This window comes from Zalophus californianus, chromosome 17 (genome assembly GCF_009762305.2).
Source record: "Zalophus californianus isolate mZalCal1 chromosome 17, mZalCal1.pri.v2, whole genome shotgun sequence".
Classification (NCBI taxonomy): Eukaryota; Metazoa; Chordata; class Mammalia; order Carnivora; family Otariidae; genus Zalophus; species Zalophus californianus.
In genome coordinates, this window is record NC_045611.1 from 43,297,510 (window position 1) to 43,435,955 (window position 138,446).

At 51.0% G+C, this 138,446-nt stretch overlaps 9 protein-coding genes across 29 annotated transcripts; 7 read left to right on the forward strand and 2 right to left on the reverse strand.

Moving 5' to 3' along the window:
• Positions 1-10,027: 10,027 nt before the first annotated feature.
• On the reverse strand, positions 10,028-13,129 carry LOC113935614 (protein FAM187B-like). The gene is made up of 2 exons (XM_027617886.2): positions 12,365-13,129; positions 10,028-10,431 (listed from the first exon to the last, which is right to left on the reverse strand). The coding sequence occupies exons 1-2, from the start codon at positions 13,075-13,077 to the stop codon at positions 10,044-10,046; spliced, it is 1,101 nt and encodes a 366-aa protein (XP_027473687.1). The 5' UTR covers positions 13,078-13,129; the 3' UTR covers positions 10,028-10,043.
• A 132-nt stretch (positions 13,130-13,261) lies between these two features.
• Positions 13,262-51,108, forward strand: LSR (lipolysis stimulated lipoprotein receptor). 6 transcript variants are annotated; one of them, XM_035725013.1, is made up of 12 exons: positions 13,262-13,335; positions 18,315-18,467; positions 26,663-26,803; positions 38,449-38,793; positions 44,091-44,210; positions 46,099-46,155; positions 46,702-46,848; positions 49,424-49,585; positions 49,738-49,797; positions 49,897-50,028; positions 50,246-50,874; positions 50,968-51,108. In XM_035725013.1, exons 3-12 carry the CDS (start codon positions 26,668-26,670, stop codon positions 51,001-51,003), a joined length of 1,824 nt encoding a protein of 607 aa, XP_035580906.1. In that variant the 5' UTR covers positions 13,262-13,335; positions 18,315-18,467; positions 26,663-26,667; the 3' UTR covers positions 51,004-51,108. The 6 variants fall into 6 exon arrangements, with proteins under 6 accessions (XP_035580906.1, XP_035580907.1, XP_027473574.2 ...); XM_035725014.1 differs by lacking the exon at positions 46,099-46,155 and having other exon boundaries at positions 13,263-13,335; XM_027617774.2 differs by lacking the exons at positions 13,262-13,335; positions 18,315-18,467; positions 26,663-26,803 and adding an exon at positions 36,760-37,242.
• LOC113935636 (protein FAM187B-like) lies at positions 27,269-27,990 on the reverse strand. The gene has a single exon (XM_027617941.1). It carries the CDS (start codon positions 27,983-27,985, stop codon positions 27,269-27,271), a length of 717 nt encoding a protein of 238 aa, XP_027473742.1. The 5' UTR covers positions 27,986-27,990.
• Positions 51,109-52,292: 1,184 nt separating the features above from the next.
• On the forward strand, positions 52,293-61,767 carry USF2 (upstream transcription factor 2, c-fos interacting). Its single transcript, XM_027617896.1, has 10 exons — positions 52,293-52,354; positions 52,631-52,677; positions 52,792-52,910; positions 53,046-53,246; positions 53,657-53,807; positions 53,944-54,031; positions 54,331-54,389; positions 60,654-60,748; positions 60,879-61,007; positions 61,121-61,767. The coding sequence occupies exons 1-10, from the start codon at positions 52,293-52,295 to the stop codon at positions 61,208-61,210; spliced, it is 1,041 nt and encodes a 346-aa protein (XP_027473697.1). The 3' UTR covers positions 61,211-61,767.
• Positions 61,768-63,719: 1,952 nt separating this feature from the next.
• Positions 63,720-65,391, forward strand: LOC113935660 (hepcidin antimicrobial peptide). Its single transcript, XM_027617984.2, has 3 exons — positions 63,720-64,036; positions 65,023-65,082; positions 65,156-65,391. The coding sequence occupies exons 1-3, from the start codon at positions 63,950-63,952 to the stop codon at positions 65,258-65,260; spliced, it is 252 nt and encodes an 83-aa protein (XP_027473785.1). The 5' UTR covers positions 63,720-63,949; the 3' UTR covers positions 65,261-65,391.
• A 3,709-nt stretch (positions 65,392-69,100) lies between these two features.
• Positions 69,101-82,220, forward strand: MAG (myelin associated glycoprotein). Of its 6 annotated transcripts, XM_027617756.2 has the most exons (13): positions 69,101-69,202; positions 71,053-71,112; positions 71,589-71,657; positions 71,839-72,207; positions 73,414-73,710; positions 73,811-74,068; positions 75,224-75,484; positions 77,568-77,690; positions 79,083-79,370; positions 79,730-79,826; positions 80,637-80,736; positions 80,986-81,024; positions 81,702-81,838. In XM_027617756.2, exons 3-12 carry the CDS (start codon positions 71,612-71,614, stop codon positions 81,010-81,012), a joined length of 1,866 nt encoding a protein of 621 aa, XP_027473557.1. In that variant the 5' UTR covers positions 69,101-69,202; positions 71,053-71,112; positions 71,589-71,611; the 3' UTR covers positions 81,013-81,024; positions 81,702-81,838. The 6 variants fall into 6 exon arrangements, with proteins under 6 accessions (XP_027473557.1, XP_027473553.1, XP_027473558.1 ...); XM_027617752.2 differs by lacking the exon at positions 80,986-81,024 and having other exon boundaries at positions 81,702-82,220; XM_027617757.2 differs by lacking the exon at positions 77,568-77,690.
• A 14,072-nt stretch (positions 82,221-96,292) lies between these two features.
• CD22 (CD22 molecule) lies at positions 96,293-109,009 on the forward strand. 11 transcript variants are annotated; one of them, XM_027617678.2, is made up of 14 exons: positions 96,293-96,480; positions 99,187-99,247; positions 99,490-99,882; positions 100,992-101,285; positions 102,408-102,674; positions 102,802-103,065; positions 104,101-104,358; positions 104,537-104,800; positions 104,882-105,145; positions 106,582-106,678; positions 106,831-106,906; positions 107,065-107,189; positions 107,400-107,484; positions 107,782-109,009. In XM_027617678.2, the coding sequence occupies exons 1-14, from the start codon at positions 96,439-96,441 to the stop codon at positions 107,911-107,913; spliced, it is 2,622 nt and encodes an 873-aa protein (XP_027473479.1). In that variant the 5' UTR covers positions 96,293-96,438; the 3' UTR covers positions 107,914-109,009. The 11 variants fall into 11 exon arrangements, with proteins under 11 accessions (XP_027473479.1, XP_027473480.1, XP_027473487.1 ...); XM_027617679.2 differs by having other exon boundaries at positions 96,430-96,480; positions 99,192-99,247; XM_027617686.2 differs by lacking the exon at positions 99,187-99,247 and having other exon boundaries at positions 96,450-96,480; positions 99,566-99,882.
• Positions 109,010-112,293: 3,284 nt separating this feature from the next.
• FFAR1 (free fatty acid receptor 1) lies at positions 112,294-113,516 on the forward strand. Its single transcript, XM_027617912.1, has one exon. The coding sequence runs from the start codon at positions 112,603-112,605 to the stop codon at positions 113,500-113,502; it is 900 nt and encodes a 299-aa protein (XP_027473713.1). The 5' UTR covers positions 112,294-112,602; the 3' UTR covers positions 113,503-113,516.
• Positions 113,492-118,747, forward strand: FFAR3 (free fatty acid receptor 3). The gene is given in 3 exon segments (XM_027617893.1): positions 113,492-113,705; positions 117,185-118,140; positions 118,143-118,747. Coding segments are annotated over 3 exon segments (1,077 nt in total). The 5' UTR covers positions 113,492-113,623; the 3' UTR covers positions 118,182-118,747.
• The last annotated feature ends 19,699 nt before the right edge of the window (positions 118,748-138,446 follow it).

A 138,446-nucleotide genomic window follows, 5' to 3' on the forward strand; every position in this document is an offset into this window, starting at 1 on the left:
GTGATCTGCAAATCTCAAGGCAAGTTGGTTCTGCACAGAGCAAGGGCCTTAGGCCCGCAAGCAAGCAGCACGTAAACGTGAAGCAACAAGTTCTCCTTTAAGACCTGTCGGAGTGCCGTGGCCTAAGCACCACACGGCCTCAGCTTACTCGATCCTCCCAACAACAAGGATGAGCAGGGGACACGGAAGCATGGTGCGGAGATCCCAGGAAAAGCCATTGCACTGGGGACTCCCACGCGATGCTGTGGCACCAAAGGACCCTTGCAGACTAATGCCAAATCAAACAGCAGACTGCCCCAATGGTGGACAGTTATTTGACTCATTTCCGGTGCCCTCGCTTCAATCTCGTTGGCAGAAGCCACAATGTCCATGTAGAAGTGCTGAGAGTGTCAGTGGCGGGGGGTGGGGTGGGGGTGGGACACAGCGTGGAGGAGCCAACAGGCGCTCGTCTCAATCGGCAAAATGGCGATAATTAGGGCATTTATTGGAGAATCCACTGAGGCCGCGGAGCTTCCATGTGGGGAGAACTCAGGGTACAGTGGACCCTCTCTAATGCCAGCTATTGTGAGCACTGTGGTTACTGCCTTGATAGAAGGAGAGGATGGAAGGAAGGAAGGAAGGAGGAAGGACGAAGGGGGCAAGAACGCAGGAAAGAGGAACAAGAAAGAAGAAAACATTTTCACATTCAAGAGGAAGGAAGGGAATGAGGAGGGAAGGGGGGATGCAGAAGAAACATGAAGCAGGTGGAATGTTCCCAAAGATTCCCACAAACAACTGGAAAAAGAGCTTTGTCCTTCATGGGGTAGATTGCAAGGTCCCGACCACACAGCCGAGGAGGTTTGCTGAGCGGGTTAAGAGTCCTCCTGGATCCATTTCCTGCTGCATCCCAGCTGCTGCAATGAGCACCTGACCTTTCCCCTCTGAGCCTCAGTTTCCCCATATGCGCAGGTTGCCATGAGAAGCTGATGAGCCCATGTAGCAAAGCAAGCTCGCTGTCTTTGTTAAGGGGTGGGCAGCCACGCCTGGATTCTGCTCTCAGGATGTCATTACATTTATCCAGTTCTCAGTTGGCTGACAAATCAAAAGGATATAAATAGCCATGTTTGGTTTCTCATAAATGCATTAAAAATGACTTGGCATCTTGCCCAGGCTCCCTGTCAGGGCGGTGGGCAAGGATTGTTTTGCAGAGATCTAACGGGTGTCAAGGTCATGGGCTCAGAAGGAACTCCAGCTGACCAGTGGTACCAGGTGTCGTCTCGACCAGCCCACGCCCTCCTTGGCACAGGCTCACACTGCCACTCTGGGCCCTGGCAAGCCCTGCCGGGTGACTCAGGCCCGGCCACTGCCTGTTTGCCCGGACTCAGCCCTCCGGCCCAGCCTGCATTAGGTCAGTCTGTTCACAAGTGGGTTCTGGGAAGGCTGTGCCAGGCGGCGGGTGGAGGGGCGAGCAGGGAGAGGCAGATACGGCGAAGGGAAAGACTGGGCTGTCCTGGGGCCTCCCTCCATCTTTTTTCATAAGCTTCTAGGAGGCTGACCTCACCCCTGGCTCAGGAGGGGGGCCCTGGGGGCAGAAGTTACAAAATTCTGGACTCCACTGTCTGGGTTCAGTTCCTGGTTGACCCACATGTGACCTTAGGCTTTTTTACCCTATCAGTGCCTCAGTCTCCCCATCTGCAAAATGGATAGAATAGCAATGCCTACCCCATAGGGTTGCTGGAAGGTTTAAATGATCAGATGGATATTATTATTACTGTTACTATTATCATTATCTCCTGAAACAGTGTCAGGCACAGAGTATCTGCTCTGACTAGGGATTGTTATTATTACTACTTTTCTGAGCAGCCTGGTTGGGTTCAACTCCCAGCCTCACCACTCACGAGCGCCTGGATCCAACTGTGCCTGAAACAGAACCTACTCTTGGACTTCTCCATTCCCAGAGGCAATACACTCCTTGTTAGTGTAAGCCCCTTTGCCTGGATTTCTGTTACTTGCAGCCACATGTGTTCTGACTAATACAGAAGGCTACTGGGGGCTCAAATAACAGATAGGGAAGACATCTGAGGAGATGGAGAAGCTAAGGAAAGGAACAGAAGTGATACAGCTTGAGAAGAGTTAGCATCCTCCTCTTGGGTTAGAATCCCAGCTGCGTTCCTTACTGCCGCCTCTGATAAAGCGATTATAGAGGGGAGACTGTCCTTCACTCCTCCCTAGGTACATCCTTACAATGTGACTTTGCCACTCTTCCCATGAAGAGATAAGTCGATTTCCCCACCCTTTGAATCAGGGCTGACCTTGTAACTTCCTTTGGCCACAGAGAAAGAGATACTGTGTTAGTTCCAAGCTTAGGCTTCAAAAAGCCTATGCAGCTTCTGCTGGCTCTCTTGGACCCTTGCTAGGACCTCGCAAACACGTCCAGGATAGCCTGATGGAGGGTAGGAGACTGAAGGCTCCCCAGCCAACTGCCACCCAGCTCCCTGAAGCAGAGCCATCTAGCTGCTCAGAACTGACCACAGATGCATGACTGAGCCCAGCCAAGACCTGACGAACGACCCAGCTGAGCCCAGCCTATGGCACCAACCTACAGAATGGAGAGATAAATAAATGATTGTTGTATCAAACTACTCCACTTTGGGTGGTTTCTTATGGAGCAGGAGATAACAGATACATCTTGTCTAACCCAGCCTTGCCCAGGGGACCTCCCAAAACCTAAACCTTTACGGTACATGGCCAGCCAAAGCTGCTATGCCCCAGTCCCTGGTCAAGTGCTGCCTCTGAGCCTGGGCCTCAAGAGGCCTTGCAGCTTCTGTTCATTTTCTTGGACCCCTGCCACCACCCTGTGGACAAGCCTGGCTCGGCCTGTTGGAGGATGAGAGACCATGCGGAGAGCCCAGCCGACTAGCCAGCTGACTCCTGCACATGGAAGACACCTCGGCCAAAATTGGAGAGCCGACCCAGCCCACTGTTGATCAGAGAAGCATGAACCCTCTCTAGACTTGTGAGCAATCATAAATCTTTACTATTCTAAATCCCTGATTTGGGAGGATGTTTTATTTCGCCATAATTGATAGACTAAGCTTGTATCAACAGGCGAGTAGATTTACCATTCTAGCCCTCAGTGTCCTCCTGTGAAAAATAAAAATCACTTGGGATGGGTCATGAGGATGCCGTGAGCTCACGATCCTAAAGCTTTTGGCATGGGGCCTGGCAGAGAGTGAGCACTCAATTAATGGAAGTTGTTTTAAAAAGAGGGAAAGTGAAGGACAAAGAGATAGCTGACCACACCCCCTCCCACCTCACTTTGAATATCCCTGCATTGTCTGGCCAGCTGCGGATTATTCCAGAGATGACCAATGGCCCATAGATCCCCAAGCCTTTTATCCTTTAGTGTCACCAACACAGAGACATTCCTCGGAGGTAGGGCTGAAACCCTTGAGTAGAGGTGCACTTGACCCTTGAGGCCACCCTGTCCAGGAGAAGTAGCTACACAACAGTTACAAGTTCTAGACTCAGACCTAGGTTCTGGGACCAAGCTCTGTCATTTACCTTCCATGTGACACTGAGCAACCAATGCAGCCCTTCTGAACTTCCACTTCATCCCTGTAAAATAGGGATAACTGTACCTACCTCCTAGGATGACTGTTCATTCATTTCTTCCTTCAATCAGCGGACATACATTTGTTGAGCTCTTAACAATGGTCCGGCTGTTTCGAGAGTGGGAGGTACAGTGGGGAAACAACACCAAAAATATCCCTGACCTCATGGAGCTCTCAGTTCAGTGGGAAAAGAAAAATATTAACCCACCAGTGACAAAAGCAAGTGAAAAATCGCAAAAGTGACAAGGGTTTTGGAAGGAGAGTGTATCAGTCAGGACAGGCTGGGTTATGCTATGCGAACAAACATCCCCCAAGTCTTATGGCTTAGGATAACCAATGTTTATCTTACTTATGAGCCATGTCTGTTGTGGGTCAGCTGGAACTCTGCTCACACCACGACCCAGGGCTGGCAGAACACCCTCCCTCTCAAGTACTGTGGGTTCTGCTCAAAGGAAAGAGGACTTGAGAGTGTCTTGCTCTGGAATTAAGTGCTCTAACTTGGAAGTGACTTGGATTACTTCTGCCTGCATCTCATTGGCCAGAGCTAGTTGCATTGGCCTCACCCCTCCATAAGGAGGCCAAGCAGCACCTTCCCACCCTGTTGGAAGATGGACAGCCGGGGAGATTTGGTGAACAGCACTAAGGACCATTGTGAACATGTACATATGGTGGGGAGGCTTCCATGAGGGCAATAATGCTTGAGCTGAGGCCTGAGCAATACGAGGAGTTAACTAAGAGGAGGGGGAAAGGAAAGGCTTTCTAGAAGGAGGGCACAGCACGGGGAGGAGAGTAAAAAGTAGAAGTGGCTTAAAGGCAGCCAGTTTGGCTGGAGCCAGAGATGGATCGACATATAGTGTAAGGAAAGATGAGAAGTGTGTAGCAGCCCATTTGTGCAGGCATGGTAGGCCATGAAGGTGGTTGGTCTGATTCTAGGAGCAAGGAATGGCCATTGCTGGGGCTTTAGGCAGATGTGGGGTCTCCTGGATTTGCTTGAGCATTCAGGGAGAACATGGCCAGGGACTCTCATGAAGGCCAATGAGGGGTGCCCTGAGCTGTTGCGGAAGGATGTGGGCCCTCTGAAACTCTGTGTCTCATAAGACTATGGCAGATTCAAAGCTTTATTTTTACCTAAAGATGAGAAGAGATGATCTTTTTATGTCTGAACAAAAAAAAAAAAAAATGAGTATATACAAGTTTTAGGAATTCAGAAAAGTCAATTTAAATATTCCCCTCAGGTCAGTTAGTATAAGGAATTAAGGAATCAGAATTACAGAATTTTTAGGGGTTAAAATTGCTTCAGAGGACATGGTCACAATCTCTGAAGCCTGGATTGTGGCAATAATTGGCCAGATGCTCACCAATTGACCTCCTCTTCCTGGGTCCACAGAAGGCCACATTTCCAAGCTTCCTTTGCAGTTAAGTAGGGGATGTGTGACTAGGTTCTGGCCAATGAAATGTGGACAAAATGAGTGACATTTGTAAGCCTGGCCCTAACACCCATACCTGATTCCATGTTCTTTCTGTCTCTTCTGTGGTAACCTTGGAAACCACACTTCAGAGGGCAGCCTGTACCCTCTGAGTCACTGCTTGGAAGAAAGCCCTGAGGTGCATCTGATCATGATGTGAGCAAGAAATAACACTTTGTGCTTATTCTGTGGTTTATTTGTTACTGTAGCAAAGCCTATCTCATCCCGACTTATAGAATGACTTATAGGACTCCTCTAATAGAAGTAATATTTGCAAAGGCAATTTCATGATGCAGAAGGTGTCTATATTCAAGGTTATTGCGTTGAGTTGTGTAGGTCAGCATTAGGCAAAGTGACCAGCCAAGGGGCAAATAGGGACCCACTCTACACCTGACTCACCAAGCCAGTACCCTGATATAAGGCTGTGTCCATGAGAAAGAAGCCCGTTTTAAATTGTGTGGTAAGGTGACATGTAGGCTAATGACAGGTTTGTCTGCATTTCTGCAGTGTCAAGAAAAAAAAAAGGAATATTTTCTCCATTCTCCTTTCTTTCTCCTTCCTATAGCAAGGCCAAGCACTGGAATTGTATTTATTAATAATTATATTTTTTAAAGTAAGCCTAAGAATTTAAAAAAATTACAATGTAGAACACCTCACTGAAGACGATATACAGATGGAGAATAAGCAGATGAAAAGATGCACCACATCAGACATCATCAGGGAAATGCAAATTCAAACAATGAGATACCATGTCACACCTATCAGAATGGCCAAAATCTGGGACACAGACACCACCAAATGCTGACGAGGATGTGGAGCAACATGAACTCCTGTTTATTGCTGGCAGGAATGGAAAACGGTACAGTCGTTCTGAAAGACAGTGTGTCAATTTCTTCCAAAACTAAACATAACTCTTCCCATACAACCCAGGAATTTCACACCTTGGTATTTACCCAAAGGAGTTGAAAATTCTTAGGTCCATACAAAAACCTGCACACAGATGTTCATAGCAGCTTTCTTCGTAAGTGCCAACATGTGGAAGCAACCAAGATGTCCTTCAGTAGGTGAATGGATAAACAGTGGAAGAACCAGACAATGGAAGATGATTCAGCGCTAAAAAGAAACGAGGGAGCAAAAGCCATCAAAAGACATGGAGGAGCCTTACATGCATATGGTGACATGAGAGAAGCCAGCCTGAAAATGTGATATACCATACAATTCCAACTATATGACATTCTGGAAAAGGTAAAGTCTGGAGACGGTATAAAAATGAGTGGTTGCCAAGAGTTAGCCGGGAGACAGGGCTGAATGGCAGAGCACTTTAGGTCTTTAGGGCAGCGAAATGACTCTGTTTGATACTACAGTGATGCATATGTGAATCCAAATCCATAGAATGTACACCATCAAGAGTGAACACTAGTGTGAACTGTGGACTTCGGGTGATAATGATGTGCCAATGCAGGCTTATCACTTGTAAGGGACGTACCCTTCGGGTGGCATGTGTGGATGATGGCAGAGGCTGGGCATTCACCAGATGTTGATAATGAGGGGTGAGGGGCAATCTCTGTCCCAACCTCTCGATTTTTCTGTGAACTGCAAATTGCTCGGAAAAAAAAAAGCAATGTCTTAAAATTGCCATATGACAAGGAGGGACGCCTGGGGGGCTCAGTCAGTTAAGCATCTGCTTTCGGTTCAGGTCATGACCCAAATCAGACCCATTCTGGACTTCTGACCTCCAGAACTGTAAAACCGTAAATTTGGGTTGTTTTAAGCTTTTCCGTTTGCAGTCATTTGTTATAGCAGCCGTAGGACCCCAATACCCACCGCCTCGAGACCCTTACTTATCTGGCTCTTTCTTGTTGTTCAAGGCTCATCCACAAAGGTGTGGATGCCAAGAGGTGAGAATCGCTTGGGATCACCTGAGGGTCTGCCTGTCGCAGTGGGACACCGACCGCCTGGGTTGTGGGCTGTGATCTTTAGGGCTGTGCAGACAGGCCTGGGCTCAGCTCTTGAGAGAAGCTGTCCCTGAATGAATAATCGAAAACAGAAATGTCGATTTGACCCCAATAAAGGTTGAATCAAGAGCCCATAGACAAACACCTGTGGGCTGATGTGTTTTATTTGCCTGGGGCTATGTTTGAAAACTTTTTCGAGCCAATATTTATGGGTTAAAACAGTTTCGCTCAGACATCTCAATTTCCAGAAGCACGTGAAGCTTTCGGAGGAATGAGAGGCCTGCATTCGTGCCTGGCGGAAATCAGCTAGAATTTTCTGACATGGCCCCAGAGTTCCCCCCCGCCCCAGTATAAAAACTCCTACACCTGCCACAGCCCCCACCATGCTTGCCCCTCGTGTATGGTCTCTGCTTGGCTCAGGCAGGCCACGGAGTTAGCAACCCTGGCATCTCAGCTAGGGTTCCCCTAAATGTAAATATGAAAATAGAAAATAGAAAGTGTCAACCAGGAGGCAGGAGTTAGGTATGAACCATCAGATAGAAATTCGAGAACCACAAAATACATTAACCCAAGTAAAAGGCTCACTGGACAGACTGAAGAGCAGAAGGGAGATGACACAGGAAGGTGTCAGCAAACTCGAGAGATCAATAGACATTCTCCGACCCGCACAGCAGAGAAGATGGGAGGAAAATCACCAGTCTTGGGGACCCGGGGGACAACAACAGCTCTGACATCCATGTCTTTGGCGTCCTGGGAGAGGAGAGGGAAGGTGGGGCAGAGAAAATATTTGAAGAATCTAATCTCGGGGAGCAGAAGTGAGGGAGAGCGAGGCCGGGAAGGAGCTAACCTGATCCACGGTGCCCTAATGAGCCACTCACTGCTGTACCCTCCGGAAGCTCAGTGCCACTGAGGACCCTTGGAGGGAATGTGTCGAATGTAGCCCAGACTTGTAGCTCCCCACTCCCATCCTTTCTGGGTTAGGGTTGCTCCCAGGGGCTCCAAGCGCCCAGCGGCCAGCCTGGCCCACACCTGGTGCAAGGGGCCATCCACGTAACTGCCAAAGCTATAGGGGACCTCAAGGAGGGCTGGGGGCAATGGGTGGGGGGAATGTATTTGTTGCCTACCACTGCATAACAAATTACCAGACATTAAGTGGCTTAAAACAACCCACATGCATGATACCCCGGTGTCTGTGGGTCAGGAGTCCCGTGGTGGCTTGATGGAGTCCTCTGCTCAGGGCCTCCCCAGGCTGCAATCAAAGTGTTGGTCAGGCTGTGTTCTCATCTGGATGCTTGACTGAAGAATCTGCTTCCGACCTTCTCCAAATTGTTGGCAGAGTTCCCTGCCTTGTCGTTGTGTGACCGGAGGCCTGGCGGTGGCCTCAGGTCCGAAAGACCACTTACAGCTCCCAGTCCCCGCCAAGCGGACTTCCTCAACACGGCGGCAGACCTCATCAGGCCAGCAGGCCTCTCTCACTCCAGTAGGCTAAGACAGAGTCTTGTGTGACGTACTCTAATCCAGGGCTGACATTCTGACACCTTCACAGTCGGAAGAGGGATATGGTTGGTAACAAGTCACAGGGGCCATCCACGCTGAAAGGGAAGGGGATTCACACAAAGGTGTGGATGCCAAGAGGCGAGAATCGCTTGGGATCACCTGCCTGTCGCAGTGGGACACCGACCGCCTGGGTTGTGGGCTGTGATCTTTAGGGCTGTGCAGACAGGCCTGGGCTCAGCTCTGGTTCCTCCACCCCGAGCTACCACACAGTGTGCCCCTGTGGGTGCAGGACACTGGGGGTTCCTGGGGAGCTGGTCGGGAGGGGCCCAGAGGCCTCCTTCCAAGCTCACTGTGTGACCTCAGGCAGGGTGCTTGAAGCCCCTGGGCCTTGATGTTCTCAACTACAAAACGAGGTTCGTAGGAACCCCTGCCTCATGGGTGGCCGTGAGGACATAATGTTCATGAAGGGTGTGAGTTCTGATCCTGCCAGGAAGTTCACAGGTATTTGCCATTCCTGTCATCGTGATTCTCTGCCTCTGCTTCCCGATGGACCCCATTTAGTTCTCCACGAATGTCCCCCCATTCTGTAGGAATCTTTGCGTTTTGGGCACCGTGTGAAGCCTTAAGGGTTTTGGCAACAGGGTCTGGTAAGTGAGGAGTGAGCTCTGCCCCCTCCTCAGGGGCAGAAGTTCTGTTCTGGAAGTTTCAGATCTGTCCTATCGTGGCTTCACAATGGAATATCAGGGCAATGCATTTTCCAAGGCATTAATATTTTATTTATCACTCTTGCACTCTGCGGAACAGTGTATATAATTTCTGGGAACAGCCAGGCTTGGTGATTCCCGGGGGCCAGCAGGGCCAGGCCTGGCACCTTGTCCTGGTAGAGGGGGTCTGTCTCTCCTTCCCGGGGCCCGAGGGGGCTCTCTGCACTGCAGGAGCCAGGAAGGGTGACAAGTGTCCAGCAGTCCCGGGCCACCCCCCCGGCAGCACCGTCTGCCTTGGAGAGATGGCTAAGCCCGAAGGCCCTAGGCACCTTGGGCCAGGGTGTGGCAGGTGACAAGCACGGAAAGGCAGCACCCCAGAGCAGATCCGCAGCGTCTGGGGGCTCCCCACCCTCATCCCGCCTCAGCCCTTGTCCTTGGGGGAGTCCGGTCAGGAAGGGGGCGACAGTTTACCAAGTCCCAGGGCCTCACCCTGAAAATGGCCTCATTCCATCCCTCCCTCCTGGTGAGGAACACAAGACTTGAGCCAGGCAACCTGAGTTTGCACAGGAGGACACCCCCCCCGCCCCCGCCCCCCCCACCCCCCGCCAGTCTCTAGACAGTAGTCTTGCCTCAGCTTCCCCATCTCTGGGATGAGGATTGCTAACGAGTTAACAGAAAAGGACCTGGAACAGGGAAGACTCAGCCTCAGCTGTAGCCGTGGGTCCGTCTTGTGCCCCTGCCCGCACCCCACCCCCAAGTGCCGTGGGAAGGACGGCTCAGGGGATGAAGACAAGGGACACCAGGTGTCCTGGGCACCGAGGGCTCGCTTTATTTCACCAGCAGGACCTGGTCGCTTCTTTTGTCCTGGGAAGGATGGAAGAGCTTGAGCAGCTGTGTGAGCAAGCCCAGGACGATGCCCACCAGCAGCATCAGCTTGAGTCCCTTGAGGACGGACCTGGCCCTCCCCTTCCAGGCCTCCCCTGACTCCTGTTGTGGTCCAGCTTCCCTTTGCCTGAGGGTCTCTGGCACATCCGGAAAGGGCTTGGGGTTGAAGCAAGCCACGAGCTCCTGCTTCACGAAGCACTTGTAAATGGCTGGCTCAAAGACCCGAAGCTGCCTGCCACCGTTGGTGGGTTCCAGAATGGTGCTTAAGTCCTGGTTGGAGAGCTGGCCCTGCCAGGTCAGGGGGTTGTCGTTGACTTCCCAGAGGATGGGCCTGCAAAGGAGGACAAGGTGAGCTGCAGCAGCCTGGGGATGCATGGGAGGCGGAGGTCTGGAAGGAGGTGGAGACGGCGGCACCCGCCACCCTGGGGAGCAGCCAACAGGGCACCCCCTCCAAGAGTGCGTGGGGAAGGCAGGGCCAGGCTGGCGGGGAGCTCGGAACCCCACCCCGCCCTAAATGGGCAAGGGGCATAGGCTTCTAGCTTTTTGAGCCTCCGCTCTGTCGCCTGAAAACTGGGGGTGTGAAGATTGTACCTGCCTCACAGGGCTATTTGAAGGAATGAGCGAGAGACACTGCCTACGTGATTGCCCCCCACCCCCCACCCCTGCTCTCCCTGCCTGGCCTCATTCTCTCCACTCTCCCTCACTCTCTCTCTGCCCCAGCCACAGTGCCTCTGAGGTGGTCCTCCAACAAGGCTGGGCCCCATCCTGCCTCAGGGCCTTTGCCCCTCCCTCCGCTGGGAGTGCTTTCCCTCAGCACACAGGGCGCCCTCACCTTTCAGTCTTGGCAACTTCTCAGATGGCTTCCCTGCCCTCTGTATTTAAACCGATCCTCTCCTCCACTCCCATCCCCCGTCCCGGCTCCTATCACCATCTAGAATACCGTATGTTTTATTCATAGGCATTTGCCCCCTCAGACATCACACTGACCCCATGAGGCCGGGGCCAGCAAGCCCGCCGTACTGAGTTGGATAGTGTCCTCGCCAAACGCATGTTCTAAACCTCGGAAGGTGACCTTTGGAAATGGGGTTGTTGGCGATGTAATTCGTTAAGTTGAGGTCTGACTGAAGTGTCCCCGGGCTCTAAATCCAATATGACCCGTGTCCTTTTAAGAAAAGGAGAGACACACACACAAACACACAGGAAAAAGACCAAGTGATGACGGGCAGATCGGGGGGACGCAGCTACAAGCCAAGGAAGGCCAAGGATTGCCCGCCACTCCCAGAAGGGAGGCGGAAGCAAGGACGGCTTCCACCCACCATCTCAGAAGGCACAGGGCCCTGGGGAAGCTTTGACTTTGGACTTCTGGCCTCCAAAACTATAAGAGACTGCATTTCAGTTGTTTGAAGCCACCCAGTGCATGGTATTTGGTGATGACAGCCCAAGGAAACTCACACAACCCCCATTCAACAGATGGGGAGACTGAGGCCCAGAGAGAAGCCACAGGCCCAAAGTTACACAGCTGGGAAGTGTGGAAACCAGGCCTGGCTGAATCCAGAGTCCAAGACATAAACCTCACATGGAATGCCACTCTACTCAGCTCCCTAGAGACGTGGCAACTCTTGAAGCCTCAGGGACCTCTCTTCTTCTTTTTTTTAAAGTAGGCTCTACACCCAGCATGGAGCCCAATGCAGGGCTTGAACTCACGGCCCTGAGATCAAGACCTGAGCTGAGATCAAGAGTTGGATGCTTAACCGACTGAGCCGTCCAGGCGCCCCACCTCTCTTGATTCTTCTCTGGGGTTCCTGATGACTGGCACTCGGCAACTGCTTGTCTGGCAAATGACATGGAGCAGGTGTCCCAGGCTCGCTAGCAGGGGCTCATGTACTTTCCTGAACTGTGGGGGCTTTGTAGAGACTACGTGCTACTTTTATACTTAAAGGAGGAGGAAAAAAGGAGGAAGGGAGACAAAAGAGATTGTGGGAAAGAGAAGAAGAGAAGTCACAGCGGGAATAAGGAAAAGACCACCAGACGGAGGTGGTGGGACCAGAATTGACAGAGGAGGTGGCTGCAGAGGCCCCAAGAGGTTGCTTGGGCTCCCCCTTTGCAAGGGAGGGGCTTACACAGGCCCATGGGGGAAGGAGGGCGAGGGGGACCCCACAGCCAAGTGGGTAGGATGTAGGGTCACCACGGCTCCCCCTGGACAAGGACTGTGCCCCTCCGAACTGTCGTTTCCCCATCTCTTAAATGGACGCCCGCAGAGTCACCTGTAGATAGATCCCATGGGGCAGGTGAGCCACACAGATCCTGAATCCTCATTGATCTCAAAGTTGTCAAAGGCGACGAAATCCAACGTGGATATTTTACATGGGACCTGGCAGGCCTCCACCTGCATCTCGGGCTGCAAGCGGCTAGACCACAGCTTCAGATGTCCCAGGTAGAGCCAGCAGGGCATGGGCTCCTGCAGGGGCTCCTCAATGTAGCAGTAGCCCAGGCGCTTCCGCTCCCCCGGCTCCCCACAGCGGTTACAGTCCTGCCAGGGATCCCACTGGGTGAAGATGAGCTCCTTACCACCCAGACTCAGGGTCTCGTTCGGCAGGGGCTTTTGGCCCAGGCCTTTGTGCGTAATATGCAGGGTGCTGACATCCTGGAAATCAATCTCATACTGCACCACTTGGACGCCATTCTTGTCCCGGCAATGGTAGAAGCCCGTCTGGGAGGGCAATGGGTTTCGGATGAGAATGCCGATTTCGGGTATTATTTCGATGTTGGAAACACTGGAGACTTTGTTGGACCAGCTGGTCTCGTCTTGCAGGAAGAAGAAGTACCACTGTGCCCCAGAAGAGTTGCAGGGCAAAAAGATGTCATTGTCTGAGAGGAGGGCTTTTTGGCACTGCTTCTTGTTGGGACAGCTGAAGGAAGCATGGGACCCCAGCAAAGGGACGGCGAGGCTGAGCAACAACCACGGGGCGGTGAGCATGATGGACTGGACTGTGGCAGTGGGCAGGGCACTACCCTGGCCATTGTGAAGTCACCCCTGAAACCCAGGCCCCAGTGAGGGTGAGGTGTCCTATGGGCCACCGCAGGGGTGTGTGAGGTCACAATCCCCATTTGACAATTTAACAACTCTATTTCATTTCTATTCCAAGTCCTCCACTCTGCTGGGATAGGAAGAAACTTAATTTGTCTCTTCAGGGTTTTCTCTACCATCCCCGGCTTTGGCATTCAAGCGTCACATGTGAGCATTTGATACATTTTTCTCTGAACACTGACTATGTTCTAGGCACGATTCTTAGTGGTGGGCGTGGAGAGGTGAATAAATCCTCTCTGGTTACCATTCTGACTTCCTACCCCAGCCACACTGGCCTCCCTGCCATCTCCTGAAAACATCAGGCAAGCAAAAGGCTCCTCCTGCCTCAGGACCTTTGCACACACTGGCCCCAGACTCTTTCCACAGATAGCTGCATGATTTAATTCATTTTAAACAAATAAATATTTTTCTCAGGTGTCTCCTTCCTAAACCCTTTCCTAAACTTCTTCTCCGTCCTGAAATTAAAAATAATTATTGTGCAGGCTTGATCTGCCATCATTCACTCATTTCACAAATGTTTACTGAAGGCCTACCATGTGCTTGCTGGCCCTTCTTCTAATCAGAGCCCTGAGCAGATTAGATAAAGCCTCTTCCCCACTGGGATTTACCTTCTGGTGGAAGAGAGAGACAATAAGCAAATATATAATACATAATATCAGATACAGTAGATTCTCCTTATTCATAGCAGTTATAAAGGTTCTATAAAGTTGCTGAATTAGCAAATACTGAAACATTGTTCCTAGGAGAAATGCATGCTTAAGGTCCTACAAGTCTTTGGTCATAACATTTTTGTCAACTGCTCAACACATAACCTTGCTTTATGTGTATTTTTCTTTAAAGACCTCTTATTTAATATATATTGTTCATTCATTAACATTGCCTGAACAAAGCTTATCTAATACACGCGTTTTCTTCGTAAGACACATCGCAGCCTTCTTGTGCTTAGGGACACTGGCCAGGGCTTCAGCTCTGCTTGGGAGCCATTTTAAATAGCAGAATCAACAAAAAGTACAAAAATGCAACAACAACAAAAATGGCCCTAAACAGACCATGAAAAGGATACTTGTTAATAGTAGGAGAGCTGAAACCAGAAGGCAGTGTCACGGTGTTGGACCTTAGCTGGGAATGTGCATTGTTAGGTGGCTCAATTTTTTCCACCACCCTGTCCATGTCTGCAGATGACTATGAAACCACTGTGGGTATTGACCTGGGGGCTACAAATAAATTTTAGCGAGTAGGTGAATTCACAAGTACGGAATCCTCAAATAATGAGGATTACCCAATAATTGCTAAAGATAAGAGCAGGGAAATGGGGATAGAAAGTGAAGGGTTGGTATGTGGGTGTGAGCTATTTGAGGGAGGATGATCAGGCCTGTCTGAGCACTCGCTGAGGAGGGGAAGTTTCACAAACACTTGAATAAAGTGAGATAAAGAGCCACGTGGATATTTGAAGGAAGAATATTCCCAAGAGATGGCTAGACCCTGATATGGCTGCCATATTTAAAGGGCATAGAGGCCAGAGTGACTAAGGAGTAGTGGACAAGGGGGAGAGTGGTGAGTGGGTGAGGTTAGAGGTTCACTTGGGTCTTTGCTAAGACATCCTGCCTTCCTCTCTCCCAGGCTCCTTATGGCTGGGGGCTCTGTTAGTCGTGTCCCTGTCCCACGTGGGGACCTCTACAGGCTGTGTTTGGCATAAGCTGTACGCTTAGACTCTGGAACTGCTGCTTCGATGGCATTTTGCTGCCACCTTCATCCCAGGAGTGGGCCACACATCCCCTCTGTTCTCACATCTATTAAAACCATCTAGAGTTTTTGTCTCTTCTCAGAACCTTATAAAGTCCCTCTACCTGAGACACATTAACATCTACACTTCTGTTGCCTCCCCTCCATCTCCCTGCCTCTCTCTCCTCTGCCCGCCCAGGAATCTTTTCTAAAAAGTAAGCAGGGCTATGCGGAAACTGTGCAATACCCCACTTCTGATTTTCACATTGTCTAGGTGAGAAGTAACAAACTGGCTGGATCCAGCCTGAATAAATGTTTTCATTGGTCTCCCTAGGACGTTTTTAGAATATTTAAATCAGTGACCAACATGTAAAATCCAAGAGATTTCATATGAGAATCCAGATTCCCTGCTATTCTTTAAATAGTGTGGGTGAGGTTTCCGCTTACTGCTACAATTGAGAAGCTTATATCAGACTAACACTCTTCCTAATAACAACTGTAGACTTTAAGATAACTGTGATTAATATGTCCAGGAGATGACAAGATGAGGATTTTGAACCTATATAGAAGAATCAAATGGAAATACTAGAACTAAAAAATAAAATGTCTGACATTGAGAATTCACTAGAAAGGGTAGCAAACTATTAAACACAACAGAAAAGAGGATTAAGGAAATAAAAGATGGGCCCACAGAAAAATATCTGTACTGATACATGCAAAAAAAAAAAGATAAGAAAATACAGAAAAGAGTGTAAGAGACATATAAGACATGGTGGAAAGTTTTAACATTCATGTAAATGTAGACCCAGAAGCAAAGGAGAGACAGGAACATAAGTAATATTTTAAGACACTGAATGAAAACTTTCCAAAACTGATGAAAGACATCAAGCAACAAATTCAAGATGGCCTTCAAACCCCATGCAGGTTAAATATAAATGAAGCCACACCTAGGCCCGTTATAGGAAAATGCTGCTGAAAACCAAAGAGGAAATAATAAAAATGACCAGAGAGAAAAAGATACCTGCTTTCAAAGTAACAATCATAAGACCCTACACTGACTTTTTAAAATTATTATTAATATTATTAGGTAGGCTCTACACCCAGCATGGAGCCCAGTGCAGGGCTTGACAAAAAACAGGAAGAAGGCCTAAATAATGAATACTAGTAATGAAAAAAGAGACATTACTACAGATCTTACAGGCATAAAAAGATAATCAGATAATATTAAAAACAACTTTTGGCCAAAACTTATACAAATTTAGATAAAAAGGATAAATTCATTGAAAAACTTAACAGCACTGGCACAAGAAAAAATCTGAAGTATTCTATATTTACAATGAAAGAAACTGAATCTGTAATTAAAAACCTATGCACAAAAAACCATCTAATGCCAGAAAGCTTTACCACTGAATTCTTCCAAATATTTCTTAACAATTAAGAAACAGCATCAATCTTTCAAAATCTTTCCAGAAATATAAAAAGATGAAACACTTCCAAACTTCTATGAGGCCTGCATCACCTTAATACCAAAACCATATAAGGTTATTACAACTAAGGAAAATATCAGGCCAATCTCTTTCATGAACAAGGACACAATATCCTAAACAAAATATTAGCAAATTTCCTCCAATGATAAACAAAAAGAATTAATATCATGACCACATTGGGTTTATCCCAGGAAGGCAAGGTTGGGTTTACATATGAACACAATAAATGTAATTCACCATATTATCATAATAAAGGAGAAAAACCATATTATCATCTCAGTAGATGTGGAAAATGCATTTGATACAATTCAACACCGGGCGCCTGGGTGGCTCAGTTGGTTAAGCGACTGCCTTCAGCTCAGGTCATGATCCTGGAGTCCCTGGATCGAGTCCCTCATTGGGCTCCCTGCTCAGCAGGGAGTCTGCTTCTCCCTCTGACCCTCCCCCCTCTCATGTGCTCTCTCTGTCAAATAAATAAATAAAATCCTTAAAAAACAAGCAAACAAACAACAAAAATTCAACACTCATTCATGGATCAAAACTTTCGGAAAACTAGGAATAAAAGGGAATTTTATTAATCTAATAGTTTTTCTATTAAAAACCTAGAGCTGTATTATATTTACTAGTGAAATATTAAGAACAACATAAGCATGTCCGCCATCAGTTTCTCCACTCAGCATTTTACTGGAGGTAAGTGAATTTCGCAAAATAATTTGATACAAAGTCATATACAAATACCAAATACAGGGATGCCTGGGTGGCTCAGTTGGTTAAGCATCTGTCTTTGGCTTAGGTCATGATCCCAGGGTCCTGCGATCGAGTCCTGCATTGGGCTCCTTGCTCAGCGGGGAGCCTGCTTCTCCCTCTGCCTGCCGCTCCCCCTGCTTGTGTGCTCTCTCACTCTGACAAATAAGTAAATAAAATCTTTTATTTTATTTTTTTTTAAAGATTTTATTTATTTATTAGAGAGAGAGAATGAGAGATAGCACGAGAGGGAAGAGGGTCAGAGGGAGAAGCAGACTCCCTGCTGAGCAGGGAGCCCGATGTGGGACTCGATCCCGGGACTCCAGGATCATGACCTGAGCCGAAGGCAGTCGCCTAACCAACTGAGCCACCCAGGTGCCCGTAAATAAAATCTTTAAAAAAAAAAACCCCAAATACCAAATATATTTTTATAGACCAACAACAAACAATTAGAAGATAAAATATAAAAGATACAATTTGTCTCTCTAGTTGCCCCTCCAATGCTAACAGGCATGTGTCCCAGCCCCGCCCTCACCTGCAACCCTGCCAAATCTAATGGGTGCACCCAGTCCTGTGCTCTTCCCCTGCCCCATGAAAGTTAGCAGGTACACAGAGTTGACACAGGGGATTCCCCTTGATTGCCTGGTACGGGTGGCTGGTTGGGGTGTGTGTGTGTGAGAGAGAGTTTGTGTTTCTGGGTCCCATGGGACTGAAACAATTGGAGAGACAGTTCTTGGCAGGCTACTATCCCCAGGGCACTCCCCAGACAGCAAACACATCGCAGTCTTCCTGTGAAAAAGACCTATTTACTCATCCTAGAGTTTTAGCCTGAGGGCCAGGCTTCTAGCTGGCCACACACCTAGAGGTTGTGAAGGAGTGCTCAGGGCATGTAGGCCAAGGGACACCAACTATGTGCTCTCCCTTGGTCTCACTACAGTTCACGGTTACCTCCAAGAAAGGAGCTTATATACTCACCAGGAGCCCCGATTTTCACTACTCTCACCCAAGGGACACCGGTAGATCACTTAGTCCAGAGGTCAGCAGGGTTTACAACTGCGGTACCATAGGACTATATAAATTTGCATAAATTGAGAGCTGCTTCCAGAGGGTCTCGTTTCCAATCAGCCAGAACCTAGGTGCTGATGGAGATTCTTCCCTTTGAAACTCTGACAGGTCTTGGCACACCCTCAACGACGGGGACCTATCGAGGATAAGTCAGGCTGCCTGGACAACCACGAAGGTCTGAGAGAAAACCAAGAACTAAGACACGGTTGAATGATAAAGGTTCATGTCCTACACAAGGTCATTCCTTCAGGACTGGGACAGGTAACTGTTTCACCGAATACATAGGAACAAACACAAATAGTTGAGCAAGATGAGGAAACAGAAGAGTTTGTTCCAAATGAAGGAACAAGATACAACTTCAGGGAAAAAAAAAATAGAGATAATTAATTTACCTGAGAGAGTTAAGAGTTCAAAGTAATGGTCATAAAGATACTCAGGAGAAGAATGGATGACCACAGTGAGAACTTCAACCCCCACCCCCCAAAATTAATTAATAAAATCTAAGAAAGTACCAAATAGAAGCCACAGAAGTGTAAACAATAACTGAGCTGGAAATACACTACAGGGCCAGAAAGGTTCAACAGCAGACTCGATGAAACAGAAGAAAAGATCAGTGATCTGGAAGACAGGGCAGTGGAACTCACACACAGAGCAGGAAAAAGGGAAAACAAAAGAATTTCCAAAAGTATAAATAGCTTAAGGGACCTATAGGACAATATAAAACAGAATAACATTCACATTATAGGAGTCTCAGAAGGAGAAGAGAGAGAGAGAAGGGAGAACACTTATTTGAAGAAATAATGGCTGAAAACTTCCTTAAACATCCAGATCCAGGAATCCCAGAGAGTTCCAAAAAAAAAAAAAAGATGAACCCAAAGAGATCCACACCAAGACACATTTATAACTACAATGTCAAAAGTTAAGAATAAAGAGAGAATCTTAAAAGCAGTGAGAGAAAAACAACTTGTTTCATACAAGGGGACCCCCCCAATAAGATTATCAGCAGATTTTTCAGCAGAAATGTTGCAGGACAGAAGGGAGTGGAAAAATATATTCAAAATGCTGAAATGAAAAGACTTCCAACCAAGAATACTCTACCTAGAAAGGTTATCATTTAGAACTGAAGAAAGAAAAAAGTTTTCCAGACAAGCAGAAGTTAAAGAAGTTCATTGCCACTGAACCAGCCTTATGAGAAATGTTAAAAGAACTTCCTTATGCTGAAAAGAAAGGGCACTAATTAGTGACAAGAAGCGAATGAAAGTAAAAATCTCACTGGTAAAGATAAATATACAGTAAAGGTAGTGGATTAATCACAAAGCTAGTGTGAAGGTTAAAAGGCAAAATTAGTAAAAATAACTATACTCATAATAATTAGTTAAGGGATACACAAAAATAAAAAGATGTAGAATGTGATGTCAGAAACATAAAATGGAAGTAAAAATGCAGGTTTTAGAATGTGTTCAACTGGGGCCCCTGGGTGGCTCAGTTGGTTGAGCATCTGCCTTTGGCTCAGGTCATGATCCCAGGGTCCTGGGATCGAATCCTGCATTGGGCTCTCTGCTCAGCGGGGAGTCTGCTTCTCCTCTCTCTCCATGTTCTCTCTCTCTCTCTCTCTCTCAAATAAATAAATCAATCGGAAAAATTTAAAAAAAAAGAATGTGTTCAACTTATCTTGCTATCACCTTAAAACAGACTATTATATATATAAGCCATTATATGTGAAGTTCATGGTAACCACAAAACAAAAACCATATACTAGATACACAAAAGATGAGAAAGGAATCTAATCATAACACTAAAGAAAGTCATCAAACCACAAGGGAAGAGAGCAAGAGAAGAATAAAGAAACAGAGAGGAACTACAAAACAGCCAGGAAACAAAGAACAAAATGGGAATAAGTATATACCTATCAATAATTACTTTAAATCATTAAATGGACTAAATTCTCCAGTCACAAGACATAGGGGTGCCTGAGTGGCTCAGTCAGTTAAGCATCCGACTCTTGATTTCAGCTCAGGTCATGATCTCAGGGTTGTGAGATCAAACCCTGTGTTGGGCTCTGCACTGGGCGTGGAGCCTGCTTAAGATTCTCTCTCCTTCACCTTCTGCCCCGCCCCTGCTCTCTCTCTCTCTCTGTCTCTAAAAAAGAAAAAAAGACGTAGAGTGGCTGCATGGAGTTAAAAAAAAAAAAAAACCCAGACCCATTTATATGCTGCCTATAAGAGACTCACTTCAGGTGTAAAGTTACATACAAACTGAAAGTGAGGGAATAAAAAAAGATGTTTCATGCAAATGAAAATAAACAAACAAAGGGCTGGTAGCTATACTTATATTTATTTATTTGACACAGAGAGAGACAGCAAGAGAGGGAACACAAGCAGGGGGAGTGGGGGAGGGAGAAGCAGACTCCCCGTGGAGCAGGGAGCCCGATGTGGGGCTTGATCCCAGGATGCTGGGATCATGACCTGAGCCGAAGGCAGACACTTAATGACTGAGCCACCCAGGCGCCCGACAAAATAGATTTTAAAATAAAGACTGGGACACCTGGGTGGCTCATGATCCCAAGGTCCTAGGATAGAGCACTGTGCTGGGCTCCCTGCTCAGTGGGAAGTCTGCTTCTCCCTTTCCCTCTCCCCACCCCCATGTTTGTGCTTTCTCTCTCTCAAATAAATAAAATATTTTTTTAAAAAGACTGCAATAAAAGAGAAAGATGGGCATTACATAATGATAAAGAGTTCAATACAACAAGATATAACATCTGTAAATATTAATGCCCTCAATATAGGAGCACCTAAATATGTAAAGCAAATATTAACAGGGAGAAACTGACAGTAAAACAATAGTAGGGGACTTTAATATGCTACTTACATCAATGGATTGATCATCCGGACAGAAAATAAATAAGGAAACATCAGCATTAAGTGACACATTAGACAAGATGGACTTAATAGATATATAACAGAACATTCCATCCAAAGCAGTAGAATACACATTCTTCTTAAGTGCACATGGAACATTCTCTAGGATAGATTAAACGTTAGGTCACAAAACAAGTCTCAATAAATTAAAGAGGATTGAAATCATATCAGGCATCTTTTCCAACTACAATAGTATGAAACTAGAAATCGATTACAAGAAGAAAACTGGAAACAAAAATCACAAATATGTAGAGATTAAACAACATGTTCCTGAACAATCAATGTGTCAATGAAGAAATGAAAGGAGAAATCAAAAACACCTTGAGACAAATGAAAATGGAAACACAACATACCAAAATCTATGGGATATAGAAAGAGCAGTTCTAAGAGGGAAGTTCATAGTGATACAAGTCTACCTCAAGAAAAATCTCAAATAAGCAATCTAACTTTACACCTAAAGAAACTGAAAAAGAAGAACAAATGAAACCCAAAGTTAGTAGAAGGAAGGAACTAATAAAGTTCAGGGCAGAAAGAAATGAAACGGAAACTAAAAAGACAGTGGAAAAGATCAACATAATTAAGAGCTGGTTCTTTGAAAAGATAAACAAAACTGACAAACCTTTAGCTAGACTCACTAAAAAAAAGTGAAAGGGCTCAAATAAATAAAATCAGAAATGTAAGAGGAGAAGTTACAACTGATACCACAAAAATATAGAGGATCACAGGGCGCCTGGGTGGTATAGTCAGTTAAGCGTCTCACTCTTGGTTTTGGCTCAGGTAATGACCTCAGGGTTGTGAGATTGAGCCCCACACGGTGCTCCACATCCAGCATGAAGTCTGCTGGAGATTCTCTGCCCCTCTCCCTCTGCCCCTCCCCGCTGTGCACACTCTAGCTCTCTAAAATAAATGAATAAATCTTTAAAATTTGTATATAAAGGATCATAAGAGACTATTGTGAACAATTATATGCCAACATATTGGACAACCAAGAAAAAACAGATAAACTTCTAGAAATATAAAATCTTCCAAGACTGGATCATAAAGAAACAGAAAATCCAAAAAGACTGATTACTAGTATGGAGATTGAATCAGGAATCTAAAACCTCCAAAAAAACAAAAGTCCAGGACCAGACAGTTTCGCTGGTGAATTCCACCAAACATTCAAAGAAGATTTAATACTTATCTTTCTCAAACTCTTGAAAATTCAAGAGTAAGAGATGCTTTCAAACTTATTTTTAGGAGAAGAAGAAGGAGGGGAGGGAGAAGGAGAGGGAGGAGGAAGTGGGTGGAGGAGAAGGAGAAGAGAAGGGAAGAGAAGAAGGAAGGAAGGAAGGGGAGAAAGAGAAAGAGGAAGAGGAAGAGGAAGAGGAAGAGGAAGAAAGAAAGAAAGAAAGAAGAAAGAAAGAAAGAAAGAAAGAAAGAAAGAAAGAAAGAAAGAAGGAAGGAAGGAAGGAAGGAAGGAAAGAAAGAAAAGAAAGAAAAAGAGAAAGAAAGAAGGAAGGAAGAAAGGAAGAAAAGAAAAGAAAGAAAGAAGAAAGGAAGAAAAGAAAAGAAAGAAGAAAGAGAAAGAAAGAAGAATGGAAGAAAAGAAAAGAAAGAAGAAAGAGAAAGAAAGAAGAAAGGAAGAAAAGAAAAGAAAGAAGAAAGAAAGAAAGAGAGAAAGAAGAGAGAGAAAGAAAGAAAGAGAGAAAGAAAGAAAGAGAGAGAGAGAAAGAAAGAGAAAGAAAGAAAGAAAGAAAGAAAAAGAAAGAAAGAAAGAGAAAATAAATTACAGGCTAATCTGATGGACACAGGTGCAAAAATCCTCGACAAATTCAACAATACATTAAGAGGATCATAAACCATGATTGACTGAGATCTATTCCAGGGATGCAAAGATGATTCAACATCCACAAATCAACCAATGCAATATACCACATTAACAAAATGAAGGATAAAAGTCATATGATTATCTCAGTAGATACAGAAAAAGCATTTGACAAAATTCAACATCCATTTATAACAAAAATTCTCAGAGTGTGTATAGAGGGAATGTACCTCAACATAACAAAGACCAGGGCTGCCTGGGTGGCTCAGTCGTTGAACGTCTGCCTTCGGCTCAGGTCATGATCCCAGGGTCCTGGGATTGAGTCCCACATCGGGCTCCTTGCTCAGCAGGGAGCATGCTTCTCCCTCTGCCACTCCCTGCCACTCTGCCTGCTTGTCATTCCTCTCTCTCTCTCTCTCTCTCTGTGTGTCAAATAAATAAAATCTTTAAAAAAAAAAACATAACAAAGACCATATATGACAAACCCACAGTTAACATCATACTCAATGGTGAAAAGTTGAAAGCTTTTCCTCTAAGATCAGGAACAAGACAAAGATGCCCACTCTCACCACTTTTATTCAACATAGTATTGGAAATCCTAGACAGAGCAATTAGACAAGAAAAAAGAAATAAGACATCCGATTTGGAAAGGAAGAAGTAAAACTATCACTACTTGTGGATAATATGGTTTTACATATAGAAAACCCTAAGTACTCCACCAAAAAACTGCTAAAATAAACAAATCCAGTAAAGTTGTAGGATACAAAATCAATGTACAAAAATCAGTTGCCTTTCTATAGATTAACTATTATTAGAGAAATTAAGACGATGACCGTATTTACATTTGCATCAAAAAGAATAAAATATCTAGGAATAAATTTAACCCAGGAGGTGAAAAACTTGTACACTGAAAACTGTAAGTCACTGAAGGAGACACCAATAAATAGATATTCTGCGCTCATGGATTGGAAGAATTAATATCCTTAAAATGTCCATATTACCCAAAGCAATCTATAGATTCAAGGCAATCCCTATTAAAATTCCAATGGCATTTTTTACAGAAATAGAACAAATAATTCTAAAATTTGTGTGGAACCCCAAAGACCCCAAACAACCAAAGCAATCTTGAGAAAGAACAAAGCTGGCATCACACTCCCTGATTTCAAACTATATTACACAGCTATAGTAATCAAAACAGTGTGGTATTGGCATAAAAATAGACACATAGATCAATAGAACAGAACAGAGAGCCCAGAAATAAACTCACATGTATATGATTAATTAATTTATGATAAAGGATCAAGAATATGCAATAAGGAGGGGCGCCTGGATGGCTCAGTCAGTTAGACATTTGCCTTTGGCTTGGGTCATGGTCCCAGGGTCCTGGGATCGAGCCCCTCTTTGGGCTCCTTGCTCAGTGGGGAGCCTGCTTCTCCCTCTCCCACTGCCTGCAGCTCCCTCTGCTTGTGCTCTCTCTCTCTGTCAAATAAATAAATAAAATCTTTAAAAAAAGGGGGGGAGCTGATAAACTGGACTTCATCAAAATAAAAAAAAACTTAAAAAAAGAATATACAATGAGGAAAGGACAATCTCTTTAATAAATGGTGTTGGAAAAAACTGGACAGCTACACACAAAAGAATGAAGCTAGACCCCTATGTTACACCATACACAAAAATTAACTCAAATGGATTAAAGACTTAAATATAAGACCTGAAACCATAAAACTCCTAAAAGAAAACATAGGCAGTTAGCTCTTTGACATTGGTCTTGGCAACAAATCTTTGGATTTGACTCCAAAAGCAAAGGCAACAAAAGTAAAAATAAACAAGTGGGACTACATTAAGCTAAAATGCTCTGCCCAGCAAAGAAAACCGTCAATGAGATGAAAAGGCAACCTAACGAATAGGAGCAAATATTTGAAAAATATTTTTTGGATAAGGGGTTAATATCCAAAATATATAAAGAACTTATACAACTCAATACCAAAAACAAAAACAAAAAATGCCAAATAATCCAATTTAAAAATGGACAGAGCATCTGAACAGACATTTTTCCAAAGAAGACATACATATGGCTAACAGGCACGTGAACATGCACAGGCTCGACATCACTATCACCAGGGAAATTCAAATCAAACCCACAATGAGATATCACATTACATCTGTTAGAATGGTTATTATTTAAAAGATAAGAAGTAAGTGTTGACAAGAATGTGGAGATAAAGCAACCCTCGTGGCACTGTTGGTGGGAGTGTAAATTGGTGCAGCCACAATGTAAAACAGTATGAAGGTTCATCAAAAAATTAAAAATAGAACTACCATATGATCCAGCATTTCCACCACTGGGAACTTATCTGAAGAAAATGAAAACACTAATTTGAAAAGATGTATGTATCCTTATGGTCACTGCAGCATTATTTACAATGGCCAAGATACAGAAACACCCTAAATGCCCATCAGTGGATGAATGGATAAAGAAGACATAGTATATATGCACAGCACACTACTATCAGCCATTAAAAAAGAATGAAATCTTACCGTTTGCGACACTATGGGTGGACCTTGACGGCATTATGCTAAGTGAAATAAATCAGAAAGACAAATACCATATGATTCCACCTACACATGGGATCTAAAAAACTAAACAAATGAACAAACAAAATAGATATGAAGAACAGACTGTTGGTTGCCAGAGGGGAGGAAGGTTGAGGGGTGGGTGGAATGGGTGAAGGGAGGCAAGAGGTACAAACTTATAAGTTTGTTATAAAATAAATAAACGGAGATGTAATGCACATGGAGATGTAATGGACAACATGGTGACAAAGGTCAATAATATTTTATTACGTATTTGAAAGTTTTTAAGAGAGTAAATCCTAAAAGTTCTTACGACAAGAAAAAAATTTTTGTGATTTTGTATGGAGATGGATGGTAATTAGACTTGTTGTGGTGATTATTTCAGTGTATAGAAACCTTGAATCATTACGCTGTACACCTGAAACTAATATAATGTCATATTTCAATTATGACATTCTCTCTGTATATGGTGGGGATGTATAATTGAAATATAAGATTATATTAGTTTCAGGTGTACAACATAATATATTTAATAATGTATAATAATATATTATAATAGTATATATAATATATATTGTGTGTCATATTTATAATATATATCTGTGACTTGAATCAGATTTTAATATCAGGTATATTAAAATTTTGTCAATAGTCAAAACACTCTACAACCTTGGATTATTTTATTTCATGTACCAACTTATTAAACCATGCATTATAAATCCGTAAAAGAAGAGGCGCCTGGGTGGCTCAGTCATTAAGCGTCTGCCTTTGGCTCAGGTCATGATCCCAGGGTCCTGGGATCGAGCCCTGCATCGGGCTCCCTGCTCAGCGGGAAGCCTACTTTTCCCTCTCCCTCTCCCTCTGCTTGTGTTCCTGCTCTTGCTAGCTCTCTCTCTGTCAAATAAATAAATAAATAAATAAATAAATAAATAACATCTTTTTTAAAAAATCCATAAAAGAAGACACAATGTGTAATGGCATGAAAAATCAAGTACTTAGGAATAAATATAATAAAATATATGTAAGATCTCTATATTAATAACTGTACATTCCTGGGAGAAATTAAACAAAGCCTAAATAATGGGAATATTTATGATGTTCATGGATTGGAAGTCTGAATATTGTAATATATTGATTCTACCCAAATTTATCTTTAGGTTCAATGAAGTCCCAGTTTATTAAAAAAATAGGATTTGCGGGGGACAGAAACTACAAGCTGACTCCAAAATATATATACAAACAGCCAAGAACAATCAAGACAATCTTGAAGAACAAAGCTGGAAAATCTATACTACCAGGTATCATGACTTATTATGAAGGTAGAGTAATAAAGAAACTATGGCATTGGTGCAAGGGTGGATAGACAAATTGTATTCGTCAGAGTCCGATGAGGATACAGAAACCACACTAGTGATGATGTTGGCATGAATAAAGACCAAAGTGTCTTCCTGGTCTCTAGGTTTTACATTTGGCCATTCCTGAATATCAGGAGCCTAGGAGGGCAGGGGTTAAGCCTTTTTGGTCACCACTGTGTCCCCAGCATCACCTGCCCAGGGTCTGGCTTGGGAAGGAGCAGAAGAAGTTCCTACCGAATAAACATCTAAACAAGCCAGTGAAGAGACCCCTTCCTAGACTGACCATGAAGGCTTACGGGCTGGGAGACAGAGCCTGCATTCCCACTGGAAGGCAAACCCCAGCCCCCCGTGGGCATAGGAAACAAAGCCTAGGCAAGGATCAAAGGCAGGGCTGATGCCCTGGTCCAGTCACCTGTAGATGGAGGCCAAGGGGCAGGTAAGCCACATGGTGTTGGTCATTTTGCCCAACTGATAAATGTCAAAGATGAAGTATGGCTGGTTGGTTTCCTTGACATGCTCGCAGGGTACAAGGCAGGCTTCCACCTGCAGTTCAGGCCGCAGACGGCTGGAGCGTGCCTTCTCTGCTCTCAGATAGAGCCAACAGGGCATGGCTTTTTCCAGGGGCTCTTCAACGTAGCAGTAGCCCAGGCGCTTCCGCTCCCCCGGCTCCCCACAGCGGTTACAGTCCTGCCAGGGCTCCCACTGGGTGAAGATGAGTACATGGCCACCCAGACTCAGGGTCTCATTCGGCAGGGGTTTTTGGCCCAGGCCTTTGTGTGTAATATGCAGGGTGCTGACATCTTGGAAATCAATCTCATACTCTACCACAAGGGCATTGTCACTGTCCTGGCAGTGATAGAGGCCTGTCTGGGACGGCTGAGGGTTGGTCAGTTGAAGGCTGCCCCCAGGCAGTTTCTTTATGTTAGGCATTGAGGAGAGCAGGAAGGGATCTTCCCCCAGAATGGAAGAGAAGTACCAGAGTGACTTGGGATAGTCACACTGCAGGACAACATCGTTGCCCGAGACTAGGGCCTGCTGGCAGAGACTCTTATAGGCACACCTGATTAATATCTGGGCCCACAGAGTGGGGAGAGAAAGGCTAAGCAGCCAAAGGGGGGCCAACATGGTAGTCCGAGACTAAACAAGGATGCTGGGAACCGTCCTGGGCATTATGAAGTCACCCACAGAACTCAGGCATCAGCCCCAAGTGGAATGAAACCTGGGCCTGCTGTACGTTCTGGAGTACACAGAAATCACTGGCCTGTGCCATTTCTACAATCCCTGAGGAAGTACTGCAAGGTCCTCCTGTCTCGTAACTGGGGAGGACTGCTTAATTAGATAGCACCAGAGCAGATGATTGAGGTGGGCTGGGGGTGTTTTCTAAATCTTTGTTCCCTGTGGCTCATGTCTCCACTCTCCAGAGAGATGTCTCTTTTTCCATTATTAACCTTGGCTGCATCTGAGGTGGCATTGAAAGATGTGCCCTCCTTCCCGCACGAGCAGTGTTCTCAGCGTTTTCCCTGTCTTCCAAAGTTTGGGACCTGAGGATTCTTATAAGCCTCCAGCCAACTCCACGTGCAAAAAACCCACATCCACAGTTCTGTTCAAGGTGTTCCCCATCTCTCTGCCTCCCTGTCTCTCTCTCTCTCTCTCTCTGTCATGACAGAGGCACCGTATCAGGAGATATGGAGAGCCATATTCTTCATCTCTCTTTCACTGAGCCCTTTTGCCTACCTGGGAGTATCTTAAGGATTTTCTGGGAGTATTTTAATTAATTCAGAGATTTTAACAATGGTTAATAATGATTTAATTAGGGCTGCACCCTTGATTTTATCCTTGGCAGAATCTGAGTGCTAATTGGATTTTGTCTCTCAAAGGCCTTCCCAATTTTTGGCCAACTTTAGTAAATTTTCACTCCTACTCTTCTGTATTTCAACTGCTTCCCCTAAAGCTGCAAGTTCATGAAGTATATTATCTGCCTTTAAAAGTATCTCAGGCAACAGTCTCCATCCTGCTGCTTTCAAATAAATTTTCTTGTTCCCTTTGCCCCGTGTCAAAGCCAATGCCATACATTTTTATTTTTAGTTACAGCAGCACCTCACTCCTGATACTGATTTCTGTATCACTCAAGATAGGCTATTTGCTTCTATAGTAAACTTACTCCGAATCTCAATGACTTACAAAAACAAAGGTTTACTTCTCACTCAAGCTCCATGTCCCTTGTGGGTTGGCATTATAATCACTCAGGGACCCAAGATAATGGAAAGCCATCTCACACATTTCTAGTTTCATGCCAGAGGAGGAAGAAAGAGAGCTCTGTAGGATTTCGTGTCTACAATTAAATGCTCTGGCCTTAAATGACACCTGTCACTTGCTCACAAACCACTAGCCACAAACAGTTACATGGCACCACCAATCCAACAACCCAACAAAAGAAATGGAATTCTACTATGCCCAGGAAACACTTGGCAAAAGGAAATCAGTAATGATTACTGCAGTTGATGTTTACTACAAGGAGTGTTCTTTTATATCATAAAGTTGAAATCATTTCCAAAATCATCCCTATCATTCCAGATCTCCTAAGGTTTCATTGGCCAGGATTAGGTCCCGTATGCAGACCCAAACCAATCCCTGAGAGACAAGAGAATTTCCAGGATTGGCTTAACAATCAGAATGTGTTCTCTAGGACTGGGGAAGTATAACCTTCTCTGACTACAGGAGTCATCTAGGACAAACAAAATCAGGGCTTTGTATATAGGAGAGATGTGGAAGAGAATGCTTATTTGGTGAGAGTAATTCCATATTATCTAGAAGCTGAGAAGAACGCAGCGAAACTAGAGTAGTAGTCACTCATATGACCTGAGAGAGGATGTTTGGTATTTTGTGGCTTGGACAATGTTCTGTCTTGTCTTTTCAGACATGATTATAAATTGATCTCATTTTTGTCTTGGTTCACCATAGTCACAGAGAGGCTTTGTGTGATGTTGGTGTTCTGTGGAATTGTTTATGCTCAACAGCATACCATGATCTAGCTGTGAGTTCTAGGCCAGCTTCTAGTAACACCAACACTGTTATTAGTGTCAGGTCAGCTCCCAGCTATCAGAGGCTGATTTTTCTCTTTCTCACACATTTAAAGAGCTGCAATGAATCTCTTTCTGCAATGGAAGCGTGATCAAATGGCTTTCTCTTTGGGAACCTGTTTCCTCATTTTCAAAATAGGGATTTTAATGGTTCTGGCTACAAAGGGCACTTATGAAGATTTGATGAGATTTTGTAAATAAAGTGCTCAGCCAGTGTTGTTATTGGAGAATGCACAATAAGGACCTTGTTCTCTAAATATCAGGGTTTTATATTCTGGTTGCAGATTACTACTTCTGATCTTAAAAGTGCAGACCACCATTGTTTCGACCCTCACTGGCTGAAGCAGCTTCCAGGAGATTTAAAGGGACAGCCTCTGGGTTTTCTCCCTTTTGGAAGCCAGACATTTAGGGATTAGGACATTTGTAAGCAACAATACATACATAAGGTAGGGGAACTTAGAAAGTCATTGCAGAAGCCCAGGGAAAAATGCAAACTCAGAAAAGATCTGAGATGACCCTAAGCTTTCCCCTCAGGCTGATCCCCAGCATAGAGACACCCTACAACAACAACAATTGCTAGCAAGCCCTGGGGGGTGGGGGTATATGATTTCCAGAGTTACCACATTATAAGATTCAAATGTCTGTTTTCAACAAAAAAAATCATAAGGTATAAAGAAACAGAAAAGCATGGCCCATTCAAAGGAAAAAATATCCCCAAGGAAGCCCAGGTGGTAGACATACTAGACAAAGATTTAAACAACGGTCTTAAAATGTTCAAGGAGCTTGAGAAGACATGGTGAAAGACAGGAAAATGATGTATAAACAGAATGAAAATGTCACTAGAGACATAGAAAATATAAAAAAGAACCAAAAAGAAATCCCGGAGCCGAAAAATACAATTACTGAGATGAAAAATTCATTCAAGGAGTTCAGAACAGACGTGAGGAGGCAGAAGACACCATCAGTGAACTTGAAGATAGGATAACTGAAAGTACTGAGTTTAAGGATCAGAAGGAAAAAAGATTGAAGAAGAGTGAACAGAACCTAAGGGACCTATGGAGCACGATCGTGCAGACCAACATACATATTGTTAGAGTCCTAGAAGAAGAGAGAAAAGAAAGCTGCTACAAAATTACATTTGAAGAAATAACGGCCAGAGACCGCTCAAATTTCATGAAAGACATGAATCTACAAATCATAGAAGCTCACTGAACTTCAAGAGAATTAACCCCAAAAGATCCATACCAACACATACTGTAATCAGACTGGTTAAAGCCACAAAGAAGGAGACAAACTTGAAAGCAGGGAGAGAAGAAACTTGTCACATAAAGGGATCCCCAGTAAGGGTTTCAGCTGATTCCTCATCAGAAACCCTGGAGGCCTGAAGGCAACTGGTTGAAATTTTCAAAGTGCTGAAAGAAAAAAAAAAATTCAACCAGGAATTCTATAACTAGCAAAAGCATCCTTCAACAATAAGGGGAAAATTAAACATGCCCAGATAAGCAAAAGCTGAGTTTGTTGCCACTAGACCAATCCTGAAAGAAATAATGAAGGGAGCCCTCCCGATAGCAAGGAAAGGATGTTTGACAGTAACCAGAAGCCATAGGAAGAATTAAAGATCTCCAGCAGAGGTAAATACATGGACGATTATAACAGCTAGTATTATTGTATTAAGTTCCACTTTTAATTGTCTATGTGACTTATAAGAAAATCCATAAAAATAATTACTAATCTTTGCTATTGGGAAAATAGTGTATAAAGATGTAATCTGAGACACCAATAACAGAAAGGAGGTGATAGAGATGAACAGGAGCAGTTTTTATATGATACTGACATTAAGCTGGTATAAATTCAAATTGAAATGTGATAACTTCAGGGGGTTTTACGTGTAATGTAATTCCCAGGGTTACCACAAAGAAAATTGCCATAGACTACATACAATAGGAAATGAGAAGGGAATAAAAACATTTTATTATAGAAACATTAACTAAGGAGGCCTAGGTGGCTCAGTCGGTTAAGTGTCTGCCTTCCGCTCAGGTCAAAATCCCAGGGTCCTGGGATCGAGCCCCACATGGGGCTCCCTGCTCAGCGGGGAGCCTGCTTCTCCCTCTGCCTGCTGCTCCCCCTGCTTGTGCTCACTTTCTCTGTCAGATAAATAAATAAAATTTTAAAAAGAATAAAATAAAAACATTAACTAAACACAAAAGAAGGCAGTAATGGAGTAAATGAGGGGCCAAAAAAAGCTATAAGGCATACAGAAAAGAAATAGCAAAGTGGCAAAAATAAGTCCCTCCTTATCAGTAATTTCTTTAAATCAAAAGACAAGAGATTGGTAGAATAGATAAAGAAAAGTTGATCCAACTATAGGCTGTGTACAAGAGACTCACTTTAGACTCAAAGACACAAATAAGTTGAAAGTGAAAGGACAGAAACACAGTAACCAAAGAGATTTGGAACAGCTATGCTAATATCAGACAAAACAGACTTTAAATTGAAATAGGTTTCAAGAGACAAAGAAGGACAGTATTTATTAATAAAATCTTCAACACAGGAAGAAGCTATACCCAAGACATTTATACACCTAATAACAGACCCTCAAAATATGAAGCAAATGTGGATAGAATTGCACAGAGAAATATAGTTCTACAATCACAGTTGGAGACTTCAATACTCCACTTTCAATAATGGATAGAACAAACAGGTAATAAGTAAGGAAATGAAAGACTTGAACAACACAATAAATCAACTAGCCCTGACAGACATATTCAGAACACGCTACCCAACAACAAAATTTAAGTGCACATGAGACATTTTCCAGGATATACCATGTGTTAGGCCACCAACTAAATCTCAGTAGATTTAAAAAATAGATATCATACAAACTATCTTCTCTGATCACAATGGGATTAAGTAAGAAATCAATAATAATAGAAGGAAAAATAGAAAATTTACAACTGTGGAAATTAAACACTCTTAAACAATAAGTCAAAAAAATCACAAGGAAAATTAGAAAATACTTAGAGATAAATGAAAATGCAATATACCAAACTTGTAGAATGCAGCAAAAGCATTGCTCAGAGAGAAATTTATAGCTTTTAATGCCTGTATTTAAAAAAAATCTTAAATTAGTAACCTGACTTTATACCTTAAGGAACTAGAAAAAGAAGAGCAAACTAAACTCACAACTAGCAGAAGGAAGGAAATAATGAAGAGTAGACCAGAGACAAATAAAATAGAGAATAGGGAAAAAGAGAATAGCAATGAAATCATATGTTGTTGGGTTTTTTTAAATATCAACAAAACTGACAAATCTTTGGCTACACTGACAAAGAACAAAAGATAGAAGACACAAATAATGAAAATCAGAAATGAAAGTGGGGACATTTCTACTGATCCTACAGAAATAAAAAGGATTACAAGAGAAAACTAGGAGCAACTGGATGCCAAGAAATTAGGCAACCTAGGAGAAATGGACATATTCCTTGAAACATGTATTTACCTAAGCTAACTCAAAAAGAAATAGAAAATCTCACCAGACCTGTAACAAGAGATTGAAGCAGTAATTAAAAACCTCCCAGTGAAGAACAGCCAGGAACAGATGACTTCACAGATTAACCAAATATTTAAAGAAGAATTAACATCAATCCTTCTCAAATTCTTCCAAAAAACTGAAGAGGGGGGAAACCCTAACTGATTCTACGTAGCCCGCACTACCCTGATACCAAAGCCACATAAAAACATCACAAGAAAAGAAAATTACAGACCAATGTCCCTTATGAATATAGATGCAAAAATCACAACAAAATATTAGCAATGCAAATCCAACAGCATATTAAAAGACTACTCAGCATGACCAAGTGGGATTTATCCAAGAATGTAAGGGTGGTTCAACATAAGAAAACTAATCAACCTAATACATCACATTAATTGAAAGGAAAAGAGGGCGCTTGGGTGGCTCAGTCGGTTAAGCATTTGCCTTCCGCTTAGGTCATGATCTCAGGGCTTGGGATCCAGCCCCACATCGGGCTCCCTGCTTGGAGGGGAGTCTGCTTCTCCGTCTCCCTCTGCCCCTCCCGCTCCCCCCACTCGTGCTCTCTTTCTCAAATAAACAAAATCTTTTTTAAAATTTTAAAAAGAATGAAAAGAAACACAACTATCTCAGTTGATGGAGAAAAGGCATTTGACAACATCCAATATCCTTTACCCCGACAAAAACTCTCTGAAAACCAAGAATAGAGGGAAAATTCTCAACCTGATAAAGGGTATTATGGAAAATCCACAGCTAATATTACACTCAATGGTGAAAGATTGAATACTTTCCCTCTAAAGTCAGGAACAAGACAAGGGTGCCTACTTTCACTGCGGCTACTCAACAGTGTACTAGAAATCCTAGGACAGCAATCAGACAAGAAAAAGAAGTAAAAAGCATCCAAATTGGAGAGAGGTAAAGTTAATAAACTTGAGTCCCATGTAGGGCTCCTTGTGCAGCGGGAGCCTGCTTCTTCCCTCTCCCTCTGCCCCTCTCTCTGGCTTGTGCTCTCTTTCTCGGGCATGTGAACTCTCACACTCCCTCTCAAATAAAATCCTTAAAACGACAATAACCACAACCAAAAGATGGAAACAACACAAGTGTCTAACAACAGATAAATGAATATACAAAATGTGGCCTATACATACAATGAAATAATATTCAGCCATAAAACGGGAGGAAATTTTCATTGTGATATATCCTACAACGTGCATGAACCTCGAAAACATTACGCTTAGTGAATAAGCCAGTGTCCTGAGCACACTAAGAAGGTGCACACACGAGTTGTGTCCTTCCACAACGTCAGCTCTATTCGATCATAAAGCAAAGTTAAATCACAATTATAAAACAGGTGCAGGATTCCAAACTCAGTGACAATTCACCATGCAATTAAACTTGGCTTCTGACGCAGCACACAAAGCAGGACAGAAAACAAGCCTGCACAACGAACAAGGTACCAGAGGGGTGCAGGAAGTGAACAAACCAAATGCTAAGTCAGTGCGTGGGCGCGCAGCTGAGATAAGGCCTCGGTCTGGCCCAGGTCGGCTCTTGGCACTTATTGCTTCTGATGTTCAAGCCGTGAAGGGTCTCGGTTCTGTCTGGAGATCAATCCGGCAGAGCCTTCAGGGGCATTTGCCTTTTTTAAGTGGTCAGACATAGAGGGGTCAGATCTGAAGAGTCTGAGAGTTTACTGGCCAAAAAATCCTTCCCTTTTTAAAGGGATTTAATCAGTTTTGGGTCTCTGCAGACCTTCTCTGGTTCTGCTCATTATTTCTTCTGGGGTGTCAGCTGAGGTTGGTCCCGGGGCTGTCTCCCAGCTGCGGTACCTTACCTGCTCGCGTCATGGCTTGATACAGGCTCCTGCTTGACATGAGAGACTCCATTTTGCTCCCTACAGCCAGACATAACAAATGTTAGATGTTTCCATTAATATGAGGTACTCAGAAGAGGCAATTTGATAAAGTAGAAGAGAGGTCAGCAAGGGCTGTGGGGCAGGTAGGAATGGGGCGTTATTGTTGAATTGATACAGAGCTTACATTGGGGACAGGTAGGCAGCACTGTGAATGTAATTAATGCCACTGAATTGTACACTTACAAATGGCTAAAATGGTAAGTACTATGGTATATTTTACCACACATACACAAAAAATAAAGAGGTGAGGGAGGGACGTGAAAGGGTTGAAATTTTATAAGAAATGACCTTTACGTAAAGCCCTAAAGGAGATGGAAGGCCGCGTGGCCATCTGCAGGAAGGGTGTGCGAGCAGAGCGAGCAGTAGTAAGGGCAGTAGACCCGAGGTGGGAGCCTGAGAGACACATTCCAGAACGGGGCGGAGGGGCCGCCAGTGTGGCTGAAGTTGAATGAGCCAGGGGGAGAGGGGAAGGAGGGGAGGTCAGAGAGGGCTCGGGCCACTACAGTTTGGTTTCTTCTGGGAAGGGGAGCCACAGGAAGGTTTTGAGCAGATAGATGCACGTGATCCAACCTGAATTTTAACAGGATGCAGTCAAACAAAACACCCCTGGGCACTGCACCGGCCAGCCAGTGGCCAGTTCGCGACCTCTGGGGAGTCTCTCCGAGAAAGCGCCAATGCTTCCCAGGAGGCGCTTCCCCTAGCCGCCTTCGGGGGGCAGAAGAGCCGCGCTGAACGCCCCGCGTTCCGGAGCCTCGACACGCCTCGCACTAGGGCGCAGGTGGCTCAGGCCCTGGCGATCCTTAAGCGGAAACCTATCCCTACTTCCGCGCCTCCACTCGGCCCCTTTAAGAGCCAGAGTGTCCAGAGCGAGGGATGCCCGGGGGCTGAACCGCGACTGGGTCGGGGGGGGGGGGAGCGGGGGGAGGCGGGGAAGACTTCCGAAAGAGAATTCCAACTTTTCCTGGACCTGATTCCCCTCGGGCGTCCCTAAGAGGGCAGACCTTCCTTTCCAGAAACTTCAGTCGGTTCTTTAAGTCATCTAAGTGGAAGACACAAGAGGCTCGTAGTGCCCCGTGCCCCCTGGACCGGAGCCTCTCCCTGCCCAAAGCTCCTCGCTTAGACTCGTCCCTCCCCGCAGGGTGTACCTAGGCGGGTCCATCGCCAGCCGGGGAGAGGGGTGTGGGCAGAGCGGGGACAGGTGCAGGGAGGGACCCGCCCCCCTCAACAGGTGAATCACTCCAGCTGGGCCTCGGTTCCCGTGAGTTACACTCTGCTCGGCTCCGCCCGGGGAAGGAGAGGGCGGGACAGGATTCCCAGTCTGCAGGCGCCCTCCCGGCGGACTGGACACTTGGTTCCGACCCTCGGGGCCGGAGCGCACCTGGGTCAGCCCACTTCCGGGGAGGGAGGTGGAGGAGCCCCTCCCCGCCACCCACCCCCTGGCCCAGCCCTCTGTTCTCACCCAGTGTACCTGGGCCGATCCATTCCCCAGAGTGAGCAGGGGGTGGAATGGCTCGGAGAGCCAGAGTGGGTCAGGCAAGTTTCTCCCCGAAAGCTGGAAGCGTGCTCCTCATCCACGTTATTTCCGCTCATTAAAGTCCTGGAACAGGGCAGGGTGGGCTTGGAATAGGGACAAGGAACGGAAGCGGGAAGGGGAGGAGCACGCACCCCTCCCCGCCTTGGTGCGCGCCGCGCCCCCTACCCTCTCGGTACCAAGTAGGGGACGCGCGGGCCGGACGCGCCCAGACGGCCGCGATGGCGCCAATGGCCCGCGGGCTCCCCTGGGGCATGGGCCCCTACCCGGCCTTTCGAGGCTGGGGCGCGGCCGTCTTCGTGTGGCTCTTTCTCAGAACCTTGTGCACAGGTACGGAGAGCGGGGCCTCTGGTGCGGCGGAACCGCGGGAGGGCACTATAGAAGGGGCATGGATGGAGTTCTACACCGCCGAACAGGCTGGAGAGCTGGGGGAGGGGAAGAGCCGAGACTAGGATCTCCTGATCCCCAGGGTCTCGGGAAATCCCTTGGGTGCCAGAGTGAGAGGAAGTCCCCATTGGAGTCAGGGAGCGCTCCCCCGCCCATGTTCAGAGATAGCAGGAAGTGAAACTCCCCGAACCGCGAGCCCTGGAGCGGCAAGGAGAATGAGACCCTTTGTGGTGTCGGGGTGAAGGACCACCCGATCACTGGGAAAGGCCGGGATGGGGACTTGGGCGCACCCCAAGATTTCTAAGTTTTGGGGTAACGGGGAGCGGGCACTCGAGGGACAGGATCAGACGCTTCCTGGAGAAAGAATTCAAGAAACCGTGCCCAGGCCTCGGGTGGGTGTCGGACTGGGGACTCCCCAGCCCCCAGTCCCACCCATGTCCCGAAGTATCTGCTTAAGAGTCTGGTGGGATGGACGTATGGACTTGGTATGAAATCATCTTCTGCTGGCAAGCTTTCACCTGGATCAGGTGTTTTTTGGGTGGAGGTGTGGAGAGGACTTTCTCTCTCTCCAAGCACTTTTGGTGTATTCCTTTGAGATGGCTTTGGGTAGGGTGAGGTGGGACGCTGATGGAGACATAGTGGGGGCTTTACCTACTCCATAGCAAAATAGCTCAGTGAAAGAACTCCAAAATTCCGTGCCCCCCCCCCACCCCATCCACAAAGCCCCGTGTTACTTGGCACCTGTAGTGGTTGTTTTTGCGGTAGGGTCTTGAGTGTGGTGGCTTTATGGTGGTCATTTGCGCTTTCCTGTATGGGCCACAGAGAGAGGTCCTTTCCCTGAGAGAATGGCTAAGGGAAGAGGGAGCTGGGTTCAGAGGCCACACCCTGGAAAGAGGGATGGATGGGGATGTTCCAAGAAATCTGGCTGTGTGACCTTGTACTTGTCACTTTGGCCCCATGGGTCTAGAAAATGGGCACGATTATCGGAGCTTACCTCTCCGGTCCCGGGATTAAGAAACAATGTGTGCTAGGCACTCTGCAAAGCCATAACACTTGTAAATGTCAAGCGGGTGACAAGTGATGTTGCTCATTCCTGCAGCAGTACTTCCCCGAGTTCGCTCTCTCTGCTAACTCTCCTCTCGCCCTCAGCCCCAGTCAGCGCCATCCAGGTGACAGTGTCAGACCCCTACCACGTGGTGATCCTATTCCAGCCCGTGACCCTGCCCTGCACCTACCAATTGACCACGACCCCTACGGCACCCATCGTCATCTGGAAGTACAAGTCTTTCTGCCGGGACCGCATCGCCGATGCCTTCTCCCCGACCAGTGCCGACAACCAGCTCAATGCCCAGCTAGCAGTGGGTAACCCAGGCTACAACCCTTATGTGGAGTGCCAGGACAGTATGCGCACTGTCAGGGTTGTGGCCACCAAGCAGGGCAACGCTGTGACCCTGGGAGACTACTACCAGGGCCGAAGGATCACCATCACAGGAAGTATGTTGGGCGGGGCAGGGGGGCGGGGCAGGGCTTGCTGGGGTGGTGATGCCGGCTCCCTGTGCCCAGCCTGGTGTCCCCACCTGGCAGCCCTTGAGCACCAGTGCCTGAAATCGATCCTCCCATCCGTCCATCCGTTCATCCATCTATGCTTTATTTAACAACAAAGATTAATTGAGCACCTAAGATACGCAGGCGCTATTTGAAGCTGGAAATAGAGCAGTAAACACATTCATCAAATCTCTTCCTTCCTGGAGCTTGCATTCCAGGGAGGGAGGTGAACAAGATAACACATGCTGGCAAGTGCTTGGAACATAAAATTGGGTAATGAAGAGGAGCAGGGGTTCTTTTTTTTTTTTTTTTTTAAGATTTTATTTATTTGACAGAGAGGCAGTGAGAGAGGGAACACAAGCGGGGGGAGTGGGAGAGGGAGAAGCAGGCCTCCCGCCGAGGAGCAGGGAGCCCAATGCGGGGACCCCGGGATCATGACCTGAGCCGAAGGCAGACGCTTAGGGCCTGAGCCACCCAGATGCCCCAGGTTTTCTATAATAATACAAATACCAGCAACAATAAGTAAAATTTATGTAAGTAACAACTTATAAAGGGCCTCTTATGTGCCAGGCTCAAATCCAGGTTTATATGGATTAACTCATTTAGACCACACAGTAATTGTGGGAGGAGATTCTATTGTTATTTTATAGAGGTCCAGAGAGGTCAAGCAACTTGTGCAGGGTCACAAAGCTGGGAACAGAGCTGGGATTCTAAGTCGGCCACTTTGGGTCTCGTCTCCAAGCTTGTAACCCCTTTACTTGCCTGGGGTGGTCAGCAAAGGGCTTGCCATGGGGGTAACTTGAGTAAACTGACTGGATGAGAGATTTTAATGGATAAAGCCTATGACTTGCCAGGCACCTTAAGCACACTTTATCCCGTGGGGTCCTCACGACCACATTGTACACGCACAGTATCTGGGGCACAGGGAGGTTAAGTGGCCGTCTAGGCACACACCTAGGAAGGGGCTGGAGCTGGGATTTGAACCCAGGCGGCCCTCAGAAGCCTTGTACTTAACCGTAAAGCTGCCAGCTAATAAGATGTGCCTATTGGGACTAAGTTAGGGGAAGGTAGAGAGCCGTTCGTTCATTCTTTTTGGTATTTATCGAGCATCTCCTAAGTGTCAGGCAGTGTTGTTGGTGCTGGGGGTGTAAGTGGTGATCAAGACAGCCAAGGTCCCTGCCCTCGAGAAGGTGACATTCTAGTGAGACAGGTGGTAAACAGGCAGATAAAGAGTAAGAGAATTTCAGGGAGTACTAAGTGCTACAAAGGAAGCCAGCTAGGACCAGGTGCTATATGGAATGACTCAGGGGTGCACACCTTAAAATCTTTTGCGAATGTGATCTTAGAAGGACCAGACCCTAGAGAATCTTGAGGAAGGTGATGGGCTGCAGTGGGCGAGGGATGAACACTCAACCCACTTAACGGATTTAGCCTTTCCCTATCTTAAACAGGGATTAGAGTTTTAATCTTGGGCATGGGGACAGAGCGGGGAAGGGAGCGTCCCTTTGCAGACCCCAAGAGACCAGGCAGGCACACTCAGTCTGTCTAGGGACCCAGCCTTTCAGGCGTATTTGGGGGAGGGACTGGGCCTGCTTGCCCTGAATTTTCCTGAGCAGCTTGGCCTGAAGCATCCTGCTTTTCTGGCGGTGGGAGAGCTTCTTGGGTTCAACCTGCACAGGCCCCTCCCCTATTACCCTGCGCCCTCTCGGGCCCGGACCAGGCATGACGGCCCAGCAGCTCCGTCAGGACAACCCAAAAAACTGAGGGTGCCCTTGAAGGCTGGCTAGAATCATGCTTCCTCTGCTGAGTCTAAAATTCCAGAGTGACCCTCAGGCTCTCCTGGGGGTAGACTCTTCATGTTCCAGAGGCCCCCAGGCTTTGGGTGTTTCAAGCTGCCTTGACGTGCTGTTGTGTTTGATACAGGCCATAATTTGTAAATATCCATTGTGTGTATGTCCTCTCAGGAAGCCCGCGAGCTGCAGGAGCTTCCTCCATTTCAGCTTTGAGGATGGAGAAAAGTGGACCTCCTTCTGGTGCTCTTGGGGTCACCAGCTGTCCAGGTTTTAACCGAAAGTTGTCCTAGGCAAACTATAATGGTGCGCACCCTTGGGGTCCGGCAGCCCGGGGTGGCTCCCACTACCCCTCCATCCATCTCTGCTCTGGCTGATAAAGAGCATCAGGATAGGAGCCTTGTTTCTACCTCGCCAGGCTGCTTGGGCCTCCTGAGACCCCTGAAAAGAGAGCTGCCTCTGCTCTGTGCGGATAAGGAAGCAGAGGCCCAGGGGTATGGAGAAGGCCCGGCTTCTGTTCTCAGCAGAAGACCCAGCATCTTCTCCTGGTACCTGAAACAATGAGGGCAATGCCTAGCCCAGCTGGTGTCAGGACCAGACTCAGAGCGGGAACAGGGTGTGCCTTGCAGGAAGGAGGTGGGCCCAGGCCTTAGAATTGATCAAAAGAAGCTGGAAGGCCTTATTTTTTTGTGGGTTTTGAAAACATTATGCAGGCCAAACAAAACACATTGAGGCCAGGATCTGGCCCCCTGCAGCCCAGATTTCAACTCCCGGCCTGTGAACTTTTGCAGGAGCAGGGGGTTCCCGTCCAGTTCCTCAGCATTGTGCAGGGACCTGCCCCTGAGCTCTGACTGGGGAGAGATGTGGTTGGAGTCTGACTGAAGGATATAGGTGGAAAATCGATGGGCCGACGGGGTGTTACAGAGAATCAGATTGGGGAGCATGTAGTTCAGCGTTGTATGAGGATTCGATGAAAGCACAGAGAGAGCTCAATACTCTGTGGCTAGATGCGTGACCGCGGAGGGGAGTCATGTCCTCCACCCCTTTCACGGCTCCTCAGAAGGTTACCTTACATGAAGGCCTTCCCCCAGTCCCCCCTGAAATTTGCACAACTCCTGCCTCCACTCTGGTACTTTCCCTGATTGGTTTTCTCCATATTGCTTATCACCATCTGATATGTGATCTATTTACAGTTTTTATTTGTCTTTCTTTCCCAGTTAGGATCTGAGCTCCGTAGGAGCAGGGATTTATATCTGCTCTCTGTCACAGTGCTTCTTAAATGTGTCGGTTGGAGAGCCTCTAGGGTCCTTTTTCTTTTTTCCCCTCTTAAATTCTTCCAGGAACCTTGTTTTTATAACTAGCAAGCTGAGAGAAGTTTAAAAAATACTCAAGATGACAATAACAAACTCATTAGCGGTTAACATAAATAACATGCTTTTTATGAAAAATGACCGTATTTTCCAAAACACAGCAAAAAACTTTAATGAAAAGTATGGCATTGCTTTAGCTTTATATTTTTGCACGTCTCCTTCAAGTCTGCCTGAATAGAAGAAGCTGGATTCTCAAAGCTGCTTCTGTATTCAATTTATTATGACAGTACATGGCCGGTAGCCTCTGGAGGACTTCAGGGCACACTCATGAGAGTTTCCGTGAAAAAGGCAAATAACATCTTAGTATTATTATGATAATAACTTTGACCTCAAGGCTGCCCTGAAAAGATCTGGGGAAACCCCGGGGTTCATAGATCAGACTTCGAGAACATTCGTTCTTTAGTACACCAGGTGCCTCAGATACTGCTGGGAACATAGGGTGCATTCGGGAATTACAGTGTTGAATATTGAAACAGTGTATCAGGTGCCTATTTGAATATAGCCATGTGTCCAGAATGCTAGAATAGATGACAAGAGCTAAGGAAGCGGAGCATGAAGAGGGAAGGGGTTCATTTCTAGGTCCTGGCCAAGGCCCCCGTGTCAAGCACCGGGGACTTGGCAGTGGCCGAGACAAGCCAGATTCTGCGTGCATGGAGCCCCCGTTCTCCTGGGCGTGGGGTCATGGACGGTCAGCCCCTAAGCTGGCTGGCACAGTCCAGCAGTCAGGTGGGGGTTATGCTTGCAGGACAGAACCCGCCCTGTGAGCATCTGGGAGCCCAGTGCCAGCCAGAGGGAGTAGCAGGAGCCCTGGCAGTTAATGGGCCCAGCATCTTGGGGGACAGCGAGGAGGCCAATGTGTCTGGAGTCTGGTGAGCAAAGGAGAACCGCAGGGTTGAGGCTGATGTGGTAATAACCAGTAGCCAGATCTTGCCAGGGGCCTTACAGGCTGGGGTTAGGTGCTTGGAATGGCGTAGGAAGACATCAGCAGGAGAGTTTTTCTTTTTTCTTTTCTTTCTTTTTTTAAGGAAGAGAGCGGGAGTGTGGGGGAGGGGCAGAGGGAGGGAGAGAGAGAATCTCCAGCAGACTCCCTGCTGAGCACGCAGCCTGATCTCAATCTCACGACCCTGAGATCACAACCTGAGTCGAAGTCAGGAGCCCCAGGAGGGTTTTTCTGTAGACGTGGGGTCTTCTGAAGAGGGAAGAAGGCTCCCGTTCTTTCATTCCCTCAGCAATGGACTGGTTCCCTGGTGGGTGCCTGGTGGTGTAGCCACCATGGAGCCGCCATGGAGAAGGGCAGTGGGTACGTGGGGCAGGGAGGTAGGCAGGTCGGCAAGAGCCACAGGGGAGCTCTGGGGGTGCTCACCTCGCCTGTTCCGGTCTGCCATCCTCCACGAGTCGCCCGTGGTCTCGCCCTGTCCCACGGGAGTGAATGGCCGAAGGGATTTAACTAATTAGGGCCTGAGGAGCAGAGAGGAAACCGGATGTGCTGAAAGACTTTCATTACTGCCCTAATTGACGGGCTCCTCACCCGCCTGAGCGTCCCAAGCCCTGGGCCTGACCTGGAATGTGGGGCTGACGACTCAGGAACCGGGGGCGGCCCTCGGCTCTGTCTCACAGCCACCCTTTCTCATGCCTGGGTGGCACCTGATTCTTGAAGCCTGGCCTGTTTGTCTCTGCCTCGCCACCCAGGCCCCTTGCCCCTGGGGCTACACCAGGCCCTGGGCTGGTTCGTGTTGGGGGAGTTACCTTTGCTGTGAGGAGGGGTACCAGGATGGCTGGAGGTCTGCAGCCCAGGCTCCAGAGTCGGCCCGTCCGGCTCCAGCACTGATGACTGCGACAGGGCGGAGTGGGTAATCTTGCCAGGCCTCTTTTCTCATCCACAAGACAGGAAAGGTAACAGGACCCACCTCACAGACTTGTTGAAATACCCTGTGTTAAGTGTTTACAACAGACCCTAAACAGTAGCACACCCTTGGTACGAATTATCTGATGTTCCCTTGGTCCATCTGCAGCCCTGAGCTCCTGACGTGTGCGTGGGAAGGCTCCGGTCACCCCCCGACGTGTCTTCATCCCTCTCCTGTTGCAGATGCTGACCTGACCTTTGAGCAGACGGGCTGGGGGGACAGTGGCGTGTATTACTGCTCCGTGGTCTCGGCCCAGGACCTCCAGGGGAACAACGAGGCCTATGCAGAGCTCATCGTCCTGGGTGAGTGGGTTGGGCCCTGAGGGCCTGGGAAGGGGTCGGGAACCGGGATCAGGACCTCTTCTTCAGCTGCTTCTGTATGTCTGCCCTCTGCCCTTCAGCTCACTCTCTGGACTCTGTCGCTGCTTCATTCTCTTCTCATGGCACCGCCAGTCACTGGGGCTTCTCTGTGCCCTGCACCCCAGGCAGGGGCCCCTCCCCCCAACATTTCAGATACGCCAGAGCCAAACTTGAGAGTGGAGAGAATTGGGGACTCTACCTCTTCCCGGTCTTTTTTTTAAATCCCCAAGTTTTCAGAGTTAACTGGCAGGGAATGAGGAGGGAAGATGGTGTGTCTCACTGAGGGGAGACTGGACCCACCCCTTGCCACGTCCCCAGGGCCGCCGCTCACCCCGCTTCCCTGGCCAAAGCTCAGGAACCTCACCCTCTGCCCCGCAGGGATGGTGCTGTGTGGCTGACACAGTGAGGCCGCCGCCCCATGCTCAAGGCCAGGGTAGGGTTATCCATCAGCAGCCCTCGTCTGGCCGCGAGGCCCCCCTGCCATGTGTGGAAGGGATGCTGCCATTAGCCGGATGCCCTGTTCTTAGCCAGCACATTCGGGCTTGGGAGGCGTGTGCTGTATGTGTGGCGCTGCCGGACTGAACATTGCCATCATCACCCGCATGATGCAAGGAAACGCATGTGTGAATGAGCACACATGATGGGGGCGTGCCCCAGGGTGTTCCGATCACGACAGCTCGCATGTGGGTGACAGAACGCACGCAGCAGGGACCCGGAGAACTCCGGGTGTCCGTGGGCCAAACGCACAGCCTACATCAGCATTTCTCAAAACGCAGCGTCAGGACCTGCTTAACACCGTAAAAAAAACCCTAGAGGATCTCAAAGAGTTTGTGTGTAAGTTTTTGTGGATGATGATAGTTGCTTAACGTGACAGATTGAGAGCAGGAAGTTTTTAAAGCGCAAGGCACGTGAGCACGCCATCTACTATCACCAGGGCGATGAGGCCACCACTCATCACGGAGCCTCTGGAACACCTGTGGGAGAGCACCTGCCTCGCGAAAAAGGCAAACGAGACTTGGTGTTACTCCGAAAGCGGTCTTGGCCTCATGGGCAGGACCACGCTTTGGGAGCCCCTGCTTTGCATGCTAGAACCTACTTGCGGGGGCAGGTGGCGCAGAGTTTTGCGGACGTAGAGCCGGGTGTGTGGGTACCCCCGCGATCTGACGCTCGTGGGGCGCAGAGAACCGGCGGCACTTAAGGGGAGTGGGCCTCGGAGTTTGTACAGGGGACAGAATGTGCGAAGTGAGCTGGAACTCCGGGCCATTCTGTGATTTTTATGGGCTGTGGGCACTTCTGCCTTCATGGGCCTCTTCCTTCGTATTAAAAAATTAGACGTCTTATGATTGCATTGCTGTAAAGACAGTTCATTATTATAGATTGGGTGTTACTATTTTTTTTCTTCAGATTGTAAAATAAAATGAAAACATCTAGGGCACTGTGCCTACCTTGCCTGATGGAACAGGACTATCCGTCTCGCCAGGAGATGGAACCCTTGGGGGTGATAGGACCCGTGTATGTGGAGCAGATGGGGGACCCACGTTTGAGGTTGAACCTTCAGAACCCATGGGATGTGTTCTGGAACACTTTGGGGCAACAGAATTCCCCATGGCATGCGAGAGTGGGTGAATTATGGGGTGGAAGCCTTCTGGAAAACACTCACATGGTCTGGGGTGGGGGGTTGCAGGAGCCATGGGCTAGGACCCTCCTAGGCCACCAGCCCCTCTGCTGCAGGACATACCTTCACCCCGAAGAGCCTAGAGCGTGGCTTCAGGGTAGGGGCGGGCTGGGCTGGCCCCTGCCAGCATAATCTGTCTCTCTTTTGTCCCTCCAGGCAGGACCTCGGGGGTGGCAGAGCTCTTACCTGGTTTTCAGGCGGGGCCCATGGAAGGTACGGGGTGGAGCCCCCCCATCCTAAACACTGCTCGCTGTGGACCCCCACTAACCCCACCTGACTCCCAACTCCGTGGTGTCTAGTGACCTGGCTCTGGGGTTTGGGGTGGGCCGGGCTGGCTGAGGAGGGGCCTGGGGTGTAGGCAGGGGGCTCTTGTTGACTGGCGCCTGCAGGGATCTTCTAGAGGGTGGCATCCGGGCAGCTGGCTCTCTGTCCCTCCTCTGCAGCTATGTCCTGTTCTTGCTCCGGCCAGGTCACCTCTGGTTTTCTGCCTTGCCAGAGGAGCCCAGTGCAAGTTCCCTGGGGAATTCGGGGCTGGCCCGGGGTGGTAGAGGATGGGCGCCCCTCTGCTGCTGGGGCCCCTGTGTGTGGCTGGAGAATGCAGCAGGGGTCGCAGCTTCCCCAGGAAGCTTCACGAATAGCCTCGCCCTCCCCCTGACTCTGCATCGCCCCCACTGTGCCTGTGTTCCTGTATCCCCGTGTCCCCGTGTCCCCCCCCCCGCCCGGGCCTCCTGCTCACGGCCTGTTCTCCTCTCTCTGCAGACTGGCTGTTCGTGGTCATGGTCTGCTTGGCTGCCTTCCTTGTCTTCCTCCTCCTGGGCATCTGCTGGTGTCAGTGCTGTCCGCACACCTGCTGCTGTTATGTCCGGTGCCCCTGCTGCCCGGACAGGTGCTGTTGCCCGGAGGCGCGTAAGTGCCCCTCACGTGCCCACCCCTGCACACCTCCCTCCTGGCTCGCGGGGTGGGAGGTGGCCGTCCGCTGGCTTCCCAGGACAGCACCGTGGCCTGGAGGGTGGGAGGTGAGCAGTCTGGGAGAAGGTGGGCCAAGGAGGTTCTGCTGTTTGAGATGGCCGGTTACGTACACTTCCAACTTTGCATTCATTTTAAACTTTCACTTAGAGTTGTTTTGAAAGCATCATTTATGCGCATGGTAAAAAAAAAAGTCAGATAGTACAAAACATCATTCACTGGGAAGTACAGCTTCCTTTTTTTTTTTCAAAGATTTTATTTATTTGAGAGCGAGGGAGAAAGAAAGAAAACGGGGGGTGGGGGTGGGGGCGGGATGGGCAGAGGGAGAAGGAGCAGCAGACTCCCTGCTCAGCAGGAGACCTGAGGCCAGGGGGACCGCAACCCAGGACCCTGAGATCATGACCTGAGCCGAAGGCAGGTGCTTAACCGACTGAGCCACCCAAGTGCCCCAGTAAAGCTCCCTTTAAAAATAAAATCTTAAATGAAAAAGGTAAGAAACCAAACAAGGTTTACAGCACTAATATAATTTACACAATTAAAAAAACCCACATCCACACTAGCACACTGGGTTTCACGCAGATACTATGTTTAAGGACATCTAGCACATCCAAGTAGGTACCTGGGGAGCTGGGGGGGGAGTGGGGCCAGAGATGAAGGGGGAAAGAGCAAACAAAACCGGGAAGGGGAAGCAAAGGAGAAGGCGGGGTCTCCCTCTTGCCACCGCCCCATTTCCCCTCCTCAGGGATGGCATTGTTGCCAGTTCCTTCCAGAGTGCCAGGGGATGGCCGCACCTCTGCTCAGTCCAAGAGGCTTTCACGGTGAAATCACGGGCAGTCCTTGTTGGCTTAGGCAGGTGGAGGTTGGAGGCCTGGCTGGATGTGTTACCTGCTCGGAGGCCTAAGGAGTGACTTCCCCTTGTGTGTCCGGCACTTAGTGCAGGGCTCAGCCTACATAAAATGCTCCTTGCCCACTAGCTGTTGGCCATGTTGCTGTCAACACTGGTAATGACCGAGGGCCAGGAAGCACATTGGAGCTGTGCCACGGCCACTGTGACCTCGGACAAGCAGCGCTCACTCTCTGATCTGGTTTCCTTCTTTATAAGGTTCCCATGAGGTGTTGCGAGCATTAAGGGAAGAGTGGGTGTGAGCACCCAGCACAGGGCCGCTGCTCAATCCTTACTGGCTGACTTCCTGATCCTTGAACTCACCAGTGGACAACCTGGACCCTCAAAGTATTGCTGCCCTGAGACAAATCCACTGCTCTCTGGGGGCTGATGCTGGCCATCCTGTGTCTCTTGTCCTTTCTAGCCGAGGGCCTCAGCCTCAGGCAGTGGGTGTTAGTCCCAATCACAGGTGTGGGGGAACCCCCCCCCCCCAGGGGGCTGCAACCAAGTTTGCAGTTACTACCCCATTGATTAAGGCTGGGGCCAGGAAGGCCAGTGTCTGTCCCGAGGCCATGCTCCTCCCATCCCGAGATGCTGATACCTCAAACAGGATCCATTAACTCACTGCCGTGGGCTGCCACTTGTTACTTTTGCCAGGGCCACAACCCTGCCGAGGCGGCTGGGAACAGCAACTCCCACAGCGAGTTATAAAATGCCCGCTCCCCCGAGCTACTGAGGGGCCTCTCCTGGGGCTGCTGAGCGCTGAGTCTCCTGCTTCCAAACTGAAGCAGAGGAGGGAGCTTGCTGAGCCTCCCATTTCCCTGTCACAATCCCAGGGAGGAAGCGACTTGCTCAGTCAGGCCCAGTGACTTTGAGCAAGCCATCTGAACCCTGCCTCTTGCTTGGGGAGGAAGGCAGCAGGGAGGATTTGCCCTTGAGCTGTCAAGCCTAGCACCAGGCGGGGGCTGGCTGGGGGTGGGTGTGGCCCTGGGGTTGGAAACACTAGAGGTACTTTGAGGAGTTACTTGGCTGCTTGGCCGAGGCAAGTGAACGCTGAGGCTCCCACGCATTTGCCTCAGCATGATTCTCATTGCATCTGGGCCTGCAGAACCCAGCAGCCATGAGAGGGGAGTGGGCATGGGATTCCCCACCCCCACCATGGTGGCTCAGCGGCCAAAGGGGAACACTTGAATCCTGCTAGAGGGTCTGGCACATGGGCCTTATCTAAAGGGGCATCTTTGCCCCCTGTTGCTCTGTAAGAACCCAGGCCCAGGGTGGCCTCATCTCCTGATGAGGCAGCTAGAGAGCTGGGATTTTCAGTAAAACCCCATCAAATGTGGGCAAACCATCATATAGTCAAACAAATGCATTGGCTAGCCAGATGGGGGCTGTGGGCTGCCAGTGTGCACCCCCTCCCCAAAAACCTGTGTGAGGAAACACAAAGGAGGTGTGGATTCAATGAAGCTGATGGCCCGAGTCTCAGGAACCCTGCAGAAACCAATCCAAGTACCTAGGGAAGCCCCACAGCTCGGGGGTTGGGAAGAAGGTCCAGGCACATGTCCCTCCAGACCCTCCAAGCCTGAAGGACAGCCTGGCTCCTGGCTGCCTTCTCATACTGTGTGTCCTCCCCAGTGTATGCTGCAGGCAAAGCAGCCACCTCAGGCGTCCCAAGCATCTACGCCCCCAGCACCTATGCTCACCTCTCCCCTGCCAAGACCCCGCCCCCACCAGCCATGATTCCCATGGGCCCCATCTACAATGGGTACCCTGGAGACTTCGACAGGAATAGCTCAGGTGAGGCCTGGGGGAGCTGGGACCAGCTGGGGCAGGGGTAGGCTGGGCATTTGGGCACTAAGGGGTCTGGGGCTGGAAGAAAGGGGACTGGAGGCTGGGCCTGGAGGGCTTTGTTCCAGGTGGGCGGCCACTGACAGTCGCATCTCCCTCAGTCGGCGGCCACAGCTCCCAGGTACCCCTGCTTCGTGACACAGACAGCAGTGTGACCTCTGGTGAGAACCAATTGTTACAAGGTTGGACGTGTCTTTACGGGAGGGGGTGGGGTCAGCGTCTGTTCTCCTAAACTGATCGCCTCCATTTCCTGTCCTTAGAAGTCCGAAGTGGCTACAGGATTCAGGCCAGCCAGCAGGATGACTCCATGCGGGTCCTATACTACATGGAGAAAGAGCTGGCCAACTTTGACCCTTCTCGACCTGGTGCCCCCAATGGCCGCGTAGAGCGGGGTGAGTGGGATCCTTGCAGTTTGAGGGGTGCCTGAGTGGGGAGGGAGAAGCCCCAGGTATGCTTGCTGCAAATCCCGGACATAGTACCGCCTTCCCTACCATGGCTGCAGTGAGAAGTCTAGGGCCCCCTAGAAAGTGTATGAGCCAAGTGGGTGACTCTGCTGGGCCCTGGAGTTCCGGACCTCCCAGCAGTCAGTGACACGCCCCTTCTCTACAGCCATGAGTGAAGTTACCTCCCTCCACGAGAACGACTTGAGATCCCGGCCTTCCCGAGGTCCTGCCCTTACCCCAATCCGGGATGAGGAATGGGGTCGCCACTCCCCTCGAAGTCCCAGACGGTGGGAGCAAGAGCCCCCGGTAGAGCGGCCAGGGAGTGGCTGGGGGGCCGGGCGGCCCCGTGCCCGATCTGTGGATGCTCTGGATGACCTCACCCGGCCGAGCTCCGCCGAATCTGGGAGGAGGTCTCCCCCAAGTAGGGGGAGGAGAGGTCAAGCCTATAGACCGCCCAGAAGCCGAAGCCGAGATGACCTCTATGATCAAGATGACCCAAGGGAATTTCCACACTCCCGGGATTCCCACTACGATGACATCAGATCTAGAGACCGCCCTCATGCTGACCCTAGGTCCCGCCACCACCGCTCCCGGGACCCTCGGGAGGATGGCTCCAGGTCTGAGGACCCCCAATATGATGGGCGGCTACTGGAAGAGGCCTTGAGGAAAAAGGGGCCAACTGAGAGAAGGAGACCTTACAGAGAGGAAGATGAGGAGGAGGCCTACTATCCTCCAGCGCCTCCCCCTTACTCTGAGACGGACTCCCAGGCCTCACGCGAGCGGAGGCTTAAGAAGGTGAGTGAACAATCCTTCCGGGCTTTAAGACCCTTCCTGGACCCTCTCCTCCACTCTTCCCCAGCTCACACCCTTTTTCTTTCTCCCTTGCAGAACTTGGCCCTGAGTCGGGAAAGTTTAATCGTCTGATCTCACTTTTTCTATGTACCTTTTGTACTTTTTTTTTTTTTTTAATTTGAGGGACTTATTGATGATCTTGCCCTCCTAAGTCTAATAAAACGATCACAAGGCCTATGTCTTGAGGGAGGCGTTTCTTTTGCTGCGTGAGGTGGGTAGCCCGGGCAGCTGCTGTGTCTGTGTGTGCGTGCCTGCGAGTCTGCAAAAGACCGCGCGTCCAGCTTTCTCCCAGGACTCGCATCCTGGGCCAGGAAGAAAGCACCGGCTCTGCCTTCCTCCCCGGGCCAGGAGTACGTGCCCCACGCTGACTCCGCCCGGCCCTGCGTGCGCGCCCCGGCCCCGCCCAGTCGTGCGCATGCGCCCCGGACCTCCGCCTTCGCGCACCTCCGACCAGCCGCCGGGAGCGCGCGTGCGCGCTCCTCTCCCCTTCAACCCCGTTCACCTCCCCAACTCCGACCTACTTTACTGTTTCCAAACCCCGCGGCCTGCCTCGTCCCCGGCGACCAGAGTCCCTCCTCCGGGTTCCCCGGCGTTCTATCCGGGGCCGCGTTCCACTCGGGCGGCCTGCCGGCGAGTGCCAGGCGGCCGCCGAGGCGACAACGGCGACCTCGCGCCCCGCCGAGACCCGGCCTCGCGCGCGCCCGCCCGCCATCGGAGACACACAGCGCGCGCGCTCCCCGGGGGCTGCCCTCCCCCCGCGCGCGTCGGCCCCGGGCTCGCGCCGCTGCCGCCGCCGCCGCCGCCGCCGCCGCCGCCGCCGCGCGCGCGCAGCTCAAGTAAAGGAGGAAAAAAAAAGGGGGAAAAAATAGAAAGCAGCGGCGGCTGCAGCAGTGATCCGCCGCCGAACTGGGCCAGGCCGGGCGGCGGACGCGCGAGCCGGCGATCCAGGGGAGAGGCGGCAGCCACCCAGGGCGGGCCGGGTTAAAAAAAAAGTCGCGGCGGCGGCGGCCGCTGCTCAGGGAAGGAGGCCCGAGGGCCGCGTGCAGCGGGTGGGGGGCGGCCGCGCTGCGTCCCGGAGCCGAGAGCCGCCGGGAGCCGGCGGGCGGGCGGGCGGAGGCGGCGGCGGCGGCTGCAGGAGCAGCAGCGGCGGCGGCGGCGGCGGCGGCATCTCCTCCTCACATGACCCCACTGTTTGTCCCCGTGATCAGCGCGAGCGGCTCCCGTGTCTCCTCCGTCCCCTCCTGCCGCGCGGCGTGAGCGCCGGGCTCGGGGCCCCCCCGGCCGCCCGCCCCCTCCCCTCCCTCCCCTCCCCTCCCCTCCCCCCCCCCGGGCCCCGCGCCCCCCCCGCCCCCACCCCCCCCATGGACATGCTGGACCCGGGTCTGGATCCCGCTGCCTCGGCCACCGCTGCTGCCGCTGCCAGGTAAGAGTACCCGACCGGCCCGTGCCCCCGCGCGCCCTGGCCCCGGCCCTTCGGCCTGGCGGCCGGGCGGCGGGGCCGCCATGATCCCGAGCGGCCGCTGGGCCCGGCTCAAAATGGAGGCTGCGAGGGAGGGGGGACCCGCGCTAATACCCTCGGCCCCGGGTCCTCGCGGTGCCCCAGCTCCAGACTGGGCCGGGCGGGACGGGGGCCGTGCACCTGGGCAAAGGGGCGGGGGCGCGGGCGGCCCTGACCCCCCTCTTCCCGTCCTCTCCGCAGTCACGACAAGGGACCCGAGGCAGAGGAGGGCGTCGAGCTGCAGGAAGGTGAGTGCTCGCGGGGCTTACCGGGGCCGCGGCCTGCGCCCGGGGAGGGGACTGGGGGCGCCTTGGCCGCGTGACCACTGACCATTCCCACCGCCCCCCCTCCTCCGACCGCAGGCGGGGACGGCCCTGGGGCGGAGGAGCAGACGGCGGTGGCCATCGCCAGCGTCCAGCAGGCGGCGTTTGGCGACCACAACATCCAGTACCAGTTCCGCACAGAGAATAATGGAGGACAGGTGAAGCTGCGGGCCGGGAGCCCGCGGGCAAGTGGAGGGTTGAGCCGAGGGTCGAGCGGGCGGGCTGGGAGGGGCTCAGACCTGGTCCCGGCCGGGACCCCAGAGCCGATCTCGCTGCTCTGCCGCCCCCTGCAGGTGACGTACCGCGTAGTCCAGGTGACTGATGGTCAGCTGGATGGCCAGGGCGACGCGGCTGGCGCCGTCAGCGTTGTGTCTACGGCCGCTTTCGCGGGGGGGCAGCAGGCTGTGACCCAGGTGGGTGTGGACGGGGCAGCCCAGCGTCCTGGCCCCACTGCTGCCTCTGTGCCCCCAGGTCCCGCAGCGCCCTTCCCACTGGTAGGTGCCCACCACCCCTGGGGGGGGGGGATGGAGAGGGGACTCTGACGCTGCTCTTGGGAATCCCCAGGGGGTGGGGCCGGTGGGAAACCGATGCTGCCTTCAGACCATCGGGCGGTGTGGGTCAGATCCCTGTTCTGCGCGGTAAAACCTGGGTCAAGAGCTTTTCTTTCTTTCTTTCTGTCAAATGGGGATGATGGTAGCAGGAAAGGCTCTCAGAGGTGAAAGTGGATCAGCTCATCAGGTGATTGCTGGGCATCTGCTGAGTCCTCGGGCTAGGAGACAGGGCAGAGCGGCACACACGCAGGGGTTTCCCGTCCTCCAGAGGGCGGCGAACGGTTTCCCGGCGAGAAGGGGATGGGTTGGCGAGCCGAGGTGGCTAAGGGTGGCCTCTGTGTCCTACTTCCCAGGCCGTAATCCAAAATCCCTTCAGCAATGGCGGCAGCCCGGCAGCTGAGGCTGTCAGTGGGGAGGCACGGTTTGCCTATTTCCCAGCATCCAGTGTGGGAGATACCACGGCCGTGTCCGTACAGACCACAGACCAGAGCTTGCAGGCCGGAGGTAAAGGGAGGAAGGGGCCAGGGCGGAAGGCAGGGGAGGCAGCAGGCCTAGCAGGGAGGGAAGCCCCCCCCAACCGGTTCTGATCGTCCCCTTCCCCCCCCCCCAGTTTTTCCACTAACCCCCGCTTTTGCTGCAGGCCAGTTCTATGTCATGATGACACCACAAGATGTGCTTCAGACAGGAACACAGAGGACGATTGCACCCCGGACGCACCCCTACTCCCCGTACGTGTGGGAGACCTGGTCCCGGGAGCAGGGGACCCGGGGAGGGGCTGGTGTGAGGGGGCCGAAGGCAAGGGAAGTTTTTCTGGAATGGGAGCCAGACAGTTGAGCACACAGCAGGCAGTCAGTGTATTTTTTTGGTCTGTTGCTGCTTTTTGGGTATAAGCGAGGGAATTAGTGTGTTTTCTCTTTTTGCGCGGGAGTTTATTTTGCAGAGGTAACTTCTAAGTCTGATTCCTTAATAGGCGTTTATAGACAAGTGGGACCCGAGAGAACACGTGCCCGTCTTTTTCGTCTTCTAGGAAAATTGACGGAACCAGAACACCACGGGATGAAAGAAGGAGGGCCCAACACAATGAAGGTAAGGTCCGGCTGGAGTTTCTGGGCCCCACGGGCACCGCCAGGCCTGGTGCTTGGTGTCGCGGCCCACTGGCTCACCATGAGTGCACAAGAGGTGTCTGGCGAACGCTGGAAAAGTAAAAACAGGTAGAAGTCCGCTGTCAGGAGCAGATAGGCAGGAGCTGTGAACTGGAAGGTGTGTTGTCATGCTGGCTGGTGATCTTGAGTTCATGGTCAACATCTGAAATGGCAAATTTCACTTTCGCATAGGGCTATCCTGCTTCTCTTGAAAAATCGGTTTGATTGGGTTTCCCTAGGACTGCTTTCCATGTGGCAACTGTTAGCACTCTTGGCTCTCATTTCCCCCATTCCCCCGCCCACCTCACTTCTAGAAGCAGCCCTGGTCTGCTGGGGAACGCATCTGAGATTGAAACTCCCTGAAGCTGTGCCCCTGGCTGGCCAAGGTCGAGCGTCGTGCCCTTGCGTTAAACAACAGATTCCACCCTGAGGTCATCTTGGCCCTTAATGCTGTCCCTTAGTCCTCCACCGCATCCCCCCCACCCCCCCCACCGCCCTGGTCATGGTAGCATGCAAGTCCAGGGGGGCGTTTACACCTAGACCGTCCTCTCTCAGCAGATGTTTCCTGAAGGTGGATTCTAGGCTGGGCAGCGTGCGCCCTGGGCCTGGTCTGGAGCCTGGTCTGCGGTGTCAAGGAGGCGGAGTTGAGGCTGGTGTCTTCCCCGGAGAGCTGGCCTTTGGGAGGGCCTGTCAGGTGGAGGGGAGCTCAAGCTGGAGGGGGCCGAGGTTGCTTCGGGCAGTGCTGATGGGGTCGAAGCAGAGGTTCCACGCGGCGTGCTTGGGGGTGGGGGACCAGGGAGGACTAAGGAAGGCGTTGAATGTCGGGGTGAGGCCCTGAGAGTTCTGAAGGTGTTCGGCTGGGTTTGGGCCTTTGCAGCGGTGACCCGAGCGGCTCACTGAGCTCAGGCTTTAGTATATCCATACCCCACGTCTGCCTGGCTTTTAGGCCCTCGGGTCCAGGGGCTGCTAGGACGGACGAGGTCTTGGCTCTCTCAGTGTCCCTTCTGGTGGGAGAGACAGATTACACAAAGCTGCGGTGTGATGTGAGGAGGAGAGAAAGCTTCATGAGAGGCTAGGGAGTCATGGCGGCGGTGTGCTCTGTAGGCCTGTCTGAGGTGATGCTGGAGCAGAGGCCTGAACGGGCCGGCCAGGTCCCCAAAGAAGAGTTCCAGGCAGGGGGCTGAGCAAGTGCAAACACCCAGGCCGGAGCCAGAACAGACTTGGTGTGTCTGAAGAAGAGCAGAATTCAGAGGAGGAAAGAGGAAGTTGGTGGCGTTGTGGGAGGGCTGGCTGGGGCACACGAGGCCTTGTGAGAACAGCATCCCTGCTCCGGGGTTTTTATTCTAGTCAGAGGGGAAGCCGGCAGAGGGCTTCTGTATGGAGGAAATGGGACACCAGAGGCTGGGAACATCGCGGGTGACTGCAAATGTCGGCGTGAGACAGGACAGGGCATGAAGCAGGGGAGCGCCTGGGGGAGAAGATTGCAAGGCTGGAGAATCAGGGTTTCCTGGTGGCGTCAGGTTGGTTTGAAGGGAGGGGGAGAGGCTGAACTTGGTTTGGGGGTGTGGTGTGTTTGAGGGGCCTCCAGTAGGCTACCCAGGCAGTCCCGGCCCTGCTGCTTACTGGCTCTGTGACATCGGGCTGCTTCTCCGTCTCTGCACCTGTTTAGTCGTGTGTGAAATGGCGTTAGCTCGACTACCCTGGTGCAGACGCACGAGCCCCCAGCCGTGCAGTGCGCCACCTGGTAAGGCTGCAGCCCGTGACTCGGGGATACCATCCAGCCCCCCTCCACCGTACTCTGCACTCTCCGCCTCTCACCTGCAGAGTCTCGGCTCTTGCTCACCCTGTGGAGAGCAGTCAGCAGTCTTTCTCATAGCCTCGTCCTCACGCTCCGGTGCATCCTGCCCTCCGTCTCCCAACCTGCACAGTCTTTGACCCACGCTCTGCCCACTCTCTCTGTACCCTTTTGCCAGTCTGGCTCATTTCTCTACCAAAGGAGGTCCGTCTGAGGTCACCCATGATGACCTCATTGCCAGATCCACTGGCTTCCTTTCCTGTCTGTGCTCCCAAGCATCTGACCCTGCCTGGTCCCCTTTCGGGAATGTTCTTTTCTGCTCTACGCGCTCCGGTTTTCCTGCACTCTGCTTTTCCTTCCCAGCCTACTCCTCAGAGCAGAGCTTCCCAGTAGCTTTGGGAAGCTTGTTAACAGTCACGATCTCCGGGGCTGTCCTCTCAGGGTTCAGAATGAGTAGGTCAGCGGGAGGCCCAGGAGCCTGTACTTAACTTCAACAAGTTAGCCCCGTGATTCTTCCCATTGGGCAAGGCTGGAAACTGCTTTGACTGTTGGTGTTCCTTAAAGTCTGGCCTGTCTTCCGTTGGCCTCGGGAGTTGAAGCCTTCAGCTTAGGGATATTCAATATCCCCCAAACCCTATCCCCAATTGTAGGTATTCATCATTGCTCCAGAAAAGCGTATGTGATTCGGACAAGGTGAGAACCGCTCCTCAGTGTCCTCCCAGGGCTCCCCCCTCCCCCCGGAGCCTGGCTGCCTCCAAAGCTGTTTCTATTCCATTCTCTCTTGAACTCCAGAGCCATAGTTTGAACTGTCCCTTCAGAATCTTCATTTCTGGATGTCCTTACTCGACTTGTCCAAAACAGGCTCCCCGCTACCCCTCCCCAAAGGCTCCCATGCAACATTTCTTTTCCCACAGGGCAAAAGGCACCCCTCTTAGAATTACCCAAGCCAGAACCGAAAGCCACGGCCACCCTCGACTCTGCCCCTTCTTCCCTCACGTCCGCGAACCCTGAGATTCTGTGCTGAATTAGACCTCATATCAGCTTCTCTTTCTCCTTTTTCCCTCTTTCCCACCTTTTCTTGGGACTGCGGGAGCCCATCTCCAGGCTGCACGGGGGACTGAAGCCTGCGGGGCCAGCCCATTGCAGCCGGGTCAGAATTTGGGCCCACTGTTACCGGGAACCTCTGAGGAGCCAGAAATCCAGAAATCTTGATTTTTAAATGCCGGATGAGATTGCTTTTTCTATTTCATTAGTTTCTACTCTTAATGTTGCTAATTCATTCTATCTGTTTACTTTGGGTTTAATTAGTTTGGGGGTGTTTCCTGGCCTTTCAAGATGATTTAAACCTTTCTTTTTTCCCAACACAAGCCTTTCTAGGTGCACATTTCATTCCAGTGCTGCTTTAGCTGCATCCCATTTGGATATATTGGTTTTTGTTATCATTCAGTTTAAAATACTTTCCAGTTTTCCTAATGATATCTTCTTTGACCCATGGGTTATTTACAAGTGCATTGCTTAATTTCCAAACATTTGCGTTTTTTGGATTTTTGTTAACTCACTTTTAATTTAGTTCTGTTCTGATCAGAAACATACTGTTAAGTATATAACGTCAGTTCTTTGAAATTTGTTGAGGCTTATTTTATGGCCCTGAATACGGTCTGTCTTGTGGAAGGTTCCACGTGCGCTTAGAATGTGTGTCTCTGCTGCGGTGTGGAGAGTTCCCTCGGGGTCGGCTAGCTCAAGTTGGTTGATGTTCTTCAGGTTTTCTATCCTGACTTTCTTGTGTACGTCTTCTATCGGTTACTGAGAGAGGAACGTTAACGTCTCCAAGCATGTCTGTGAGTTTGTCCGTTTCTCCCTTCAGTCCTGGCAGATTTTGCTTCTGGATTGTTTTCAGTGTTGTATGGGTGTAACTGAAGCTCTGCTGCAGAGTAGACGTGGCCTTGGTCTTGACCGGGCGTCCTCCCTTTCACATGTGCCAGGATGGTCTTCCTGAGCCACAGGCTTCACCACCTCCCCACCTGCTTGGTGAAAGGGCCTGGGCGCATCAACAAGGCATTCAAGACCTTCACAACCTGGCCTTTCCCTCCACCACCTGCCCCCCCAGAGTATTTCCATGTCCCCATTTCAGCATTTTCCACACCTGTCTGCCTGATGCCCCTCCCCTCAGAAAGCAGCCCAAATGTTCCCTCTCCAAGTCTTTGCCTGAAGGCCCACCACACCCAGCACCATGCCGAAATCATTGGCCCACCCCGGCATTGCCCAGGCACCTGGTACAACCTTCAGTCATAGCACCTCTACGGGTGTCCATGTCCCCCGTTTGCGCACATCGCACAGAGGTGCCACGCACACCAGCAGGGCAGAGATGAGTCCTCCACAGACTCTGGGCTTGCACGGTGCCCCCCCCCCCCACCCCGCACACAGTAGGGCAGGCACTAAGGCTTTTTGGTTTTGGGGCTTTTTTAAATTTTATTTATTTATTTGAGAGCGAGAGCACCAGTGAGCAGGAGGCAGGGCAGACGGAGAGAATCTCAGGCAGACTCCCTGCTGAGTACAGAGTTTGACCTGGGGCTCAATCCCATGACCCTTAGATCGTGACCTGATCCGAAACCAAGAGTCAGATGCTCAACCGGCTGAGCCACGCAGGTGCCCCGGGCCAGCAATAAATAAGTTTTAAGTAAACGCAAACTGGAAAAGATGTGCCCGGCGCCCCCATCCCTGCCCTCTGGTGGCTGGAAGGGAGGAGTCCGAGGTAGATCTGGCTGCAGCCCGGTGCCGGGGCTTGAGAATGCCAGACTGCGTGAGGGGAGAGCAGGAAGCGGAGAAGCTGTCTGCTGTTGAGTTCCTCTGCTGAAATCTTGGGAATAGAGCGCACTGCTGGAGGACAGGGTGGCCCGCGCTGCCAGGCCTGGACTAGACTTGGTTCCACTGCAGTTTTTAGCCACAGAGTTTCCAGGTGGTAGGACGTGGCCATCCCCAGTGGGGAGGTGCAGCCCTCCCCGGCAGTAATGAGACCCTGGTGCGCCCTCATCCCAGGGCGACGGGTGGGTAAAGTGCAGTCCTGGAGAGCAAGGGAGGAGGAGAGTCCCAGGAGGAGGGTGTCATAACCCAGGCCAGAGCAGGGGGCACCTGGACGTGGGGAAGGACGGTGGGCAGTGAGCAGACGGAGCCAAGTGCCAGGAGCCAGCAGTGGGTTTGACGATTGGTGGCCAGGCATGTTGTTGGTGAGAGCAACACGGTCAACGGGAGGTGCCAGCCTCAGAGGCCATGAGGAGTGAGGACTGTGATTCCGGCCCACCTTCCGTTTTCACTCTCACCCAGACCCCTTCTGACAACCGCCATCAGCACTGCCCAGCCCAGAGGAAATACTCCTTTGCCCCACTTTCCAAATCCCACCTATAGGCTTCGTCTTCTCCACAAATGCTGCCTACATCTGCCCATGAGCTGTCCTGGCAGGAGGGATGAGGGCGTGTGTCGGTTGGGGAAGGTGACGGGGCTTTCTTGTGTGTGTCCACACCGATCCCTAGTACTGTGCTTGGAAGGTAAGGAAGATTCTGGCATAGATTTGCTTCCATAGGCCCTGAACCCTGGTCTTGGGCTCCCGTGCAGGCAGACCCCAAGCGGCTGTCATTAGGCCATGGCATGAGCCCGATGAGAAGCCACAGGGGATGGCATAGCCGCCACTCAGGTCAGCGGACAGAGTTTGGGTGAGATTGCTGAGTGTTACGGGAGTAAATCACAAATCTGGAGTTTTCAAGCAAAGTCTTCCATTAGCCTGCCAGCCCTGGCCTTCCAGGTAGGGTTCATGTTGCCCTTGGGTGACCGCCCCCGTGCCTGGTGGGGCCAGGCCCCTGAGAGCCACAAGCGTCAGCCTTGGCAGCTTGGGGACTCGCTGCCCGGGCTCTGGAGAAGGATTTTAACCAGGGGTGAGACATGGTCAGACTGTGATTTTAAAGTTGAATTAAAAAATTTGTGGAGCCCGAACCCCGGGGGGAGGCCTGAGGACTGTGGAAAATCAGAGGCAGCAGCTGTGGAGAACTAGACAGGGGTGCCGGGGTCCTGGGGAAAGGGGGCTCTGGCCCATTTTTGCCGCCCAAGAACACAAGCCACAACTCCCCATTTTTCAGAAGATGCCAATTATTACGTGAAATTTCCTAATTTAAAAGTTGGCTCAGATTTTTTAAAAAATACGCCAGGCAGGTAAACAAAATGAACCCGCCATCCCCAGCTGCTGATTCTGCCCGAAAGGTGTGTGCGTGCGGCCCTTGAGGCCGAGACCTTGTTCCTCTTGAGAAGCAGCGTGAAGCGGGGCGCGGAAGCCGGGTGCCCACATCTGGGCGCTGCCCTCGCGGGTGGGCGCGCCGCGCGGGCGGCTCTGTGCACACGGCGGCCACACGGCTCTTCCTCTTGCAGTGGAGAGGAGGCGGAGGGACAAGATCAACAACTGGATCGTCCAGCTTTCAAAAATCATTCCAGATTGTAACGCAGACAACAGCAAGACGGGAGCGGTAAGTGCCCCCCAGCCACCCCTTCGAGAAAGTCAGCCTGGCGGGGGGGGGGGGGGGCGGGGGGCGGGCACCGTCCTGGGCGAGCTGGCGGGCAGCGCTCACTGGCACTCTTGCCCACCCCCCCCCCCAGAGTAAAGGAGGGATCCTGTCAAAGGCCTGTGACTACATCCGGGAGCTGCGCCAGACCAACCAGCGCATGCAGGAGACCTTCAAGGAGGCCGAGCGGCTGCAGATGGACAACGAGCTGCTGAGGCAGCAGGTGAGGGGCGGGGCGGGCTGGGGCCGGGGCGGGGGGAGCCGGCGCAGGTGCGGGCAGCCAGCCCCTGGCTCCTCGTCCCCTGTCGGGTCCCCCTGTCGTGTCGTGTGTGCCAGATCGAGGAGCTGAAGAACGAGAACGCCGTGCTTCGCGCCCAGCTGCAGCAGCACAACCTGGAGATGGTGGGCGAGAGCGCGCGGCAGTGACGCCCACCCCACTGAGCGGCGGGGGCTCCTCCGGCCTCAGCTGCCCCTTCCCCAGCCCTTAGCACAGAGAGGGACAGACGCCCCTCCCCCAGCTGCGTTTTTTTATAGTAGATTTTTAACAAAACGGGGAGAAATAATGCATTTCTGTGGATAAGCGCCCGCCGCTCTCCTCAACTTGGGAAGCGATATCCTCCCCCCCTTTTGTCCGTCCCCCTTCTCCCGGCCCCCACGAAGCCCCGGCACTTCTAGTGGTCTCGCCCGGAGGCAGGAGGGAGGAGCACAGAGGCCCTGCCATATCCCGCTGCCTCCTTGGTCTCTAGAGGTACTGAGACAGGGTGCTTTCGGGAAGGAGGGGAGCCTTTAGGGGGGCCATCCCCGGGGCCTGGACCTAAGCAGGGAGGCCATGTCCCACCCCACCTCTTGTTTCTGGATCCCTGCTCCCCTTTGAGTGTGTGTGTGTGTTTTAATTTTCTTTATGGAAAAGTGGACGAAAAAAATAGAGAAGAGAGAGAGGTATTTAACTGCAATAAACTGGCCCCATGTGGCCCCGCCTTGTCTGTTTGTGTCTCTGTCCATCTCGGGGGTGGGGAGGGGGCCCGGGGACCGTGGGGAGCTCCACGAGGGCAGTGCCTCGGCCGCGGTGTGTGTGGCTGTGTGCCAGTCCCTGCCATCCTTCCTGTACCTCCCGGACCCCGGTCTGTTGGTCGGTCGGATGGGCGGAGAGATTAAGGACTGAATATCCCCTCTGAGGCTCCAGGTGTGCCTATGTGGTGTGAGGGCGTGGGGAGCTGGGGTCAAGGACGTGTCCCATGTTTTCGGAAGAGAGGCTGGGGTCTCTCCTGTCATCTGTTACTAAAAACAGCACTGGCTCCTGACCCTGCCCTTAAGGGTTGAAGCCCTCCCCTCTGCACCAGCCAATGGTGGAGCCTGGCCTTGAGCCCCCCACCCCCAGGAAGGGCAGACAGCCAGGAAGCCGGGCTTGGCCCGTCAGCCTGTCGCCTCACCCTGTGGCCCTGGCGCCTGCACTGTGACCCCTGCCCCGGCTGGTGACGAAACCCGGCCTGAGCTGCGATGCAGTGCTGCCTGGCAGTGCTGGGGGCCGCCGCCGTGTCTCCCTGGGGCTGAGCGCGCGGCCGGCGGCCCCATGCAACTCCCAGGACTGGGGCCTGCCCGCCTGCTCACCTGGCCGAGCTCTCCACCCGGTCCCATCCCAAATGCTCCCAACTGGGCTGCCCTCTGATGGCCCCGTGTCCCTCTCCCCCTCAGTGTGAGGCCGTCTTAGAGCAAAGGTGTGTGCAGCAGGGAGCGGCCTGCACTTCCCGGACCCCACAGCCCCCATTTTTGTGGTTTCGAGTGGGCCTTGGCAGCAGCTCACAGCCAGGAAGAGTGTTCATCCCTTGGCAGCATCGTCCACAGGCCCTTGGGCCGGAGCTGACCCTGCCTGGGTGGTCCGCCAGAGTCAGGGAGGAAACACGGCCAAAGGCCTGTCTGTGGAATCAGGGTTTGTGGTTCCCCAGGCCGTGTGCACCCAAAGATGGCCCAGAGTAGGTGGGAGTGGGGTCGCCACGGTCAGGTCACCTGCTTCGTGTCTCTACCCAGTGACCTGCTGGAGAACCGGCCCTCAAGAAAAAAGGCCCAGGTTTGTAGAGTCAGCCGATGTCCGGTTTAAATGCTCCCACCACTGCCGGATTCCAGGTGCCAGTGCGGGCCCAGTCCAGTGCGCTCCCCTGCGGCCTCCTGTGCTTGTGGGGAGACGGGAAAGCCCAGTGGTGCGAACACAGGCCCCAGAGTCTGGTTGCTCGGGCTGGAACCCTAGCTCTTGCCTCTGGGTGAGCTTGGGCAGTGCCCCAATCTTTCCCTGCAGTTGCTCCTATAAAATGAAGAAAAGAAGTCTTGGGGTGGGTGCGGTGCTAAAAGGGAGCAGGGCCTGAGCAGCCAGGCCCCAGGGATTGGGGCGAAGAAGGCAGCCAAGGGCCCCTGAATCCAGAGCAGAGCCCAGCACAGGGCCGGCAGGAGCTGCTCGGACAAGTGGCACGGATGTGGGTCCGTACATCCGGCATAGAAGAGGCAGGCCTCCGGGGTTAGCAGTTACGAACACTGTGGGCTTCAATGGGCAAGAATTCCAGAGACCTTTTCCGATAACTCAGAAAACCACACGAACTCGGGGGGCTTGTGCCGACGCAAACCCGTGCGTCTGGCTGCACGGACGTTTCCTGCCCGGATCTGTGGCCTGTGTGAAGGGAGCCTGAAGCGAGAGGAATGATGCTGGGCACCCCCGGTGGGGGGAGGGGGGCGTAAGGGACGGCCAGCCTCCCTGGGGATGAGAACATCGGGAAAGGGTGGGGAATAGGAGGTCACCTCGCTCCTGCTCGTCGACCCGTTCAACTTCTGCGGCAAAAAGGGGAATTTTTTTTCCAAGGTCAACAGGGTGATGCCATGTCAGGGAAAGTGTTCCCAGGTGGCTGGCTAGAGGCGCGTGTCTGTGGCCCTGACTGCCCCACCCCCTGGACACACCTCTGCTAAGGGTGACATAACACTGTTCCCTGTCACTCTGTTCCCGCTTATCTCCCGTCTTGTCGGCGCCACCACCTTCTTGGAAATGAGTTAGGACAAAGGGGAGGGGGCTTAGCACCCCCGCCTCCTCCAGAAGGACCCATAAAAGCAACTGAAACGGGGCCCCAGACACCACAGCCAGTCCTGAACCCAACAGGACAGCAGGACAGCCAGACAGACGGCACGATGGCAGTGAGCACGCGGATCCAGGCTGCAGGCCTCCTGTCCCTCCTCCTGGCCGGCCTGGCCAGTGGCTGGGTTCTTCCGCACCAGGTGAGAGCCCACAGGGCCTGGGCCCGGCTCGGCGGCCGAGGCCACCGGAGAGCCGGTCCCTGGGAGGGGAGTGCTGAGGGCAGCCGCAGACCCCTTAGCACGGGACAGAGCTCAGGGCGGAGAAGGGGGGCGTACAGAGCCGGGGGCCTGAGTACCAGGGACTGGAGGCCCCGAACGAATTGCACAGTGAGTGGTGCGTCTGCTCCGTGTTCACTCCTAGTCTGGACAGTGGGGAGCCCACAGGGAGCAAGGTAGATGAGAGGAGTTCCGCTCTCACGGACCTTACATCCCAGTCAGGGAATTCGTCCGGGAAGCCATTAAAACAGAAATAAGATCATCGTGTTTTCGTAAATGCTCTTCATGAACAACGGAAAATGACGATGATACTCAAGGGGCCTCGAGGGCCGGCGGGAGGGCTTCAGATGGGATCAGGAGTTTGGTGAGGGAATGAAATCTGACCTGTAGGAGCGGGAGGGTGAGAGAAGGGGACAGCGAGCAAAGGCCCGGGAGACGGCAAGTGTGGTGAACGTCCCCAAGGATCAGGAGGTGTCGTGAGTGCAGGGGACGGTACTTGGAGAGGAGATTGAGGGGCGGCCGTGCCAAGTCTTGAGGACAACTGTGGAAATACTGATTTTCCTCCACGTGCAAGGGGAGCCCCGCAAGCTTTCAATCCGACTGCTAAGGCACAGGGAACAGAACGGTTGGGGCAAGACGCAGGGAGACGTGTTCCAGGCGGGGGTGGCAGCAGGCTGGGGAGGGCGCTGTCCCCAAGAAGAGTAGCTGTGGAGAGAGAAGGAGACAGATCTGGGATGCCGATGGGAAGAGCTGCGTGAGTGGAGGGGAGAAAAGGCCGGACCGCAGGGCGGCTCCCAGGATCGCCACGGAGCCCCAGGACACCGACCCTTAGGGAGGAGCTGGTGGGTGGGGGCAAGCCTGAGAGCTCCCCTGGGCCCTGGCCTTCCTCACCACCCCTTCTGCTCCCGCAGACAGGACAGCTCGCAGCCCTGCAAGCCCAGGACGCAGCTGGAGCCGAGGCTGGCTTGATGGTGAGACTCCCTCCTGAGCCTGCCCAGCCCTCGCCGGGGCCGAGCTCCGCTCACTCTCCCTTCCTCCCCACAGCCCACGCTCCCGAGGCTGAGGAGGCGAGACGCCCACTTCCCCATCTGCCTGTTCTGCTGTGGCTGCTGTGATAAATCAAGGTGTGGGATATGCTGCAAGACCTAGAGCCTCCCCGGCCTGCCCGCCCCCCCCCCACCAGCGCGGTCCTCCCGGCCCCTTGTATTTATTCCTGCCCTGCCCTCCAACCCTCTGTGACCAGACGCGGAATAAAATGGTTCTGTCTGTTGTTTTCCATATTAGAGTGTCTGTTGCCCTTTCTTCCTGCCCGAGGCCTATGCCAGAGGCTTGTTCTGGCCCCTGTCTGGTACGGGTGTGCGGGGTTGGTACCCACCTGGGTACCCACCAGGGCTGGCACGGAGGTTTGGTGAAGGAAATCTGTTTCCTGCTCTTCCCTTCTTCCTTCCCCTCTTCAGAAGACCTAGAACCTATGTTGCAACAGCAGGCGCTGGAAGTGAAACCGAGTTTCCTCTCCTTGAAGCCTTCTTAAAACAAGGGTAACAAACGCAGAGTCCTCACAAGGGTCTCAAAGCAAGGTCCGGGGAACCCCTGGCAGGGCTCCACCAGGCTCATTTGCCTCCCAACGCGGGTGCACAGGCTCTATGACGTCGGGTCAACCTCATCGCTCCGACGGGAACGGCTTGTGTGTGCTGGTGTGCCTTGGGCTTTCAAAATGTCCCGGTCTCAGTTTCTAAGACATGGAGCAGCTAGAGATGGAACCCACGTAAACAAGTTTTTTGGGGGAGTCCTCGATGATTTTGCAGAGTAGAAAGGGATCCTGCCACCAAAATGTCTGAGAACCACTGGCCTTCCAGGCAGGCACAGTGACCGAGTGAGGGGTGGTGGCTGGGTTTCAGAGAGCACCATAAGTGGTATCCTCTGAGTAAGGACACACTGCCCGGGAGACATGCGGGAGGAGACCGCTCACCTCCACAAGGAGTTAAGTTCCCTCCCATTCTTCTTGAAACTGTGTCCCTATCACTGTGTCCCATTTCCCCACTTTTTTTTAAATAAAGATTTTTATTTATTTATTTGACAGAGAGAGAGAGTGAGCAAGAGAGGGAACACAAGCAGGGGGAGCGGGAAGGGGAGAAGCAGGCCTCCCGCGGAGCAGGGAGCCCGATGCGGGGCTCAGTCCCAGGACCCCGGGACCATGACCTGAGCCGAAGGCAGACACTTAACCACTGAGTCACCCAGGCGCCCCCCATTTCCCCACTTTTGACAGAAACAGAAAAGATGCATTTCAACATCTTCTTAGCCCCTAAGAAAACATCGGCACTAGCACGGTGATAAATGGCCTGGGCTATTTGGCCTCAATGTTGCATATGGATGGGAGGCCTGGGTTAGATCGTTAGGGGGACCGGGAGATGGCTTGTCATGCCCAAAGGCAAGCCAAACATGGCTAGAGCTCCTTTTCAATAGAAGGCGGCCATGCTTATTTTGATGTGAGATTTCCTGGCTTTTAAAATATTGGCAACTGATTAAAGGTATTTTGTTTTTTAAACCAACACTCTGGTAGCCAGAGTGAATTCATCTGGGACCCAGATCAGTCCCGTACACCACCACCTTCCACCTTCTGTCTTGGAAGCCATGAGAGGCTCATCCTCTGGGAGAGGTTTCCCTGAATGGAGGCTGAAGGGTGGGAAGGGGAAGGCAGGCGGACAGCTTGGGCTCCCATGAGCTGTGGGACCTTGCCGTCATGCTCTCTCTGCTCTGCAAGCCCACAGAGTGTAGCTGCTTATGAGTTATGAGTTGAACTGTGTGTGCCCCCACCCTCCCAAATTTAAATGTTGAGGTCCTAACTCACAGAACCTCAGATTGTGACCTGATTTGGAAATAGGGTCTTCCTAGAGATAGTCAAGTTAAAATGAGGTCAGTAGGTTGGACCCTAATCCAAGAGGGCTGGTGTCCTTGTGAAAAGTGAGGATGTGGACACAGAAGCCTGTATGCAGGGAGAAGGCCATGTGAACATGAAGACCATCATCTAGAAGCCAAGAAGAGAGGCCTAGAACAGATCCTTCCCCCACCCCCCCCCACCACCCCGGCGCTCAAAAGGACCAACCCCGCCAACCCCTTGATGTCAGACTGTGGCCTCCAGCACCGTGAGACAATAAATTCTGTTTTTTTAAGCCACCCAGTTTGTGGTGCTCTGTCACAGCAGCCCTATCACACCTGCCTGATTTCGAAGGCTTGGCTGGATCGGAGTGGTGGCTCCCCGTTTGGACAGGCACAGGCTCTCCAGTGCCCTATCCTCCTGTGGCCTGGGGACCCGGGATTGCAGATTTCAGCGATGATTGCCAGTGCCCTCTGTGGACACACTGGCCTGTGCGTCCTGCCCCCCAGGATAGCCTTCAGTTCACACCTAGAGAGGGGATGGACCCCCAAACTGCACAGACACATGACCCCAAGGGGATTGGCGTTGAGGTTGAGGGCTGTGACACAGGAGTACCCCAGGATCTCAGCATCGTCCTCCAAAACCCAGGCACCAGGGTCCTCTCCTCTCTAGGACCCAGGCGTTCAAGCCCCACCCCGCTCTCAATGGGCTTTTGTCCCTGTCTGGGAAAGGCACGGGCAGAGTCTGACATCATGAAGCCTGAGGTGGGGGTGGGACTCCCCCTCCCCCTCCATCAGCCTTCTCTGACTCCACACGCCTGGGGCTGAGGGATTTCCCTGCCCCTCACCCTCCCCACCCCGGATCGGTTCTCCCTTGGGAGAAAGGAACCCCCCCACCCTCACTCTGCTCTGGCCTAAAGGAAGATAGAAGATGCTCCACTGTGACTGAACAGCTCATGGTCAAACCATTACTACACTTAGTCACAGTACCATCAGCTCCCTCCACTGCCCCCCCACACAAGCACCTTTCAAAGGTCATGACCAATGGGCGGGGTTGGGCTGGGAGGAGGGTCACTGTGGAGTCTGGAATCTGCACACAGTGGATCCTCACCCAGCTCAAAGAGTAAGCATGGTGCTAGATAAGCCCCGCTGTGCACCAGGCACTGTTCTAGGGGACAGAGGGCGAAGCGGACAGACAGGCAGAAACCCTGCCCTCTGGGAGCTCCCGTGCTGGTGGGGAAGGAGGCCCCCCCAGAGTGCAGTCGGCAAACGCGCTGAGGGCCATGGAAGGATGGGGCAGCATTTGAATGGAGGGGCTTGGCATGGTGAGAGGGGCAGGGCAGGCTTCCAGAGGAAGTGGCATCCAGGCTGGAAGCCTACAGGATGTGCAGGCTGTGGCCCATGGCACTGGGTAACCAGTGCTACGGGATGGGGTGGGGAGGCCTGTCCAGGAGGAAGGAATGAGTGCAAAGGTCTCTGGTCAGAAGGTGCCGCTGGGTATTTGAGGAACAATGCATGCACCCACTCCGTGGTTATGAAGCGTAACTCTGTGCCAGGAGCCATTCTACAAACGGGATAGGTTAGAAATCAGCGGGCAAAGCCCTTATCTTCCTGGAGATCACGTTCTCCTGAAAGGAGACAATCAATGCATAAGGTCATTTCTGACGGCAAGACAAGTCTGGAAAATAGACCAGGATGTGGGCACCAAACGTGACCCAGGGAAGTGATTCAAGAGAAGGTGGAGGTGACGCTGAAGCCAAGAGTGGGCAGGTCCCGTCTCCTGCTCACCCCCTCTGTGGCCTCTTGGGACTGAGGTTATACCTGTCCTGGCCACCAAGATTCCCTAGACACTGAGAACAACGCCTTCTGTTTCTTAGCCTGAGACTTCCAGAGACATTGGAAGACCCTCCCAGGGACCGAGAACCAGGGTGCACAGTTATGGAGGAGGGGGGAGCAAGTGAGGCTGCCTCCCCCCATCCCCTCCAGGAAGGAGCTAGTAGAACCCAGGCGTCAGGCTGCCCAGTTCCAGCAGTGGTGACAAGGGCCCCTTTGTGCCCCCCTCCCTCGGGGGCAGGGAGGAGCTGGGCCCTGGAGGCAGGCGGCCCCTGGCACCCGGGGGGAGGGGACGGGCTGGCAAGTGGGGGCCTGGACCCTGGGAGGCCAGGGGACTGTGAGCAGGGCCGGTGGAGCAGAGGGTGCAGAAGCAAGAGCGTCCAAGTGAGTACTGCAGCCAAGAGGGGCCAGTGATGAGGCGGAGAGCCGAGGACTGGGGCTGAGAGGGTGCAGCAAAGGGTGCCGAGAAGCACGTGCAAGACAAGGTGCTCTGGGCCATGGATGGTCACCGGGAACTGCCCCTCGTTTAGGATGGGGCAGGGTGCTGCTCAGGACGGTTTGGGGAATGGGCTGGGACCGTGGCAGGGACAGTGACTGGGCTTAGGGAAGGAACCACAGAGAGGAAGAACGCAGGGCTCTTCTCAGCATCCCTATGGTGGAAAGTCTGGTAGTAACAGCTGCCCTGGGGCCCCTAAGTTTGGGCCAGACGGCAGGGGTGGGGGTGAGGGAGGCTGGATGAAGAGCAGAGGGATGGGCAGGTGATCAGCCACCTGCATCCTGCCATCTGTGAGGGGTTGGGGGCAGTGAACTGTGTGTGAGTGAGACAGTGTCAGCACCTGGGTGCATGACAGGTGTGTGTGCGTGTGCGCGCACGCGCCTGTGCACACACACACCTCCCCTGGGTGAGCCTCAATCTACATCAGTGCTCCTCAACCTTGTTTTCATTATACCCTGCTAAGGAACCATTTTAGAGCTATTTTTCCTAATCCCATTCCCACCATGAAATTTTACGACCATAGACATACAGTATATATGTTTATGTACTGTGGCCCTGTAGAGAGTCACAGCTCACTGTAACAGCTAAGACTTTCCTGGCCCCCACCCTAAGAACCAATCTCAGCCCCCATTATGAACAGGTGGTCTACCTGCTTGTGTCACAAGTCTGTCAGGGCCCTGTAACCAGCCCTCGCCTGTGTCCCGTACCTTCTTGTTGCAGTGTGTCCATCAGCCTGTGTCTGGGTGGGTCTGTTCTTGGCTACCTCCCAGTGTGTGTATATGCAGGTCCGTGTGTCTTTGTGAGCATGGCCTGCAGGGGGGGTCCACGTGTGTGCCTGCATGCCCGTGTCAGCCCTGGGGTGTGGTGGGCGGGAGGCAGAGCAGTGCAGGGATGCTTCTGTGACTGTGTGTGTGTGTGTGTGTGTGTGGAGGGTATCCGCAGGTGCAGGGGGCTCGCTGCCCTGCCCAGGTGTGCGCCTGCATCGCTATTGTGTGAGCCTGTTCCTTCTGGTTGGGTCTAGATCTGTCACATTTCAGACCAGCATTTGCATGTGTCTGACTGCATGCGCCCGTGTCCGTGGGAAGAGGGCGGCCAAGGCCAGGGAAGTCAGCCACTTGAAACCCTGGCTTCGACTCTGACGCGACCCACAGAGCAGCCGGGTGCCAGGGACTCACGAACTCCCAACCCCGGGCTCCTTCCTGGCCCCACTCCGGGCCCAGCCAAGAGCGCCCGACTCTTCTTTCATCCCACCTACCCCGAGAAGCCCCCCAGGCTGAGGCACCCTCACCCTGAGGGAACAGGGCTCTTTTGTCCCGGGCCCTGGGCTCTGTTGAGGGTGGGGACAGCAGGGGCTGTCTGTGGGGTGGGAGAGGGCGGCAGGAATTCCCGCGGCATGTTGGGAATGCTGATGCTGTGAAACCCAGTCATTGATGGGCTGGGTCCCTGCCCACCACCCCCAGGCCTCAGCCGTGGGACATCTGCTCCCTCACCCCACTCACCATACCTCCCCCCACCCCACCCCAATGCTCCGCGGTTCCCCTTTCCTCCCCAAAGTTCTTCGCCATCACGGCTTGGGGCGGGCAGGCTGTGACTGCAGAGTAGCTTCCAGGCTGTGTGGGAGGGTCCCAAGCATCCCCGGGCAGCGGAGACCACGTGGGCAGCCCTACAGCGGGCCACCACTCAGAGCGGACACGGAGAGAGGGCGGCCGGCGCTGCACCTGTCTGGCTCTCATTCCAGGTTGGCTGGCTGACAGCTTCAAGTGAGACCCGAAGGCATTCCCAACTCAGGGAGACTGAGGTGAGGGGCAGGGTTCCAACTTCTCTTTCCCTCTGGCTTCCCCTGCTTCTTGCGGCGGGTCCAGCCCTGGCTCTGTCCTTACTTTCTGGAAACGCCCAGGGGCACGATGGTGATGAAGATAATTATCAGCATGTCACTACGATGTAGAGACAGGGCATTCTGGTGGTTAAGCCTGCAGACGCGGAGCTAGGCAGACTGGCGATGAGCTGTGTGGCCTGGGGCAAATTACTTAATCACTCTGGACCGCAGCTATAACATGTGGGTTCTAACTGCCCCTACCTCAAGGAGACCAAATGAATTAATACAGTGGAGTCAAGCACTGGGGCCTGATGCATGGTCAATGCATTAGAAATGTTTGTAATTCCCAATAATGATACCGGCAGCAGCCAGCCTCCGAACAGGCCCCTTCGGAAGCCTTACCAGAGGCCCCCTTCACCTCTTCCCTGGCCTTTAGTGCTCTCCTCTCCCCTCTCCAGCTGTCACTCACTTGCTGGACAAAATGATATTCCTCACGACACTGCCTCTGTTTTGGATTATGATTTCAGGTAAGGGCTAGGGGTGCGGGGGGATCCTGGCGCCTTGGCCCCCGAGTGGGCTGGGGCTGTTTCTGTGGGTCCCTGCAGCCCCCAGGGGCACGGTGGAAGGTGATGGGAGTGTGTGTGTTGGGGGGGCGTGGTGATCGGGGAAGGACATGCCCCTCCCCTCAGCGGTCCTGCTTGCCCACAGCCTCTCGAGGGGGTCACTGGGGTGCCTGGATGCCCTCCTCCATCTCCGCCTTCGAGGGCACGTGCGTCTCCATCCCCTGCCGCTTCGACTTCCCCGATGAGCTGCGGCCAGCCGTGGTGCATGGCGTCTGGTACTTCAACAGCCCCTACCCGAAAAACTATCCCCCGGTGGTCTTCAAGTCTCGAACCCAAGTCGTGCACGAGAGCTTTCAGGGCCGCAGCCGCCTCCTGGGGGACCTGGGCCTGCGTAACTGCACCCTCCTGCTCAGCAGCCTCAGCCCCGAGCTGGGTGGCAAGTACTACTTCCGCGGGGACCTAGGAGGCTACAACCAGTACACCTTCTCGGAGCACAGTGTCCTGGATATCATCAGTGAGTCCCCAGAGGGCGCGCGCATGCAGTGGGTGGGGGGTTTGGGTGGGGGCGCCAAGTCCTCCCCGGAGCCTTTCCAGGGAGGTCTGGGATGGCCGGGCCAGGGGTTTCTCAGTCTGGCTGGGGGGTGCAGACTCCCATGCCCTCACGGACCAGGCAGATGACAGAAATAGGCAAAGCAGGGCCCCAAACAGGAGGAAAAACGAGGGCTCTTCCTCTTCTAGAAATAACTGGAAGAAAAGCAGTGGGGCCCAGGGGTTAGGGGTAAGGCCTCAGGATCCCTGAGTTAGCTGGGTGACTGTGGGCATGTTACTTAACGTCTCTGGGCCTTGTTTTCCTCTTCTGTAAGATGGGGATAAGAATAGCACTTACAGTTCAAGGAGTGAATCCTTGTGGAGTGTTCAGAGCAATGCCTGGTGCTGGGTAACCAGTGCTGGCGGAGAATGTGGAGATACTGCTCTCAGACAGCCTGAATTTTTAAGAGAAACCAGAACTGTGTCTTTTTCTGTGTAATCTCCTAATTCCTAAACATAGGCTGCTGATTCAGATTTTTAAAAACAAATCCTAAGTTTAGGCCAAATAACACGCAGTTCTGGGCCAGATTTGGCTATCAGAGAGGGGCATGGCGCCTAATTCCTGAGAGGCCCCATAGCATGGAGCCCCTAGATTCGGGTTCCCCATCAGCACGGAGTCCAAATGAGCCAGATTACAGCCCCGATGCAGAAAGAGACCCCAATGGCACAGCTAGACATTTATCTCCAGGGCATACCACACACACACACACACACACACACACACACACACACACGTGGAAAATAAACCAAAGCAGACAGGGGAAAGAAGTTTCTTAAGGGTTACAGTGCAGTATCCAGAGCACAGATGATGAAGCCGGAGTGACAGAGTTTGAAGCTCAGTTTTACTCCACATGAGCTGTGGTCTCAGTTTCTTCATCTAAAACATGAGCAAAATAACATTACCCACCTTCTGGCATGGCGGGAAGGACCGGCAAGGGAAACACTGTAAAGTACTCAGCCCATTCTATTGTTATTTTCATTATTACACATCTGAGGTCGGATGGTGGAGGGCCTCTGGGTGAAGGGTAACCAGGAGGAGAGAAGGTTGTAGGGAATTCTGTATGCAAGGATGGGGAGGGGACCAGGAGCCAAGAATGCTTCCTCAACCCTCCTGCTCCCCCCTCTCATCTAGACACTCCCAACATCGTGGTCCCCCCGGAGGTGGTGGTAGGCTCGGAAGTGGAGGTGAGCTGCATGGTGCCTGACAACTGCCCAGAGCTGCGCCCGGAGCTCAGCTGGCTGGGCCACGAAGGGCTGGGGGAGCCCTCCGTGCTGGGTCGGCTGCGCGAGGACGAGGGCACCTGGGTGCAGGTGTCGCTGCTACACTTCGTGCCCACTAGGGAGGCCAACGGCCACCGGCTGGGCTGCCAGGCCTCCTTCCCCAACACCACCCTGCAGTTCGAGGGCTACGCCAGCCTGGACGTCAAGTGTGAGCCTGGGGGCGGGGCGAGGTGGGGGCGGGGCCGGGGGCGGGGTCTGCGGTCCCAGCCCGCTGACCCCCACCCCCCTCCTTGTGTCGCGGACCTCAGACCCCCCCGTGATCGTGGAGATGAACGCCTCGGTGGAAGCCATCGAGGGCTCGCACGTCAGCCTGCTCTGCGGGGCGGACAGCAACCCGCTGCCGCTGCTGACCTGGATGCGGGACGGCACGGTGCTCCGGGAGGCCGTGGCCGAGAGCCTGTTCTTGGATCTGGAAGAGGTGACCCCCGCGGAGGACGGCGTCTACGCCTGCCTGGCAGAGAACGCCTACGGCCAGGACAACCGCACCGTGGGGCTCAGCGTCATGTGTGAGTGGCGCCCGCGCTCCGCACCGGCCCCAGGCGGACAGAGGAGGGGAGACAGGCGGCGGAGCCAGGGAGCTGGCGGAGCTGGGCGGGGGGCGGGCCACCCAGGCCACAAACGAGGTGGAGGCCACGGTGGAGCGGAGGGCTGCGGGTCAAGGCGTTCCTTCCTGCGTCCCACAAGTATCTGATGAACACCTACTGCGCACCACTCTCATCCCCCGAACGAGGTGCGAAGACAGATGGGTCCCTGCCACCCAGGGGAGCCGGTGAAACTCCGTCTCCTCCAGACCAGCCTTGGCTGGTCTAGGAGTAGATCTGGGCCCTGGAAATCCGCATTTCCCAATGAGCCCCAGTGCAGCTGTAGGGGGAGGGACGAAGGGACCCCAGACTTCACCCAGCCCCTTGCGCCCTGTGTACATTCTGGAGTCCCCGGGAGGGGGGGCGACGAGCTGGTCAGATAAGGTTCTTTGTTAGGAACCAAGGAGAGGTCATACATTCATTCACAAATATTTATTGAGGCAAAATGCCCAGGGCTGTGGATAATAATAATGAGAACTGCGGCCAACATTTACTCAGCAGTTTCCGAGAGCTTTCCACAAATACGCTTCCCCCGGACATCCCCACGGCTGGCCCCGACCCACCTCTTCTCTTCTCAGGGAAGCCTTTCCTCACCATCCTAGTTAACATTCCAACTACCCTGATTTCCCATCACCAGGTTTCCTTTTCTACAAAGCCCTTATCCCCATCTTGCCAACTACATTTATTTACTAACACAGTGTCCACTCAGGTGGTTGGGAATCTTCATCTTACTTTGTTCAGGCTAAAACAGCGCCTGTCCCTTAGGTTCTCAGTGGCTCCTGTGCGGTTGGGACTATAATTAAGCTCACTTTCCAGATATGAGAAATGAGGCACCGAGGGGTTAGGACATGGGTCCACACCCAGCTGGGAAGGGGTAGAGCTGGGATTTGAGCACAAGCGCTCTGACTGCAGAGCTCCTGTTCTTGTAAACAGGATAGCCAGACAGGGGTTACCTGAACCATCCGGAGCCGGTGTGCTCAGATTGGGGTATATGGGGTCACATTGGGGGTGGGAGTTGGCTGGCAGAAGAGGCACCCTTGGCTTCTGACCATTGGCGCCCCCTGTCCTGCCCCCCCCCAGATGCACCCCGGAAGCCGATGGTGAACGGGACAATGGTGGCCGTGGAGGGGGAGATGGTCTCCATCTTGTGCTCCACACAGAGCAACCCGGATCCTATTCTCACCATCTTCAAGGAGAAGCAGATTCTGGCCACGGTCATCTACGAGAGCGAGCTGCAGCTTGAGTTGCCTGCTGTCACTCCCGAGGATGACGGAGAGTATTGGTGTGTGGCTGAGAACCAGTATGGCCAGAGGGCCACCACCTTCAACCTATCCGTGGAATGTGAGTACCCCCCAACCCACCCCACCCCGCTCCTCTCCCATTGTCCTGCTGAGAGCCAGCTAGACTTGATCTCCTTCCACATTCCCTATCTCAGTGGATGGTTCAGTGGGGGCACCTGGGTTACTGGGAAGCATTCATGCATCCCAACCAAGGGTCAGCTTTGCACCAGCAGATGAGAATGAGCAAGGGAGGGAAGCTGAATCCACAGCAAGAAATTGGGAGTCCCACCTGAGAGTACTGTGTTCCCACATCCTGGGGTGTGCTTTTGACCAAGGAGATTTCTGGGTCCTGTGGCCTCTGACCCCTTTGCATTCACCAATAACCACGACATCTAACCCTTGAGTTGCATTGCTATGTACCAGGCATTGCTGGAAGCTTTGTACGGGGATCCACTCAATTGATCCACATGACATTCCCAGGAGGGAGGTTCTATTACTGTCTCCAGTTTCCCGAGAAGCAAACTGAGGCCCAGAGAGGTTATGCCATTTACCCAAGGTCACACAGCTAGAGAACAGTTCAAATCCAGAACAGTCTGGCTCCACTGTTCTGTACTGCCATGGCTGACCTCATCCTATGTTATTACCTCAGAATACATTGATCAAGCAGTTGGTCTGTGCCAAGGGCAGGGTGACTCTGGGCGACGTGGGGGAGAGGACCAAGAGGGCACCAAGCTTACTAACAGATGCAGTATAGCCAGATCAGTGGGATGGATGCACATAGAAAGCCTGGAAGTCTTGGAAATGAAGCTCATCCTTCCGCTGGCAACCAGCACCTGTCCCGACCTCCCCACCGGATGACACCGCCAACACCCCCACCCCCATCTCGACCCCAGCCCGGGCGGGGGGCTGTAGCTCCCAGCTCGCGGTTTCCATTCCCTCTCCTGCAGCAACTCCCTTTGGAATGTCACCTCCATGTTGCCATCTCCTCTGCCTCCTCTTCAGCTCCCGCCCGGCCTCTGGCACTAGTCTCCATACTTTACCACTCCCCCGCCTCCATTACTCCACCTACAATACTGTCCCCAGACAGTATTGAGCACCACCTGTACTCAGTACTTTGGATGTGGTAATAATCACTATGTGGTAGGTACAGACTATTTCTGGAGTGCCACCTTGCAAGGCAAAGGGGGGGGTCATGCATGCTGTGCTAACCTTTCGCCTTGGGGCACATTCCCTTCCAGCCTCTGCTTGCTCGCAGTACCCATGGTGATCATGAGTTGGGGGGCGTTCTGCTTTCTCCATCCTCGCCCTCCTGGGCCCAGCTTCCTCCTTCTGCTACACACCTTTTCCCTGTCACACCCCAAGCCAGTGGCCTCTTAAGACAGAGGGTCAGAGAGTCCCCTGAGAATCGGATGGAAGCCCCCGGGCACACACACCGCAGCGTCTCACGTCCATGGGCAGTCACAGGCTCTCCTGTGCAGCCAAAGGTCGTTCATGGTCGGCTCCAGGCAGGACCCCGAGCTCTGCAGGTGTTCTTCTGCGGAGCCTGTGTGGTCATCCTTTGAGGCAGATATGCATCATCATCATCCCGGCCTCAGGCTGCTGGGCACGGCATCCCTCAGGCTCCTCTCTGTCCCTGAAGTCTGTGTCCCCTCGCTGACAACGGCAGGTGCCCCTAGTGTGGGGCTTCCTTCTTACTCGCTGAACCATCGCTGAGCCAGGGCCCAGCTTGGCGAGGGACATGCAGCAAGGTACTCACCTCTACTGAGTGCTCGTGCGCAGGGGACTAGTCTGAGCCCTTGGCGCATCCTGACCTAGTTTGGTCTCGCCACAACATGACTGTGAGGACTGTTCTTCACCCCAGTTTAAGAGAAGGAAACTGAAGTGTGAGCTGATGTCCAGCACCAGACAGAGCTGAACTGCCCTGGGTCAGAATCCCCACTCTGTCTTCCATCTTGTTGCATGATCCCAGACAAGCGACTTCACTTTTGCTGAGCCTCTCCACTGACAAATGGGTATATGATAACCATAGCTTACCCCAGAGAAGGTTGTGAAGAGTCTGGACGTTATGCTGAGCACCCACAGCACCTGACCTGTCCTCTGTGCTCCGTAAATAATTTCCCACTAATCTCTCCCTTGGACTCCAGGCTCGGTGCCGGTCCTGAGTGCCTGCGGCCAAGGCTTTGCTCACGTGCTCCCCCTGCTGGAATGGTTTCATTTATCTCATCCTGAATCCTTGGGAGGAATGTTAAGCCTCTGTATCACACTTGGTGAGCCTAGCTTCAGAGTTCCCATAAGGCCCTTGCGAGAAAGGACCAATACTCCTGTTTGCACAGATGAAAACTCCACCTTGGAGGCCCAGGGAAGCCTAATGGCCTGATCGGGGCCAGTAAATGACAGAGCTGGACTTCAAGCCAAAGCTGTCCCACCCCAAACTCCCCATTCTTTGTGGGACTGGGGGTTTGTAAAGGGTCAGTTCCCCAGGTCTCCCAGGCCACCTGCAAAGCTGCGGAGATACTAAGCACATGCAGGCAGGGTGGCGGCAAGGGGTCGAGGGCGGACGATCTCACCAGAGCAGTAGGGGTGCAGTCTTGAATGAAAGGGTTTCTAAAAAATATGTTCACAGCTGTTGGTTCGGGCTTGTCATTATTCACTTACTCTGTGGGGTGTTAATTCACTAACACTACAACAAGCCTAGTGCATGTTTGCCTGAACAGATTTCGGGCTATATATTTTTAATTTACTAAATTTAGACGCAAGTACAAATTGAGGTTCCAGTTGGAACCATCTCGAGGTCGAATCTGGCCACGTGACTCCCTGGCTCGTCACTGTTACCTGCATATTCTTTTTTTTTTTTTTTTTTTTTGCCGGAAATTGAAAGTAAGTGGGGGTAGATGGCCCAAGGAGTCCTTTGGCCGTGTGTAAGTAGGGTTCTGGTCAGAACTGAGAACCAGGGCTCAGTCTAGAGAGAGCAGACTCTGGTGCTGGATTCTTCAGGAGGGAAAGAGAGTCTAGTTTTAAAAACAACATTCGATGTTCTACTATATCATATTTTAGAAAATGAAAGGAACAAACAAAAAAACCCCACAAAGACCAGGCCAGTAGCATTTTTGTAATACAAATGGCAGCAAAGGAGAGCTCAACACAATGATCTTGGGTGGAGGGCGGGGGTTGGTGCCAGCGGCAGTGGAGGATCCCATGAAGGGGGGACAGTCAGGGTGCAAGGGGGCTCGAGGGAGTCAGCAGGGGCATCTGCAGGTGGCCAGTGAGGGGAGCCGGCAGGATTCAATAGCCCATATCAGTCTTCGCAGAGCTCCGCTATGTGAAAGGCGAGTTCTAAGCGTGGGGACAGAGTGGAGGCTGAGCGAGAGCCTGCCTTGACGGAGGCAAGGGCCCAGCCGTATGGGTATCTCACATGGGTAGGGTAAGTGCTGGGAGCAAAACCCAAGCGAGACGGGGAGCGAATGGTTGGTGAAGCGAGGTGCGATTTCCGTGAGTGTTCAGAGAAAGAGATGTCATCTGAATAGAACCAGAGATAGTGCAAAGGGGGAAATGCAGCTCATCTCTGAGAGAGCTACCACCTGCTCTGCCAAGGAGTCCCCTGAGGCTCAGCCTCCAGTTGGCGCCAGTCCCCTGAGTCCTGGTTCTTCTTGCCCGTGCAGTTGCCCCCTTGATCCTCCTGGAGTCCCACTGCGCAGCAGCCCGGGACACAGTGCAGTGCCTGTGCGTGGTGAAATCCAACCCGGAGCCGTCCGTGGCCTTCGAGCTGCCCTCACGCAACGTGACCGTGAATGAGACGGAACGGGAGTTCGTGTACTCGGAGCGCAGCGGCCTCCTGCTCACCAGCATCCTCACGCTGCGGGGCCAGGCCCAGGCCCCGCCCCGGGTCATCTGCACAGCCCACAACCTCTACGGCACCAAGAGCCTCGAGCTGCCCTTCCAGGGAGCCCGTGAGTGCTGTGATCGGGGGCTGGGAGCCGCGGGGGTGGAGGGGGCTTCTCTTGCATCCAGGCTTCCCTCCCCGAGGCTGAGCATCAGCCACCAAGCACGGGTCAGGCGACGCAGGTGGATCAAGCAGTAAAGATGCCCTTTCCAGTTGGTAAGGAGAGGCTGCCCTGGGTTGCCTGCGCTTTAATGTTTGCCTGGACGCTCTGGCCACTAAGCACTCCAGGCCAGTCAGGCAGTGCAAGGCCATGCCAGCTATGGAAATGTTTTCACCATCGCCTCTGCCCCAGCCCGTCTCCCAAGACCCTGGGGTGTCCTCACTACCACCAGCATTCCTGAGGGTGCCTGGGTCTTCTGTCCTCAGACCGCCTGATGTGGGCCAAGATCGGCCCCGTGGGAGCCGTGGGAGCCTTTGCCATCCTAATTGCCACCGTCTGCTACATTACCCAGACACGCAGAAAGTGAGTGGCCTGTCAGGGCTCGTCGGGGGGGGGGGGGGGGGGGCAGGGAGTCTCCCAGGGCTGGGGAGGCAGGGAGGTCAGTTAGAGGCAGCGGGTGGGTGAGGGAGGGCAACCTGCATGTGTGTGGGAGGGCGATTCTGCTCTGTGGATGTTTGGCTGCATGGAGGAGAGAGGCTCCTGCTAACATGTAAGGGTGGGCCTGTGGCCGGGCCCAGCACTTTCCCCTGTTGGCCACCTTGTCTCCACGTTCTGTGGCCATAGCCTCCTGGCCTCTAGGAACCCTCCTGCACACGCTGCGGTGCAATGCGGGAAAGCCAGCTACCCCTGGCTCGTAGCCACAGGGTCGGTCACAGTCGGTTCCAGGGCCCAGGTCATTACACACACACACCCACACCATCCCCGGCAACAAACATACTCCCCAGCCCCAAACCACAGCCACCTACCACACCTCTACTATTTTTCCCCCTTGTGGCACACACACATCAGCTGCCCTGAAAACGAATTCATCTTTCTGCTCCACATCCGGGCAGCAAGAGGGGCTGACAGAGCCAGAGCACGTGGAAAGAACCCCAAGAAGCCAGGCTGGGTTCCCCAAAAGTGGCAGAGACCAGGGACTAGATGGAGGGATGGGCAGTGGGGGACAGGAAGAGCCTGGTCATTTTGAAGAGGCCATCTACCCCGTCTTAGAGAGATGGGTGGGAACAGCCCTGGGGTCCCTTGAGCCAAACTCCTACAGTAGATGGGGTGCAGAAAGGGAGCGGAGAGGAAGGCCTGGGACTCCTGCTGGAGCTGACACATCCTACTCTGCAGAAAGAACGTGACAGAGAGCCCCAGCTTCTCGGCGGGGGACAACCCCCCGGTCCTGTTCAGCAGCGACTTCCGCATCTCTGGGGCGCCAGAGAAGTATGAGGTGAGGGCCAGAGGCCTGTGGTTCCAGACTAGCTGGAGAAACTGGGTGCCAAGGACCCGGGGGGCCTGGGAGGGCCTGGAAGGCCAAGGGGCAGACGGGAGGGTGGCCCCTTCAGAAGGGAAAGGGAGGAGGTGCAGAGGGCTGGGAGGGGTGCTCAGGCTGAGGCTGCAAAGGGGGCTGAGGGACTCAGTGGAGGGCAGCCCCCATCCTCTCCACCCGGGTCTATGACTGCATTTCCTTCTCCAATAGTCCAGAGAGGTCTCTACCCTGGAATGAGCGCCCCAGGAGGTAGGTTCCAGGGGCCTCAGTGTGCCCACCTCTGGGCCCTTGTCGGGCCTCGGGGTTGGCGTGCATGTGTGTGCGTTCTCGTCAGGCATCCAGGATGTTCCCTGGTTAAGTCTGACCCTGCCCGGCCCTCCTGGCCTTGTCTATTCTGTGCTGTTGCTGCTCCCTTCTATCTGTGGCCACTGTCCTGTGTCTGTGTCCAAAGGCCCCCTGTAGGGGTGGGGGCGGGGTGGCACACAGGACGGGAAAGCTGAAGGCACCCCTGAAGGATCTCCCAGATTGAGGAGGGGAGCCACCCCAGACCCAAACATAGGGGAAGGCCGTCCAGAGCCAGGCACTTACACACATTTGGAAAGGCCGGGATCCTGACCGGGTGGCTTTAATCTGCAAAGATGCTATGGGTTGAATCGTGTGCTCCCCCAAATTCCTATGTTGAAGAGGGCTTCCTGGACACATTGAATTTGTAGATGACTCTCAGGCTGAGCAAGGAAGAGGCTGTTGTGCATGGGGCACCAGCGAGGACAAAGGCCCCAGGCTGCGCCGGCGTGCCCTGAGAAAGGAGGTTACACGGACAGGGCTTTGGGACTCAACTCTGGAGCTGTGGGGGTGCAAGCAACTGCAGGTTTTGCCCCTGAAAAGGGTGGCACAAGACCCTTCTAATGGGCTGGTTCTGTTCGTAGAGTGAGAGGCGACTGGGATCTGAGAGGAGGCTGCTGGGCCTTCGGGGGGAACCCCCAGAGCTGGACCTGAGCTATTCTCACTCGGACCTGGGAAAACGACCCACCAAGGACAGCTACACCCTGACAGAGGAGCTGGCCGAGTATGCTGAAATCCGTGTCAAGTGAGGGAGCTGGGGGCAGCCTGTGTGGCCATCCCTCCCTCAGGACCCTCACTGGCCCCTACTGGCTATGGGCTCCCTTGCTCCTCAGAGTGGTGGGGGCTGGGGCAGGAAAGGGAGGGGGCAGGTGACAGTGAGGTCTTGGGGGCCTGGCCTCCCCTCCTTCCCAGCTGCCCCCGGCCCTACCAGCACCCACCCCACGCTGTGGCTCCTCTCTAACCTCCTTTAACCTCATCTGTCCGGAGGGGAGCTCCGTCTGTCCATCCATGTTATTTATTGCCACCCCCTGCCTTGTCTCCTGCCCCCACACCCAGCCCCAGGACCTGTACAGAGGGACTGAAATAAAGGCCATGAAGCCATGTACCTGTCTAGATCCTGATGATTTCTGATCCATCCTAGGGGAGCCTGCCACCCCCCTCCTTGCCCTCTGCAAGGTCCTGTGTGGGGACAAGGGCCCAGGAATTCTAGCCCCGAGCCCAAGGCCATCGCCCTGAAGCCGCCCCCACTCTGAGCTGGCAGCTGTGGGCTGAGTCTGGCCCCTTCACTCACTCACATCCCCTCCTGTCCTCTGCAGGTCGGGGTGTTTTGTGAGCCTATGTTGCTTTGACCGCCATCCCTCACATTCATGCCATACTCTGCAGCTCCAGCCTTTCCAACTTTACTTTTTTCGTTCAAGAAACATTAAGTAGGCACCAGCTGTGTATGGAGCCCCTTCAGGAAGCTCAGGCCATCCTGGGAAGGGACAGGACAATGCTGTGAAGATTAACACCGGGGCTCAGAGAAGCTAGGTGATTTTCCTAGGGTCCCAGAGCTAGGAAACAGAGTGGCCAGGCCCTGGACTCAGTTCTTTTTTTCCATAACCCCCGTTGGCAATTTGAAGAGGGCCAGACTCTCCGGTACGAATGGTACTAATAACTAAGAGTTGTTGAGCACTTGCTATGTGCCCCATGGTTCTACCTGATCTACATTAATTAATCTCCACTTACCTTCCCTAACTAGTATGACAATGGCTCTCGAAGTGGGGTCCCGCACCAGCAGCATCCGCATCACCTGGGAACTTGTTAGAAAGGTACATTCTCGGGGTGCCTGGGTGACTCAGATGGTTAAGCATCTGCCTTCGGCTCAGGTCATGATCTCGGGGTCCTGGAATCGAGCCCCACACCAGGCTCCCTGCTCAGTGGGGAGTCTGCTTCTCCCTCTTCCTCTACCCTCCACCTCGCTCGTGTGCGCTCTTTCTCAAATAAATAAATAAAATCTTAAGAAAAGAAAGAAAAGAAAAGGAAAGAAAAGAAAAAAGATAAGATTCTCAGGTCCCCACGCCACGCTGCAGGAACCAGAAACTCTGGGGTGGGGCCCCTCCAGGTGATTCTGATGCATTGACATTTGCAAACCCAGAGGAGCTGAGGCACAGAGGTTAAATCACTTCCTTGAGGTCCCCCAGCTGGTAACTGCACAGCCCCAACTTGAGCCCAGAGCCCAGAGCTCTCACCACGGTGCGCTCCGCCATCTTGGTGAGAAGCACCGGGAGCTCACGGGCCCGAGGGTGCTGAGGGAACCCTAAGAATAGAGCTGACGTGTGGGTATAGCTCCTGAACAGAGCTGATTTTTGAAGAAGGCAGAGGATACTACAGAGGCCACAGTCAAGACTGAGAGGCAGGACTAACCAAGCCACGTTGGGAGGGAAGGCGATGAGGCCGCCTCGGCTGGACTGGGAATCCCCTTGCAAGAGCAAGGCAGAGCTGAGGCTGGTAGTGGGGCTAGGAGGGGGCCAACCCCGAGGCCTGCCAGAGCCCTTTCCTCGCGGGGCTCTCTCAGTCTTGTAGAGAGGAGGACATTGAATCAACGGCTTCATGCATAATGCCCGACTGCAACCTGTGATACCTGCTCCCGAGACCAGTGCAAGGGGGGCTTCTAGAGCGCAGAATGGAGGTGTGTCTTGGGGTCTCAGGGGTCAGGGGAGGCATCCCACTGACAGGAAAGTCCCACAGGGACACCGTGTATGAAGGCCCCAGGTGGGAACATATTTGGCAAAATTCCAGGAGCTGAAAACAAGGCCGGAGAGTGGTTGGGGATGGGGCAGAGGCTAGTAGGGGCTTCACAGCAGCTCTGGGAGCCATCTCCACCGGATCCCTGGCACATGCATAGGGACCCCGCCCTGACACACCTGTCCTCTGACAACAGACCCTGGCTCCAGCAGGTCTGGCCTGGGAGGAATGCCCCTAAGGACTTCGCCCTGAAGAGCACAGCAATGTCAATAATGAGGGACTGGAGTAACCCTGTGCTGCCCAAAGCACCACCTGAGCACCACGCTGATGAGCCAGCTGATCCCAGGAGGAAGGGAGAGCAACTTTTATGCTAATATGTATGTTTCATTTAGCACGTATCAGAAAAAAAGGGCACCAGCATACCAAGCTGGTGATTTTTTTTTTTTTTAAATAAAAGCTTAGGAGGAGGCTAAGCTTAAAAAAAAAAAAAATCAATCAAGTGAATTGATTTAAAGAGATGTATGAAATAAAGGTTCACAGACAGGACAGAAGGCCTGAAAGTTATAGGTAAAACTCTGAAGTTCAGGAAAAATGAAGTGATCTGATGCAAAGACCCATCTCATAGGAGGGACCAGCATTCAGTTGATGACACACAAGTAGGACCAAAATTCAGGATGTCACACTCCACTCCTCTCCTGGACTCCCCCAGAATTCATCTGTTCCATCAACACACATTTACTGAGCACCTCCTACGTGCCAGTTCTATGCTGGGCTCTAGGGATACCACAGTGACCAAGAAGAAACACTCTCTGACCTCACAGAGCTGACATTCTGTGGAATAGACAGATGATAATCAGATAAGCAACTGTTGGTCAGATAGTGATCGTGCTAAGAAGGAAATTAAGCAGAATAGGCCAGAATGTGCTGGGCCAGAATGTGCCGTTTTAGAAAGAGTAGAGAGCATTTGAGTAGAGAGCAGAAGGAAGCAAGGGAGGGAATTCTGTCCATTTCTGGGGAACGTAGATGCAGGGAAAAGCCAAGATCAGGTGCAAAGGCCCACGGGGGGAATGCACTTGTTATGCTCAGGAACAAGAAAGAAACCAGCATGCCTGGAGGGGGCTGGTGAGCCAGAGCAGTTGCCCACAGAAGGCCTTATAGGCCATGGTTAGGGCTCAGGCTTTTACTCAGAGGGAATTGGGTTGTCGTTGGAGGATGACACACGGAGGAATGTTTCGGAGGGGCTGAGGTTTCTAAGACCCCGCTGACAGCTGTGGGGACCATGAGCCCAGGTGCTCAGCAGATGCAGGCAAAGGGCTCAGGAGGCCAAGGGAGAGGAAGTGGAGTTGACGAGAGGGGACAGGTCAGGACCTCTTTCATAAGAGGAGTTGATGGAGCTTGCTAAAAGCTGGAGGGAAGGGAAAGAGAGGAATCCAAGATAGCCACTTCCTCAGCTGCTGAAGATGGTGGAAGGAACAAGTTTGCGAAGAGCACAAGTGTGCTCTACTCGGGCCCCGTCAACAGGAACAGGCTGCTGGCACCCCTCCCTTGGGAAATGACAAGCTGAGGAAGAGTCAGAACCCATTGCACGGTGGCTCAGAGAGACCGGGACGGATGCAGGAGATGACGTCTGGCTAGGCTTGCGTAGACCGGAGCTGGTCTCGTGTTGGCAGGGGCAGACCACCCCGTGTAGGAAGGAGGACGCCCAGGCACCAGGCCAGGGTCATGACAACATGGATCTCCTTTCCCTCTTCTCCCGCCAACCTCCCAGGTGCCCCCTGGCTGAGACAAGCCATCCCTGGTGGCTCCCAATCCTGTCCTGAGGACAGTGCCTGCAGTAGGCAGCTCTGTTATCCTCATGATGAAAGGGCTCCAGGCCAGGGCGGGCTACTCCCAAGCCTCCTCCCCTGGGCCAGGATTGGGGATGCATAGCATGGCTCAGGAGTAGCCAAGCCTCTCTCTTCCCCACCCTCCTGGCTTCCAACTCCGGCCTGCTCCCTGGACAGAAGGAGACAAGCTCAGCCTCACGGGCCTCACGGGCCTCATGGGCAGGGCAGCAGCCAAACAGAAGACACCCCCCACCCCCATCCCAGAGTCTGGTCTGCCCAGAATATCTTCCCTGGATAATGGGAGGGAAACAATAGGGTCTCTCTGTCAAGCCCAGGCTAGGGCTAAGCAGCCAGAGGTGTGTGACTCAATGTCACCAAGGAGTGTTGGTCAAGCAGAGCAAGTGACCGTGTCCATAGTACTAACAGCTCACTGTGACAGAGCACTCATTCTATGACAGCCACTGTGCGAAGTGCTTGCTGCGCTCATGATTTCTCATGGCACACCCACCAGGTCAGTCCTGCCAATATCCAATCCCATCATCTCCCTTAGAAGGGAAACTGAGGGATGTCACCACTGACAATTGGCAGGACTGGGATTTGAACCCAGGTCTATTTATCACATGCTTGTCATAAGCTGTGCCTGCAGCTGAGCGCATCACATGTGTAGCTGCAATAACCCTGTGAGGAAGGCACTATTACTCTTCTCATTTTATAGTCCTGGGGAGGAGGCTCAGAGGAGGCACATGACTCACAAGGGGCACCTAGTTGCCTGGTTCCACTGCCTCCCCGGTTGGGGGGGCAAGGGATGTCACCCAAAATAGTGGTCACCCACCATAGAAGAGGAGGCGTACCACCCAATGTCAATTCGAGGAAGAATCGTCAATTCCAGGCCCCAGTGGAAGAATCATCAACAGGACGGAATCTTCGATTGCAGAAAGTATTTAGAAGACTTGGTCACCCAATATGGAGACCATCTACCTCTTTGGAGGAAAAGATGGAAGGACGAGTAAAGGCACCAAAGTCACAGAGTCCTGCTTCCACCCTGGCCTCTTGCATAAGCCCTTGGCCTCCAGAAGTCGAGGCACGTCCATGAGCCTATTGCCCAGTTTCCTCTTGTTAGAAGACTGTAAGCAATGCCTGGAGTTGTGCCTCAGGCACTCCTAGGTGATGATCAGGGATTTAAGTCCCCAGTGGGTCTCTTGTCAGAGACCTTTGGGACCCTGTCCCCCAGCTAGAGTCCCCACTGGGATTGCTGGGGATTTTAACCTTTGATTTTGAAATAGTTACAGAATCACAGGAAGTTGCAAAAATAGAACTTTTTATTTTGAAATAATTATACATTCATAGGAAGTTGCACAGACAGCATAGAGTGTCTAGTGTGCCCATACCTTATGCAAAGATGGCACAGTATCAAAACCAGGAGTGTGGCATTAGTACAGTGTGTGTACAGTTCCAAGTCCTTTGATCACATGTCTAGATGTATGTGGCTATCACTACCAGCAAGATCCAGAATTAGTCCCTTACCACAAGGCTCTCCCTTATAGTCAAGCCCACTTCCCTTTGCCACTGGCAACCAGCAATCTGTTTTCCATCTCTATCATTTTGTCATTTCAAGAATGTTATATAAAAGGAATCATGTGTTATGCAACCATCTGAGGTTGACTTTTTTTTTTCTTACTCAGTATAATGCCCTTCAGAATCATTATCAATATTGTGCCCTGCCCTTGCTACTACATGGTATGGATGGATCACAATTTAACTGTTCACATGCTGGTTGCTGCCAGTTTTTGGCTATTACAAATAAAGCTGCTGTGAACAATTGTGTAAAGGTTTGTGTGTGGACATAAGTTTTCATTTTGGGGGGATAAACACCTAGGAATGCAATTGATGAGTCACGTGGTAGGTGTATTTTTTTGTTTTGTTTTTTAAGAAACTCACAAACGATGTTCCCGAGTGGCTGTACCATTTTATATTCTTACCAGCAAATGTATGAATGATCCAGTTTCACTGTATCTGTCACCGACATGTGGTATTGTCATTAGTTTTTATTTTGGCTGTTCTAATAGTTATGTAGTGATATCTTATCATGGTCTTGATTTGCATTTCACTGATGGCCAGTGATGTTAAACATCTCTTTATGTACTTATTAGCCATCCGTGTATCCGCTTTGGTGAAATGTCTCTTCATGACTTTTGCCCATTTTCTAATTGCCCATACAATCCACTTACTTAAAGTGTACCCTTCAGGGGCACCTGGGTGGCTCAGTTGTTAAGCGTCTGCCTTCGGCTCAGGTCATGATCCTGGGGTCCTGGGATCAAGCCCCACATCAGGCTCCCTGCTCTGCGGGAAGCCTTTTTCTCCTTCACCCTCTGCTTGCCTCTCTGCCTACTTGTGCTCTCCCTCTCTCTCTCTTTGTCAAATAAATAAAGAAAATCTTAAAAAAAAAAAGTGTACACTTCAGTGGTTTTATGTTCACAGCGGTTTATATTCATAGAGTTGTGCAACCATCACCACAATCAATTTTAAAATGTTTTATTTTAAATAAACTGCACGCCACACCTGGGGCTCAAACTCATGACCTGGGGATCAAGTTTCATCTTCTGCTGACTGAGCGAGCCAGGCACTCTCAACCACAATCAATTTTAGAACATTTCATCACCTGCAAAGTAAACCCATGCCCATTAGCAGTCAGCTCCCATTTCCTCTCAGCACCCCCACCCAGCTCTAGGCAACCATTAAATCTACTTTGCATCTCTATAGATTTTCTTTTTCTAGACATTTCATATAAATGGAATCATAAAATATGTGGTCTTTTGTGATCAGCTTCTTTCACTTAATGTTTCTAGGTTCAGCTGTGTGGTAGCATCTATCAGTACTTTATTTCTTTTTATTGCCAAATATTTTATTGTATGGATATACCGTATTTTCTTTATCCATTCATCACTTGAAGGACACCTGGGCTGTTCCTACTTTTTGACTTTTATGAATAATGTTATTATGCACATTTGTGTTCAAATTTCTCGGTGGTTATGTTTTTCTCTTAGGTATATACCTAGGAGTGGAAGTGCAGAGTTATATGGTAATTCTACATTTAACCTTCTGAGGAACTGTTTTGAGATTGTTTTCCAAAGTGGGTGGAGAATTTTACATTCCTACCAGCAATATATAAAAGATTCAGTTACTGCACATCCTTTCCAGCATTTGATATTGCCACTGTTTTTAATTTTAGCTGTCTAACAATAATAGGTGTGGTGGAAGTATTACCTCTTTGTGATCTTAATTTGCATTTCTCTAAAGGCTAGTGATTGTTGAACATCTTTTTATTATTTTATTCATTTTTTATTATTAGTTTCAGGGGTAGAATTCAGTGATTCATCAGTTGCATACAACACCCAGTGTGAACATCTTTTTATATGATTATTTTCCATCCATATATGTCATCTTCAGGGAAATGTCTCCTCATGTCTTTTGCCCATTGTGAAAATTAATGAAGAAAAACCTCACTAAAATGGAGCAGGGAGGTTAGAAGGGAAGCTAAAAGGGGGAGCCATTCCACCCAATGTCAATTACAGGAAGAATGGTTAACAACAGACTCCAAAAGAAGAATTCTCAACAGGTAAGTATCCTGTGTACAGGCCCCAACGGTAAAAAAGAGGCACATTGCACCTCCTACAAGAAATCAAGTACCCCTGCAACTCAGCCAATGAGAAACTGTTATCACCCTGGACTTGTGTTTTTCTCCAACAGACTTTCATTGCAAACAACCCCTTTTAACTTCTTCCTTGTCCATAAAATAGCGTTCTTCTCCTTTGTTTGTTGGACTATGCCTTTTACCATAGCTTGTTCGTCCCGCATTGCAATTCTGTTATTCCCGAATAAACTAATTTTTGCTGGTAAAATAACTTACCGGCTTATTTTTAGGCTTAACACCATCATCTAATTTTATTTTTTTAATGTTGAGTTTTGAGAGTTCTTTATATATATGCATTCTAGATATGCAAATATTCTCTTCCAGTCTGTAGTTGGTCTTTTCATTGTCTTAACAAGGCCTTTCACAGAGCAAGACAAACCAAAACCCACAAATTTTTAATTTTAATTAATTTCAATTTATAGATTTTTAGGAGTTATGCTTTTGGTCTCATGTCTAAGAATGCTTCATCAGGCCCTATGTCCCAAAGATTTTCCCCCATGTTACCTTCTAAAAGTTTTATAGTTTAATGTTTTGCATACAAATCTATGATCCCCACTTTGAGTTCATTTTTGTATAAAGTGTGAGGTTTGGGTTGAGGTTCATGTTTTGCTTATGGATATAGCCCATTGCTCCAGCACCATTTGTTGAAAAGACTTATATTTCTTCCATTGGATTGCTTTTGCTTCTTTATGAAAAATTAGTTGGCCACATTTATTTGGGATCATTTCTGGGTTCTTTAGTTCACTCAGTTGAACTATGTATTTATTCCCCCCACCAATAACAGACAGTTTTGGTTACTGTATATTACTTTATAATAAGCTGTGAAATAAGTAGAGTGACCACCCCTTTATTCTTCTTCAGAAATGTTCTATCTAGGGGCACTTGGGTGGCTCAGTCAGTTGAGTGACTGACTCTTGATTTCAGCTCAAGTCATGGGATCAAGCCCCCCATCAGGCTCCATGCTCAGCAGGGAGTCTACTTGAAGATTCTCTCCCTCTCCCTCTGCCTCTCCCCTTGCTCACACACATGCTCTCTTTCTCTAAACTAACTAAATAAATAAATAAATACATCTTTAAAAAAGAAATGTTCTATTCTAGTTCTCTGTCTTTCTATATAGACTTTAGAATAATCTTGTCTATAGCTACACAAATTTTTGCTGGGATCTTGAAAGTAGTTGCATGAAATTTGCTTGTCAACCTGGGGAGAATTGACATCTTTATTGTATTTAGTCTTCCAGTTCATGAATGTGGTATTTATTTAGGTCTTCTTTTATTTTTTCAGCACTGTTTTGTCATTTTCTTGTATATGTTTTGTTATATTTATTACATCTAATTATTTTTTTAAAAAGCCATTATAGGTGGAATTGTATTTTACATTTCAGTTTCCACATGCAGATTGTCAATATAAAAAAAGTGACTAATTTTTGTATTGATCCTGTATTCTGCAACCTTGCTGAACTTCCAGTATTACACTGAGCAGAGTGGTGACAGTGGGCATCTTTGCCTTGTTCCCAATCTGAAAGGGGAATGTATTCAGTCTTTTGGTACTGATATATTAGCTTTGGGGTTTTTTAGGTTCGTTATAGATTGTCAGGTTGAGGAATTTCCTCTCTATTGCTGGTCTTCAGAGAGTTTTTGTCACAAATGGGTGTTGAATTTTGTCAAATTTTTTTTCTACAACAATTTATATGATCATCTGATTTTTCTTCTTTATCCCATTAATATGATTACATTGTTTGATTTTCAGATATTGAATCAGCCTTGCATCCCTGGAATAATAGCTACTTGGTCATAGTGTATAATTCTTTTTATATATTGCTGAATCCTATCTGCTAATATTTTGGTAAAATTTTTTGCCCCCATATTCATGAGGAATATTGGTCTGTAGTTTTCCTTTATGCTGTTTTGTCTTTTTTATTTGTTTGTTTGTTTTAGGGTTAATCCTGGCTTCAAAGAATGAGTTAAGAAGTGTTCCCTCCACTATTTTCTGGAAGAGATTATGTTGCATTGGTGTTACTTCTTCAAACATTGGCTTGAATTCTCCAGTAAAGCCATATGTGCCTGGAGATTTTTTTCCTCATGTTTTAAATTATCTCAGTAGTTATAAGGCTATTCAAATTACCTGACGGCTCCCTACTCAGCCAGGAGTCTGCTTGTTCCTCTCCCTGTGCCCTGCTTGTGCTCTCTCTCAATCTCTCTCTCAAATAAATAAATAAAACCTCAAAAAAACCCAAATTACCTAATTGACATTTGGTGAGTTGTGGTAGTTTGTAGTTTTTGAGGAATTGATCCATTTAATCTAAATTTTGAAATTTATGTGCAAGAGTTGTTAATAGTATTCCCTCACTACCTTTTTGATGTCTGCAGGACCTTTAGCAATATACCATTTCATTCTTGATGTTAGCAATTTGTCTTCTCTCTTTTGTCAGCCTTGCTAGAGATTTGTCAGTTTTATTGGTCTTTTCATGAACTAGATATTTAATTTTCTCTATTATTTCTCTGTTTTCAGTTTCATTGATTTCTGTCTTTGTATTTATTATTTCCTTCCTTATGCTTGTTTGGGTTTATTTTTCTCTTATTTTCTAGCTTCTAGAGATGGAAACTTATATTGTTCATTTGAGGCCTGTCTTCCTTTTTTTTAAAGATTTACTTATTTTAGAGAGCTTGAGAGAGTGCGAGCTGGAGGAGGTACAAAGGGAGAGGGAGAGAGGGAATCTCAAGCAGATTCCCTGCTGAGTGTGGAGCTTGACGTGGGCTCGATGCCATGACCCTGAGATCATGACCTGAGCTGAAATCAAGAGTCAGTTGCTTAACTTACTGAGCCTACTTAACTGGGTGCCCCCAAAGCTTTTTTCTTTTAATGTAAGCATTCAATGTTATAAATTTCCCTCCTGTACTTAGCTGTCTCCCACAAAATTTGGTAAGTTCTATTTTCATTTTTTTTCAGTTCAATGTATTTTTTTTTACATTTCCCTTAAGATTTTTCTCTTTGACCCATAGATTATTTTACCACCTCCCAACCTCTGTCTCTGAACCAATCTGTGCCTCGTATCTGTGAGTTCATTTTGTTTGTTTGTTTTTTAGATTCCACATAATAAGTGAGGTCAGACAGTGTTTGTCTTTCTGTTTGGCTTATTTCACTTAGCATAATGCCCTTAAAGTCTATCCATGTTGTCACAAATGGCAAGATTTCCTTCTTTCTTATGGCTGAATAATATTTCATTGTATATGCACACCACATTTTCCTTATCCATTCATCCTGCACACTTAGGTTGCTTCTATGTCTTGGCTATTGTAAATAATGTTGCAGTGAACTTGGAGGTGCCATAGTTTTTGAATTAGTGCTTTCACTTTGTTTTGGTAAATACCCAGAAGTGAAATTCCTGGACCATATATTAGTTCTATTTTTAATATTTTGAGGAACTGGCATGGTTTTTGAGTTAACATTCTTCAGATAAATACCCAGAAGTGGAACTGCTCAGACATACGGTACTTCTATTTTTTAATTTTTTGGAAGAAATCAAATTTCTTTTGATTAATGTTGGTATAGTATATCCTTTTACATTATTTTATTTTCAACTTACCTATCTAATTATATTTGAAGTTATTTTCTTATGGACAGCATATAGTTGGGTCATGTTTTTTATTCACTCTGTCAATCTCTTTTTTCATTTGTGTATTTACACTACTTACATTTAATGTAATACTTACATGGTAAGGCTTAAACTTGTCATTTTGTTCTTGTTTTCTCTTTGTTCTCTCTGTTTTTAATTTGTTTTTCTCCTCCCTTCCTGTGGGTCTCTTGAACTATTTTATTTTATTTATTTTTTAAGATTTTATATAATTAATAGAGAGAGCACGAGAGAGCAAGCAAGGGGGATCAGCAGGCAGAGAGGGAGAGGGAGAAGCAGGCTCCCCACTGAGCAGGGAGCCTGATGCGGGACTCAGTCCCAGGACTCTGGGATCATGACCTGAGCTGAAGGCAGATGCTCAACTGATTGAGCCACCCGGGTGTCCCTCTCTTGAACAATTTTAAAATTCCATTTTGATTTACCTATAGTGTTTTTGAGTATATCACTTTGTATAGCTTTTTTAGTGATCGATCTAAGTATTACGTTATATAGAACTTACCAAAATCTACTGGTTTCAACATTTTACCAGTTCAAGTATAGAAACCTCCTTCCACATCCCTTTACCCTCTCCTGTTTATAATTGTCTTAAATACTTCCTCTACATAAAGAACAGCATTACACAGTGTTATGGTTTTTACTTTGATTGCCAAGCATAATTTAGAAAACTCAAGAAGAGAAGGAAAGTCTATTGTATTTACCCATAGGTTTGCTCTTTCCATGTTCTTTCTTCCTTTTTGGTGTTCCAAGATTTCTTCTTTTTTTTAAATTATTTTCTTTCTGTTTAGAGAATTCCCTTTAGCCATTCTTTTTGGGTTTCTGTTGGTTAAAAATTCCTTTAGCTTTCCTTCATCTGAGGATGTCTTGATTTCCTCTTCATTCCTGAAGGATATTTTTCACTAGACATAAGTTTCCAGATTGATAGTTCTTTTCTTTCAGTAGCTGAGAAATGTTGTTTCAGTTCCTTAGTCCTCCATGGTTTTTGATATGAAATCTACTGTCATTTGAATGGGTTTTCTCCCTATAGGTAATGTGTCATTTCTCTGTGGTTGTTTTCAAGATTTTTTCTTTGTCTTTAGTTTTTAGAAGTTTGACTATTATGTGTCTTGCCATGGATTTCTTTGGGTTTATCTTGTTTGGGATTCACTCAGCTTCTTGAATCTGATGTATGGGTTTTGTTTGTTTGTTTTGTCAAATGAGGGACATTATTTCTTCAAATGTTTTCTAAGCCTCACCATCTTCCTCCTCTCTTCCGAGGCGCCAATGACTTTAATGTTAGATCTTTTGTCATATAGCCACACGTGCCCCTGAGGCTCTGTTCATTTATTTTTTCAGTTTCTTTTCTCTCTGCTGTTCAAATTGGTTAAATTCTATTGTTCTATGTTCCATTTCACTGATCGTTATTTCTATAATCCCCATTCTGCTGTTGAGCCCATTCATTAAGGTTTTTATTTCAGTTATTGTATCTTTTTAGTTCTAAAATTTCCTTTTGATTCTTCTTTATAGCTTCTTTCTTTAATGACACGCTCTATTTTTTTCATTTGTTTCAAGCATGTTTGTAATTGCTCACTGAAGCATTTTTATGATGGCTGCTTTAAAATCTTTGTCAGATAATTCCAACATCTGTGTCATCTTTGTGTTTGTGTCTGTTGATTATCTTCTCACATTCAGTTTGAGAACTTCTTGGTTCTTAGTATGCCAAGTGATTTATAATTGAAACCTCGGCTTTTGGGGTATTATTTATGGGACTGGATCTTATTCAAATCTGTGCTTTAGAAAGCCTCCTGTGACAGTGCTCCAGTGAAATGAATGGGGGCACTGCCTCATTATTGCCAAGTGGGGTAGAAGTTCAGGTTCTCCACTCAGCCTCTCCTGACACCTGGTGTGTGTGTGTGTGTGTGTGTGTGTGTGTGTGTGTGTGTGTGTGTGTGTGAAGTTTTCTTATTATTGCTAGGCAGGGATAGAAGATCACGTTCCCCATTATGCATCGACTAATACCACCCTGGCTGTGAGAGGGAGGGGTACTTCATTACTGTTCTCCACACCACTTCATGTAGATTCCACAGTAGGAGGTGGGCTTATGACCACTGAGTGAGGTGAAAGTCCTGACCCTCCCCTAGACCTCCTCTTACACCACTTTAGTGAGGAGAATGATGCCTCATCACCACTGGGTGGGGGTGGATGTTCGGGCTCCCCAAGTGGTCTCCACTAACACTGTGGGGAGGAATAGTCCAGTGGGGATGGAGGGCCCAGCTCCACATTCAGCCTCCTCTGGCACCACTCAGATGTGGTAGGGGGTAGTGGCCTGGACTCTTCTTTACGGCCTAGCAAGGGCCCCACTCAGCCTTTGCTGTCAGGGGTGGGAGTGAAGCAGCAGGTTTTTCTGTGATATTTAGCTGGAGCAGAGCAGTTATTGCCTGAAAGATTTGTCTTTCTGGGTTGCCCCTTTCTTGGTTCTTTGGCTAGAAGAGCAGAGTTTTGCTGAACTTTTTTTCTGAGCCCAGTGGCATTTCCAGTTGCTTGTTTCTTCAGTATCCAGTGAAACCCAGGGAATTCACCATCATATCATTCCTCAGGTCCCAAGGTCCCTAACAGTGTGTCTTCTCTCAACCTTTCAGTGTCTTCTTATGCTTGTTTTATAACATCCAGGGATCCAGGGTTTTTAGTTGTTCTTAGCAAAAGAAATAGGGAAGAATACACCTTCCCAGAACATCACTGTTTTTTTGAACAAGCTGTTCTTTCCCTTTTCTGTTTCCTTCTCAATGGCTGGCAGTCAGTAGAGTTTGGTGATGCCAGGGTACAGATTTCTCAGAGACTTCCCTGTTCAAACCCCTGTAGGATTTGAATGGCTTTAGCTGATGTCTGGTTCCGGTCTCAAGACACTCACCGACTAGAAGCCTGACCAAGTGGTAAGTTTCCAGTCTCATGACTTGCCCATTCAATAACACTTCACGTTAAGTTATCGTTTTTCTTCCTGATATCTGTGTGCTCTTCCCTTGACCCTTGGGAGCTGCTGAAGCATCAGTGTAACTGACCAGACTCCCTACCATTCTTGCCTTTGGAGGAAAAGTATGGGAATGAGAATAACTGGATGGTAGCACTAAACTACAAATACTTTCAGATTGCCTTCTGGCTTTTTCAGCAGGCTGGCAGTTCTAAACTGCTTGGCTTGAATTATCAGCATTTCCTGAGAGCTGGATAGAGGGGAAGTTGTGGAGGAACTACGTCTAACTATCTGATGTATAAATCCATATACTGAAACTAAAAACTGACCGTGGGTACTCGAGCGTTCCCTCCAATCTGCCTCTGAGCCCACATCGTCCTTGTTCCCTCTTTTCCCAACTCTCCACTTTGCCATGCCTCTTGGTTGCCCTGTGAGTCACTGAGGGGCAGGGGGTGTGGCCGAGGAGGGTGAAAATCCTTCGCTGTGCTTCCCCTTTCACTCTCAGATGCTGCCAGGGTCCCCGAAGAAGGAAGACACGAGGAAACAGGTAAAAACTATTAAAAACTATTTTGCTCTCTTTTGCATCCGGCGAGCTAGCATGGAGCAACTGCTGTGTGCCAGGCACAATTCTTGGGCCTGGGAGCACAGTGGGAAGCCCCCCACCGCTCTTGCCTATGTTATAACAGGATACAGACCCCTGTCTTTGAGCATGCCCCTTGATGGGCTTGATGAGTCTTCTGAGAGTAAGATGGGTCACCAGATGCCCAAGAGGGAAGAATGGACTCAGGGAGGCTGGCTCTGAGGTCTTGTAAGGCCCTCAATGGGCCTGTGTTGAGCAGGCCACAGGTCTGGATAGCGTGGCCTTGTCCTGAGCCTTTGTGCCCAATGCCTATTGTTCCCCACCTCTACGCCCTACCCTGTCTCAGCAGCCTTCCAATTCCAGGCCCGTGGTCCCACTTCTTATGTCCTGTAGACTGCCTGGAGCTGCTGGGGGTGAGCACACAGCCCTGCTCTAAGAAGTGCCCTTTCCCACTCGTCCTGGCGTCCCCAAGCCATTCCCCCATGAGGGCGGCTGGTGGCAGAGGGGGCACAAGGGTCCAGCTGCTGGAGGCTAGTCTTTACCACAAAAAATGGAATCTAGCCCTTGCCACAGCTCTTATAGAAACTCAAAGGGGACCCACAGCACATCCCTCAAAACACTGACCTGCAACCCTGCCAAGTTTTTCACGGGGAAATGTAAAATCGGTTCCATGGCTAAAGAAGTGTGAACAATGGACTGTACTTTAGCCCCCATGCTGGGAGATGTCTGATGCGCACCCAGCTGATTAAAGGGATCAAAAAGACTCACAGTTGGGAATCTATTTACCTTTTTTAAAAATATTTTGTTTATTTGACAGAGAGAGACACAGCGAGAGAGGGAACACAAGCAGGGGGAGTGGGAGAGGGAGAAGCAGGCTTCCCGCCGAGCAGGGAGCCCAATGTGGGGCTCGATCCCAGGACCCCGAGCCAAAGGCAGACGTTTAACGACTGAGCCACCCAGGCGCCCCTCTATTCACCTTTTTTAACCCAGCTTTTCTCAAGTGGATGTGGCCTTGAAGACGTTTTTGTGTGTAGCACTATTAGCACCTGCAGAGCTGGTGTCGGTTCTGCCTGGAAATTCTGTCCCCATTCAGAGCTCTCATCCCTAACCCAGGCCCAGCCCAGGCCAGCACAGGCACTACTCCTGGGGACCGACCCCCTTCCTGCTCAGCAAGCAGCCTAGCTTTCCCCACGCTGGGTACTGGACACCCAACAGCATTTGGCATGAGCCACGCAGCCTGAGGAGAGAAAGAGCCCGAGGGGGTGAGGGGCACTTGTTGGTGGAAATTTTGGCTGGGCAGGTGGGAGGGGTGCAGGTCTGTGCTGAGACCGGAGACACACTCTGTCACACATCCTGCTAACTCTAGAGGGACCAGCACAAAGAGGCCCAGCCATGCAAATTGGGACTTAAATTTAACTCTTTGTAAAGGTAACTCTATGTAAAATCTAGTAAGGTGGCAGATAAGCTCACTGATGTCTCCAAGAGAGACAGATGGGTCGTGGCTGCACACTGGGGGCCCTTGGACTGCCTCCAGCCTGTAGACAGGTTTGGTTTGGCCAGCACCATGTTTGTTGGTTTGTTCGTTTCTGAAAGCAGGGCATTTCACATGAAAATCTGGCTTCTTACTTCTCCAAAAGCAGTGGAAGGTCAGGCAGTGCTGAGCTCATGTTCCCAACTGGCAACAATTGGCTGGGACTGAGAGCATCATTGCCTTTACCTAAGACATGACCTCTGTCCCCACCTGGCCAATTTGTGTTTTCTTCCCAACCCCCGGGCTTCTCTAAGTGGGATCATTGGACCACATTCTGCTAAGTTCTTCTAAACCCCTCTAAATGCTCTCCTAGAATCACACTTAATTATTAGTTTTAGAGTAATTTTGTTCCTGGTCTTTAAAATCAAGTTTTGACCATGGCTCTGCCCTACATAAAACCCTTCACTAGTTGCCTCAAGGTGAGCTTCAAGTTACCCTGGACCTGGGATTCATGGCACTCAGTGGTCTGGTGCCACTCAAAACCTGAGAGGTGGGCAGGAAGTTTGTAAAATTATGGATGGATGGATGGATGGATGGATGGATGGATGGATGGATGGAAGGAAGAATGGAATGAAGGGTGGATGGGTGGATGGATGGATGGATGGTTGGATGGATGGATGGAAGGAAGGAAGGATGGGATGGATGGAAGGATGGATGGATGGATGGACGGATGGATGGAATGAAGGGTGGATGGGTGGATAGATGGATGGATGGTTGGTTGGATGGATGGAAGGATGGAATGAAGGATGGATGGATGGATGGATGGATGGATGGAAGGAAGAATGGATGGATGGATGATGGATGGATGGATGGATGGAAGGATGGAATGAAGGGTGGATGGGTGGATGGATGGATGGTTGAAGGAAGAATGAATGGATGGATGGATGGAAGGAAGGATGGATGGAAGAAAGGAAGAAGGGCTAGGAAGAGAGGCAGGTTCACTGTACAGAGTTCTTAGGCTGACAGAATAGACATGGCATTCCCACAAAAGGCCCATGAACATCCAGAATTCACATCTTGCAATGCAACCAGATGTGGTCCTCCTAAGATCAAGGAAGAGGGGTTGGAGCTTGGTGGGTGAGCAAGAAAAGCCATCTGAAAGAAGTAAGCGACCAGATGGCTCAAAGACAAATTCTTCCCAGCCCAGGCTCCTGCCTAGACACAGCACCATGCAGCTCCTCGGCCCCTCGCTCCTGCTCCTTGGTAAGAACTGTGGTCTAGGCTTGGGTTCTGGGATGTCTGTGGGAGCTGGAGGAGGAGGAGAGCTCTGGAGCAAAGAGTAAGTGTTGGGGAGGGTGGGGACAAGCAGGGTATATGTGTGTGCGTATACACACATATACGTATACACCTCTCTTTGTGTACCTTCCTCTCTCCCTCTATCTTCAGAGGGGATTCTTTATTCATTTGAAAGCTCTTTATGTCCTTCAATAATGTTTTTTGATCAGTGTGGTGGGTTCCAGAATACTTGGCCTTCTCTGACTCAACTAAATGGAGATTTGAGCATCCCCACACTCTCTACAGCTGGGATGGGGCCTGCGTCTGGATTCCCTGTCAATACACAACTCCACTGCGTAGAGATCAGCTGGACAACCTGATCTTGTACAGCAACTATGAATATGACGACACCACCAAGAACTTCAAGGGGCCCATTCTCTATGAGAAAACAAAGTCTTTGAGGGATGACCATACCCCAGAGAGGGTTCAGTTCCTGGGAGACCAAAAATCCAACTGCACCATAAGCATCGACCCTGTGTTTGAAAAAGACAATGGCTGGCTGGGGCTGAGGTTGACAACGAAGGCTGGCAAATGGATGGAGAAAATAGACCTCAACGTCTCTAGTAAGGCCCTGGGGGATGGGGTCCTCTGCCTCGGTTTCGGGCAAGGAGGAAGGTGGGAAACCCCCAACTCCCGGGACAGGGGTCGCAAACCAGACTACTTGTAGAGGCCAGGCAGGAGGTGCCAGTAAGTGACCAGGGCATAACGAGACAATGGGGCCTGCCGCCCGAGTACTTGTCTCTCCTCAACCATTGCACCTGCCCCTCAGCTTCCACCCATGCAGGAATCTGGGTTCCAGGTTGCCTGATTTTTCTTTTCTTTTCTTTTGAAGATTTTATTTATTTATTAGAGAGAGAGAGAGAGAGAGCACAAGCACAGGGAGTGGCAGGCAGAGGGAGAAGGAGAAGCAGGTTTCCCACCGAGCAGGGAGCCTGATGAGGAGCTGATCCCAGGATCCTGGGATCATGACCTGAGCCGACTGAGCCACCCAGGTGCCCTGGGTTGCCTGATTTTTCAAAAGAAGTTGGAAATCTTTGATTTGAGTGAAATCTCGCAATGCCTTAATGTTGTCGATTGATTCTAATTAGGCCTTCATGTCTAAGAGAGACACAGGTAGGGGATGAATGAAACCTAGGCCTGGGACCTCCACCCCACAGCCTGTTTCTTCAGTGCAGGGGTTGGAGGGGTCTAAGCTAAGCAGCCCTACACTGCAATGAGAGATGTAGCTTCAGACCTGCAGTCGTAGGGTGGCCCAGCCCCAGGGATCCCTAAAGGAATGCCGTGCTGGATGGCTCCCAGTATTGAGGCCATTACAAACGCAGGTTTGTCATCAAAGCCAAGAAAGGCATGGTGACCTAACCTGGTAAAATTCCCTCAGGGTCGGGGAGCGATCTTGAAAATGTTTAGAGAGCAAACATCAGGAAAGGAGAACGAGGTAAGTATAAAATATAAAATCTGATTCCTAAGGAGGATCAGCATTCACTAGACCTTTTAGAGAATGTTTCGGCGGAGCAAAAGTGATTCAAAGCGGAGAAAGACAGGCCCAGAGAGAGGTGGAAGGGACTGGAGAGGGGCTCCTGAGGGCTTCTTCGGGGGCGGGGCATCTACAGCCAGGTGTGAGAGGCTGGCACAGGCCTCCCAGGCCTCCAGCTTGGCCCCTACTCTTTTGCAGAGACGCCCCTGTCACCTCACATTCAGCTCCCTCCAGAAATCCAGGAGTCCCAGGAAGTCACTCTGACTTGCTTGCTGAATTTCTCCTGCCCTGGGTACCAGATCCAGCTGCAGTGGTCCCTGGAGGAGCCTGCCGTCACCTCGACCTCCCTGACCACCAAGACTGTCTCCACCCAGAGCAAGCTCACCTTCCAGCCGCAGTGGACGCACCACGGCAAGAATCTGACCTGCCAACTCTGGGACCCCAAAGCAAAGCAGATCCTCTCCGAGGAAACGGTGTTGCTGGATGTGAAGCGTGAGTGTCCGCGAGTGCCAGGGATGAGGGTTTTGTCTCTTCTCCTCAACCCCTCAGAGCGCACCAAGGGTAGCAGGCACCTCCACGGAAGGACACATAATCGGTCCATGAACACCCACGGCTGGGAAAGGTCCAGCCAGGGCTGCATCCCTCCACCACCCCTGTTGTCAGCCCCAGTGTTTCAGGGAACAGATTCATCTTAGCATCTGCTTTGGTCTGGAAGAATAATAGAATTTAATATCCTCGAGCCACGATGTGAATTTGAGATCATGTGGTGGTTTTTTTTTTTTTTCCCCTGGGTAGGGGGTGTGGGGTAAGAAATGTTTTCGCATCATTGTTTGTGCCCCATTCATTCATTCAGTAAATATTTACTACGAGCCTCCTAGGTGCCAGGCCTGTTCTTGCCCACTGAGGAGCTGGCACTGCCGCTGGGGAAGACAAACAATGACTGGATTAACAAAGAAATACTGAACTTAAGGGTAGGCAGTGATAAGTGTATTAGGAGGACGTAAAGCCGGGCTCAGACAGAGGGAGGGAGGGAAGGATGGAGGCTTCTCTGAGGACAGTGAACTTGGGTGAAAGGAAAGATTGAGGCAGGCAGCTATTTGCCAGAAGATCCCAGGAAAAGAAAAGAGCAAGGACAAAGGCCTGGGGGTAGGAGCTTTGTGCGCCTGCACCAGAGCAAGGGGCCAGAGAGCCTCAGCCCTGCATCTGAGGGGCCCAATGATAGGAAAGGAGGGCCAAGGCCAGACCTCATGGGTGGCAGCAGGGTTTTGGATTTTATTCTGGGTGTGGAATCCACTAAACGGTTTCAAGCAGGGGAGTGGCAAAGGCTGATTGACGGTATCAGGAAGACAGCTGACTGCTGGTGGAGACCAGAACTCTGGGAACGGGTGGGGGGTGGTGTGCAGAGCAAAGAGACAAGTTAGGAGTCCGTGACCATCACCCAGGTGCTTGGACCAGCCCACCCTTGTTGATAAGGGGGACAGCGAGTGGCTGCCCACACTCCCACGCTATGTGTAGGCCGCTGCTTTATCTGAATCAAAGCCCAGCGACTTCCCCCCACGTGACACCCCCTGAGAAGTCCCTACCCCCTCTCCTGCTGCCCCTCTGCTCCTCTAGATGTCCCAAAGTTGAAGATTGAGGTCAGCCCCGAAGGAGCCAATGTAACAGAGGGAGAATCTGTGACCATGACCTGCCAGGTCATCAGCAGCAACCCAGAGTTCCGGAGTATAGCCTGGCTCAAGGATGGGACCCAGCTGAGGGAGCAGGAGACACTCACATTAACTCTGTCCTCTGTGACCAGGAAGATGAGTGGAGAGTACCATTGTGAGGCCTTCAATGATCTAGGCTCAGGACAGTCGGATGAAGTGTTCCTCCAAGTGTACTGTGAGCCTCCTGGGAGCTGGGAGGGGGGCAGGTAGGGAGTTAGCAGGGGGTGGAACCAAGACCCTTGAGAGGTGAACAGCAGAGGCCTCTGTTCACCTTCCTCCTCTGCCTCTGCACCTTTGTCCAGATGCTCCGGAACCTTCCAGGGTTGAGATCGTCTCCTCGCCAGCTAAGGAGGGAAATCAAGTAGAGATGACTTGTATGTCACGGGCCAATCCTCTTCCAACCAATTACACCTGGTATCACAATAAATTAGAAGTGCCAGGAAGGACAAACAAGACCTTCCAGATCCCGGCGGTCCTCCTCAGCCATGCGGGGCAGTATTCCTGCTTGGCCAAAAACAGACTTGGTGCTGGACCAATTGGCCAGGAGACTGAGCTAGATGTCCAATGTGAGTAGTCACAGGGCCTCTGGGTTCCAGCGGGTGCAGGAGATTCCTGGGTCCTAGCATGGACGGCAAGCAGGGGGGTCTCCCAACATGTATGCTCCCTGGGCGGATGCTTTGCTGCTGTTTCCCGTTGTATACCCAGCACCAGAACAGGGTCTGGCTCGTGGCAGGTGCTCAGTAGATGTTTGTTGAATGAATGAACTGCAAGCCGCCAGGGCCCCGTGAGGGACGCAGAGAACTTGGTGTCACTAGGCAGTGGCTGAGTTCCAGAAGGGGGCCTGAAGTTTTCGAGAACTGGAGCGAAATGTCTCACTGCCTCTCCATCAGAGGTCGGACCCTGTTTAACATAGTGAATCTTGTCTGTCAGTCGAGCCCAGGGCCAAGAGAATCCCTAAGCTTGAGCCTTGGACCCTGGGATATCAGAGTCTCCTAACAGAGCCAGATACTCTGATGGGGATGCTCGAATCCCGAACATCTAGACAGTGGGTGTGTGATGCAGCAGCAGCAGCAGGAATGTTTCTGGAGTGTTTACTCCACTCTGAGTGCTTCATCTCATTTCCTCCTGGCATTGAATCTACCAGGTTAGGTGCTCTTAGGACCCCATCTGATGGTGAAGCAAACTGAGTCCCATGGTCCACGATCACTCAGCTCTCAGCCTGTCTTGCTCCAGAGCTGTGCTTTTCCCTCCCCCCGCCCCTTAATGCCTGCACTACAGCAAACTAGCTCTGCGCCCCAGGCCCCTGCGGAGACCCACAGACAGGGTGCCTCTGCCTTGCATACACCACGCATTCTCTGCTTGAGCTCTGCTCTGACCTGTCGCCTCCTCCTGCCCCAAACCACAGCCATGGCTCCTGTCCTCGCACAGATGCGAGAGGAAAGCCCGGGCCTTCCTTTGGTTAATTTAGGAATTAATCAGGGGATAGATTGGGGTGGGGGGCGGGGGGGCGGGGTGGGTGGGGGTGGGTGGAGGAGTAAGCACTGGGAAAGGTAGTCTGGACAGCTGACTTTCCCTCACCCATCTGTCTGGTTTCCTCCCAGATGCACCCAAGGAGGTAACCACAGTGATTCAAAACCCCACACGGATTCGAGAAGGAGACACTGTGACCCTGTTCTGTAACTACAGTTCCAGTAATCCCAGAGTTACCCGATATGAATGGAACCTCCAAGGCTCCTGGAAGGAACAATCACCCGGGGTGCTGATAATTCAAAAAGTTGCCTGGGACGCCAGGCCGATCACCTGTGCGGCCTGTAACCAGTGGTGCTCATGGGCTCCCTCTGTCAACTTGGATGTCCAGCGTGAGTGACCGGGCAAGGGGAACCAAGAGATAGCCCAGCTGGGATATGGGCTCTCAGGGTGAGGGGACTGGGGCCTGGGCTGGAACCTTCACAGAGAATTGAGGGCTGAGAGTCTATCCTTAGGGCCAGGAAGAGGGAAAGGGACCCAAGAGGTCAGCCTGAGGCCCTTGCTCTCCAGATGCCCCCAAGGATGTCAGGGTCCAGCAGATCAGCCCCCCTTCTGAGATTCACTCCGGGCACCGAGTCCTCCTTGGATGTAACTTCTCAAGTAGCCGCCCCAGAGATGTCCGCTTCTTCTGGAAGAGAAATGGAATCTTTCTGAAGGAAGGAAAGGAACTGAGCTTTGACTCCATCTCTCCAGAAGATGCCGGCAATTACAACTGCTTCATCAACAACTCCATAGGACAGACCATGTCTGAGGCCAGGAGGCTCCAAGTGCTGTGTGAGTGAGTGGCTGGAGCTGGAGACAGACAGAAGAGCCCGTGACCAGCTACCTGGATCCCGATTTTGCTTCTCCTTGTAGATGCACCAAGGATGCTGCGTGTGGCCATCAGCCCAAAGGACCAAGTGATGGAGGGGAAGAAGGCAGTCCTGACATGTGAGAGCGATGCAAACCCTCCCATCTTCCAGTACACCTGGTTTGACTGGAATAACCAGAACCTCCATCATTATGATCAGATGCTGAGATTGGATCCCGTGAAGATCCAGCACTCAGGCGCCTATTGGTGTGAGGCGACCAACCAGCTGGGCAGGGTCCAGTCGCCCCCCAGCACCCTCACTGTCTACTGTAAGGCCCCTTCCCTCTCCTTCTCTGGCCCCTCCTTCTGCTTCCCTCCCTCCCCTGTCCTGTGGGGCAGCCCAGCCGGTCACTCCCAGGCACAGTGCCTGCTCCACACAGGCTCACCTGTCTTCCTCCTTCTCGAAGTCTCTCCGGACTCTCTCTAGGGCAGTTCTCTCTCAGGCCTCCCTGCCTGCCAGACATCCTGAGCTCCTGCTGGGTCCCTCTCTGTCTCACCCTTGGTAGCCCGCTTAGCTTTATCTGTTGAGATTTCTGTATTTTTTTTTTAAACTTTTTCTTTATTTATTCATGAGAGACAGAGAGAGAGAGAGAGAGAGAGGCAGAGGGAGAAGCAGGCTCCCAAGGAGCAGGGAGCCTGATGTGGGACTCGATCCCAGGACCCCGGGATCATGACCTGAGCCGAAGGCAGACGCCTAACCATCTGAGCCACCCAGGTGCCCTGTATTTTTTTTTTTTAAGACAAGGCAAAATAAAATAGCACGAAAGGGTAAATAGTAGAAAGACACCTCTCCTTTCTTTCTCCCTGAGGACTCTTCCCCTCCCTGAAGGCCTTCACCGCCGGCAGCTGTCTGCATCTCTTTACAGAGCTATTCTGCACGCGCACAATACAATAAGTAGGCCTAGTCTGCACTCTCGTCATCACGCAAATCGCAGGAGAGCTCACACGTTGTCCTGGACGTTCTTTTCTCCCACGTAACAATACCACTCAGAGATTGTTCTATATCCGTGCATGCAAGGGTCTGGAAACAATGGGGAAGTTATTTAATTGATTTATTGTACTTTTTCAGATCAAACTTGGAGGCATGGCTTTAGGTTTAGAGGATCATGGCCTGCAAAGCTGGATGCCTGAACGGGTTATTTGGAAATGCAACATATTGTATAAAAACCTGTGTCTGGGGTCTCCACTTTTGCAGACACCCTGGCAACCTGCCCCTTTCCCTCAGGGCTGCACTGTTGTTGTCTTCCCATGCGTGGAAGCGGCAAACCCTATCTACCCCGCGCTTTCCCCACAGCCCTGCGCTGTCTCTGGCTCTGGTACCCCTGAAGGACAGCTGCAGGATAAATTCCTACATGGAATTGCTGCATCAAAAGACAAGTGATTTTAAGTTCTGATAAGTATGGCCAAGCAGCCTCTAAGGAAGCTGCAGCTTTTACTGCATGTGCTGTGTGTGCCTGTGTCTGTCACAAAACAGGTGCTTTCCTGAGAGTTAGCCCTTTCCTCCCAACGGGGCCCCAGTGGGCAGGGGCCGGCTTCTCCCTTTCTGTGCATCACGGCCCCTACGTGTGGAGAAGTTGCCCAGGCAAGGAGAGCAGCCGTGCAGAGAAGTTGAGGATGCCTCCCGGGAAAATGCTGCAAGGCAATGCTGGCCCGTGATCTGAGAGAGGCAGTATCCCCAACTCATGGTCGCTCCTTCCCCCACCAGACAGCCCCGAGACCATCGGCAGGCGAGTGGCTGTGGGAGTGGGGTTCTGCCTGGCCACCGTACTCCTGGTGTTCTGGGGAGTCAAACTTCAGCGAAGGTGAGCTCCTCCCAAGGCTCATGTCCCTTGGCTCTCCCTGATTCCTTCCCCGGAGTGACTCCAGTCGACCATCCTGGAGACCCCAGCATGTCCACTGCACAGGGTCCTGTTCCCACTCCCCTGATCCTCACGAGTGGGGCTTTATTTCTTAGCTGGAAGAGGATACGGAGCCAGCAGGGGCTCCAGGAAAGTTCCAGTGGGCAGAGCTTCTTTGTGAGGAAGCAAAAGGTAGGATGGAAAAAGACCCGGAGGCAGACCCAGAAGTCAAGGGGGGACCAAGGGGGGTGCAGAGCACTTGGGGGGGGAGGTCGGAGGTCAGAGACCAGGGGAGGGGGACTCAGGTGGAGAAAGGAGTGGCAAGAACTGAGGCCTTGTCTCTCTCCCAGGTCAGAAGGGCCCCGCTCTCCGAAGACCCCCACTCCCTGGGGTGCTACAATCCGGTGATGGAAGATGCCATCAGTTACGCCACCTTGCGCTTTCCTTTCGGCGAGACTGACACACCAAGACTTGGGTACCCAGTGAGGGTCCTGTGAGGGTGACGCGTGCACCCGGGGAGGGCTGTGGGAGGAAGGGCTCGGCTCCTGTCCCGCCTGCCCTCTTTGTGGCAGGCCTGTGAGCCAGCCTCCGCTCTGGGGTGCTCTCGGGGGCTGGGGGAGTTGGAAATAGGAGGAGAGTTCACGCGAAAGGCTTCATCTGCGGTCAGCCATCTGCCCTCCCTCAGAGATGCAGGGACCCTGGAGACAGAGAGGCCTTCTCCAAACAGGGACGACACCGTCACTTACTCTGTCTTGCAGAAGTGTCGAGAGGTAATAGGGCAGGGCTGTGGAAGGAGGGGTTGCGGGGGACCTGGCCTCAGTTGTGAGTCCAGATGGGAAGGATTTGGCGGCCTCCGTGGTGGCAAGGGCTGGTGGGGGCGTTTTGCTCAGACACGGGTGTGGTCGGAGCCAGGGCAGCACAGCCCAGTCCGAGACGCTGACTGCAGCCAGCGTGGGGACAAGAAGACTCCTGCTCGGGCTCTTGGCCACCCGGGAGGAGCCAGGGAGGGAACAGGCAGGGAACGCAGACCGGGAGGCCCGTGGCCTCACACAACGTGGCTTTCTCAGGGCGACTATGAGAACGTGCTTCCAGACAGTCCAGAAGATGAGGGGATACATTACTCAGAGCTGGTTCATCTTGGGTTGGGGAAGCGGCCTGTGGCCCAGGAAGCCGTGGAATACGTGACCCTCAAGCACTGACAGGCCAAACCTGCTGGAGCAGAGGCGCCAAGGGAGGGACTGCAGGGGCCGGGTGGTCGTGGAGACCGCCCCACCCACTCCTGCTCAGTCGCAAAGCCACTCGGCCTCCCCTCCACATGCAGGCACATGCACGCATGCCCATCACCAGTGATGCCTCAGTCAGCGCCCAGAACTTCGGTATGTGGCCCAGAGGCAGGCTTCCTTCTCAACGATGGTAACCCTGACCCTCCCAAAGGCCTGCTCCCCGTCTGCTCCCTTTCCCACGGGGAAGGTTGTCTAAACACTGACCCTGCACTGCACACATCCCCCTGCCCCTCCCCGACCACCTGCCACCGCCCACCCCCTCAAACCCCGTCCCCAGCAGGCCAGCGTCCCTGCTGGGATCAGCTTGTTACTGTATTTTTTTCTTTCCCTCTCCATTCCTATGGCCCCCTCATCCCTGCTCTGAAAGCCCCACTCACTCGTCCTGTGCCTAATTTCTGCCTCTGGGGCAAAGCTCAGGGAGAAGAGGGGCTGTCCTGCGCTGGGTTCTCCTCCACGCATCAGTGAGGCATTCCATTACGCTGCTGCAGCCCCTGCCCTCGGGGGTCTTGTGGGCTGAGACACACACTGGTGTGGACAGACGTGTTAACACACACAGAACTGCATAATAAAAATGGCTCAGATACCACTTCAAAGTGAACAACTTCCAGTTTGTGAGGTCAGAGTAACAACGGGGAGATTTAGGAGGGCCTCGTGGGGCTTGGGGAGAAGAGAAAGGGGTTGGGGCAACCTCAGGGTCAAATCAGCAGACCGGGGAGTCCATTGTCTTGTTGCAAAGGGTGCACTGGCCCTACAGGTGGACCAGCGCAAGTCTGAGTCCTGACCCTTCTGCTAATGAGCTCAGTGACCAGCTCATCTGAGCCTCAGTTTCTTCATCTGCAAAATGGAGGTGCCACCACCTACGGTGCAGGCGGCTCAAGATAAGAAGTGAGGGACGGGGCGCCTGGGTGGCTCAGTTGGTTGGGCATCTGCCTTCGGCTCAGGTCATGATCCCAGAGTCCTGGGATCGAGCCCCGCGTCGGGCTCCCTGCTCTGCGGGGGGGCCTGCTTCTCCCTCTCCCACTCCCCCTGCTTGTGTTCCCTCTCTCACTGTGTCTCTGTCAAATAAATAAATAAATAAATACAATATTTTTTTAAAAAAGAAGAAAAAATTAAAAAATAAAAAAAAAGAAGAAGTGAGGGACAGTAGTACATATGTTGGAGTCACATTATCAGAAACCTGACATAACAGCCAAAAGTCCCTAAAAACCAGACCGCCATCTGGTCTGCCGCTCTTGAAGAATATAAGAAGGGGAAGCCGATGCGTCACTCTCAGCTGTTCTCAAAAGTCCCGCTGCCAAGGTCGGTCACAACCCACAGTTGCCCAAGAACTTCTTGAAAGAACTTCCCGCAAAGAACTTCTCTGCCTTGAGAAACCTCACCACTTTTCTCTCCCCTACCCTCACATCACCCGTTCCCTGTCATGTTCGCTAACTCAGACTTTCCAGCCAGGTCCTCCCAGCTTCCCCTCCACGTCTCAGGTTTGACCTTTCTCCACCTATTCTTAGAAGAAGAAACACGTAGGTAGTCCATCAGCAAGCGGATGTAAGTTCCTGGCCCGCGGTGGGCGCGCCACACGTGCCACCTTCCTTCCCTCCCTCCCTTCCCATCTGCTTGAGACCGGAATCTGCTTTCTGAGAAGACGATGTTCTGGTCATCCTTGGGATTACGGCAGACCGAGGCACTCATTTCCCCACCAACCCACTTTGTCCCCGGTGTGAAGTTAGCACTTCTGGAGGAAGGGAGGACAGCAAGAACTGTCTCATTGAGGGTAAGGGTTTGGGCTTTCTGTCTCAAGAATGAGGTCCAGGATCATTCACCCATTCAACTGTTTATTCAGCAAACATTTACCAAGCACACGTCAATGCATCCAGCATAGAACATTTGTTGGGGTACAAAAAAGGAATGACATCATCCTCATCTTGGTGATCTCTAGTCTAGGGTGCCCAAAAGGTTTTAGGGCACGGTCCCCTCTAAAGAGCTGAAGGCAGCCCTGAACCTGGTGAGGCCTGGCCCGGGCTCCGCGGCAACCAGCAGGGGCCCTGCCATCCTGTCCGAGCCCAGCTGCTGACATAAACCTACTTCGTGACCAATTGACCGAGAGATGTGACTGTTAACAGGCCAAGAGAGTTCAAACAACTCTAAAGCCAGGGCCTCCAGAATCCAGGCAGCCCTCTATGCAGCCCCGGATCTCACGGTCCTCCCATGGCCCAGACATCCAGCGGTTCATTCAATTATTGAGCCCCTACTGTGGATGCAACAAGCAGAGGATAAAGCAGACAGATATCTTGGGCCTCACTGACCAACATTCTAGCAGAGGGGCCAGCAAATCTGATGTCACAGGCTCGTGAGTGCTAGGAATAAACACCATGCAAGATGAAGGCAGACTGGAGCAGGGGAGGGGCCCATTTGGAGAGGGTTCGAGGAAGGCCCTCGGCAGAGATGACACTGGGCAGAGACCTGAACCGCCAGAGGCATGGGCCAAAGCAGGGATCTTGGAGATCCAACGTCTCCCTTCACGCCCTGCTTTTCTCCTCTTCCAAATGCTGGTTACAGGAGGTGAAATGGCCCTCCTTTTAACTTTTCTTCGGTTCTGTCAGTTTCTCAAAGATAAAATACTAAACAACAGATGGCAAGTTCTTCTACACCCCAAGGGAGCTGCTGGATGACGTAGGTAGGACAGGGAGGCAACCAAGAATTAGTTGAGTGACTGAAGTAGAAAAAGGGGATCCGATTATTTCTTTGGAGGCAATGGTTGATATGCTGAGAATCCCATGCTGCCCTCACCGGAAGCCTGGTGGGGAGCACTTCCGGGAAACCACCAGTGAAGCTTGTTTGGGGTGACTTGTTTAGGGATTTGGAAGGATGTAGCGGCCTGATGACCGACACACGCACCCCAAAACAGAGAAGTCTGAAGTCCAGAGAGAGGCTGTGTTGTCTGTTTGAGGCAGAGACAGGCAGACAGAGAGACCCAGGCATAGTCAGAGAGAGAGAGAGAGACAGAATCACAGAGACAGCCTGTGGCCATTTTAAATCTCACTTAGGTCTTCCTAGAGGGGCAGGGTGACCCCAGCAGGGAGGTAAACGGCTGACTTCTCAGAGGCCGAGAAGAAAGCTAAGCAGCCACTTGGAGTCTTGCACCATCTGTGCTTTAGTAAGAGCCGCTCAGTGTCCCTCCAAGTGCCCCAGAGAGAAGCCCAGCACTTCAGTGCCACCAAAGGAGACCCATCCCTTGTCTGTCCTCCTCTGCACTTCTGCCAGCACCAGAAGGTAGGGTCAGAAATTATTGTCTTCGAGCCAGAGGGGAAAGGAGAGGGAAAACCTTCTCCTCCCAAAACGTGCCCACAGCCTGTTGCAGAGACAACACCTTGAAATGATGACTCCATCATCCCACATATATCAGTCACCAAATGGACGTGGTGTGGGCCACCATAGTGTGTTATCTATGAGCGAGCGCGTAAAGCCGGGGCCTGTCCACAGGCTCATCCAGGAGGAGAGAAGACAGTGCCCAGAGCAGGTCTGAACAGGCTGGGGTGGGGTGGCACTGAGCTGTGATCTGGTTGTCCCCCGACAACCCTGCTCCTTTAAGGGACTAGCTGCACACTCCTCACGCTGCCTAGGAAAAAACCCTCAGTGCTACCCTGTCCCCTTCCTGTGTTTGCATCATCTGTTTGGACCCTCACCTCCTGGCCTCAGCTCCTGCTCGAGATGCCCCATTAGCTGCTCACCCAGGCTGCTGATGGCTCAGGCTAATGGCCCTGCCACCCCGCCCTCTCTTCCAGCTCACTGCCCAACCCGGACACCCTCCCTCAGCCCAGCCAGGGGGACTCCTGAGCCTCAGAGACAGCAGGCAGCGCCAAGAGGTGAGTCCCTCTTTCTGTGGCTCCTCTCTTCCGACCCCACTCTGTCCTTCCCACAGACTCCTCAGCTTACCCGCTTAGCGTGCCCCCTGGAGTTGGTTAAGGTCATTCCCTATGGCACTGATGGGACCCGGCTTACCCCTGGGCTCTGCCCTGGCACCCCCTCCCTTCACCTGCCCTTGGCCACAGTCTCCACCTTACCCAAATTCTGACATCCCCCTCCCCCCGCCCGGGTAGGAGTTGCCACCCACCCTCCACCAGCTGCTCTGCAGGCTTTCCGCTGTCCCTGTTGGGGGGAGGGGGGCAGCTGCTTCCCTTCCAGGCAATTGGGGGAGGGGAGTGGATGCAGGACTCTAACTTCCAGGCCTAGGAAAAACACACACACCGTGGGGCCCAACTCTGCTAATTTTCTACCCTTTCTCTCCCTAGTCTCAGAAATCAGGAGGTCTTTCCTCTAACGGGACGTGACCGCTTCCGTTGTGTTCTAAGAGAGGATACGGTGGAAAGAAAGCAAAGGACGGAGGGCGGGCCATCCTCACTCCGAACCCAGACTCACCTGCTCACTGGCACCACCTCCCTAGTGGGCCTCTCTGGTTGAGATAGTTGGTATCTCACTAGATGGCTTCTAATACCCTGAGCAGTCTGTGACCCCAGGGGCCCCTGACCCCCTCCCCCACGCCCCGCCCCAGGCCGACCCAAGGGTGGGGAGCAAGGGGAGCTCAGGAGCGCGGAGGCCAACCCCGGCCCCATGGACCTGCCCCCGCAGCTCTCCTTCGCTCTCTACGCGGCCGCCTTTGCGCTGGGCTTCCCGCTCAACGCCCTGGCCATTGGGGGCGCCGTGTCCCATGCCCGGCTCCGCCTCACCCCCAGCCTTGTCTATGCCCTCCACCTGGGCTGCTCTGACCTCCTGCTGGCAGCCTCTCTGCCCCTGAAGGCAGTGGAGGCCCTGGCCTTGGGCGCCTGGCCTCTGCCGGCCCCACTCTGTCCTGCCTTTGCCCTGGCCCACTTCGCTCCGCTCTATGCTGGCGGGGGCTTCCTGGCTGCCCTGAGCGTCGGCCGCTACCTAGGGGCTGCCTTCCCCTTGGGCTACCAAGCGGCCCGGAGGCCGCGCTATTCCTGGGGGGTGTGTGCGGCCATATGGGCCCTTGTCCTCTGTCACCTGGGGCTGGTGTTTGGGCTGGAGGCTCCGGGAGGCTGGATGGACAATACCACCAGCTCCCTGGGTATCAACACACCAGTCAACGGCTCTCCAGTCTGCCTGGAGGCCTGGGACCCAGTCTCAGCGGGCCCTGCTCGCCTCAGCCTCTCTCTCCTGCTCTTCTTCCTGCCCCTGAGCATTACAGTGTTCTGCTACGTGGGCTGCCTCCGGGCACTGGTCCGCTCAGGCCTGAGCCACAGACGGAAGCTAAGGGCAGCCTGGGTGGCTGGCGGGGCTCTGCTCACGCTGCTGCTCTGCTTAGGACCTTACAATGCCTCCAATGTGGCTGGCTTCCTGCACCCCGACATGGGAGGCTACTGGCGGAAACTGGGGCTCATCACAGGGGCTTGGAGTGTGGTGCTCAACCCGCTGGTGACTGGCTACTTGGGAGGGGGTGCTGGGCGGGTAACAAGTGTGGCAAGAACGAAAGGAGGGACATCCCAGAAGTAGTAGCCACTGCTGGGGTGAAGGGGCATGGAGCAGGAGAGCCTGGCTTCTTGTCCGGGCCCCTGGAGCCCGGAGCCAAAGGAACTGCAGGGCAGCCTGGCCTGGGAGCATCCTTGGACCTGCTATGGAAAGAACTGAGCCTGGCAGAAGACTGCATCCCAGCTGGAGGGAAGAACGGAGGCCAGGGGCTAGGTCACAGAAGGAAGGTAAGCTTGCCTCTGTGCGTATCAGCACGACTCCCCACCTCTGCCTGTCCCTCTTCTCCTCCTGCCCCACCTGCCAGGGCTATGGAAGTTTTCTTCCAATCTAGAGGAAATGCCACTCTGATGATACACTTTGGGGGATGTTACTCCCAAAATGCTTCCTAGGAAAGAACAGTTTAATTTCTGAGTAAGAGAAGAGGCAGGAGGCAAGATATTGATGCTGTTATACCATGTGGAACTCACAAGAGGGCAGCATTGGAACTGTGAACAGGAAGTTGGTAGGAAAAGCTGCTTCAGCACAGAGAAAAAATACCAGCAACACCAGAAATAGTCACAAATACAGAGTCTCTAAGATGTGACAGTCACCACATCAAGCGCTTTAAAAGTGTGGTCCCATTTCACACAATCCTTTGATTTGGCCCTGCAGCTGCTGTACAGATGGGCAGGTGGTTCATTGCACAAGTGTGCCAGGCAGACAGGCAAACTGACTAAATTCTAACCTGTGTTTGCTCGCCAAGCCATGTGCCTGGCATGAGGCTGCTTCCATCCAGAGGAAGGAACATGTTATCCTAATTTGAACAAAGATACCACTCACTCCTCGAGCAGTGCATCCCGGCGGAGGGTGCTGCCACCTGGAGGGGGGGGTGCCTTTTCCTAATTTGTACAGAGGCACAGCATAAGTCAGCTACAGTCCCTGACCAAGTATTATCACCGTCTTTGCAGGTTAAGAAATTTTCCCGAGGCTCTACAGCAAGGAAGGGGTGGGATGTGGGATGCAATCCTTCAAGGCAAGACCCCCAAGGGTTAGGGGGCATTTGAAACACTTGGGGTATCAGGGTGAATGCCCGTCCTTGTGGTCCACTTTGCAAAGGTGAATGGTGGCACCCTGAACCCCAAGAGAGTGGGTAGAGGAGAGTGGCCATGGAGGAGACAAACATCTGGGTATCTGCTCTGATGAAGCAACTTGTTCCTCTAAAGACGTTAATGCCACGAACACGTAAGACACAGAAAGGCTGGCTACGTGCCTGGCGTGCACGAACCGGTTTATACAAGCTATCTCTTTCTATGCATAAATGTCTACGAGGGCAAGGAATTTTATTTGCTGATATATTCCCAGCACCTAGAGGGGAGCTTGGCACATAGTAGGCTCTCAACAAATGTTTGCTACAGGAATGAATGTTCACAGTAGCCTTCCAAGGAAAATGTTATTTCCTGTTTTATAATTAAATGATAACAGACCAGAGAAGTTACGTAACTTGCCTGAGGCTCCGCAGAAGCGAGAAACAAGTTTATTCCCTGCACAGTGGTGAGAGCAGAGAACTTCAGGGTAAGCCGACCTCCAGCCCAAGTGGCCTCACTGCCCCCCTCCCAGAAAGCCAGGGACCGCTCTCTCTCCCACTGCTTGGGAGCACCTGCTGCTGCTGGACCACTTCTTCCGGTGAATTGTGCCTGCTCCTAGGGGTGGAATTTAGTTCCACTCGGGGTCCCTGAAGCCCCACACTATCTGCCGCCAGCACCCTCATGACGCTTGCCCCTTAAGCCCAAAGCCTTCTACAAGGGTCCCCCCAGCAGGTCAGCCTGTGCACCTGCCATTCTTTTGCCTTAAGTGCTTCCCCAGTGGTTCTCTGCCTCTGTGCTGAGGCCTTATTACCCTCTGACCACTCCATCCCCCGAGACCTCACTCCACCAAACCCATGATGGCAAAAACTGTTTTTAACAACTAATTTGAGATAAAATAGATATCTCATAAAATTCACCCATTTTAAGTGTACAAGTCAATGCTTTTTAGCAAATTTACTAAGGTATGCAACTGTCACTATCATCCAGTTTAGAACATGTTCATCAGCCCAGTAAGACCCCGTCCTGCTCATTTACAGTTAATCCCCCTAAGTCCCTGGGGCAACCAGTAATTTACTTTCTGTAGATACAAATTGGCCTGTTCTGGATATTTCATATAAATGGAAACATACAGTGTATGGCCTTTTATGTCTGGCTTGTTTCACTTGGCATGTTTTTGAGGTTCTAGTAGTCATAGGTATTTCATTCCATTTTACTGGCAAATAGTAATCCATCGTATGGACATGCCACACGATCCATCCATTCACCAGCTGATGGACCACTGGGGGTCTGGTGGGTTTCTACTTTTTGGCTATTATGAATAATGCTATTATGAACATTGCTGAAGTAGATACCTATGTGGAGCTGGATCACATGGTAAATTGATATTAACTGTTCTAAGAAACTGCTTTCAAAGTCACTCTACCACTTTATATTCTTACCAGCAATGTCTGAGAGGAGTCCCATTCCTTCACCTCCTGCCCACCATTTGGCATTGTCCAATTTTTTGCCCACAGCCATTCCAGCGGATATAAAATTGTTATCTCACTGTGCTCCATAAATATTTGAATGAATAAATCCATAATCTCTGAAGTCAGACAGAACTGGGGTTTGAACCCTGGTGGTGATTCTTAATGAGCTGCATTGCCCGGAGTGAGTCACCTCCCCACAGGGAAGCCCGAGGACAGAGTGGCGATGCCCTCAGAGGCAGAGGGTCTGCTATGGATTATGCGCCCCCTAAATAGTCATTGTCATCATTAGTCTTATTATTACCATCACCCCGGAGACAAGCCCACACTAGTGAGGACTGGGATGATGGCAGCTGACATCTGTTAAGTACTCACCGCAACACGCCAGGTTCCTTTCTCAGCCCTTGACAGGTATTAATGCTTTCATCTAATGACAACCCCATGAAATTGGTACTGTGATGGTCCCTGCTTTGCAGATGAGGAAGCGGAGATAGAGAGTTTAGGTCACTTGCCCAGATCACAGAGTCAGTGATAGAGCCAGCAGCGTACCCAGACCACTGGCCCCAGATTCCAGGCTCTCCATTACTGCCGCATGCTTCCTGCCCTTACAAGGCAAATTGGATGACTGCCATCCCGGAGGAGCAGATAAAAATCAAGTGGAGGATCCGGAAGGGGAAGGTGAAGTCGGCGCAGGGCTGGCTCGAGCATCCCCTCCGAGACAGCCCAAGAGCCAGGCACATAGTCATTGGAATTTGCTCCTTATTTTGCATACTGGCACAGTGCTGGTAAAGGAGCTAAAGGCATCTTTTGTGCAATTGCTCAACAGTGAATGATGTCATGGGTCTTTATCAGTTCTGCCAGATAAATAGCTAACTTACACTGTTCTGCAGAAGTCGGCAAAGTGCTGGGGGCAGAGCAGTTGGGTTCTCAAATAAACAGGTGAGCATGGGGCCATGAGGGACTTGGAAGGGGGCCCCTTGGTGGGAAGGGACAGGGGACAGGGCGTGACCAGGAAGACAGGCAGGCTGACCCTGCTGGAGAAAGCATCGGGTGGCATGCGGTGGTCGGGGGTGGGGGGTGACGGTTCCCTGTCAATGGTTGAGATGCTGCTGGCATGGGGAACGAAGGTCCCCCCCCACCAGACTGCCCCCTCCATCTAGCTGTCTCTTTCTCCAGTGGCCAGCACCATGGGCACAAGCCCGAACTTATCCTTCTTCCCCGGCGATCACTGGCTCTACTTCTCCGTGTACCTCTTCACCTTCCTCGTGGGGCTCCCCCTCAACGTGATGGCCCTGGTGATCTTCGTGGGCAAGCTGCGGCGGCGCCCAGTGGCCGTGGACGTGCTCTTGCTCAACCTCACCCTCTCAGACCTGCTCCTGCTGCTCTTCCTGCCGTTCCGCATGGTGGAGGCTGCCAATGACATGCGCTGGCCCCTGCCCTTCATCTTCTGTCCCCTCTCCGGATTCCTCTTCTTCACCACCATCTATCTGACCTCCCTCTTCCTGGCAGCTGTAAGCATCGAGCGCTTTCTGAGCGTGGCCTATCCGCTATGGTACAAGGCCCGGCCCAGGCCTGGACAGGCCGGCCTGGTCAGCGGGGCCTGCTGGCTCCTGGCCAGCGCTCACTGCAGCGTGGTCTACATCATCGAATTCTCAGGGAACTCCTCCTACAGCCAGACTATCAATAGCACTTGCTACTTGGAATTCCAGGAGAACCAGCTGGCTATTCTCCTGCCTGTCAGGCTGGAGATGGCTGTGGTCCTTTTTGGGGTGCCCCTGCTCATCACCAGCTACTGCTATGGCCACCTGATATGGGTGCTCAGCAAGGGAGCCAGCTACCGGAGGTGGAGGAGGGTGGTTGGGCTTGTGGCAGCCACCCTGCTCAACTTCCTCGTCTGCTTTGGGCCCTACAACGTGTCTCATGTCGTGGGCTACATCCAGGGTAAAAGCCCGGCGTGGAGAAGTTATGTGCTGCTTCTTAGCACCCTGAATTCCTGTGTTGACCCCCTTGTCTACTACTTCTCATCATCCGGATTCCAGGCTGACTTTCACGGGCTGCTGAGAAGGCTGACTGGGGGCTGGGGCCCTTGGAGGCAGGAGGGCAGCGTGAAGCTGAAGGAGAAGAATGAGGAGGGGGGCAGCCACAGGAGCTGTCCGACATAGAGAACAAGTAGTGGACTCCAGGAGGGCTTTGGAGCCAGCAGCCGAATGACTGGGCAGTTCCTAGCTCGAGTCAGGCAGGACCGGGGAGTGGGGGGCTGGGGGCTGATGCAGCCGGGGCGAAGCAGGCACCCAGACTTCCCAAGGACGTGCTCGCCCAAGCCCAGCTCTCGATCTTACCCAACTGCCCTCCTTTCCCATCTCCCTCTGCCCCTGGCCCCCCCAACGCCGTGGATTCGGCCCTGGGAGATAGTCAGGATGAGAGCATGCGCTGGCGAAAAATGAGCTCCCATGGCAGCAGGCCGGCTGCTGTGCTTTTTGGAAGGGAAAGGAGGAGCTGAGAGCAGTGACCAGGGACTGAGGGAGCTGCCTGGTGGCCTGGGACAGGAGGGGGAAGAAGCCATCCTTCAGAGCCTCTCCTACCCAGCAGGTCAAGAGTGGGTACACAGGACCCCAGGCCTGAGGGAGCATCCTGCTTTCATGTGGATTTTTCCAAAAAGTTTCCATTGTTCAGTAAATTCAGACTTTCAGGGACATAAATGAAAAATGACAGAAGAAAAATTACCTAAATAAATCTGGTAGCAAGTAAAAGAGAACGGTCTTTCCTTATTCTCTGTGGGGTTTTTTGTTTGTTTCGTTTCGTTTTGTTTTGTTTTGTTTTAGAGAGAGAGCACGCACACGTGCGAGTGAGGTGGGGCGGTGCAGAGGCAGAGGGAGAGAGAATCCCAAGCAGGCTCCACACCCAGCACAGAGCCCAACGCAGGGCTCCATCTCACGACCCTGAGAGATCATGACCTGAGCTGAAATCAAGAAATCAAGAGTTGGATGCTCAACTGACTGAGCCACCCAGGTGCCCCTGTCTTTTTCTTATGCTATATCTGGGCCAAATGGGATTGGTGGATGGAAGGATAAAACACCTAGACTCCGAAGGAAAAGGGCTAAAATGCCTAGATGTCGGGAGAGGATCTGGATTGGAGGAATAAAAGTACCAGCTAACCTACGTGAAGGACTTGGCCTCACCCACTGTCTTCTTCGATCCTCTCAGTAACCGTGTGGCAGGCACTATCATTATTCTCGCTTTGCAGATGAGGGGATGGGCCCAGAAGGTGAAGGCTTCTACCTGAGATCCTCTGTCAGTAAGTGACTACAGCAGGATTGGAGGCCGGAATTAGCTGACTCCTAATCCCATGCCTCTCCTCCACTCTGCTCTTCTGCCTCCAGCTGTGTATCATCCACAGAGAGGGGGCCAAGTCTGGCTCCCAGAGCCAGCGAGACAGTCTGGCCAGGACAGATGTAAACAGGCCACGAGGACAACTGGAACGGCATGCAAAGCAGCTCGACTCTCGGTGTTGCTAAGTCCTCTTCCCTTGTTATTAGAAACCCGCTCGAGAAAACAAAGCTCATCAGTCAACACAGTTGACTTCAAAGATAGTCTTAAGAGCTATTTTTTTCAAGATGTGATCATTGAGTAAGCTTTCCTTTCCTACGCAAGGGTGGTGCATGAGAAAGCATGGGTTAGAGCCTCCACTCCCAGCAAGGCAACCACAGAAATGCGGGCACCTGTCTGTATTCACTCAGCTTTAGTTCAAAAACATTTGTTGTGCACCTACTGTGTGCAGGTGGCTGGGCTGAGAACTGCAAAGACTTTTAATATGAACGTGTTTAGCATCGGCTTTCTTCCTGGGGTGAGGGTCACTGGAGAACCAAGGGCTGGCAGTGGGTGGGGGATTGGATTTCAGATGGAAGGGGAGAGACATCATCTCGGTAAAGAGATGGAAGCATGAGCTGTCTCTCTGACCTATGACTCATCTTCTGTCCCAAGGCACTCAGCCCTGGTGACAGCTAAGAAGTTAATATAAACATGAGACTACATGGTTCAGAAAGGGAACAAAGGTGACATTGAGTCTTGTGACTCCAGAATTGGTAACAAGGACCCAACTCAGAAAAAAAGGAGTTGCAAACCCCACATTCTAGAGAGAGCCATGAAGGACAGGAGCCTGACTCCTCTCCCAGGGTTTATAATGAGGGAGAAGAGGTGGCTCAGAGGGCTTTGCTGCTTCCAACTATCAGCCAGCACTACCCCCTCCCCGGTCTGTATAAGCAAAAGGCTAGGGGTGGGGAGGTGAAAAGTCATCAGAGGCTGGACCTTTGTCTGGGCCGTGGTGAGGGGACTGTGGCAGCATTTTCCATACCTTGCGGAAGCCAAGGGAAAGGGGTGCTCAGGGAATGGCAGGTGTATTCTGCGACCACTGCCCTGTGCCCATCTAGGCAGAGAAATGAGACCGGCAGACAGGTGGCGTGGGAGCGTCTATGTGCATGACGAGCAACATGCTCTCTCACCAGTTGGCCGAGCAAGCAGGTGGGAGTTCCCCATGGGTGAGGTGGAAATTCTAGATGCTGGAAGAGGTCAAACCAGGTTGGCTCTCCCAAGACAGAGGTCAGAAGAACTCAATTCTAGCTGCAACAGAGAGCCAATAAGTGGGCATCTGACGCACAATGGACACCAAAAGCTACTCAATATTTAGCTAAAGCAGTGTTCTTCAAACTTTTTCGTGTCTCTGTCCCCTCAAGGAGCCTTTTTGGGTATTTTTTTTTCCTATTCATCACCTTCTTCTCCCCTGCCCGTGAAATTTTAATACAACAGACACACTAGATACCTGTTTATGGGTACAGCCCTTTGGAAGACCATAAACCATCACTCCCCTGCAACTCATTTCACCTCTTTGAGGGGCAATGTTGGCCCTGCTGAGAATGCATGAGCTAGAGAAGTAGTCTTGCATCACAGAGTGATAAAGCCCATCTCACACAACAGCAGCCCAGCGAAGTGATGTTTATTAGGCTGCTGGAGCAAAGGAGACCACATTCCAAAGGAAGCATGGGTGTCTCACGAGAGAAGAGACAGGGTTATTTTAGGATTTGGGGTGAGGGGAATGTCTGGGTGAACTTTCAGCAAAGCAGTGCTTGACCGGCTCAGAGCAAAGAGACCTGTATGCAAAGAGGTCAATGTCAGGCCCAGGCTGAGAAGTGGACTTGGGGTCCTGTTCCTTTGGAAAATACGAAGAGAAGATAAAGGCAGAATTCAGGGTCTGAAAACTCTTTTTCTGAAGCTCTGGGGGTTGAAAAGCTAGGCTGCTTCTCGGTGTCACATGCTTCCGCTCAGATCATCTGAGCAGCAGCGGGATGTTCCATTCTTCACTGACCAGATTTCAAACAGCCGAGTTTCTGACAGCGGGATTTTAGAAAGCAAGGGTTCTCAGCAATATAATTTTGTTAAGTAACAAAACAAGTTTTTCAAGATTTACAAAAGGAACTCATCGATGGCCATTATGGAGGAGGAGATTTTTCCCTCCTAGAAGGAAGGGTCCCCCTTTCAGCAAGCCCGAAGGCAGCACAACCCAGAAGGACGGGAGGCAGGGCAGACGTGACCCATCCCTGCCGCAGGTACCCTGGGCTGGAAGTCAGGTTTCAGCGTATAAGGAACAGAGAGGAGGCCAGAAGTTTTAAATCTCCACGTGTGACCAGAAACTGAGGGAGGCTACTCACAAAGTCATTAAGAAACTGACAGAGAGGGGCACCGGGGTGGCTCAGTCGGTTAAGTGGTCGCCTTCAGCTCGGGTCATGATCCCAGGGTCCTGGGATCGAGCCCCACATCAGGCTCCCTGCTCAACGGACGGGGAGCCTGCTTTTCCCTCTCCCTTTGCCTGCCGCACCCTCTGCTTGTGCTTGTGCTCCCTCTCTCTCTCCCTGTCAAATACATAAATAAATAAATAATCTTTAAAAAAAAGAAACTGGCAGAGACTGTTCGCTACGGCTTGACCAATAGCAGTGACTGTCGCAGGCTTGTGCAGCAATAAGTTCAAAGTATTTGTATACCAGTGCCCACCAGAGGAGGGCAGAGGGGCAGGCAGGAAAGCAGCAAGAAAACTGGCTACGGTGAGGCAGGCTGACTTGCTGACTTTTCCCGAGTTGAATACACCACCTGTGACCAGAGCCTTTGGCTGTTTTAGCAAGTGGCCTCTCAGCCTGGGAATGTGCCTGGCAGGGCAAAGAAGCTGTGATGCAGAGCAGGAGAGGTCAGTCTGCCTCGACTGGATGCTGGGGAGGGGGGCGAAAACTAGACCAGGTCAGGGTTGGGGGAGCAGGAAGGAAGATGAAGAACAGATGCAGGTGAGCAAGAAGCCTGGGACTTTGCAAAATTAGTTGCAACAATCACCCCAAAGCAGGAAGCAGAGCGGCAATAAAGGTGAAAGAATGTGGAAAACGTTAGGCCATAGATTCTGGGAGAGGGGAATTGTAAGTGGAACACAGAGTCTGCTGTGGAGGAAAAAATAAAGTGAAATAGTGTGCGAAAGTGCTCAACTTTTTACCTTCCTCTCTCTGATATGACCTCTTTGGTTAAAAAAAAAAAAAAAGAACCCAAGGCAATATAGGTAGTTGTGGCCCCTAAAACCCTGCAGCGTCTGTGAGAAGCCTGCTGACTTCCCTTTAAGGCCAGTTCTGAAAAACCATCCGAACAGAGGGAGATCAAGGCACCAAGATGGCGGCCTGAGATCTAGCAAAAGGATGCTGGGATCACATTCCAGAAAATAATGGGAGAGAAGAAATGAAGTTTGAGGAACCTGGTGGGCGTGGGATGGTGCACAGAGCTCACAAACCCCCCACCCACCCATGGAAGCGTGGAGTGAGTGGAGAGGAAAATGTTGCAGAAGAGGAAATGGGTCAGAAATGTTTTTGGAAGGGAGGTGACTTTACCGAATTTAGACTCATTTCACTGAATTTAGACAACCAAATCAATCATCCCCTCATGCAAACCCCCTAGTCCCAGGGTCAAATTGTAATTGGCACTAACCACAACAATATCGTTCCCCTTTATTGGTGACTGCTCTCAGAATGTACACACAATGACCCAAGTCCAGACAATAAGAGGTAAGAAATCTGCTGGGGGAGGGGGACGTCTGGGAAAGATTTTTCTCCATACTGAAAGAGACAGATGTGTGAGGAGCTGCCCTCTCCCTTCCTGGTTTGGAAACTTTTACATGAGGATGTGATACTTGGAGCTGTAGCAGACACTTGGGGGCCATAAGGCCACAAACTTGAGGAAGGAAGCTAATAAGCTCAGGAAGCCAGAGAAGAAGGATAAAAAAGGCCTTGCTGAGCTGGGATCCCCACCTGCACACTCACTGTCGATAAACATTCCTATAACTGACTCACTATTAGCCAGAGAGTCTCTAACTTGTAGCAAAGGCACTTAACTGTAAAGATAAACCTCTATCTAAACAAGCCTCTATCTAAGCATCCTATATCCTACTAGAATCCACTCGGTGACATCTTCTCATCTTCTAACTAATTTTATGATCCTGGAATTTCTTTCTTTTTTTTTTTTAAAGATTTTATTTATTTATTTGAGAGGGAGAGAATGAGAGATAGAGAGCACGACGAGAGGGAAGAGGGTCAGAGGGAGAAGCAGACCCCCCGCCGAGGAGGGAGCCTGATGCGGGACTCGATCCCGGGACTCCAGGATCATGACCTGAGCCGAAGGCAGTCGCTTAACCGACTGAGCCGCCCAGGCGCCCCGTGATCCTGGAATTTCTAAATTCTGACTATGTGCTTTGGAGGAACTATGAAACCCTAGTGTATATCCTACCTATCACAGCTAGACTCAAGGAAGATTTCTTATGAGTCCCGTCAAGTAGCTCTGGCACCAAGATGTCAGGACTCCCCTCATTCGAAGGCTTTTGAGAGCTGACTGGCTGGGTCCCTGCATGGACACAGCATTACAAGACAAAAACAAAACAAAACAAAAGAACAAAACCTACTGGATGGGACCCTCTTTGAGGTTGAATATCATCTGACTGACAGTGTGTGCTGCAGGCGCCTCTCCTTTTATTGATGAAAATTCCCATGCTTATCACGGGACACAGATTGTCATGGAAACAAGAGAAGGTTGAACGAGTGGCGATCATGAACGATGTCCTCAGTGTTCTTAGAAACAGGAGAGCTACGCAGTCTTCTTGCCTGTGGAGTCACCGTCAGATGCCTAAATGGCTAGCTACATGAAGATGACAAGATGTGTTCCTGGATGCCTAATTCACCACTTAACAGTATGTGTGCACAATTAGGGGCTTGTGGCTTACCTTGTCCCTGCCCCCCCACCCTTCCTAGTAATCGCTGCCTAGTGGTTCTCAGCACTCAAAGCACAACCCTCATCTTTCTGACACCCTAGAGACCTCCTTCAGAATAACTCCTTGTTTGCTTATCCCTTGGAAAACAATCAAATTACATGCTGTGAATCAAAAGGTCAGCCAGAAAAGACATACACAGGAAAGTTCACTGCGGAGTGGACTGAACAAACAGGCCCGCAAGCTTGGGCCCTGGTTGAGGGTGCTGACAGTGTTCCTGCTGTTGCACGCGTGCCCGCCGTACCCCAGCCAGCCTTGTTGAGGTATCGGGCCAGGCTCTGGGACAAGAGAAACACACGAGGGCTTGGGAGGCATCCCTTCTGACCTCACAACGCAGCAATGCCTTCCTAGGTGTTACTTGGGAGGATGAGAGCAACCCTGAACACACAGATCGTACATAAATATTCACAGCGGCTTTAATCACCATAGCCCCAAACGGGAAATGGTACAGGTGTCCATCGAGAGAGAATGGATTTAAAAACCGTGATGTAGCCATGCAACAGAATACCGCCAGGCAATAAAAGTAGCGAACTGCTGACCTAGGTAACCATATCCTCTGACTCTGATACCGTGATTTATAATAACAAATATATTTGGACTTCAGCCAAGGGTCTTAGTTGCTCCTCAGCCCATTCCTGCCATAGAGCTCCTAAAACCCTTGGGATTTCCTAAGTGATGAGAGCAACAAAGAAGTCTTTTGTTATGCTGAGGTCACTCTTGGACCTCCACCTAAGGATGGGGCTGGCTGGTTGCCAAGGGAACCAACTGAGGGATCAGAGGGTTGGAGAGGGGACAGGGGCTGGAGGCTGAATCAATCCTGATGGTCAGTGATTTAATCAACCTTGCCTGGGTGATGAAGCCTCCATATAAACTCAAAAGGGTGGGGAGCAGAATGTTTCCAGTTGGTGAACACGTGGAGATTTGGGGGAGAGCAGTGAGCCAGGAGAGGGTATGGAAGCTCCACACCCCTTCCCCATCCTGTACCTTGCCCTGTGTGTCTCTTCTATCCTGCTGTCCCTGAGTTGTAGCGTTTTACAATAGATGAGTAATCTAGCAAGTAAAATTTTTCGGTGAGTTCTGCGAGCCGCTCTAGCAAATTAACCGAACCCGAGAAGGGGGTCATGGGAACCTCCAATATGGAGCCATTGGGTCAGAAGCACAGGTGGACAAACTGGACCAAGTGTCTCAAGTGATGGTGGGGCGTGAGTGTGGGGTGGGGGGCTGAGGGGAGGGGGAGGGTAGTCTTGTAGGGCTGAGCCCCGTAACCTGTGGAACGTGACACTATCTCTAGGGAGAGAGCGTCAGAATTAAGTTGAATCACAAGACACCCAGCTAGTGTCCAGAGAATTGCTTGGTGATGTGGGGGGAGCCAGCCCTGCCCCTGGTTAGAATTGGTACCAGAACCCCTACACTGGCAGAAAGCAGATGAGTGGTTGCCAGGAGCCAGGGACGAGAAGGGGAGGGGACTGACGGGGAAGATGCCAGAGGGGCACCTGAGGGGGATAGAAGTATTCTATAACTTGATTGGGGTGGGGGTGACACAGATTTCTACATTTGCCAAAACTAATCCAACTCTAGGCTTAAAATGGATGCATTTTATTGTGTGTAAATTTAGCCTTTCTAAAAACAGTTGATTACAAAAGTCACGTCACCTTGCCTCTCTGGGTCACCTCATATTATGTGTGTACAGAATGTCGGCCGTTCATCTTCCCCCGTTTCGACAAGCCACGCAGGTCTCTGCCTTCGCTGTGCCACTCTGCAGACGTGACAGCTGCAGGACGACCCAGGTTGCCGGAAAGGGCCGACAACACGGTGCAACCAGGTGAGAAATGGCAACCGGCTTTTATCTGGGTGCTGGAGACCCACGGGGCATAGCGGGGATGAGGCCAATGGGGGAATGCGCAGCTCGTCACAACACAACTGTCTTGTTGCTGAGGGCTGTGGGTTTGCGGCTGCCCTATCTTCCAATTCTTCTAGTTGAAAACCCAGCTGTTGCTGCTGGCTTTGAAATCTTGCCTTTTTTTTAAGCGGATACAATGTTAATGTTACTGTTGTGTGTGGTGAACACGAGACAGGCCTGCGGGTTGTGGTCTGGTGCCCAGGCCTGGATCCAGTGTGTGGTCTCTGCAGCAGCAGAGGCTGAGGAGGGTTCAGCTACTGGGAATGGGTGGGGAAAGAAGCGGGAGGAAGTGTCGTTTTGCTACAAGTGCAGCTCTGAGATAACTTTGCCCAGATCAGCTGGCAAACAGTTGCAGAGATCTGCTGACTTTCTAAAATCATTCTTAGCATTTCCAAGTTCCCGCCCGCCCCAGCAGCCCGGGTCTGAGAGCTGTGCCCCCTGCCCCTACCCCCGACCCCCGCCCTTGAGGGAGGTCTCTGGAGAACATAGGCAGAGGGAGCAGAGGAGCCCCATGGAGGAGCTCCCACAATCTCCAGGGCCCTCTATCTCGACCCTGGCCCCTCCTTCTGCCCCTAAGCTCTGGAAGCCATTGTTCTGGAAGGCTGTCCCCTTTTGCTCTTGCTCTCCACCCGCTCTCCTCAGGTGTTTTCATCCATGACCACAGCCTTAGTCATGGATGGCTCCCAAATTTCCATCGCCAGCCCAACTCTCGTGTACTCAACTGTGAACATCTCAACTTCACACGTCCCAACCGAGCTCTTCATTCCCTCCCCCAGAGCTGTCCCCCGTCTGAGCCTAGGCCACGCCAGTGAGTAGCGGCAACACCATCTACCTATCTGCCCATGCCAGAAACCCAGGAATGGTTTTGGTTTTTTTAATTAAAGGTTTAATTCTTTTTTTTTAAAGATTTTATTTATTTATTTGAGAGAGAGAGAGAATGAGAGAGAGAACACGAGACGGGGGGAGGGTCAGAAGGAGAAGCAGACTCCCCGCTGAGCAGGGAGCCTGATGCAGGGCTCGATCCCGGGACTCCAGGATCATGACCTGAGCCGAAGGCAGTCGCCCAACCAACTGAGCCACCCAGGCGCCCTTCAAGGTTTAATTCTTATGTTTAAAATGATCATACAATAAAAAGGAACTTTTTCAGGGAGGACTATACAGTTCTGTGAATTTTAACACTCATGGATTCCTGTAACCACCACCGTAATCAAGATAAAGAACAGTTCTAGTCACATCCTCCCCTGGCTCCTAACCACTGGACAACCACAGATCTATCGCAGTTTTTATCTTTTAAAATGCCACCTAAATGGAATCAAACAGTCGCTAACCTTTTGACACTGGCTTCTCTCACTGGGCACAATGTCCTTGAAATTCACCTCAGTTGCTGTGAGCATCATGGTTTGTTCCATTATCTGGCTCTGCCACAACGTGCCCATCTACACACCTGCCGATGGACATCTACATGATTTCCGTTTAGGGCAGTTGTGGACAGAGCTGCTCGAAACATTCATGTACAGGTGTCTGTGTGGACTCAAGTTTTCATTTCTCTAGGTTAAATATCCAGGAGAGGCATGGCTGCGTCATCTGGTAACTGTATGTTTAACTTTTAAAGAGACCTTCCGCCTGTATGTTGGTGGTGGTACCGTTCTGCATTCCTTCCAGCAATATGAGAGATTCGGTTGCTGCACAACTTTGCAGCACATGGTGGGGTGGCGTTTCTATTTTGGCCATTCGGACAGGTGTCTCGTGGGCAGAAAGCCATTCTTGATGCCTGCTTCTTTACGGCCCACAGGCAATTTATCATCAAGTCCTACTGCTTCTATCTCCAAATTATGTCTTGCATGAATCTGCTTCTCGGTAGAATGCACGGCAACCATTATCTGTCACCTGGACTACAGAAGCTGCTAACCTGCTTTTTCTTCTTGTCCTTAACCCCGTAAGTCCACACCACAGCCAGAGGCACCGTTGAAGAACACTAACTGGATCAGGTCATTGTCCACTGTCCATTCCTCTCCCCTCTTCCCGGCCTCCCGGGCCCTGTGCCATCTGGCCCCACCTCTCAGAGTTTCTAAGCTCCTGGGGGGCCAACCCACCTTCACTGACATCACTGTGCTGGCCCAGCCTCAAGCAGGCCAAGCTCTCGATCTCCACACACAGTCTCTTCCATGCTTGACCTGGCTGACTCACCTCTTCCTTCAGGTTTTCTCCCCAATGTCACTCTTCAGCGAGGTCTTCCCTGAGCACTCAATCTCAAATAGCCCTCCCCCACCTTGACATTATCTCACACTGTGCTATGACAGTTTGGTTTATGTATTTGTCTGTTCATTTGCTTAATATGTGATTTCTCCCTATAGATTGGGAAGCCCTTGACCGCAAGTCACCGTGTCTATTTTACTCATTACTGCATACCCAGGTGCCTAAAACAGTACCTAGCACAGAGTAGGCATTTGGTATTTGATAAATGAATGAATAATAAAAAGTATCTCTGATTTTCCACTCTTATAAATAATGCTACAAGGAATATCCTCTTCTATAAATGCTAGTGCATTTATACATTTCCTAAAAGGGGTACTGCAATATTACATGGTATATATATTTAATTTTTTTTATAAATATTGACAAATTATCCTCCCCAGCTGAATCAACTCTCTGTTCCCTAACCATCTGTAGGAGACTTCATAACCTTGCCAACAGGGGAAATAGCATATTTTAATTTTTTTAAGTTGACATTTAATTTTTTTTTTTTAAGTAGGCTCCACACCCAGGGTGGAGCCCAACACAGGGGCTCAAATTCATAACCCCAAGATCAAGACCTGAACTGAGATTCAGAGTCGGACGCTTAAACAACTGAGCTACCCAGGTGCCCCTTTTAAATTGACATTTAAAATTTAGTAACTCAGTGTATTAGGGTGCTCCAGAGAAAGAGCTAATAGGATGTGTGTATACATAGAAAGAGATTTATTTCAGAAATTGGCTCATGTGATTGTAGTGATTTGTGAGCCCAAAATCTGATGGAGGAGGCTGGCAGGCTGGAGACTCAGGTCCAAAGGGTTGCAGTTCAAGTCCAAAGGCAGTCTTGGCTGGGAGACAGGAGTCAATGTTGCAACTGAAATCTGAAGGCAGTCTGCTGGAGAATTCCCTCTGGCTCAGGGAAGGTCAGCTTTCCATTCAGGTCAACTGATTGGATGAGACCTACCCACGTTAGGGAGAGAAATCTGCTTTACTCAGTCTACCAATTGAAATGTAAATATCATCCAAAAACATCCTCACAGAAACATCTGGAATAACAGTTGACCAAATATATGGGCACTGTGGCCCAGCCAAGCTGATGCATAAAATTAAACATCCATTCAGTACTATTTTAACTTTAAGTTCTCTGATAAAAAGTGAGGTAGCCAATATTTGCCTATTGAATATAGTCATTTATGTTTCTTCCTATAGTTGCCTTTTTCTTATTTAGTTTGCAGGATATTTGCATATCTTTGAATAGATATTCAAACAAACCCTTTATCAGTTATAGATGTAGAAAGAGGGTCTTTTAGTTTGTTAATAACTTTTTCCATAGCTTTATATTTTTTTAAGATTTACTTATTTATTTTAGAGAGAGAGAGAGAGAGAGAGAGAGCATGCGCACGTGGCGCAAACAGTGGGAGGGGCAGAGAGAGAGAAAATTCTGAAGCAGACTCCCCGCTGAGCACGGAGCCCGATGTGGGACTTGAGCATGACCTGAGCAGAAATCAAGAGTCGGCCGCTTAACCAACTGAGCCACCCAGGCACCCCCATAGCTTTATATTTTTATGTGCTAAAATTTATCATTTCTTCTAAGACTTCTACATTTATGTCATGCTAGAAAAAAGTCTTCTCATTTACAGGGCTTAAAAATGATCTCATATAATACCTATACAACTTCTATAGTCTTTGAAGACATATTTGATCTTTGATACACCTGGGTTTTACTTTTGTTGTCTAATTGCAACTCTTCCAAACTCTTCCAACACTCCCAACGTAATTTACTGAATAGCAGCCCCTCCTTTCCCACTGATTTGAAATGGGTTTCGATCACTTAATCAGAAAGAATCCTCCACCTCTAATCAATGCAATACATTACACTGTAATCAATTCCAGTCCATTATAAGCAGCAAGATATCATCATTTTTACCCATCTTATTAGCAAAAAATATTAAAGATTCAAAATATCCAGAGTTGGAGAAGGTACACAGAAATGGATACCCTCATACCCAGTTGGTAGGAATGTAAATTGCTGAACATTTTCAGGAAGTTAATACAGAAATATCTATAAAAAATTTTAAAGAACATCTCTTTGACCCAGTAATGACATCAATTACATATCAAAAAATCCATCTAACCCAAATATTCACACGTATTTACATAGATAGAGAGAGAGATAGATATTCACTGAAGCACTTTGTCATAACAAAAGCACTGGAAACTATGATGACATGGAAGGTCACCAGGTGTATTAAATAGTGAAAAATGAAGTTTCAGAGCAATATGTATAGTATTATTCCATCTATGCACTTTTTAAAACTATACGTTTATGTATGTACATATATGGGTATAAACCAATGAGAGATTTCCTCCGGAAAGGAAGAAGTATCAGGGAGAAGTGAAGTTGCACTTCACATTTCACTTCTGTATTGTTGAATTCTCTTACAGTAAGGATATATATAAATATATATAAATATATACTTATATATATTTATATATATTTTACTATATATAAAAATATATTACTTAAAAATGTTTTTTAAGATTTTATTTATTTATTTGACAGAGAGAGACACAGCAAGAGAGGGAACACAAGCAGGGGGAGTGGGAGAGGGAGAAGCAGGCTTCCCGCGGAGCAGAGAGCCCAACGCGGGGCTCGATCCCAGAACCCTGGGATCATGACGCGAGCCGAAGGCCGACACTTAATGACTGAGCCACCCAGGTGCCCCATATTCTCACATTATTACTCCATTTTTTAAATTAAAAAAAAAAATAGTGGAAAAACAGTCACTACCTTGATTGTGACCAAGGTAGAAGAGAGAATAGGGCACAGAAATTCCAGTTACCGAAAAGTCACAAGGCCACTGTGAGGTTAGCTAACAGGGACAAATCATTTCACACAGTCAGGCCTCCCTGTCACTACCCCCGGGAGCTGGGGAGGGGTTAAATTTCTCTCAAACCTCAGGCATTAAAAATAGGTGGAAGGTTTTCTCTAAGAAAACTGAGTGTGCTGCCCCTGAGAACTGCAGAAATGTGAAGACAGGCCATCCAGAAATGACCCGGGAGACACGTGTGGGAGTCTCAGTACCTACCCTCCGTGTGGGGCCAGCATGTGCCCTTGGACACCACCACTTCTCCCACTGATATGAGGTAGACAAGGTACCAGCAGCAGTGGAATCAGCTGCTGTGGAATCAGCAGCAGTGAATTTAAGAAGTAATCAGATTGCTCTGTATCTCCCCAGACCAGTCTCCAGACACCCCCTCCAAAAGTAGGCATGGGATTTCTCCAAAATTAGAGGGCTCCTGGGAGCTCTTGGAACACTCAGCAACAGCCTCTGAGGTACAAACAGTGCCACACCCTTTTGGGAAAAGCCTCCAATCACACCAGCTAGAGAGAGGAACTTAAAAATGGTAACTTGGGGGGGGGGAGGGTGGGCAAAATGGGTGAAGGGGAGGAGATACAAGCTTCCAATTAGGGAATGAATAAGTCGTAAGGATAAAAAGCACAGCATAGGGAATATAGCCAATGACATTATAACAGTGATGTAGAGTCAATGACATTGTAACAGCGACATATTGAGGTATTGACATATCAGAACAGGAGAGACAGTAGCTATGCGTGTAGTGAACAGAGCATAACGTATAAACTTGTGGAATTACCATGCTGTACACCTGAAACTAATATCATACTGTGTGTCAACTATCCTCAAACAACATAAATAATAAAATAAAAATTAAAAGGGCAACTTAGAAAAAAGATCAACAGACACCAAGTGCCACCACATCCTGACCTCATATGGGAGGTGTTAGACCATCCATACAGACTCTGAAACCTGGTTTTATCAGCACTGGCTCAAGACCCACCTCTAGGCCAAATCTGAGGAGCTGGGAAGTAGAAGAGGAGACACTGAGGACTGCTCTGGAGCACCAAAACCCCACTGGGAAGAAAATGGGGAGCTTATCGCTCACAGATAATGCACAATAGAGGGACTTGAAGACAGCCGCCAGCAGGGCTGGGCATGTCCCTAAAGTTTAAAGGGCCAAGGGCTGGTGCCAGAAGCTTGCTGGGAGAAATCAAAATGCGACAAGGGAGAGCTGCTGTCCCACCGACAATGGTATTAATAAGGTCCACGGCCTCTACTGACAAGCCAGCCTAGAGTTATTTCATGAATGACTCCACCCAGGAGTCAGCCTGGAGGCGTAGCGGGATCCCACAGAGAGGAGGCCCAGGGACAGAGACTGGACTGAGTGACCAGGCCGAGGAGGCATTCCACATCCAAAGGTTCAAGCTGAGGAGGTTCAAGAACCTGCAAAAGGTCCCCTTGGGAGAATGAGTCAGCACTAGATGTGTCCCACCCAGAGGGCATCAAACCCTAGGTCATAACTGTACCAGGCCAGCTAGACATTCCTGGCCCCTCATGCATCCCCTCTGTCCACACGGCAGGGCTGAAAGCCATGGCTAATGAGTGGGAGAGCACGGGAAACAAGGTGGAACAAAGAAAGAGAAATGGTACGGTGCGCACCCTGCCATGCGCTCCACCCACCCACCGCCCCCGCCCCCGCCCCCGCCCCCGCCCCCGCCCCCAGGCCGGGAGTCCCAGGCATTGCAGAGCTGGGAGGGAGAAGTGCTCCTTGGAACAGAATTGGGAATTTTGGTATTACACTGGGCTGGAGTGATATTTGATCATTACACTGGCTGGACTTTTATTATCTAAGAGTACCCAAAGAGGCCATGCGCTACCATAGGAAGAAGAAACGGGGTTTACCTGTATCTGCCAAATCCAGTTCATTCCGTAACATAGTTATATTCCATCCTAGGTGGCCTAAGGGTGTAGTAATTTACCTTCCTGGCATTCAGTCTTGGCACAACGTTTAGGGCAATTCTTGGCTCTTGTATAAGCAGATTTTTTTTTTTTTTCCTGTGCAGGGCGGGCCTGCTGCCCAGGGCAGATCCTGACTCAGAGCAAAGCAGCCTTGGACCATCTGCTCACACCAGGCTCACCCCAGTGCCTGCCTGCAGGGCATGTGGCCCAGGCCTCACATTTACTCTCAGGACCCGATCCCCAGATGAGGTCACAGAGAGATCCTTTTTTTTTTTTTTTAAGATTTTATTTATCTATTTGACAGAGAGAGAGCACAAGCAGGCTGAGCAACAGGCAGAGGGAGAGGGAGAAGCAGGGTCCCCACTGAGCAGAGAGCCGGGACCCCCCCGGGATCATGACCTGAGCCAAAGGCAGACGCTCAACCGACTGAGTCACCCAGGCGCCCCTCATACAGGTATCTGGACAGGACCTAACTTTCAAACCCATGGCTCATTTCTGGTTCTACACTTCAGTGAATTCTGCCAAAAAGCAAATATCAAATAAATAAATAAAATCTTAAAAAAAAAAAAAAAAAAGGACACCTGGGTGGCTCAGTTGGTTAAGCGACTACCTTCAGCTCAGGTCATGATCCTGGAGTCCCAGGATCGAGTCCCACATCGGGCTCCCTGCTCAGCAGGGAGTCTTCTTCTCCCTCTGACCCTCTTCCCTCTCGTGCTCTCTATCTCTCATTTGCTCTCTCTCAAGTAAATAAATAAAATCTTTAAAAAAATAAAATCAAATAAACAACATCCTAAAACTATTTTGTGAACGGTACAATTACATGTCTTATTTCATGCTAAGATGCTGCTCTACCATTACAATCCCACTTGGGCATGTCATCCCTATTTTTTTTCATATACTGGGAACCTCAAAAAATGGAAGTGGTCTGGTCCTGTCCTGACGCTGAGGGGTCCTGCCATAAGAATACGGGATATCCTTCCATTTCCTAGCATCTGAACCCCTTCCCATGCTTAGAGAACTGCCCATGTACAAATCTTTAATCTGGGTGGGAAGCAGAGGCTCCCACCAGAGAAGCTGATAATGCTGGGCCTTGTCTTCTGCGCATCCTTCCTATGTTTAGCTAATCAGGTTCGCCTGCCCAAATTCAGAATCAGGGGCTCCATATACAAAGAAGGAGGACAGCAGGAATTACTTCTGGTGGTGCCAACAGTCGTGGCAAACAGAACATGGCTCTTGGGTCCAGGGTTGAGGGGTTTGCAGGGAGGGGCTCCCCTCACTGGACTGGGTCAGTGGCATGACTTTTAACGTGGTCCTGGCTGCACGGCTCCCTTTCTTCTCCAAGCCTGGTTCCCCAGCCTTCCTGGGAGATCTCTGAGCTACCCATGTTATCATATAATCCCTAAATTAGCAGAGCTGGCCTCTGGTACTGCAGTTAAGAGCCATCACTGAGACACTGTCCAGCACAGTGATTATCGGCTAAGAAAGCCCGCCTTCTGTTGAGAGATGCAAAACCCATTAGTAATCCGTAAAATGCGGCTGCATTAAAACAGCAAAGAGACACTCCTTGATATCCATTCAACTGGCAAAAACCCAGAGGGAAGCTGGATAATGGACAAGCATGGGTGGGGACGTGGCTCAGAGATCTAATGGCTGTGAGACCTGTAGCTCTGTCCTTTCTCTTACGTCTACTTTGTTCCTATCCATTCTCCCAGCTGGGGCGGCCCCACAGAAGAGAAGGCTGAGGCTGGGTGGGGTTGGGTGGGCTGCTCTCTGGACCCACCTCTGCTTAATCACGGGTGTTCACGGGATGCGCAGCATGGCTCATGATGAATGCTCAATGAACGTTAGCAGCGAATGTTTTTTCTTGCTTTTAAATTACTTTTTGAGTAAGATTCCACACGCTCAGAAAAAGGTTGTTTTTTTTTTTTTTTTTTTAACAGCACAAAAGGATACATGGAGAAAGCTAAGTCTCCCTCCCACCAGAACACCCAGCTCTCCCTCCCAGAGACAGACCACTGCTACCAGTCTCATGGGTGTCCTATCCCCAATCCACTCCTCACCCAGCATCCAGAGGAATCCTTTAGAAATGTGAAACAGATTCCATCACGCCTTTGCCCATCATACTTCAGATGTCACTCCACATCCTGACCACAGCCGCAGGGCCCCACGTGGTCGGGGCGGGGGGCGGGAGGGAGGTGGGCCTGCTGACCGCCTGACCTCATTATCACAGCTCTGCCCTCACGAGGTCCCCTCGCTGCCACTCTGGCCTCCCTGACCTCTTCCAACACACTGGCTCACCTCGGGGCTTGCTGTCCCTGTGTCTGGAACACCACAATGGTCTCGCACCTCCTTCTCTTCACTCCTGCATGTCTCTGCTCAAACATCACCTCCTCAAGAGGCCTTCGCAGACTACCCTCGCACTCTGCCCCTTACTCTGCTTTTCCAGTCTCTGCCTGCCTTCTGAACCCCAGCCTAGCCCCTGGCTTGCTGTTATCAGTCTGCTGCCTGTCCTACCGCAGCAGAACGTCAGCTTTACGAAGCAAGGCCCGTTCACTGCTGATTCTTCCCCGGCACCTGCAAGTGCTGGACCGTGGGGGCTGCTCAAGAAATCCTCACTGAGCGAATGTGTGGCTGTATGTTCCCTTTTCTAGTACAACTTGCTATTCTTATAACATGCTTTTTTCTTTTGACAATACACCTCAGAGTCTGATCTACACTGGCCTATGTAGATCTGCTTCATTATTTATCACAGACGTGTACTATTTCTACGGACTGGATGCCCCATAGTTTTTATTTAACCAGATCCTTACTGGAGGACATAGATTGTCCCAGTCTTTTATTATCACAGAACAAACAAACAAAAAACACTGTGAGGAATATACTTCTTCGTGCACATGGGAAAGTATATCCACATAATAAACTCATAAGCGTCTGCTTGTTGGACAAGACGGTATGGGATTTTTAATGTTGAAAAGTACTGTCAAACTGCACACCCCAGAGAAGTGTCCCAAGTAACGAGGGGGGAGAGAGGAGCAGGGGACGAGGCCAGAGAGTGACAGGGACAGGAAGCCAACGCAGGAGAGCTTGTAGGCCACTGTAAGGACTGTGGTCTCGAAAAGAGATGGGAAGACCACGGGGTTTTGCAGAGGGGGGTGTGACCTACTCAGGTTTTAAAAGGACCACTCTGGCTGCTGTGTGGAGAACAGACTGAAAGGGGCATCAAGAGAGGCAGGGGGGGCAGGGAGGACACTGCTCAGGAACACAGCCTGAACCCGGATGGCGGCAGTGGATGTGGTGAGACGTGGTGGTCGGGGATGTATTTTGAAAATAGAGCGGAAGACATTTGGCAATGGAATAAACGTCAGAGTAAGAGAAGAGTGAAGGCTCTCTCTCTTGGGGTTTTGGCTTGAGCAACTGGAAGGATGCAGTGGCAAAGTCTGTGTAACCTGGGTCCGACCCTTAAGAGGTGGGGAGCCAAGGCTGCAGCGGCAGCAGCTAGTGGAGGGGAGGTGGCTGGAAAACCGTAATTTCCTAACAAGTGAGGTTTCTCAATCTTACGCTGTGTGGTGTCAAGGGGTACAGCTGAACTGCGGTGGGCTGAGCTGTACAGCGGTCTAGTTAAGGGCAAGCGAGAGCAGTCGCTACCCTGAGCCCCACTCCCTGGATGGGCCCGTGCTCCGTCTCTTCACTTCCTCTGCTGGTGCATGCCGCTGTGTGTGTGGCTGGGCACCTCTGTTCCCTCACCTCTTACAATGTTTCCCAGTGACTCCATGTTCAGCCTATCTGACCTTTCCCCCATCAGTGATTGCTGGATGCTGTAGAGGACAGTGGCCTGTGTTGTCAAGATGGCAGGAAGGCTCTGAACCAGAAGGGGGCTGTCAGATTCTGCCAGGCACAGCAGCTTAGCGAGACATGCCAAAGAGCAGGGGAGAGAGAGAGAGAGAGAGAAGATCAACGGATGAGACAGCTGTCCTACGAGGTCAGACTACTCCAGATGACAGTCAGCACTCTCGAGCTCACTCCTGTGTCCTCTCTCCACGGCCCACGGGCTGAGCGGCCTGACCTGTCTCCTATGCCCAGCCACCCGGGCCTCCTTTCTGTTCCTCCGACTCGGCAAGTCTGTTCCCACCGCAGGGCTCTGTGCTGACTGTCCCCTTGACCTGCAACGCTCTCCACATGGCTGACGCCTCGCCTCAGTTCAAACATCCCTGCTCAGCCTGGGCCTCTCCTGATGGCTCTCTCCCAAAAAAGGCCGACACCAGTCTCTCTCCAGATTTCCCTTTTCGCTTCCTTCCTTCGCTTGAAATTCCCTGATGGTTTCCTGGTGTGCCATCTGTCTCGTTCACTCACGACCCCAGCACCTAGGGCACTGTGGATGCAGGGTCAGGGCTCAGGGCATCTGGTGAGCGGGGAGCGCAGGGATGGTGAGAGGGAGGCATCGTGGAGGGAAGCCCATGGGCGTCGTCGGTGTGAACCACCTGGGCTTCGCCGAGTGGAGGTAAAGCTGGGATGCTGCATCGCCCACTCCCACGCTGCTGCTGTGTGTGCCGCAGGTCCACGAAGCCTGCTGGTTCTGTAAAACAGCTTAGTGGGCACCCCCCTTTCTACCTCGGTGACCCCGGGGCCTCAGCACCAAGGATCACCCAAAACTGCTGGCTGGAGTGACAGAATGGAGATAAAAGAGAAGTTCAAAAGTGCAGGTTCAGACCTCGTCTTTGCTTGTATCAGCGGTTGGCAAGCTCTTACAGGCACCCTCAACCCTTACCCCACAGGGACGCGGGCGCCCGCGATATGCAAGGGACTATGTTGGTTTTTTTCCCTAAGGACAAATATCAAAACAGTCACTCGCAGAAGGGCGAATCTCACCTAGACTCAACTCTAACACCCATGGGAAGGAGTGGGGTCACCCCAGAAGGACCTGCCCTTCACCAAGCGGAAAGGGGCTAATAGAGAGACCCCTGAGGTCTTGGACAGTGCCCGCGGTGCTCGCACCTGCTAATTGATTCTGCAGCTCTGTTCCTGACTGGGGGACGGGCTCCGCATGGTTGCAGATGGGGATGCAGAAAAGAGGACCCTCCCCTGGCATTTTAGGATGAGAGCAGCTTTATGTGGCAATCTTTACATTTCCAGTAAGTTTCTATTTCTCAG

Bases quoted from the DNA above. Each gene is read 5' to 3' on its own strand.
- LOC113935614 (XM_027617886.2), bottom strand. From the start codon at position 13,077: ATGCTCACCGCCCCGTGGTTGTTGCTCAGCCTCGCCGTCCCTTTGCTG. The intron at 10,432-12,364 runs GTGACTCTGCGG...CCTCCTTTGCAG, and splicing joins CCCATGGGATCTATCTACAG to GCCCATCCTCTGGGAAGTCA.
- LOC113935636 (XM_027617941.1), bottom strand. From the start codon at position 27,985: ATGTTGGCCCCCCTTTGGCTGCTTAGCCTTTCTCTCCCCACTCTGTGG.
- LSR (XM_027617773.2), top strand. From the start codon at position 37,134: ATGGCGCCAATGGCCCGCGGGCTCCCCTGGGGCATGGGCCCCTACCCG. The intron at 49,586-49,737 runs GTGAGGCCTGGG...CATCTCCCTCAG, and splicing joins CTTCGACAGGAATAGCTCAG to TCGGCGGCCACAGCTCCCAG. The intron at 50,029-50,245 runs GTGAGTGGGATC...CCTTCTCTACAG, and splicing joins CAATGGCCGCGTAGAGCGGG to CCATGAGTGAAGTTACCTCC.
- USF2 (XM_027617896.1), top strand. From the start codon at position 52,293: ATGGACATGCTGGACCCGGGTCTGGATCCCGCTGCCTCGGCCACCGCT. The intron at 52,678-52,791 runs GTGAGTGCTCGC...CTCCGACCGCAG, and splicing joins GGGCGTCGAGCTGCAGGAAG to GCGGGGACGGCCCTGGGGCG. The intron at 52,911-53,045 runs GTGAAGCTGCGG...CGCCCCCTGCAG, and splicing joins CAGAGAATAATGGAGGACAG to GTGACGTACCGCGTAGTCCA.
- LOC113935660 (XM_027617984.2), top strand. From the start codon at position 63,950: ATGGCAGTGAGCACGCGGATCCAGGCTGCAGGCCTCCTGTCCCTCCTC. The intron at 64,037-65,022 runs GTGAGAGCCCAC...CTGCTCCCGCAG, and splicing joins GCTGGGTTCTTCCGCACCAG to ACAGGACAGCTCGCAGCCCT. The intron at 65,083-65,155 runs GTGAGACTCCCT...TCCTCCCCACAG, and splicing joins GAGCCGAGGCTGGCTTGATG to CCCACGCTCCCGAGGCTGAG.
- MAG (XM_027617752.2), top strand. From the start codon at position 71,612: ATGATATTCCTCACGACACTGCCTCTGTTTTGGATTATGATTTCAG. The intron at 77,691-79,082 runs GTGAGCCTAGCT...TTGCCCGTGCAG, and splicing joins AAGCCTCTGTATCACACTTG to TTGCCCCCTTGATCCTCCTG. The intron at 79,827-80,636 runs GTGAGTGGCCTG...CCTACTCTGCAG, and splicing joins ATTACCCAGACACGCAGAAA to AAAGAACGTGACAGAGAGCC.
- CD22 (XM_027617677.2), top strand. From the start codon at position 99,040: ATGAACATCCAGAATTCACATCTTGCAATGCAACCAGATGTGGTCCTC. The intron at 99,248-99,489 runs GTAAGAACTGTG...TTTTTTGATCAG, and splicing joins CCCCTCGCTCCTGCTCCTTG to TGTGGTGGGTTCCAGAATAC. The intron at 106,907-107,064 runs GTAGGATGGAAA...TCTCTCTCCCAG, and splicing joins TCTTTGTGAGGAAGCAAAAG to GTCAGAAGGGCCCCGCTCTC.
- FFAR1 (XM_027617912.1), top strand. From the start codon at position 112,603: ATGGACCTGCCCCCGCAGCTCTCCTTCGCTCTCTACGCGGCCGCCTTT.